The following is a 144,179-nucleotide window of genomic DNA, read 5'->3' on the forward strand; positions in this document are numbered from 1 at the left end:
CAGTCAGAGCGCTTCAAAGAGAGGCGTCCGCCTGCGGTGGTTTCCAGACTAGACAACACCACATTGTCTTTCCTGTGAAGATAAAGAACAGCAACATTTTTACAGCCATGCAATCAGGTCATTTGAGGATGATATTTAGAGAGAAATATTTGACATGAAGGAGGGCGAAGTGGTAGAATAGCGTGTCTTTAAAAACATCCAAGAAGGGACATTGACTGATTGATGCTGATAGTCAAGCAGAACAGCAGTGTTTTCTCTGAATGGTGTCACCTTGCAGCAGTGAGCCTCATGGGGGGGATTGTGTGCACTACATCGTGTTTCCTCTGCTGAAAAGGAGACTGTTAATCAGCTCTTACAGTCACCTCGTTTAGACACTGAGTCACAGGGATGATAAAGAATTAACTAAGATTAAAATGGAAGGGACGTACCTGTGTTTAGCCAACCCTCCACCCCTTCCAGGCAAACACTGCCTTAAATTTATTTCACTTTAATCTGAAACACGACTCACAGACACTTGGAATTAGCTTCAGTTACATAATCCATAATTACAGCGACCTTTGCGTGCAAAATGGAGCCTGAGCAACACCAAGCCCTTATCCAAGTTGTCACACTGTGTGTCACAGTCCTGCATGGCATCTCCTAGAACATTATTTCAGTCATAAAATGTGATACGAGACAGATGACCCAGTAAGGTCTCTTCTACTAAAGTCAATGCAAACCATGTCAGTCTCATAGTAATGAGTAATGTTGGGTACCAATACGGTACAGATACCATTAGGGCTGAACAATTAATCAAAATTTTATTCTACACTTTTAAAATCACAGCAGGTGTGATATTTGTTAAAATGTGAAACTTAAATTAATGAATGTCACGAGGCAGATATGTCCTGTTCTACAAATCAGATTCTAGGGACTAAAAAAACATTCTTCATTTGGTACAGATTCCTGCAAAAAATCACACCTTAATTATTTTTTCAATCAAAACAACTTAAAAATGATGTGAAAATGATTGTTACCTCTAATACCACAAATCATATGACATTTGTAATATTAGTCAAAATAATCATAATTAGATATTTTTTCAGAATTGTTCAGCCCTACATACCAATACCTGGAATTTGGTACTGGTAACTTTTTCAGTACTTTCAGTGTTGTTTTGAATATTTTACAAACCACAGGAAATAAAACCCCTTGTACCTCCCGCCCCCTTGTAAATCCCGTCCCTACCACCTCCAGTTTGTTGGTCTACCATTGGGTCATTTCGTGCGTTTCAGAGGAAGCACGTTCTTGTTATGTTGTTGTTGTGTAACATTTCCCAGTAAATGGCCAATTCACTTGCCATTGGTTTCATACATACTGATGAATCTCACAGCCAGTAGCTAACTGCTGGCTAATGCTAGTAAAAATGCTAAGCTAACATCATCCAAGACAATGACAAAAAGCCCTATTATCTTCAGCAAAATCCTGTCTAACTAATTTATCACCTGAAGGTTTTGGTGAAGGTCAGGTTCAATTGTTTTAGTCCACAAAACACTGCTGGAGTTTCATAGGAAAACAGTGTTGCAGAATCTCCCACACAATGGAAGTGAATGGTGACCAGTTTTCAGATGTGTGTGTGTATACATATATATATATATGTATATATATACACATATATGTGTCTGATAAAATGTCAATGTATTGGCCAGGCTGTAATGCAACATATGGATATCCCCTCTTATGGAGGTTACTATAAAATGTACTTACTACATAACACACACCTTTTGATTAAATGACCTTTCCTCGAGTGCCACCATCAGGACAGAGTTTATGTTTAGTTCTGTTGCTGAGGCTCTCAGAGCAGCTCAGACATCAGTATGTTTATCTGACAGAGGGATTTCAGAAACAGCCTCCGCATGCTCATATTACAGCGAAGGACTGGAGTAAATGTAGTGGGTGTTTGCTCTTCAGGTTGGCTAGTTTTTAATGAACTGCAGGAGAGACACTAATGCACAGCAGAGGGATTTGTTTCATGCCTCAGGATGCAGTCATATTATGGACCAGAGATTCTTCTGTATTTGTTATTCTATTGGCCATGTGTTACATCATGTATTTATCAGGGTTTGTTCTGCGGGTTAGTGGTGATCAGTGGAGTTCACTATTGATGAGAAAACCTCGACTCTGCACACACTCATCCATTTGTCCTGTCAGTATTGAAGCATTGATGACTCAGTGTTAAGGCAGGGCCGTAATTCAATATGATCATGTATTGATCTTTGGGATCATGGTGCGATTATACGGCAGTGTTATCGCTGTTGGTTTACAAAATGTCACTGTCTACATTTGGAATTTCAGTGGATTGTAATTAAAAAATAACCAAATAAAATAAACAAACTGAAGATTGTGATTTGTGCACAATATCAGTATATTGATCAGTCCCTCCAGGATTCTGCAGGCTGTTTTTGGGATTGTTGTGACATGATACGCCTGATTTCACAGCAGTTTTTCTACAAAAATTGCAATGCATGTTACAATGCTTTTGGTCATTTCTTTGTGAGCGAAATTGCAGGACCAAGTGAAAATTTGTTTGTATAATTTGTTAAAAATCAAAGGCAGAATGTTCCAGGGAGAACAAAACCACGCTCTCTTCTGAGTGTTCTAACTAACTTTATCAGAAAAAAGCCTCAGAATTACAAAAATCATAAAAATCTGCTTATTTTTAAATGAGGAAGTGCACTGGGGGAGTATTCAACAAAGAAGCAGAATCTTTAACGGATATTTGAGAATCTTAAACTCAGTCAAAATAGCACAAAATTATAAAATAAAAGTGCACTGAGCATTGATAAATGTCAACAACAATGACAAATGTTGTGTACTTTATAATATCTGTGACATTTTCTTCTTAAAAATAGGGAACAATAAAACAAAACATTGAATTGGTTCATTGCGATGGAAAAGTACTTTACAATGTTTGCATGGGGGACTGCTGTGATTGGTGAAACTCACAGGAAGCTACAATGATTGGTCAAAGGTGCGGAAAAGTTGTGGAGTTTGGTCAAAATTGAAAGGCCGCACACAATTCACAGGCCTTCGTTGAATTTGTCCGATTTCTAGCGATCACAACTTCCTGGAGGGACTGATGGAGCAGGCCTACACACAATAGAAATATTAATATTATCATAATAACTCAAATGACTTGTTATTTTTGATGGTGAGATAATTATGTAATGATCAAAAGAAAATGGTTTGAGTTGTCAAAGTAATAATGAGCATTAAATCACAATATTGGTTTGACCATGTGAAAAACATTAAAACATTTTATTTTATTATCTTAAGAATAAAGGCTTGATCAATCATGAAAAAATAATGTTGATAATTACATGTTGATCTCCAGATAATGACTAAAAATGATCAGTAACCACAGGGACATCATCATGGAGTCGCTCATAAATATCAGATCTTTAACTGACAGATCTTTGGATCTTATATCTTCTCTTATTTTTAAGATATTCAACTCACAATTAAAGACACAGAAGTCATAATTACCAGAAAGTGTTGGAAATGTTTGTTTTAATTAGTGAGTACAGTGTGGTTCAGTACACACTGTGTACACAAATCTGTGTTTAATCCCTGCTCACACTCCCAGTTACACAAACACACTCTGCTGATATGTGAGGGGAAGTCAAATGATAACTCTGCCTGTCTTCCCACATACAGTTTACCATGAAGAAGCTTTGTTTTTATTCCTCCAGGAGAAATCTGATGTGATTCTATATTATTTTTTAGCCTGTTAATAGTATTAAAGTTTTCATATGTGAACATGTTGTGTGTTACATAGTGTGTGTAAGAATAAAAGGTCAGCCTTGTGTCAGATCTCTTTAAATCTCAGTTTTCAGGGTTCAAAATGTGCAGCAGCGTGATTCATCTTTATCATGTAAACTTGATTTGAACAGCCTCCATCTCTGTTCTATGATTCCCACAACCTGGGGTCATCTGGGGGGGGGGGCAGTAGGTACTTTATTGATCTGATATTCTCTCTAGCTGTTACAGAAGTGATGGACCTGGAAGTGCAGGAGTTTATTCAGAAACAACAGTGTACTTTGGCTTGGATCTTACTTGAAACTGTGTATTGTTGAAATGTGTAGTAGATCACGCTCTTTGTGTGCATCCATTGAGTTGTTTTCTTTTCTTGTACTGAATAAAAGCAACAGTTCTTTAACTTCACTAACTTGTCTCCTTCATTTTTACTTGTTCAGTTTTCAGCAGCTGGATGACCAGGTGGTTGGGTACATCAATAACCTGTAACCAAATCAATCAACTAAACTTCATTTGTTGTAATGTTGCATTCAAGTGTCATGTCTTTAGGATTTAATGATTAACTAAAGAATGAAAAAAATTAGTTACCACACAAGAATAGTTGTCTAGATTTATGCAAAAATAAAAAATAGACTTTTGTTATGATTGCCCTCTTTGTACATTAAAATTAATATTATAAATTTTAACCTTAGTAGTTAAAATATAGCAATTGATTTATTAAAGGCATAGTTCACCCCAAAATGAAAATTCTGTCATTACCTACTAACCCTCATGGTGATTGAAGGTCATGTTTAGTTTTTTAGTCCACTGCTGGAGTTTCACAGGAAAAAAGTGCTGCAGAATCTCCCAAACAATGGAAGTGAATGGTGGCCAGTTTTCAAACTGAAAAAAACAACAGAATGAAAATATAAAATGCCTCCATACTGCTCATCTGTGTAATCCAAGTCTCCTAAAGCCCTGACATGCCAAGCTGGCTAAAAAAAATATATATACCATGTTTTTAGCTTGAATCTTCACTGTAGATCCTTAGCTTGGAGCCACATTCATATGAATGTGTACACTGTCTGAACTATGTGCGTATGTGTGTGGTGTGATGGTGTGTAAACAGCATGATGGGACTTTAGGAGACTTGGATTACACCAGACAGGCAGTATGGAGACATTTTATGTTTATTTCTGTTGTTTTTTTCCACTTCAAACTGGTCACCATTCACTTCCACTGTTTGGGAGTTTCTGCAACACTGTTTTTCTGTGAAACTCCAGCAGTGTTTTGTGGACTAAAAAACTAAACCTGACCTTCAATCAGCATGAGGGTGAGTAGATAATGAGGTTCAACTTTCGGCACTGGCTGCAAGCCTGCTAACGTTAGCTTGGTGTTCAGGCTGTTCAACATGGTACACACAGTTCTTCAGCATTATATATATATTTAGTGTTTGGCTCACCCTCAACCTGACTCAGTGTGAATCTGTGAGAGGGGTGAACGTCACTCTCTTTCACTCTATACTCTCAGGTAATAAAATTTGGCACTGATTGATTAAACATAAGTCAGTTTGATACCCAACCCTACTCAGCAACAGTGTGTTCAGTGTCACTAACAGTGATAGGAAACTATAGTAGAGCAAGAAAATTCAATGAAAATGAAATGTTGATTTTAATGAAAGGGACCTTTCTTTGTCAGAGTATTGATATCAGCCTAATTTGCACCTGAACATCTTTTTTTCCAACTTAAATGTTGCCAAGAACATTTCTATGTGTGTGTATAGTTGAAAATTCTTCATCTTCAACTGTTTTTTTTTTGAGTTGCTCATTGACTGAAATGTCAGAACATAATGATCAATCGCAGATTTAGGCCAACACCTAAAAACATGTCTGTGAAAAATCAGACAAATATGACTATAATGAAAATGTACATTCACAAAACGTCCCAGTGCTCTCTGGTGGACAAACTGGATGGAGACACTATTTATAATTCCCTCAAACAAATCTTTGGAATTTCTGTATTGATGTTTCTTTTTACGAAATATACACCAACATATGTCTGATAAAATGTCAATGTATTGGCCAGGCTGTAATGTAACATATGGATAACCCCTCTTATGCAGGTTACTATAAAATGTACTTACTACATAACACACACCTTTTGATTAAATGACCTTACTAAACCCAACCTTTAATCTACATGAGGGTGAGTAGATAATAATTGAATTTTCATTTTTGGGTGAACTCTCTCTTTATCTCCAAACATCCACTGGTATGATTGCCCCCTTGACTATGACTTCTTGCATTAAATTTAATATTATAATTTTAACATTATTAGTAAAAATATATCAGTTGTTGTATTAACCAGTGCACATATATGTTTCTTATATCAAAAGAGGACTGGTGTATTTTAAGTGGTCTACAAGTTATGAAGGAACATGTAAACAATGTTACAGTGGTCCCCAATCTCCCCTAATTAAGTGAAGTACAGGTAGAGTACTGGAGTAAATGCACTTAGTTACATTACAACATCAACTTGTATGTGTACTGATTATTGGTTTATTCATGGAGATCACTGTACTTCTCGGTCTACACTGCGATTTTCTGTAAAGCAGTGTTTCCCAAACTTTTTTCCACAGGACCCACGTTTTAGAAATGAAAACCGCCAACCCAGTTCACAATAAGCCTTATAACCCATTTCAGGAAGAGTTCCTTTGTGCATAAATGAACATTCCAGACAATTCTTACTGCCATTTACGCATCACCTTATATTATCTTGATGCTTTATTCAAAACGTATATGATGTTAAAACTTTAGAAATGAGAAATAAATGATTGCAGGCTGTTTACTGGCCATCTCATTGTTTTTATTACCTCTTATCTGGAAAACATTTTAGCCTACTTCATAAATGAGACAAAATAAGTGTTTTAGATGGAATTAACATGCTCTTGTTTTTCCTCTCATCAGTTAAACAATATACACATTTTTAAATGCTTTATAAAAGGTGTACTGCAGATATAAATCTTAAGTTTGCAGAATGTCCTCAAATAAACCCAAATAAAATCTAATGTGACCCACCTGTGGGTCTCGATCCAGTCTTTGGGAACGACTCGTATGTGTTCTGTCTTGTGGTGATTGATTAGTGTGGTCTGGTGAGCGCTGTGCTTCAGGCATCGATTAACCGTCCTCTTGTTTGTATTGCTACTTGTGAGCGGAAGCTAATGGGTGAAGATGGACATTCACCGTTTGAATGTGACTTTAAATATGTTGTTTGTGGTAATAAACAATTCAGACAGTTGTAGTTCGGCTGTCTGTTGACACTGGCATCTTTATTTGACACATGAACAGACGGTGACGGGTCTGTGTCCTCGGTCTGTTCTCACTGCAGCAGATGGTTCATAGCGTACGTTAGTTGAATTACAGTGATGGAATCAAAGTGTGAGTACTTTATGTATTTCCCTGCCGCTCCGCTATCGAGTGTGTCAGACCCGTCGGAATACACAACTCTTCCGCGGCGAAAGCACGTCTACCTGGGGGAGACGGTCCAGTTCCTGCTGGTCTTGCGCTCCCGTGGGAACAATGACATAGGTGGTGGGTCACCACCCTGGAGGGACCTGGCGGGTTCTCTGTCAGCTCTCGCCAGTGTGAGCGTGGCCGAGAGCCGACAACAGAGACCCGGCGAGGACCAGCCAGAACCGGACCTCCAGAGCAGCTGCAGCGAGGACGGCGGGGAAGAGGAGCACGGAGAGAGGGGGCGTGGAACCGCAGAGAACCGAGGGAGAAGAGCGGACAGCAGCCGGGCGTTCATACCGTGCAGCCCGCTTCTCATTCACAGCAACCCGGCCAGTGAGAGGCAACGGAGCGGGAGAGAACCAGTGAAGGTAAGAATGAGTCTGAGTTAGTTACACTGAATAAAGAGAGTTGTTGGACCAACTTAAAAACCTACTCTAATTGGTAACAGGTTTTAAAAAGTGAACAAGTTAGATGAACACAATTGCCTTAAGTAGATGTACTTATGCTGCGAATTTTCACACCTACTAGATAACAACAGTGGTTTTCACCCTGTTTTTCCTTGGATCCCCTCCTACTTGTATCAAAGGAAACCTGAGGCCCCCCAGCTTCAACACACAGCACACACACTAAAAGAACAAGTGATTCATTCTAAAGCTTTACTGTCCAAAATAAACATCAATTCAATTGTCTCCATTCTTAGAACCTCTTCATTTGGCAAATGTCTCTGTTCTAGTGTCAGCTAAATATTTTTAACGACCCAAAAGAGTAGCTGATACACACTCATTCTTACCACAAGAACAATAATGATAAATGATCACAGAACTTGAGATGACTATAGCCTACTATTTTTAAGTGAGGACAAAAAAAATATCTTTTACATAGTTTTGTACACAGATTTTGTATAAACTGCAGGTTCCTAAGGGTGCTGGAAATCTTGCAAACACTTGAATTTTAATGTGGCGTTTTCATTTGACAGTGTTTGGTCTGGTGGAGCCATTCATTGGATAAGGAAACTTAAAATTTAACTTGAAATAAGAAAAAAAAACAGGAAAGAAGAGAGATGTGTGTTTTGTATCTTACTAATTAATGATTGTTAGCTTTTTCAACTATCGGTTAAGGAAGATGCACCAAATTCTCAGCCATAATAGGAGGTCAAGTCTACTTACAGACAGGTGACACATTTTGAAACATGAATGTTTTTCTTGTTTCCCTTTAATTTGTCCCTGCTCTGTAGAATTCTCACACAAAGTGCATGACTTTGACTTTGGGAAAGGTGTAGGAACCCTGAAATTGTGAATTTAGTTGTCATGCAAATCTGATTTTGAGGACCTCAGAGCACACAAAGTCTTGGGGACCCCCTGTGATTTCTGGCGATCCCCCCCAAGGGAGGCCTGGACCCCAGGTTGCATACCAATGCAGTACACCACCACTCAAAGTCGTTGCACTTGTGAACTTGGTGCAAACTCTGTTACAAATTCAACAAGGTGGAGAACCCAAATGCAGATGACACAAGGGAACCAGCTCAAAAAGGTTTATTGAAATTAAACAAAAGAAACAAAGGCTTACACTGATTCAGGGAGGGAAAAATCAAAAGTTCAACGAAACAGAATCCATAAAATACAAACTCAAAAAACAGTCCCGGGGAAAAATAACGCAGTAGAAACATGGAAGGGATTCACACGGGATGCAGGCTGGCTGACAAGGGAAACAAGCACAAACTGACACTGATACAGAGAAACAGAGGGACTAAATAGACAAAACTAACGAGAGACAGGTGGACGAACAGGTGAAACTAATGACAATCAAAAAGAGAAGGAAAACAGACAAAGACAGGAAGTAAAAACAAGACACACAAAGGAGGACCAGAACTACCAAAATAAAACAGGAAATAACCAACAAAAACCAAAACCGTGACAAATCCGTCTACCACGATTTCATGAAGAAGCAATTGTCTGACGTCACACGACAATGGCAGCCCCCTCTGAAGCCTAAAATAATACAAACTATCAAACAATTAGTGATGTGTCGGTCGCGAACGATCCGGATCTTAGAGCCGGCTCTTTGAAGTGAATGACGGGAACCGGCTCTTGATTGGGAGCCAATTTTTTTTTTTCTCCTCTTTTTTTCTGTTAAAGTTGCACATGATTGGTGGCGTGTGTGTGTCCACACTGAGTAGAAGGGGGAGGGGAAGGGTTATGGACACACAACACAGTGAGCACATGAACAAGTGGGAGGGAGATGAGAGAGAACATGCACTACAGACAGAGACAACAGGCTTGAAAGGTGAGAAAATACACTCGTTTGAGATGAACTGCACCTCGCCTGGAAAGTAGATGAGATCAGGCGGCTGCAGCAGGAAGTGGAGACGAAAATCTGCAGTTAAGTTGGACAGTTTTCAACAGACTTAAGAGAGAGAAGAGGAAGAGACACTAACATTCAGTTAGATCACCTGTAGGTTACCTGAAGTCTGCAGACCACGTTCATAGCTGAAGAAATAAAGTGCGTTCTTGATCGCTGATTGAAGTTAAAATAGAAGAGATCCCCCTTCTGATACATGTAACATCTGTTCTTTTATCTGCCTTGTAAAACCAAGTCATATATAAGTCATATATATAATCTTTATTATTATCAGAAAAAATATCTGCTTGTTGACAGATTAAAACTTCATTGCACAACAGAAGACTAATATATCCAGTGTTAAATATTACAATTACACAGAAAATTAGTATTTTATATAATATGTGGTGGTTGTTGTCAAAATTAAGCACTCTGCTTAATATTGTAGTACTCTCCTCCATGTTGAGTATGTTGAGTGTATAAATAAAGCCATATAAATAATAAACATTTGATATAATGTATGTTTTTTACATTAGTAATTGATTTTACATTATTTTGGGTAATAAATTAATTTGAGCAACAAAAAATCTGAGGAGCCACTTGGGAGCCGAAAGAGCCGGCTCTTTTTAGGGAGCCGAGCCAAAAGAACCAGCTCACTAAAAAGAGCCGGAATTCCCATCACTACAAACAATAAAAACTGTCCTGTGTGATGTAAAAATAAGTCATTAAATACCATAAAGTAAAATATAGCCTGACATCTAATATCTCATGTGTGTTTTTTCCTCCTTTGTGTTGTTTATGCAGGGAGGCTGCGCTGCTGAGGGTTTAACTGATTGTACACTTGCCAAAGAAAGTCATCAGTTAGTCACAATCAGTTGTTTGTTTTTTGCTTTTGGCATCATGCACCTGGAAGACTTTTGAGGTTAGAAATTGGACATTTCAACTGGGAAATCATCTTAACATCCAGGATACCACTTCCAGGGAAAAAACTGATTGAGATATGTAAAATATTTGCTGTTTCAACTTCAATTGTAACGTTTAGAGATATATTGTTGAGCATGGTGGTCTGACCTATCTGACATTCCTGCTGTGATTATTTTATGTACTGAGTTGCTTTGCTGGCATCTTATATAACCACCCAACACTGCCAGTAGGACTGATGCTGAGCTTGAAACATCGTCAGATGTCGAAATTTCCTAGTTGACATTTCCAGCTTCCGACCTCCAAGCATCGCAGGTGCCAATGCCAAAAGTGAACACAAAACATGTCTGACCATGACAAATTCATGAGTTTCTTTGGCAAGTGCACACACAAGTGAACCCTCAGAAGTGGACCCACCTTGCATAAATGACACAGAAAAGGAGGAAAAACGTGAGGTAACAGACACCATTAAACATTTTATTTCACACCACTTAATAACATTGGCAATGCATAAAAGGGACTGATCAAGCACCTACAGGCAGCAAAAACTCAAAACCAGTGTCTCTTTCCAAAAATCACGACCTGGTTGCTCAAAAATAATGACATCAACGACTTCTTCATGAAGTCGTGGTTGATGGATTTGCCCCAGGTTCATAAGCAGGAACTCCAACTTTGAGTGCCGTTCTGTTGTATTTTTTCTGAACTTAAATTTAAGTAAACTTTTAAGTTTTCAATTTCCCAACTCAATTATTTACTTTACCAAAAAATACTGCTCCTTACCAATGTAATAGTATGATGTCAGGAAAATTATTAACTGTAGTGTGTTATTTCAGTTTCTTCATGAAATGGGTTTATTGAATATAATTAATGTAATTGCTATTGTTAGCCTGACTCAACATTAGCCTGACTCAACGTTAGCCTGACTTAACGTTAGCCTGACTTACTGTTAGCCTGACTCAATGTTAGTCAGACATAATGTTAGCCTGACTTAACGTTAGCCTGGCTTAATGTTAGCCTGACTTAATGTTAGCCTGACTTAACATTAGCCAGACTTACTGTTAGCCTGACTCAACATTAGTCAGACATAATGTTAGCTTGACTGTATATTAGCCTGACTTAACGTTAGCCAGATTTAATGTTAGCCTGACTCAACGTTAGTCAGACATTATGTTAGCCTGACTGTATATTAACCTGACTTAACGTTAGCCAGACTTACTGTTAGCCTGACTCAATGTTAGTCAGACATAATGTTAGTCTGACTTAACATTAGCCTGACTTAACGTTTGCCTGACTTAATGTTAGCCTGACTTAATGTTAGCCTGACTTAATGTTAGCCTGACTTAACATTAGTCAGACATAATGTTAGCCTGACTCAACGTTAGTCAGACATAATGTTAGCCTGACTGCATATTAGCCTGACTTAACGTCAGCCAGACTTACTGTTAGCCTGACTCAACGTTAGTCAGACATAATGTTAGCCTGACTGTGTATTAGCCAGGCTTAACGCTATCCTGACTTAATGTGAGCCTGACTGAATGATAGCTGCTTTGGTTTAGTGAGTTCATTTGAACTTAACACAATTTAACCATTTCAGGTGGATCATTATTTATCTACCATAATTTATTATTTGATGACAAAATATAATTTTGTCTTGCATTAGACTTACCTTCTTTCTGAGTCACAGAGAGAATTGCAGGGGGTAAAATCTGGAAAAGCTGTGGCTGTCATGACATCAGTATTAACAATACACAACACTAAGAGAAAAACCTAGCTGACAGTATTTTACTGAAATAACAACAGCAGGTTAAAGTAACGGAGTGTAATTACAAGTTGTTACAATCCACAAAAGTAGACTGTTATTACTAAAACAGAGAACAGAATGACATTAATCCAGGACATTACATTACGTCAGTTACTACTGAAATACACTTTTAACAGTGTAGTAAAGAAATATGAGGTAAGAGAACAGGGTTCCCATTACTCTTCAGTATATTTACTATAAAGTATTTATTTAAAAAACAATAACATATAAATATATTTACTTCAAACTTTAAACTGACTGACAACAACACTGGTCTACCTATAGTATAACAGGAAGTAACCTTTAGATTGTTCCTGAGTTTACACCACAGTCATTTATACACTTCCCCTCTACATGACCACTGCACTCTTTCTTTATCAGTTCAGAGAATTGTCTCTGTGAGACAGATGCCTGCAGCAGTCTTTGTTTAGGACTCTTTGTGCTCCAGACGTGTCCAGACTTGACATTGCAGTCATGTCTTCAGGGCATTTAAAGCAGCTCCAGCCTCCACCAGTGTGCCTGCCAGACTGCACACAGGGAACAAATACCCTATGATGAAGAAGTTACAGATGACACTGACAGGCTGCTGCATGTTTACACTCTGCTGCTGGTAACAGCGACGTCACTGCACCAGTCTAAATGGCTGCTGCATGCAACTGTACTTCTGTCTGTTGAGCAGAATAATTAAAACCTTTAACTACCAAAGATTGGTCAGAGGTGGAGGTGGTGAATCACTCACCCTGGGTTAATGATGTGTATGTGAAAAGGGGCTGAGTTATCACAGGGTTAACTTTTAGCCCAGGGCTAAGGATATACACTGTGAGAAGCCCTTGAGCGTTCTGGTTTCAGCTTACTGTACAAGCTTAATAAGGAAACAATAAACAAGACAATGAGCCCAAACTTGTCTGTTTGAAATTGACAAAAGCTGAAATTCTAGATAATTGACACTTGATGCTGTCTGTTCATAGGTCAGAGCCTTTATGTCCCAGTGGAAGCTTTTTTTTTATTCAGCATGTTAATGTTTTGCCATTAAGCTGATAAGATCATCCACAGTAACTCAGATAAGATATTCCTTTTTTAGGTCCACAATGGGAAAATCTAGCATGTTACAGCAGCAAAGTGGATGGCAAAATATAAAGAAGCATCAATAAGAAATATAAAAAAGAAATATGAACAGAGGAAATAGAAAAATAAAAATAGGAACATGATAAACAGAGGAAATAGAAAAACAGGAACATTATAATACAATGTCAGTACACTCAGCAGTTGATTTTACACCATTGTACAGAGGGAATATTCATATTGCGCATAGAATGATGATAGTACATAATCATTGCACATTGGAATAAAAAATAAAATTTAAAAAATTCACTTGAGTGAATTTAAGAATTCAGCTGAGTGAAATATTCATATTGTACACTGAATGATAACACACCTGACTGACGTATTGAATATTGCATTGACACATTGAAAACTAAAAATTCACTTGTGTGAACTATTGTGCAGTATGAAGAGACATCACACCTGAGAATATGTACTAATGTTGCACAGTTGGTGTACATGTTAGTGCAGAACACTTGACTGAGCAGTGCTGGTTGTACAGTCTGACAGCTGCAAGAAGGAACTACATGTAATTCATCAAGTAACCACAATCATGTTCATGTTTCAAAACTGGTCTCACTACAATGAAATGGCTAGTAGGGCCACTAACAACATCACGTGTGAATACAACTGGAATCTGAAGTCTCAGTTTTCCAATCTGACCCAATTTATACAGTTGCAGTATGGTTTAGGGACTCCAGTATTCAGAAATATTCAAATAGAATTGGTAGAAATAACACATTTCTATGGGGAAATGAATTGATTTCTGGATTCACAATTTTTAAATAACAGACCTTGTAATCTCTGGGCTTGGGGGACAGTTTCAAGTATTTTCAAGTCAGAGATTCCAGGTCCAAGTCAAGTCACGAGTCATTGGTGTTAAAGTTGAGTTGCAATTTTTTTTTAAATTTGGTCAAGTTGAAATTAAAGTGATAGTTTATCTGCTCACCCTCATGCTGATTGAACATCAGGTTTACTTTTCAAGCCCGCAAAACACTGCTGGAGTTTCACAGGAAAACAGTGTTGCAGAATCTGCTAAAAACCAGAAGTTTTAAAAAAAAAATCTAAAAGTCCCGACATGCCAAGTTGACTTGAAAGATGTTATTACATGTTTTTAGCCTGAATCTTTACTGTAGATCCTTAACATGGAGCCACATTGTGCACATGCAAGTGAGCAGCATAAACTGAGCTTTTAGACAAGCAGTTTGTTTCGTTTTTCTTGGTTGTTTTAACAAAGTGAGATTGGCTGTACGACAAAGTGAGATTATGTGTCAGCAGGTATGTTGAGTCCAAAGCCAGGGTTTTCAGTGTCTCGAAGGCATCTCTCTTTTAACCTGCTGGATCACCATGGTAACTGATGCTGGACTCATCACCTGGTCTGGAGCAGGTTATTCCCTGAGTTTCAGATTAAATTGGCTATAAAAAGCGCTGCTCTTTAATTAACTCTTTTCCTAACAAAGTTCTTTCTGAGCGACATAGATTATAAACTGAGGGAAGATGTTAAAAATTAGACTTGCACCGACTAATCGGCAATGCTTGGAATCGGGCTGGTTTTCACGTGACCGGCCCTGGCCAGTGACCAGCCAGTCAGCGTCACATATCCAATTCTGTGCCCGTCATTGTCACACACGAGTTCTGCATGATGGTCACATCATGCACACAGCAGACAAATTGACCGTGATAACAGCTACACACTCAGACACATGCTTGTGTGAAGCTGGTGTCAGCGAAACATTCCAAGAACTGGATAAAAAGAAAACAGTCTACAACGAGACAGAGCAGCTGTCAATGTCGCAGAACAGCCGTAAACTCTCTAGCTCTTCATGCTAATGTTAGCCAGCAGCAGACTGCTGTTCACAGAGGGACAGTTAAAATCTCACCTCCTGTTCTGGCTGAAGAATAAACAACCTGTGTTCATTTGTCTCCTCAAACATTTTCTCATCCAGACTCATTTACATTCTGCGTCTGTTTTTCTCACGGCAAAGTTTCACTGCACCAAACTGTGTCGGTCTCTGGTTTGTTTACATCTCCTTCCACAGGAGATCACGTGAAATCACGTTTCACCCGATTCATAATCTTAATATAAAACTATAATAAGGCCTGGCTATAACCTGGACGACTTTGGAGAAAATTTAAATAGTATTTAATGAATATTTAATAGTCAGTGTCTTATTATGAACATCTAATTTAATTTTTACAAGAAAAGTTGCAAAAATGTTTAATGCTGTCAATTACAGTTCTTAGAAAGACTGAAAATCGGAATTGGCAGGTCAGACCTTTCAAAAAATCAGAACTCGGAATCGGCCAAGAAAATTGAAATTGGTGCATCTCTGTTAAAAATGAAAAGTTGCTGAGCTGTGCATTCATAATATAACTGAACAAAGCTGTATAATGTAGAAATGTAACATAATGTCACAGCAGCACCAACTGTTTGCATCACACTGTCACAGGAACCTCTGTTTGGTGATTTCCTGTTTGCCTCAGCTCATATTAACACTTTAAATTTACTTTAAATAATTTATTTTATTTATGATACAGTGTATCATCCACACCCTAAAATAATGTTGAAGCAGCTACAGACACTTTGAATACTGTTTACAATAGTAATTATAATACTATTTAAAGTTAGTTTTGACTGTCAGCATCATGTTTAAATCTGCTGTCTGAAAGTCAGTTGTTTAGTTGTCAGGTGAGAAATAAATGGCAGAAATTATTTGTCAAAATAATACAAAAATTTACTGGTTCAGACTTGAATGCGTTTCTTTTTCATGTATCCATAATTGTAAACTGAATATCCTTTGGGTTTTTTGACTGTTAGCTGAACAAAATAAGACATCTGAAGTTTTTTTTTTTTAGAGAGTAAAGGATTAATTAAAAATTAAGTTAATTAACCAACAGTGACAGTAATTGTAATCTGCTGCCCGATTAGACTTGCTGATTATCTCTTGAATGTCTAATATTTTGTCCTCTGCTTGTTCCCCTGCAGTCTGCTCTGGTGTTGGAAGACCAGGTTATTTTCTGTCTCACTGTGTCTTTGGACAAGCTGCCCGTCAACACACTCAAAGCCAAGGTCAGACTCACCTGCAAACACACAGGCTGGGTGTGATGATGTGAATTTTGTCAGCCATAGTGTTTATGCTGGGGTAGCTGTTGCTGTGACATGTCAGGTTGTATGAGGTGTCAGAGGCAGAGTTGCACATCAGTGAGCAGGACTGTTCAATGACATTATTGTATTGTTTCTTTCATGTATGAACTATCTTTATGTGTCAGGTATTTCTTTAACAGACATTCACATTTCTGTTGATACATTTCATTTTAAATAAGTGATCAGAAAATTTCCTTTATCATCAGGTATATATACTGTATATAAGTGGATATAGGAATATAAAATTATACATCCTGTGAGGAATGCCCACCACAACACACACTTGTATACACACTTGTAGTAAATAGTGTTTTGGCTTGATATAAGATGGAAAATGCTGTCATAATAAGTTCAGAGTGATCTGTCTATTAAAACAGTAGAGGTTTAAAGGGGTAGTTCACTAAAAAATGAAAATTCAGTCATTATCTACTTACCCTGATGCTGATTGAAGGTCAGGTTTAGTTTTTAGTCCACAAAACACAGCTGGAATTTCACAGGGAACCAACGTTGCAGAAACTACCAAACAATGGAAGTAAACGGTGATCAGTTTTCAAACACACAATAAAAATATAATATACTTCCATACGGCTCATCTGGTGTAAATCAAGTCTCCTAAAGCCCTGACATGCCAAGATGACAAAAACAATGTTATTTACACCATGCTTTTAGCCTGAATCTTCATCTTTCAATCTTTCTTTACTTGGAGCCACATCCATGTACATGCTGTCTGAACTGTGTGTGTGTGGTGTGAGTGCGCAAACAGCATGTTGGACTTTAAGAGACTTGGATTACACCAAATGAACAGTATGGAGGCATTTTATGTTTTCTTTTTTTCTGGATGTATTTTACATTTGAAAATTGGTCACCATTCACTTCCATTATTTGGAAGATTATGCAACACGGTTTACTTGTGAAACTCCAGCAGTGTTTTGTGGACTAACAAAATAAACCTGACCCTGAAATGGCATGAAGGTGAGTAGACAATGACTGAACTTTCATTTTCTGGTGAACTATCCCTTTAACTGAATGCAACTGTTTACCTTGAAGCAGGGGTCTGCAACCTTTACTATCAGAAGAGACATTTTTGGAAGAAAAAAAATCTGTCTTGGGCTGCAACAATTAAATTCTCTCTTTTCCCTGAAGACTTTTCATTTTTTTAAATTTTGCATCCATAGTCAGCTTATGGAGACTAAAGAAGATGAGCCACCATCAAAATTTTGAGGAAAAGCCACTGAGCCATAGATGCAGGGTATGCACACACATTTTAGCTGACAAAATATTAAAACTGATTACTGATGGAGAATGTAAGAATCATTTTAAACTGTAAAAAAAATACTTAAGAGTTTTGATCCCAACTCAAACTTTGTGACTTTTGACATTAACTTAAAACGTTATTTAGGTTTTTGCCAACCTATAATCTTCCTCTTTAAAGAAACTTGAATCTTAGAGTTTTAGAAATTCAAAAGAAATGTATTGAAAATTAAATGCTCTTTATTTGAAAATATAAAAACTTCCACTTTAATGCATTTACTCAAGGATTTTTGGGTGTTTCTAAAACTGAAAGAAACAGTAAATTATCTCAACAAAAGAGTAGTAGTCAAAACTTTAAATTTTGAGTTTTCTCAACTTCTTTGATAAGTGAAAATGAAAATGTTAAAAAAAAACTGTTATTCATTTGCATATATTTTTTTGCCCAAACCACATGGAGCCACTGAAAAGGAGAGCCACACGTGGCTCTGGAGCTGCAAGTTGCAGATCCCAGCCTTAAAGGAAAAGTGTGTGATTTCCAGTGGCATCTAGCGTTCAAACCTTAGATTGCAACTAAGAGGATTTACCCCGACACCGCCCCTCTCTCACCAAGAGTACGGTGGCCGTCAGCGGACAAAATGGCGAGCGAACGCTATCTCACAACAAACTACAATTATGTGTGTAGGATGAATTACCTGTCCAGCAGAAAACAGGCAACCTCGGCGTCACTGTGAAAATGTTTGTCCTGCATCAGCGATTTCCTTCGTGTAAACGCTATGCCGATGTTGATTCATGTTTTTGCCGTTTCCTGTCATGCTTGTGTTTACTTTCTTCGTGTCTCCGCTTCTTGGATGACAGGGATTCACTGTCCGCTGCTTTTTGTTCTGGTACAGTGTATGTATGATCCTCCATTTGTCAAAACTGTGCCAGTCAAGGTTCACAATGCTAAATGGTCTGCCAGCAATCACCCGCGTCTATCCTCCCTGTCTACTTCCGTGTTTACGCTGCGGCGTCTACGCAAGGTCGCCATGGGCTTCCCAAGACTCACTGTTAGTGCAGTTTGTCTACTCTACGCTGCCGTAGACGGCGCAGGATGATGATCTCCGTAAGGCGACCTGACCGTATGTAACTATAAATGGCTATTTCTAAAGTAACAGGAACATATAGATTATGAGTTTACGTTGATTGATAATAATAAATAACATACTTATATATAATATATCTCATTTATGTACATAAATTCCTGTAATTATTACACACTGGTCCTTTAAAGGTTAAGGCCAGTTTATTATAAGACTGATATTTTAAGAAACACAAGTGATCAGATGATCAGGGAAGTTGGAAATAAACCTCTACATTAGGCCAATTTAAACTGTCCGCTTTAAACATCCAGTACTCTGGTGAGAACACTTTTGAACACTGTAAACTGTCCTGTCCTGTTGTGTGTTTGTCTGCGTCTGTGTGATGTCAGATCATAGTGACTGTGTGGAGACAGGAGGAGGAGAGGGTGGAGGTGAGGGAACATGGCTACATCACTCTTCTGCAGCTCAGGAGTCCGACACACACCTTCAGAGAAGACACCAGCACCTTCAAGGCACAGGGTACACGCACGCACGCACGCACGCACGCATGCACGCCCACACACACACACACACACACACATACTCTGTTTCTCTGAACCACACAGAAGCTCTGCAGGCCCAAATCAATCAACTATCAAAATAGTTGGCAATTAATATAATAGTCTACCAATAATCGATTATTTGTTGGAACTTACCAGGTTTTAGGCGCACAGAAATCAGTGGAATGATGTAATTAACTTGTCGAGTTGTCCAACAGCTGCAGTGATGTGACGTTCCCTGCTTTAATTGTTGTGTCTATGTTTTGTTTCTTTTCCCAGTCAGCACCATCCTGAATGTGATTCCACCTCCTAGTGTCCAGTGTCAGCAGATGACTGTCTCTGGAAAACACCTGACTGTCCTCAAAGGTACCAGCAGTTCACACTAACAATAGTGACCTGGTCACTGTGAATTTACCTGCTTATTACATAGGTGACACAAAAACTGAATTTTAAAATTACTTTATTGTCACCTCAGTCTATGATCAGAATTGAGTCCATTGTGGCTGTCTGTTATTCATAGCAATGGTCTGACATTCAGAAAAGACAGACATTACAATGTCGTGACTGACCAATCAGAGTAAGTTTTTAACAAAGCAGTGTAGTAAAGATCTTTAGAGACACACTCTTTGATTTGTTACAGCATGAGAACAAGTCATCAGTCTGCTGGTGTTTCTGAACAGCAAAAAGAAAACTGTCCACTGCAGTATAAACACACACTGATTAGTTTGCAGCTGAACATGAGAATCCTGTTTTGGTGTCTGCTCTCCTTACTTATTCCAGAAATATTTATGGAATTTATCTTTTATCTTTAATTAGTGCTCACAGATAAATCTCATCGTCACCATAATGAACATATTGCAAAAGACAGCCTGAAACCAGTGAATGAGAAAAATACACACAGCGTGTGAATATTTGACCTATCAGATGGAGCTTAGGACATATAAGCCATCTATTCACACAATTTGACCAATCAGATGAAGCTCTAGCTAGCTGTCAGCTATCCCCAGATTGATTCATTGATTAATTCAGCTAACAATGTGGTGGCCACTGCAGGTTAGCTGGCATGAAGACTGTGGAAGGAGAGAAGAGCGAGAGAAAGGTGGTTGACAAATATCTTGTGGTGGTAAAGAATCACTTTAATCTATTTGACCCATCTTAAGTTCTACCCTGTTTCCTTCTTTGCTCCAATACAGGTTGAGCATGCTGGGTACCCAATAGAACATTCTCCTTTCCTGTTTCTTGTACTATGTGCTAGGCTCGTCTCTGTTTAAGAGAAAAAAATGATTTTGAATATGGTTAAAAGATGTTGCTGGGGGAGTCACGTCTTAATGTAGCTAATGTTAACAAAACACTAACCAATCTACATCAATAGTTACCTAGCTAGTTACATGTGATAGCTTATGTTAGCAAAATGCTAGCTAACTAGCTAGCATTGCTGTTGAATATGGGCATGACATCACCATGTGTGCATGTAAATTTGGCTGGTACTGGTATATTAGATATCTGATGCTGACTGGTCAAGCTGAAAACCAGCTAGTTGGTAGAGCATGCACCCCATGTCCTGAGACTATGAGTCCTCCTCTGTCGCTCCATCCCCTTTCCTGTCTGCTCTTCAGCTGTCCCTGTCAAATAAAGGCCAAAACAATAACCTTAGAAAAAGGAGAAAATCAGCTGGTTCTGATCACAAGCCAGTTAATTGGTACAACTCTATCTCATGGGCTTGTGAACACCATTGTCGGTAAACACAGATTGTTGCTGCATCTACAAATTCAAGTTAAGACAACATCCAGTCTGAGTCCACATTTCAGATTGTTTTTTACAAAACATGGACTAAAGAGGAACAAGACCATCCAGATCCAGATTGTTACCAGAGCTAACTCAAAAAGACAGCATCTGTGATAATATGGGAGTGTGTTAGTGCCCATGGTATCATGGGTAATTGTCTTTTTCAGAGATGTCCCTGCCCAGTGAGACAATGCCAAGACGCATTGTGCACATGTTCCAACAGTGTGTCTTCGTAGTAAAAGAGTTCAGGAACTAGACTGACCTGCAGTCCAGACTTGTCTCCCATTGAAAGTGTGTGGTGCACAACAACAGAGACCCTGGACAGTTGAGCAGCTGAAGTTGTATATCAAACAACTTTAAAACTTTAACAGTTAGTGTCCTCAGTTCATAAACACCAGCTGAGTGTCAAATCAAAGCTGATGTATCACAGTGGTAAACATGCTTCTGTCACTACTTTTTGAAGTTCCAGAAGTCAATTTCAATTTACAAAAAACAATAATCACTGTGGACATCAAATATCTTGTCTTTGCATTGTATTCAGTTAAATATAGGTTGAAAATGTTTTTGCAAATCATTGCATTCTGTTTTTATTTACATTGTAACGTAATGTAACGCAATGTAACATAACGTAACGGAACATGTTATTCAGGTATCATTCATTTTATTATTTACATCTGTGCTTTTCATACTGTCACATGTCAGAAAGTCTCAGGTAAAACAGCCCATCATTAGTAGATGATGACAAACCACCATCACACTGCTTCATTAACACTGAACCAACCCTTCTCAACAGATTTAATCAGCATTAGAGTGACTGCACAAACAGCTGATCATTGTTCCCTTCCCTTCTCTTTGCTCAGTGTTGAACTGCTGTTCTCAGGAGGCGGTGTGTGTCAGAGATATGAAGATTCTTCCTAACTATAACTCATCCTTCCTCCCAGTGATGCCGGATGGTTCAGTTCTCATAGTCGACACTGTGTGGTAAGTACAGGTGCACTGTCAGACAAAAACAACTCTGTCCATAAACAGGGTTAGGGTTAAGGTTGGAGTTAGCACGTGAAACATAGTCTATGTAAGTATAAAAAACACAAATGACAAGCTGGTGGGACGCAGAATTACAGTGACTGGGCATTATAACAACCCTGTGGAGCTGAACATAGCAACATAGCAGCACCGAACTCAACAGAGTAAGCTACTGAGCAAACACTAAAACAATAGAACACACCACAAAACTTACATCTTTCCAGTTTGAAGTTGGGTCACAACAGCTGGTATTCAACCATCACTGAGCTTAAATTGATACTGGCATGTGCTGATTAAGAAAGCAGTCAGACAGAGTAAAATCCACACACGTTTTCATCAAAAATAAACTTTTGGTCTGCTCAACTCCTCTGTCCTCTGAGGCTGGAAGCCGATGTAACGATCTGTGCTGTTTCTCTGACATGGTGTCAGTTAGTTTGGGGCCAGTAAATGTTCAGTAAACAGTCTGTCACTCTGAAATAAAATTTGTCAGTGTCTGCAGATGTCCCATCTGCAGTACTTCCTGAGCCGAGATCTGATAGTATTGCGTTATTCTAAGGCTTTGGTAAAAACAAACAAGGGAAAGCAGATTTTAAAAGACAAAACGATAGTTGCATGAAATAGTTTTTCAGTTTTTTATAATGTAATGACATCCCTACCCCCTGAAGGCCATTTGAAAGAACGCAGGTGTAAGGCACTTCAACACAACACTTTTCAAACCAGGAAGCTCTGTCCACTAATCAATATACGCTCTATGCAAAATATCTAAAAATACTAATGACATTCCCAATAGCCTCAGTAGTGTGTCAGCATTACAGAACTGCTAACATTGTTGTTGACCTTCGAAAGCTGTTCGCATACCTGCAAATTAAATGTTGCTGTTGGAAAAAAAAGTTCAAAAAAGAAAAAGAAAAAACTCATAGTTGAATCAGTATGAACTCAATTATAAAAATTACAATTCATAAATTAGAATGGGTACACACCTTGTGTAGATGTTTCCAGTTGTGAAGTGAAAAGTCTCTTAACAAGCACATCTTTGTTTCCACTTTCCACTGAAGCCACCAATCGGCTGAGGTCACCATGGCTTCCTTTTATCGGATAGACAGTGAGTCGTCACGTTTGCCCAGCATGCTCAGTGCCCTGGAGGAACAGAACTTCCTGTTCCAGCTGCAGCTCCAAGACAAAGCAGAGGAGGACTCCAGCGAGGTGAGAGGACAATGAGGGCTGTGTCGGACCGCTTCACTTCTCCTGCATTCAGTCAGCCGCACTGAGGTCGACATCTCACTCAGATGACAAAGAACAGCACATTTCTCGCAGCAGGGCTGTGTTTGTCAGATGATTCAAAATAAACTACAGTGTGTGTGTTCATGCTAATGAAGGAACATGTCACCCAGTGCAACAATGTGGCTCATTGATGTATAACAGTTTTTGGACCAAAGAGGATCTAACAGGATACATGCATTGCTGATTTTGATCGGCACATAGAATTTGTTTACAATAAAGAATTTTATGTAGAATTCCACCAGACTTATTGTTTTCAGACTGTGATTGATGAAATGTACCTCTTTCTGTCACATTCTCTGTGCAAATCACATGTATGAAATCATGTGTCCTAATAAGTGTCTATATTTTTGTAGGGTTTGGAAGTCCCGCTGGTGGCTGTGTTACAATGGTACACTCCAACACTGCCTTTCACAAGGTAACTGTAAGACTAAAGGGTTACCCTGTGATTTTATGAGCGTGTCATAGCATGAAAAACACATGTATGAGTGATGACATTATAAACAACTTTATTGTATTTAGATGAGCAAGTCCTGGCAGGGTGCTGACTGGGACACTTGATGGAACAGAGCCATCAATAACAATTTTTTTTCATCTGTGCTTTTCTTGCTATTACAAGTCAAAATGTCTGTCCTAAAAAAAATGTTCAGTTAAAGGAGATTAAAATACTCCTTACTTTCTCTCCAGATACATCTCGAGTTGTTACTCATTGCCCAGTATTCGCTTGGATCGCCCTCGGCTGGTGATGACAGCTTCCTGTCCCAGAGCGGTCAGGCCTCTGGAGCCCTTCTGGGTAAAATACACCCTGCTGAACAACTTGCACGACTTCCTGGCTGTCCGACTCATCTGGAATTCTGAGAGTGAGTAGCAGGCTTTACCATCACACAGTCTCACTTCCTACCTAATTTCATTGCTGTGTTTCATTGCATCAGAAACATTTCCACATGATAAAATGCCTCACTTTTCAGCATAAAAGTGAAATCAATTCATTCAGTTATTTATCTTTGTCCTCACTCACTGTACTGATTCCTGCAGAATGTCAACATATATATTATAGATCACATCCCATAATTTTGCAGTGGTTAAAATGTTGTTCTGGATGATGAGCTAGTGTCTCTCTCTGTTGATGACATCCACTTTATCCTTCCCATTGTCTAGTGCTACATCATACTGTCCACAATACACTGGTGTGTTGATGGAGACAGGTTTGAAATCCCTGCTTGGGAACTGGGAGATCAGGGTTCGATTCTCAGGACGAGTGCCCTGTACCTGTTGTAATTATGGTCCAGCCCTCTGTGACAGGCAGATGCCCCATCCCTGAAACATAACACAGGGTTGCCTGTTTCATTGCAGAAAGAATATGGGGTCAAATCAAGCCATACCATGTACCATGGGTTAAGCTCATGTGGTAATGTGGCCTTACACATGATGACGGCAATCCTGCTCTTGTAGTGTGCAATGTTTTTGATTGCCTGCCACATATCTTTAGTGTTGTTGTCTCTCCAGTCAGTACAGAACATGGTCATGGATCAGGTCTCTCTAAAGATGTGGGTACAACAGTCTCTCATTTCCTGTTGTAGGTAGCCTGAGTCTCATGACATCCATTTTATATTCTTGTGACTGGACATCTGCCAGGCTGGGTAGCAGAATAGTCCATAGGTCTAATCTGAATTAGCTCCTATCTCAGCTGTCTTCCTTGTATTCCTGTGGCTTTGCATCACTTGCTGTGGTGTTTGCTCTGGCAGGTCTGGCTCAGTGATCAGAAAATGCTGTGGGTAATGATCACCTTAAGGTCTGCTGCACTTCATCCAATCCCTGTGCTTCATTTTCTGACACTGATGAGTGTATTTCTGTGTATCAAGATTTGTCAGGAGCACACAAACTCATCAAGTGGTCTGTTACAGACCACATCCTGTAGTTTTGCCTTGTGGAATGATGAGTTAAATTACAGAGGAGCACAGTGGATACTTTATTCCTCATGGTTGTGCCTTCATACCTTCATGCCTTCAGACTTTCAGACTTGTTTCTTAAAGGGATATTTTGCCCACAAATGAAAATTTAGAACATGGCTCCAAGCTAAGGATCCAAGGACCATTTGCTTCCATTGTTTGGGAGATTCTGCAACGCTGTTTTCCTGTGAAAGTCCAGCAGTGTTTTGTGGGCTGAAAAAACTAAACCCAACCTTCAGTTGGCATGAAGGTGAGTAGACAATGTCTGTTTTTTCATTTTTGGGTATTCTAAGGAGATATTTTTATGCCAGTTTATGCTCATCAGAGATCAGCCTAAATTCGAAAACTATCAAAAACGTTTCAGTAATACTGATTAACCACGACAAACTGAAGAGTCGCCAGCAGCTCTTGGCAAATCAGTCTCTCCACTTGGAACAGACCCGCCTCTTGGTCATGTAATCTTAGAGCAACATCCAAGTCCAAATACTTGTAATACCTGGCTTTGTGCTGCCTCAGCTCAGAAAGACACACCTGTTTGCACCTGTCCTCCCACCTTTACCCTGCGTGGGCTGCACTGGAAACAACACACCAAACAGACAAGGGAAGATTATTTCACACCACAGTGCTGCTTGCTGTAGTCTTTGCACTGTCATTGAAATAGAGCTCTTTATCACCAACTGTCAGATGTGCAGCTAGTTGATGAAAGACACTGATAGCGCCAGCAGTGGGTGTGTTTCCCCCAGCGCAAAGCTGTTCCTCACATGAAAATTAAACAGCTAACAAATGTCTGTATTGATTCAAACAGTTACCTTACAACATCAAACTGACAGCAGATCAGAGCACTCGGAGGAGGACGACTTGTGACTCATTTTTCTAAGAAGTCTTATCTGTTCTCAGTGCTGCTGGCCACAAACTTCAGAGTGCTGTTTCAGTGGCATTTTTTTCTCTCAGATAAGTTCACTTTGAGTTTATCAGCAACACAGCCAGACGAGTGAAGTGTATTTGATCGTGATGATGAACATGATCAGGACTAATGCCTCATTTGTGTTTGTGTGAGACAACGTGGTGCAGACCCCCATAGATGGCACGCAACCTACAAGCCAGCATGGAGACGTTTATGCTAAATTTGTTGTTCGTTGCTGTATTCTCTGAAATACCAGAGGGCATACAGACAAAAAAAATCAGCCGGAGGAATGTCACACTCTCGCTGAACTCAAAGCTCATTAGTGCTGAGAAGAATTTATCTGCTTATAACTATTAAAAATGATGCAGTCGACACAAGATGAGATGTTCTGACTATTACTTAGATGCAGAGAGACGTCTCAGTGGAGAATACAGCCGACCTGTGAACGCATCCTATCGACAAGGAAATGCAGCTTTAGCTACATGTAACAGCTAAAAAACTTTGTATTTCTATTTGGATGAGTTGGTCAAGATTAAAGACATGTAAGAAATGGACTTAAAGTCACCAGGTGGACACAAACACGACTGTAAATGATAGGGGTGGGTAAAAATATCGAAAAATCGATGCCTCGAAATTATCCGCCCCCTAATTCAATATCGATTAAGCAAACCCTCTGAATCGATTCACCTCCTGGCCATTGGGGGCGCTGTGCCCAACATCTTTATGTGATTCGCGTTTTAAGGATGGAGGCTGCACGCGACCAAACAACAACAATATGTCTGCAAACTACCGCCAAGCTCTGTCCGCGCACAGAAGATAAGAGTCCATGGCTATCTTCATTTGCAAGGACCTTCGACCGTACAGTGTCGTGGAAAATGAAGGTTTTAAGAAGATGGTACACACACTTGAACCACGATACGCTATACCAACACGAAAACACATGACAGAGGTCGCCATCCCGAAGCTGTACACAGAGGTGAAGACAGAGGTTTATATGCACAAGTGAGCTATTATGGTGCTGCTAATGTTTTATTTTCAGATGTTTTATTGCCCAAAGATGTGAAGTAACGTACCACATGTGTTATGGGCATGAAAATAAATATTTAAAAATTGCCAACAGGTACTCTTAATTATTTGTGTATTTCTACTTCTTACTGAATCGATATTGAAGAATTTAAATCAATATCGAATCGAATCGAAACCTAAAGAATCGAAATCGAATCGAATCGAATCGTGAGGTTCTTAACAATACCCAGCCCTAGTAAATGACATATAGTTGAATGTATAAATAAACTGCTTCCTAACATAGCATCTCTTTCTTTTACAATCATTTGAATGTAGGTTCAGTTGATGTCTACCAAACTGGCATATGACAGTGAAACATTGCTGATGCATGATGACTTGTTTTGTTGTTGGTTTTTTTGGGATGTTTTATGTACCATAACAGAAAAGCTCACCACTGTAGACACCACCTCTTCCCACTACTATCATTCTGATAGCAACATCCAACTGTCTCACTCAGCTCCCATCACCAGGGAAGGGAACAGGCAGATCAACTCACACATTCCTGCCCAGCAAGCGTTCGACATACGTTCCCTTCCGAGTTTAAAAGGGGTCTTCATCTCTGTATCACATCTGTAACTTAGTAGTGTTCAGTCTCCAAAGCTTTAAACAAAGTAAGCTAGCTAGCTTTACTGAAGAAGCTAAGCTAAGAGAAAAGTAGCACAAATAATAGCAGCATGATTGAAAGAAACACACCAACAGTGGCCCACAGAAAAAAATCACCACTGCCACAAATGTAACTGAACAGCTCGCATTCACCTAACTGAGGAGGATAAACATGACATGAAGATATAATATTCTTACTCTCCCACATGTCAGACATGGAAGGAAACTCCTCCTTTACAGCAACTCTGAGGGGAGACATTACCTCAAACATAGGAGGCTTTAAATCACAGTGTCACGATGGTAGAGGGCTGACGACATTGTCCATTGGCCCACCATATTTGGTTGTGTACATCATAAAGAGTAGATGTGAGGTTCAAGACCTGGTTGGCAGGCTTAGTTATGTTTGAGAGATGTATGTATTGATGAGGCAGTACTTTAAGCTTCACTGCAGAGCAATTTTATAATAGAGTTTATTGTTTAAGACTTTGCAAAAGAGAAGAAAAGCTAGTAAGCATCCACATCAGCATAACATACATCCATCAGTCCGACTTGGTTCAAGGAAATCACAGTGCTAATCATCTATCCCTGGCTTAAAACCTAACGTTATTTACCCAAAGCCATCTCCTAAACCCCTGTCATCATTTTTCTGTTTCTGCATAACACTGCACCTTTAAAATCACTGCATAAACTTACCTTTTGACCTACGTGCTTCCGTGGGCTATTAGGGTACTTTTATTTTTACAAGAAACTGTGTTTCCTCCAGAACAGATACATTTGGCTACATTTTACAAAACCTGCAGTTGCTGTGCCGAAAAACTATCCTTGACATAAAGTGCACTTCCTGCTAGCGGGAGACAGGAGGGGATCCTTTTCCTGGCAGACTGGCCTGCTGGAAAAAACACCCCTAACCCCACAACTAACAGGAATTGCATTTTACGACAGGGATGCTTTTATTCAGCACAACACCTGAAGTCTCCAGTCAACAGCACACCTTCTGATGATATCTAAACTAAATAATAAGCTATCGCATGTTTTGATAAACATGTTAATCATTTAATATGTTTTATTTTTACACTGTGAATAATGTTAACAGACAGTGATGACCAAATTAAGTGAAACAGGTTTAATTAAGACTCAGTAATGGCTGAAATTCATTGTATTCATGTATAAAAAAATCAAGCTTAGACATTACAAAATACATGACAACATTACAAACTATTAATCATGAACAGTCAGGGAAAGGAAATCAGGCTATTTGTGGAATAAATCCATGTTTACACAATTAAAATTGATTAAGAATAAATTGAGATTAATTAAGAATAAATTAAAAATATTTAATATTAGTAAACCCATCACAAAGTCATTTTAAAATACAAGTACACTCAATGTAAAAAGCAGGGGTGGAAGTTACAACTGCTCAAATAACTTTACGTCATTGGGGGTACTTTAAGTTCAGAGTATCCAATTTTAGGTGTACTGCAAAAATTCACTACTTCTCATGTTGATGTACATGTACCAGAATGCATTGCATGAACCTCTGATGCCAATGCGTGTGCAGTGTCTTTTTTAATGCAGTGCTTCTCCAATGTGGCAGCATCAAGGATGAAAAAGTGTAAGATTAAAGTCGTGGAAAATGGTGGAAAACACTTGCCTTGACAGAGGCTGGACACCATGTTCTGCACAAGAGCGTTTGTACTGTGTGTGGAGGTGACTGACTGACTTGAACACAGACTCCAGATACATCTTTGGATCTTAGGATGACCTACAGAAGGTCTTCAAGAAGTCCTGCTCTTCTGTCCTTGCCCTCACTCTCACTCTGTCAGTCTGCTCAGGACTCTTCCGTCTTCTCCTCACCCTCTTCAAAAAACACCACTGCTGTACTGTCTGCCTTATCGCCTGCCAGACTTAACATATTGTTCCAATTAACAGTTTCAAGCATTTACTTCTTCTGCAAGATTATTGATGATTTGTTATGACTCATAAGCAGACATTTACTCATTGGGCAGACATTCAGCATGACTCTGAACTCTGATAAATGCAAAACAGGCAAAAACAAAAAGAGTTGCTCTGGCACAGAAAGGAAATTTCCAAGGAATACGTGATGGCTTTAGTGCCGTTGTCAGAGAACTGGTATTTCAACTTTTAACAGCACATTTCTGTCATCTCTGATGACACACTGTGGTCATTTTATGTTTTAGTTCAGTAAATATATTACATGTTTCTCTGTTTGTGCATTGAAGTGAAACTATTGGACAATTTTTTGAACAATGTTCTTATTGCTGTTGATGTCTGTTTCTGATACTAATCATTCAATCACTAATATTTCACCTACAGGCCATTTGTTAAGTAATATGTTCAAATGTAAAGGTAATGTACTATCAAAAGTAAACCAAGGCCAAGGGTTAAAGGGTTAAATAGCCTGTTCTCTTTGATAGAAGATCCAGATTTTGGGTCATGTGTCATTTTATCTATCCTGAAATTCCTTGGCAGCCTGTGGAGTGAAATTAAAATACTTGTGGTTAAATATTTATCACAGTATGCTGTTTGACAAATCACTTGTAGTATAATAATCCCAGGGATGTGAAATCCATAATAAGTGGGGAGCGTCAGGCTGTCTGCATTGTAGTGACTTAAGTCAGCCGCCCTGATCCAGCTGTGATCAGGATTGGGTCAATGTCCAGATGTGTAATCTTTGGTACAGTCATTGTGGAAACATGTTGTAGAAGCCCGTGAGATGTGTTTACTGGGTGTGTCAGTGTAAGAGCCAGCTCTCTTGAAAGCCAACAGAGAAGTACAGAAATGCTACAGTGAACAGACAGGTCTGATATCTGTGGGAGTGGGCGCTAAACACAGTTTGATTTCCAGCAGACACAGGCAGCAACAAGCTGGGGACCTGATGTTGTTAGCTGGTTCTGTTGTGTGATAAGAATAACACGCTCTGTACACTACTCCCTGTAAGACTCTGTGACTCCACATTTTCTTTACTCCTACTCCTGATTTGAAACACAGAGTCTCGTACAGAGTTCTGAGTCATTCACACCCTGCTATTAGAAACGGATCTGTATCCAGATACGTTACTTGGAAAAAACATCTGAACTTGCCTTAGCCTTGCACTTTACGAAACCATTTATAAACCAAACCAAATATTCAGTACCTCACTCACTTACCAAGGGTGCAACATGTGGACAAAAGACTAATCTCTATAAACAGATATCTGTAGAGGAATGCAGAATCTCTAGGCATGTGGGAATGCATATGAATGAGAAATCACATGATAACTGATGGGATCAGAGTAGGACTGTGTAATGGCAAGAATGTAGTGATGCCATACGCATCCTGATATGAGGGATATAAGGGTTATGTTGTGATAAATTGTGATAGTGTGAGCAAAGTGACATATTGCTACTTTTTAAATCAGATTTTTGGGAAACTGTCATACTATAAAGAACACACCAAATAGAAAAAAGTGATTTTTTATTTATTTATTTGTTTTGTAAGCTGAACGGTTAGATGTCATATAGATGACAACAGTGTGTGTTGTGATTAGCAGTTTTAAAAATCACGTGCTGAGATTGGTTGTTGTAAGACTCACCTGTGTTGTGATAGTTTTTTAATCATTTACGCCTTTCATTAACGTGTGTTTTTCCTTGGATGATGTGTCTGGATACAGATCACGTTTTAATAAACACAGGGGTTTTAGATGTCTTACTTGCATGAAGCAGCCAATGTTGAAATAACCTCAATGAAAAGTAACATCAATTGGAATCAGAAACTGTGACACTACAAATACTTTTCTCAATCAAGTGCAGTCACATCTAGTTTGCTGGGTTTTTTTTTGTTTTTTTTTTGGAGTGACTGGAGTGTGTGTTTGTTCAGTAGGTCAGTAAACATGCCTGTTTAAAAAGCTGTATACACTGAACCTCCTGTGAGTCATCAAGTTTTCTATCTGAATCTACTTCCTCATTCTTTCTCCTCTTATCTGTTGATCAGCTCAGAGAGGAGATCAGCAGGACCCCAGGTTGGGGGCAGTGGTATGCCAGTCTCCACTAAACCACCTGGGACAGTGCAGGAAAGGCTCCACCCTGTCCTTCACCGTGGCCTTCCAGATCCTCAAGACCGGACTCTTTGAGGTACCAGAGTCTTTCTTTCTTTTTTCTTTCCTTCACACAATTGGTCAATCCAGTAGGGTTTCACTGTCACATAGATATGTTGGTTCTGCAGATGCATTAATACAGTCTTTAACTAACAAAACAAACACTGGTCCATCCAGTAATACTCAGAGTGCTCTTCCATTTGGTCCATCCTTGTCCTGCTCCATGATAACACTACAGCTGAGCCAGCACATGAAGCTGAAGCTGCAGTTCACGGCCTCAGTGTCCTCTCCTCCAGTGGAGCCTCGATCACCACTGAGGAACTCACCATCATCCTCCAGAGAGCTGCTGGAGAGACACAGCCTGGGAAGGTCTCAGAGCTTCTCCCACCAGCACCCGTCCAGGTCACATCATGTCAGGTATGGCGGATCAGTGCTCCAAACCACTTTCTGAAACCTGTATAAGAAAAACAAGTGTGTTGTCTCCTTCTCATATATATATTGGCATTAAATAATATTAAAAAAGCGATTTGGGCTCACTCAGATGTTTAGCCAGGTGTAATAGTCTAATTACTTCCCAGGACATATGATGTTATTGTAAGAAACACACATAATGCAGGACAGGAGAGACATTTACAAATGGACCTACACATTCTATCCTCATGTCCGTGACACAGTGTCTCTGCTGGCTCCAGGTCAGCCAGTGTAATGGAGCATCGGGCCATCACACCTCCTGTAGGATCTCCAGCAGGCAGAGCGCTCCCGCTGCCCCCCGACCACACCCTCATTTCACTGGACAAGATAGCCAAGAGAGAGTGTAAGGTGTTAGTGCTGGAACAGGTCCAAGAGGCTCCCAGCAGGTAAGACAACAGCTCCAACGCTTCCACAGTTTATTATGATGATGACATGACCTATTTCTGTTAACTTTCACTTTTATCTAAATGTACAATCAGAGTGGTAATAACTGTTTAGTCAAAGTATGGAGGTTAAAAGTGGTAAAAACTGTGGACACCTGATGTTTCATCTCATGTAAGAATCAGTATGATGGGTATGGAACCTCAATGGAATTTCTTTTTGTCCACATGTGACAAAGAACTAATCATCAAGCTCTGGTTGTTGTTTTTCCTTTTTAAAATGACATAACATTCAAATGTTACTCTAGTTCAGTGGTTTCTCTTACTAAAAAAACTAAGGTAGAAAATACCACAGATAGGCCTGTGCAGTATACTGGTTCGTACCGAAAACCAGTCTTTATTTTCGTTATGATATGTATTTTTCATATACCGCCATACCGGTGAATAGCTCAAACAATGTCTGGAACGTGCGTGGTGGGAAAGTGTTTCAGCGGGACCCATTTCACTGCTGCACGCCAACACCACAGGCGTGCTTGTTTCAGCGTGCGTTCTAGGGATGTTACTGGTGACGTATTTCCCTGTCTATTTAGTCTAGTCGACTAGTCTAACACTAAGAAAACACTCCGAAAGCAGTTAAAATTTAGCAGAATTTATTAATTTTTAATGTCTGAAAAAAATACTGTGTATTTAGAGCCATTTGAAGCTGTTAGTCACAGTCTACAATCGCCAAATCGTACTTTAAATGCAGCTGAAATGTGCGCTACTTTGCTCTGTGCAGTACAAACCTTACACAAAGTACAAAACATGACAACAACTCAATAAACGCTTCACCTTTCCAGACCGAAGAGGGTCACAGTGTCTGCAGGTAAAGGACCCAGAGCTAACGTTAGCTGCCAGCCTGACACACAGTGTGGCAGTTACAGCAGCGAAATTATGAAATGAAAGAAACTGTCTGTGACAACTGATGCAGCATATCAGAGGTAAACTGGGAGATGAGGCTGTACCCAACTCAGAATTTTCTGAGTGTAGTCGGATTTGGCTGTTCAATGTGGATATTTGAGGATTCATTCCTTTTCTTCATATCGATGTTCACAATTTTTGTAAACAAGTCAAGTTAAAGCCTGGATCATACTCCCAGTTGGACCTGCTCTGAGCTAATATGTACCAACTAAGCCCAGGATATATCAGAGATGTGCAGCAACATTTATCATATGGTATTAAGTTGCTGTGAGCTGTAAATTTTCTGCTTCCGGCCAGTGCCTCTGTTCCTCTGGGCTACTGCCTCCATCTCACTTTATTGCTACGTGTCCATGATGTGATGCTGCTGTCCATGTACACATAGGTGCCATCTATGAAGCTGAAGTTGGGGGTTCAATGACAGGCAAAGCAGGAAAAATCCAGTTGTAAAATTGGTATAGACTGATAAATTTCATTGGCATTTGAAAGGACTACAAATAAATATGCTTATTATTCTTAAGACTTAATTTTCATGCGGGGCAGTGTGTGTTGTGTTACTCTTATGTGCCAAGCACACCGAGCACTTTAATTGATTGGTTAACAATCACAAAGCATCATGAATCACCTCTGATCAATAATACACATAATACAGTAACTTGTGGCTGAGTTTGCTGTGACATTTGGAATCTCAGACAAAATTCCAGGTGAAGCCCAGAGTGTGCAGGAACACTCGATTCATACTTTATCCAAAATACTTAAGCATCTGATGAATTTACCTTGAACACTTTCCTGTGGGAAAAAAAAGCGCCCCTCACTGAAGACGGACGCCAAAAGTAAAAGAGTTTTGCCTTTTAGCTTTGAGTGATCATTAACTTTATTAAGCAGACCATATTAAACATTGCAGCGTGCACAGTAGGAGCCTCTGAACATGAACAAAATAAGGATTCATCAGCTCAATATGGTGACTCTGAAAACACCAAATGACTTGATTTTACAAATTCCATTATTTTAAAATATTACATATTGTGAAATATCACGTCCATGAGGATGTTCAGTCTGACAGTAATAGATCATGGCATTTATCCTTGCAGCTGCAGTGAAGATCAAGCTGCATGCGTTGTGTGCAGTTTATATTATGTTCGTTATGATGTTGAGTAATGTTGAAATGATGTTCTTCTGACCCAGTAGTTATTAATACCACCAGATAAAACACTAAAGTGGTCAGCTTTGTAACCCACATACATCAGGATTGTGTGCTTCTGTTCCTGGGATAGAAAATGTGAATTTTAGGAAAATATTAATCCATACTCACCTCACCTCATCACATATTACAGAAGCTGACATTTCTTGCCCTCTCTGTGTTCGACCCAAGTCAGCGTCCATGTTCATGTCCACTTTGGAGTTTATTTAGACCTTCAAACTATACAGCTTCCAGTACCCGATACAGACCTCTTCACTGAATGGACAGGACATCTTGACTTAACAGAGTGATATTATACCAGAGAAAAAATGAGGAGCGCCCACTCTGCAGCTGCTTCTAAGGATCAAAATGTTTCTTGAAGTGCACTGCAAAATAACCTAAGAGCCAGTTTCCATGAGTACATCCCAAGTTCCTTATTTGACATTTCTTAACTCCTTGAAGTTCTTCTGCTCCACCATCTTGAAGTCTGCCCAACAGCTTTTATTTCACCAAAGTCTTTACTTCTGCTGTGCCCAGTTATTGATTGGATTGATTGGACCCTGCAGCTGATCATATTGATCTGATACATCTCAGCATCACTGGAGTTTCATGCCAGAGAAAAGACAAATAGCAGATTAAACTCAAGTGTATCATGCCCAAGTTTTTATATTTGACCTGTTTTCTTATTCACCATCCAGTTAAAAATCTGTGCTCACTTTCAGTCTGAACAGTAAATCAACCACAAACAACCTTTCTGGTTTATTGTTGTGGACACTTTTTACATCATTAATTGTCATTTCATTCATTCACATGTGAGACTTATCATTCCTCAGGCTGGGCAAAAAGTCAATATTGTATGGTATCATGATATGAGACTAGATATCGTGATAGATCTTGCATGTTGTTATATTGAGATATGGCATAAGTGTTGTCTGTTCCTGGTTTTAAAAGCTGTCTTACTGTAAAGTGATGTCATTTTCTGAACTTACCAGACTCTTCTAGCTGTTCTATTATTTGTCTTTATCCACTAGGTCATTAAATTAATGACTGATGATTATTTACCAAAAAATCTCATTTGGGTAATATTTTGTAAAAGTTATCTCTGCAACATTGTCTCAATATCTGGGTATTTAGTCAAAAATATTGTGACTTTTACCGATTTTGTGACTTTAGCCGCTTCCACCCCGCTTCATTTTTTGATTAAAAAAAAGTCCAGATTCTCTGATTTCAGCGTCTTAAATGTGAATATTTTCTGATTTCTTCCCTCCTCTCTGACACTAAACTGAATATCTTTGAGTTGTGGACAAAACAAGACATTTGAGGACATGATCTTGGACTTGGAACATCACTGATTGACATTTTTCACCATTTCACCATATTTTAAGACAAACAACTATTAATTGATGACTCAACAAGACACCTGAAATAATCAACTGATTAATCGACTGAAAATAGTCATCAGTTGCAGCCTCAGAGAACACAACATGTCACAATCTACATTATGAATTATTATCAATATTGACCGATATGAAACTTCATTATAATACTTTTCAGCTATATTGCCCAGGCCTAATCATTCCTGAGTGGCACATTTGATACAAGTTACAGTATTTAAATTTTTCTTGAAACATTTAGCCTGATAACTAATTTCCAGTGTTCAAAAGATGCCATGATCATATTCTGAATTATTCAACACTGAATCTGCAGTCAGAATATTAATAAATATAGAGGCAATAAATAATAAAAAAGACACTCTCCCAGTAGTAGCATGAATCCTGTGAGCAGATATACAGAAAATACAGAATAAATAAGTAGAGAATACAGGTGGATCTTAATGTGCTGGTGTTTGTGCAACAGGTAACAGTCTGCTTGTCTGGCAGTGATGAGAACTGTCAGCCTTTATTAGTATGTTAAAGCCAACTGACAAACATTGCTTCACATGACTCTTTAGAGGAAAGGACTTCTCTTTTCTCTAAAACCATTAGGAGGGACTAAGATGCATGTGAGGGAAACTCAAATGGAACTAAAGGACTCTGGGTGTAGCCTGTGAGGTGATTTGCATGTATTTGTGCACAGAATGCTCAGTTATGCTGGAAATACTGTTTATGAAATGGGACATTTTTCAGTCACTGTGAAACAACCTGTTTCATGCCTGTTATTGAAGGTTGTCAGAGCCGCTACCATTTTATATCAGGTTCTTAGACAGAAGCAGCTGCATGTGATATAACAGTGGTTAGGAACCAGTAAGGTATAAGAAGCAAGAGATAAGACTAGTCACATCCTGTCCCTCTGTTTCTGCTGTCAGATGACCTGGAGATGAAGGTTTGACCAGAGACACAAACATCAGTGTTTGATCTCTGCTCAGCGGCCTGAGACTCATCCTCTGCCTGAAGGAGAGAAACGCCGAGCTGCAGTCAACACAGCTGGATGGCGGGATGTGAGGGAGTGAAAACAAAAGGTGATTGGCCAGAGAGGAGGAGCCGTGCTGATGTGGTGAGGAGGATGATGGAGTGATGCTGCAGGGCAGAGATGATGAAAGAACAGAAACGGCCTTGTGGAGCTACAACATTTCTTCATCCCTCCACTTCCTCAAATCAACATCAAAGTTTCCTCTCCATCAGAGTTTGTTGTTTTTTTTAACTTTACACTTCCTACTTTTATTTCCCTCAAGCCTTCATTCCACAGCTTCTTTTTATTGCCTTCCTATGCCTGGGTAACTTTAGGGAATCTTCATCGACTTATAGTTTTCATTTTAATGGCAGCTCTTGTTTTTTTTTTGTAGCATATGATCAGGAAACAAAGCTTGTGTCAGGCAGGAAGCACAGATGAAGCTGGATGGATCCAATAGTTTGTATTTGTCTTGATGATGAAACAATCCAGCATTTTATGGCAGACATGTTTGGCATCAAACCCGCAGTCAGATCAGGGAAAACTGCTATCCTAGCTGCATCTGAAAACAGTCCTCTTTCCACCTTGTACACTACAATCCCAGCCAACACCTTTGGGATGAACTGGAACGCAGACTCTGTCAGCCACACCTTATCTCCCAACACTGAGGGAGTTCATTCTGCAATGGAGTAGAGTTGAGTAGAGTTACATTATGTGGCTTCATTTGGTGACATCATCAACATACATCTTAGTAACTTTGTATTTGTTGTCTTCCCTCAGCTGATGATCTACATGGCTCATAAAGAAAATCATCAGAAAAAAAATATAGTGACGGGTAGACGACTTTTACAGCTGATTTAATCTGAAACTCTGAATAGCACCAGTTACCATGGTGATCTAGCCAGGTTAAAGGACTAAACTACAGCTCTAGACCCAACATACATCGCTAACCCTCACTAATCTCACCTCGTAGTGCACCTCTCTGTTGTGACTCAGCCATTTTTGAGTAACAAATAGTTCCAGCAGCAATGTTCCACCTGTTCATGTTAGTCAGACCGCTTTGGGGTTGATAAATGGTGTTTTTTGTGTGTGTTTTTTTTAATCTCTTGACACAGCTAGGCTAGCAGTTTCCCCCTGCTTCCAGTCTTTGCACTAAGCTAAGCTAAACATGCTCTGAAACTAATTCTGTGCTGATATACAGCTCTATTCATTCCCAAAATGTCAGACTGCTCCTTTAAATAAGCTGGAACAGATAGTGCTCTATATTCTGAGTGGGAAGTTCCCATCTGATAGGTTACCTGCACCCTCTGTATGTCTTTTATTCAGTCTCTATTTTCATTTGTTACATTCCCTAGAAATACAAAGAAGCCTCGTCTGGGTGATATTAACATTGAAAGATTTAAGTTTACAGAAATGTAAATGTAACTGTTCGTGTGTTTTTTAAGTGGAGCAGAGACATGATGGAGGCTTACACTGGATGACAGCAGCATCTTACCAAGACTTGAATGGCTGCTTTGCCTTGCACCTTTTCCTGAAACAGATGTTTGTAGTCTGCACATGTGTTGGAAAAAGTCTTATTTCTAAAATGTGAGTCTTTACACTGGCTGATTTATTTAAATTGAATTGTCTTAATGCTGTCTATTTATTTTCAATGTTGGATTGTTAATTTTCCGTTCTTTGGAGTGGGATTTTAATTTGATGTTTCAGTTTTTTCTTTGAGCCCTCTTCATTTCAATGTCCAGCAGTGTAGCATGTCCAATAATAGCTGACAGTGAACTGCATGTTTAACATGAGCCTCATGTCTCTGCAGAGGAAACATGCTGCTCACAGACAGTGGTTTGTGATGACATTCACTTTCTTTTAAACTTTGGAAAAAATACAAATTTATGGCATTTTCCTGTGAACACACAGTGTATAGTGCACACATTAAAATCATAAAAGCTATGGAGGATGTTCTCAAAAACAATGTACAAACTTATTACTTAAAAGTAATGTCTTAATAACCACCCACAATCCACCAGAAGTGTGTGGTGGTGCCTGCATCCACAGAGACCCTGCCTCCATCCATACCTTCTTATTTTCTTATCATTTTGCTGCTCGAGACACTTCACCAGCCCAAAACGCCTGTATTTGACATCCTGGTAATGAGACTCAACAATCAACCATCTTTCAAACAGCAACTGACAAATCCTTCAGATTCTACCTTTAACATGCAGTATTGTCAATGATTTACACTCCACTACCTGTAGAAGGTCTTCATGTCAGTCTAGTGAAGGCTTATGTCACATCATTTCAAATCTTTCTGCTGCAGATGTGATTCACACGCACATCTGGAGAGTTTGTGTAAAAAGTAGGATTACAGAAACATGGCTGATTGAGTCTTGAGGCTGAAATGTACATCACACCCCACATTATTTCAGAGTTGACAGACCAGTGAGTCACTGCCTCATTAAAATCATAGGGCTTCATCCCTCTGACTGCACAGTAACGTCACATTTACCATGAAGACTTGAAGACACAGTATCTTATGGAAAACATAGAAAAGTATAAGGCGTAAGTGTGCTCTGTACAGTAAGTGGCACTGTAGTTGTTCTGCACGAGATTTGGAAGAGATTTCAGATTAAAAGCTTCATCCTGCAGTCGTTAATGTCCACAGCAAATACTGTCTTTGATTTTTGGACCAAAGTGTTGGTGGTTAGTGTTAGCTGGCTGCACAAAAGGTCAGTGAGTCAGTAAAGTCATAGGAATCTTCTGTCAGGACACTGTTCATCCTGAACATCAGAATGTTCAGAATTCAAACTTAGGAACAATGGGCTTCATGCATGAATTATTTGTTTATTCCTTTGAACAATGTAAGAACTTTTGGGAATTCCTCAATACAATAGTATTTCCTGTTTGTTCTCAGGTAAGAACAACATTTAAGAGAGCTCCAGACCAATTGTGAGCCAGTACGCACAAAATTCAGCTTGCGTTTTATGCTGTGAAATGTGATTTTTTTTTTTTTTGTTTGTTTGTGATCAATAATTTGTAGACAAAATGCAAAAAAAAAAGAAAAGCACAAAGAAAAATCCCTTCTGGGAACAAGCGCTGAACAGCAAGGATAAGAAATAAATAAAGAAATAGCTGAATTAGAGAACAAACAAAGAAAAATAAATAAAATAATAGCTACAGCTGTATTAAGATTAAAAACTAAAAAAAGAAAAAATGCCAGGAGACTGTCTTCCAACACTGTCTTCCTGTGAAACTCCAGCAGTGTTTTCCAGACTAACAAAATAAACTCGACCCTCAATCGGCATGAGGGTGGGTGAGTAAATAATGGCTGATTTTTCATTTTTGGGTGTACTGTCCCTTTAACATCACCTACCAGATGTCAGTGGTTTGCACTCAACTTTGCAGCCTTTATATAGATTTTTTGGGGGGTGTTTCCATATGCTTATTGAAAACTTCTTGGCAGCTGCATCCAATGAAAGATTTAAACTCGATTCATCTCGATTCATCAACACACTCGTTTGGCTTTCAGTGCACGTTTCATGAATCCCATGCAGGATCTTCATATTTTCCTCCTACTGCTTTGCTTCAGAACAAATACAAGAAAACAGTCAGAAAACATTCATGTGTGAGGCCCAGTGTGTGTTATTTTCTGACTGACACTGTTTTGTACACTGGACTTGTAATAACAGAATGTATTTAATTCTATTGAATCTGTCTGAACTCAGCTGCTGTGCCTCGTCATTTCATTCCTTTCACATGTTTTGAGTCATATTCAGTGTGTGGGGGAGGGTATTGTTGAATTTCCCAGTGCAGCATGTGTTTTGGGATCTCTGCCTTGATGACAAATAAAGCATTACTGGGTGATCTGTTGGTCTGTGTTTCATATTTATTCATCTGTTAGTCTATTGAAAATCTGTATTTTCAGCTGTATACATTTCAGCCCACATACCTCAAGACTGCAGTCCACAGCAGCTCCTAAAGCCTGAAGGGAGAGTCTTTAGTTTCATAGTTTCATGTAGACTCTTGAGGGGCCACTACGATCTGCAAGATAAGTCACTGTGATGTCTGCGGCAGAACTAGTGCAGTCCAGGCTAATTGCTTGGCCCCTGAAACTGCTGCTTGCAGTGTTGGCAAAGAGCCGCTCATCAGATGGACTTCACACTGCACTGCACTCTCCTGGGTCATCAGCACTACAACTGCCAAGTGTAAAAGTAGAGGCTGATGTTTTTATGGTATTGGAATCAATGTCATGTTTCATCATGTGACTGGGACAGGACAGGAAAATGTCAAGGTCAGTTTTTTACATAAAATATACACTTTTAACAGTTGTGGTCAGAAGTTTACATGCACTTGTAAAGAGCATGTACATCATGGCAGTCCTGAGTTTCCAATGATTCCTATAACTTAATTTTCTCTGACTGATTGACAGACGTGTCTTTGTCATAAAAAACATTCAGACATTATGGTTCTTTCATAAAGTCCACAGGTTCTCAGTGAGGTTTAAGTCAGGACTTTGGGAAGGCTGGTCTAAAACCTTAATTCTAGTCTGATTTAGTTGTTGTCTTGTTTGGAACACTGACAACCCTCTGGCTGATGGTTTTAGGTATTCCTGAAGAATTTGGAGGTAATCCTCCTTCTTCATTATTCCATTTACTTTCTGTAAAGCACCAGTTCCATTGGCAGCAAAACAGCCCCAGACCATAATACTACCACCACTGTGCTTGACAGTAGGTTTGGTGGCCTCTCCTTCTACCTTCCAGACATATTTATGGTCATTTTGGCCATATAGCATATAGATCTGACCATAGGAGTTTCCTCCAGAAGGGCTTTTCTTTATCCATGTGATCAGCAGCAAACTTCAGTCGAGGCTTAAGGCGCCACTTCTGGAACAAAGAGTTCCTCTTGCTTGGCAGCCTCTCAGTCCAGCGATCTAAAACACGTTTGACTGTGGACACTGATACCTGTGTTCCAGCAGCTTCTAATTCATTGCAGACCTACTTTTTGCTGATTCTTGGTTGACTCTTGATGATCCTGACCAACTGTCTCTCAGCAGCAGGTGATAGCTGATGCTGGTCCTGATCATAGCAGGGATTGTAGACCACACCATGATGTTATGTAAATCAAATGATGAGGCTTGTTCAAGATGAACTTTGCCTCGCCTGGAGACTAGATGAGATCAAAGAGACAAAAGGCTGCAGTCAAGTCGGACAGTCTCGAGTAGGCTTCAGAGAATCTACAGGAAGAGACACTAACATCCTGTTAGATCACCTGTAGGCTACCTGAAGTCTGCAGACCACGTTCATAGCTGGAGAAAGGAAGTGTGTTCCTGATCACTGATTGAAGTTGAAATAGATGACATGCCTCTTCTGTTACATGGAACCTTTGTTCTTTTATCTTTCTTATAAAGCACTTTGTAACTGTTGGACATATATATAACCTTTATTATTATTATCAACCACAAGGTATATGCTTGTGAAATGATTAAAATTTAATTGCACAACATAAGACTAATATATCCAGTGTTAAATATTACATTTACACATCTCATCTCATTGATCACGTGACTGTCAGGCACTTGATCTTGTGAGGTTATCTTTGTACACGAGTGCGTGACATCAGAGCAAATCAGGATCAAGTCAGGCACTAACTGGCATGCAATATGCAGCAAATACCAATGATTTATTCTGCACAGACCTGGCTCATCTCAAACACACCTATGGTCACACGAGACTTACTTCCTGTTGGCAGTAAGTGGTGCTATGTCTATGACTGCTGATTGGCATATAGATGTCTTCAGGCTCGGAATCTTATCAAACTTGTGAAATGTGGGGGCAATTGGACAATGTATAATGTAGTTACAACAACGTCCTGTTTTATGGCAATATAGATCAAAATTCAACACCTCACCACAGCTGCGTTGTTCAACAAACAGTCAAGCTTTTTGTAACATTTCATGGTAAAGGTCTCCAGATTGCATGCACTGATGTTGAAACCTATCTGATCAATTGTCTTGAAAGAGATTGTTCAAGTACAGTGCCTGGAAATGGCCAAAAATTTGTTCACATGGTGCAGGAAATTTAAAATGGACCAGTTCCTGTTGGGTTTGCACCATGGATCCAAGAGGCTTTATTGTGCGTTTGGACATGATACATGTGCCTACTGATTTTTATTGTGGATGTGAAACATATGACAGGTGCTGCTGTTTAGGGGGAGATGTCAAGTGATTCAGTCACACCCATCAGCATATTTTTTTTTTATTTTGAACATAATGTTTGTTATTCTTTTTGAATTCTTTCCTGTCTGTTCTGGTGGCTGGTTGCACCCACCTGACCAGTGCAAGATGAGTTTAGACTGTGGGTTGATGGGAATTTGATGGGACAGAACAGGAATTTTTATTTTTCGTCATGGCGCTAGGGTGGGATGGGGGTTAAAATCCACCCCTTGTCACTCTCTGGAGTGAAGTCAATCAGTTCTGGATATATGTGAAGGACAGTCACACACATGCATTTACAGTTAGATAATGTTGCTATAGTGCCACCTGTTGGTCAAATAGTGCCACATTATGTCTACACACATCCACCACACATGGTTGCAACAGCACAAAATGTTCAGAAAACAACATTTTCTTTAATATAAGCCCCACTCTCAGCATTTGAGGAAGTTTACATCACTGTCTGTTTTATCAAAAATCTGAAAAAGTCATTTTTTCCAGCTTCTGTACCAAATTTGGTAGTGATTCCTCAACATTTGTAGGAGTAGCCAAAAAAACAGATCTGGACATAATTCAAAATGGTAGAAAATTGTTCTAGATGCAGAGGGGCATGGCTTATTTGGATTTATATTTATTATTTATATGGACTTGTTTGCAGAGAGAAAATTTTGTTTCTGAGATGGTTCAAAAGTTTCAGCCCAAAACATAAAGTTTGTTGTTCTAGCACTATCATCTCACCACATTGCACCAAATCAGTACTTGATAAAAATATATATCATTTGAAGATTTCTTTCAACTTGTTTCTCTCACAACCAGTGTTGGGACTAACGCGTTACAAATATAACGCCGTTATTTTTTGCAGTAACTAGCAATCTAACACATTATTTTTTAAATTCAGTAACTCAGTTAACATTACTACATGATGCATTACTCCATTATTTTACGTTATTTTTTGTGTAGTCTCGGCTAGAGAATGAGCTGCAGCCAGAGCCGTGTAGTCCTGAATCTTCCTGTGTGTGTGTGTGTGTGTGTGTGTGTGTGTGTGTGTCAGCGGGGAGACAGGAGAAGACACGCTGTGTGGGCGTGTCTGTTTATAAGACTGGTATCATGGCGTCGGCGGCGGAGCCCAAGTCAAGTTTCTTTACATGGAGATATTCTCACTACTTGACCTTTGTCGAGCACAAAGACAAGAACGTTTTAGTTAAAAGTTGTGTCTTGGATCAAAGATCTTATCTACTGCCCAAAATAGCAATTCAAACCTGTTGAAACACCGACAGAAACAACATGCTGCGACAAAGCTAGTAGCTAAGAGTACAGACACAGACTCTGATGCCACTTCACCTCCACCACCTAAGCAACAACGGCTGGATTTTAACCGAGGGACTGACTGCTCCTGCTAACCAGGAAAAAATTGATAAAGCCATTGCAGGGTATGTTGTAGAAGACATGCAGCCAATTTCTATTGTGGAGTCGCCCGCTTTCAGGAAGCTAGTTAGCATGATACCACGTGTCACACGGCAAATGGGACGAAACACTTTTTCTAAGTACCTGGAGCGTGAATACGCAAAAATGGAAACCGAGCTAAAGAAAACTTAACTCAAAACTTAATGGGAGACCTTTTTTTTCATAGTAACTAAAAAGTTACTCTTCACAGTACTGCGTTACCTTTTGGTGTAAGTAATCAGTAAAGTAACTGAGTTACTTTTGAAATAAAGTAACTAGTAACTGGTTTTCAGTAACTAGCACAACACTGCTCACAACTATCGTTTTACCATTTTTAATTTTTTTTTTGCACTGATGACATCATAGTGTTAAATAAAGGTTCTTCTCACATTACATGTAGAGAGTTAATAGTTAACATGGAAGTATCGTACATGTAACCTGACATGCCAGATGACTGTTACACAGAAACATCTGTGAGGTTGTCCATAGAAACTGTTTGGAAAAAGGCAAGCACTTTCAGAAAAAAAAAAAACACTTGGCAAGTGATTGGATGAACCATCTGTCATGTCTAATGAGGCCTAGTCTCACATAGCCAGACCTCTCCACAACACTCAGCACAGGAGAAACTTCTGGCTCCACATGATCATTCTGCTATAGAGGAAAAAAAATGCTCTGCCATGTTTGCATTTCTTTAAACCAATAACAAATGTCTTGGGTGGAGCTAAGCCCAGGATGCAACACCGATACTGCTGCAAAATAGCATGGAGGGGGAATTTGTTTTGGTGGGACATTTGCACGTTACAAGGTTAGCTCGGGCATTAAAATGGCTACATCACTATAAAAAAAACAGCTAACTGCTGTTAGCTTGTTTACGTTCATACCATTAGCTTCCCAGGGGTGAATTTTATGTTTTCAGCATGTAGGTTGCAACTAGAAGGTTGTTCTTGTTTCCCGGGAACTTTGAAAATGTAGATAGTAGATGCCACAATGATACTTGAGGCAAGCGACCAGTGGGCATCTGGTTAGTCAGACTAAACACAGGCTAACTTCAACCAATCAGATCAACTCACTCTAACTGAAGCTTGCCAGAAGAAAAATGAAAACATCTTTTCCATTAAGAAAAGCCTTCAATGTCGTTCTTTGCTCTTCTTTCATTGAAGAAGTACTCTCCATTTCTGGTATAACTGATGCTATCAGTTTCTACACTAAACTTTTCAGGGGCTGCCATTGTTTGTTTGAGACGAGTTGTTTCCATGGACATTTCTCATTGTCATCACACCTAAACCCACACCCATAGCTGCCAGTAGTCTCGCCGAGGACACTGGCAGCTATGGCACCATCTCTGGTGCGGACTCAGATGGATAACTTGGACCCTCAGAAGAGGGATTCTTACACGAATCCAGCTGCCTTGCAAGGTAAGCGTACATGACCCATGTCTTTCTTGCAGGTTCTAGTGGTGACATTAGCTAGATGTAAAATCAGTGGATCATCAGAGTTTATGAATATATACTTCATCATCATTTCCAAATTTCAAGAAAAGTGTGGCCAAAAATCCCTGTAAAACACAGTATCTACTAGAGCTTGAGATCTGTGCCAATTCAAATTCCCCCTATGTATTATCCCTGTCACTGCTAACTCCTACTGTATGCTAATGAACGGGTTTGGGTCGGGATTGGGTTGGGTTTGGACAGAATTTTGTCGGGTTTGGGCCTTTTAGGCTCAATTTTTCAGGCCCAGTTAAAGTTCTAGTACCTACTATGTGTATGTTTAGGATGTGTCAGTGTTTTTTCAACAAATATAAAAGACAAACACACTTTCAAACACATTTTATTTTTTGCTTGCATTTCATTCCAAAAATACATTTACACTTAAAGGTACACAAAGGGAGATTTGTATTTTCCTGTAAATTAAACGCACACAAGTACATTGTCAAAAGCATAAGTTAAGAAAACAAAACACATCAGCATATGAACAAAATCTATTCACAAGACAAGAAGTACTTCCTTCATTTCTAACAGAATTTTATTTCTCTTTGGAAGTGTTTGTTTCATTCACTGAACAGGTTCAATGGTTTGTCATCACATCACATGGTGGTCACTCTCTCAGTGCTCTGGTCATCAGTGTTTTTATATGGTACACCTGAAAGAGAAAAAAATGGATGGATGTTACAGCTGCACCATCAGGAGGAATTTTACAGTTGATCAGCTGTCATATTTATTCATACTTATTAGGGGTGTGTATCTCACTGACTGAGATGATCCAATACGTATCTCGATACATGTTCAACAATACGATATATTTTATAAATCTTTAAGTGGCCAACAATTTGGTTCGATAAGATTCAGCTCTGTCACAATACGATACGATGCAATACAAGACAATGCAATGTGTCAGTCTTTACATTTTGATTCAAGTAATGCTACATTTGTAGAGTGCTGTTGTTGTCAAAAAATCTAATCTATTCTGTTACTAAATATAGTAACAGTAGAGACAGAGAGAGGGAGACTTTACAGTGATGTCAGTGATCTTATTATGAGTCTCATGTGTAAATGAGATGAGATAAATGAGAAACTTTAGAACTGTTTAAAATATCAGTATTTCTTCAGTAAGATGATGTGCTGCTCTGTTTCATATGAAGAGTGGTGTGGTTTTGATTAGTGTGGAGGAACAGTGATGCTCTGTGTTACCTGTTCTCACAGTGACATGACGTCTCTGTGGGTCAGACTCATGTCTCTGTACTCTGCTGTCAGACACATTTTGCATAAATGATTTGCAGCAGCGTTTCTCATCTTTCTTATGAAAAACAAACTGATTCTACATTTTCACATTATGAAAGTTTGGTGGTGCGACGCGGTACAATGTCACTTCTGTCGCTGTTTTCAGCGCCGTCTGTTTTGAGCAAATGAAAAGGAGACACAGGAGAAGGAGGAGGGAGCGCTTGTTTTTGTGATTGTGGCAGCAGGCTTCCAGCGAGAGCGGTGCAGACAGGAGAGAGAAGACGGAGGAAAGTTACAGTGGCAGCTCCCTAATTCCAAAATTAAACGTATGCGCATCCGAATGAGATGTATCGATACGCTAATGCTGCATCGATTTGTTTCTGAATCATGTTCAGCTTTTTGCCGATGTAGGCTGTCGTTACACCCCTAATACTTATGTAAAATCTTTCAACAGATATTCAACACAAATGGAGACTAAAGTCAACGGATTAAACACTCAACAGAACTTGTAATTTCTCCGTAATTTGTTTCAAAATGCAGAGTTCTTCATTATTTGAAGGATACTGGGAGATGGCAGATTCTTTAAGCAGTAGCACAATTTTTTGCCATAATTTGGCAAATTTTAACTTAACTTTAACTTTTTTCTCTTTGGTGTTTTCTTTGTCTAGGAGCTTTTGTTTTATTATTTTACTCAACTACATTGTAAATGAGGTCTCTGCCTTGATGTGTTTCCAAGTTAAAATAAATGATGAATGAATGGATAAAGTTCATGAAAAAGTCAGATAACGCTGTCTGTTGTTAACAATGGAGAGACTAAACTGACTCACTGGACGCACAGACCCAATATGCCTCTAGTCTGCTCTGATTGGCTGTACCCTTCCAGGCATTCCAGATTTTTGCTAAATGCTAACATTTGCCTTGGTATGATGGGAGGAGAGTGATTCAAGTATGGCAGCTCACATTTTTGTTCCCAGTGTTGTGTTAAGTCTGTTTCCCCATTGATGTGTTTCCCTTCACCCCAACCTCACCCCTCATCGCACCCAGAAGGGGTTTTGCAGCAACTGGAAGTAAGTTAATGTGACATGCCAAGTTTTGTCTCTTTCTATGTCCCAGCCACCTGTCTTTACTGCCGGCAGCTCTAACTGGCAGGCGTACACCAACCACACCCAGCAATGAGTGCTCTGCTTGAACCACCACTGCCCAGAACTACCCAAGTCCCCCAAGTCCAGCAACCCCTGCAGGCGCTACCTTGCTGTTGTGCCATTTTTTGGGGGGAGAGTTAAGGATGAGGTTCAGGTGAGGTTAAGGTAAATGGAAACAGACTTTGATAGAACACAGAGAACAAAAACATGAGCTGCAGGGTTGTAAGCTCTCCTCTTGGTCCTGACCAGTTCACAGTGCTGGTTAGAATCATAGCTGGTAATGGTAACATTTAGTGAATGCCCTGAAGTATAGATGAATCCGGTGACCGTTTGTGTGTTCTACCATCTGTCACTCTCTGTGTTGTGTCTAGAAGGGAACCCAACATTTGTGACATTTTTCGTGGTTTTGGATCTTATGAGATCTTGCGGGTCTGGGGTTCCCTTCTAGTCACCGTGTCTGGACAATTGGACAGACAGCAGCACTCTTCATGAAATAAAGGTTTGTCTGTTTCGCATTGTTTTTTTTCCAAAGTTGAAGTTTGACATGACTGTTGGAACAGAGCTGTACAGTTTCTTTCAAACTTCCTAGACATTGTTGTCAGAAGTAATGTTACATAAACAGTAAGTGTAAAAGTAGAAAATGATAAACTTCTCATGACAGCTCGCATTCATGCTCACTCATACTGGAGAAATCAGCGCAGCTATGGGCAGCATGTTAACTTCCTTTACTTTGTCGGATTTGTCTATAGCCAATCAGAGTAGGGGTGGGTCTTTCTGCAAGGCATGCTGGGTATACACGTCCAGTGAATCAGCTTGGTCTCTCCCTGATGTTAACTGTAGCTGGTGTTAGCTAGTTAGCTTGGGCTAAGCAAGTAGTTCAGTCGACAACAAAACCAACCACTTGTGACACTCTAATGTCATGCTCAAACATAAAGCTGAACACTACCTTTAAATTTGATAAGTTGTCACAACAAAGACATTGCAAACAATGTCAACTTGGCATTATAGAAGACATAATTGACTGAATGACACTTTAAGACTGCAGTCATAAACATAAATTAAGTGTTACCAAGAGTTCTGATAAAGATGTCAGCTGAAGCCGTGGATTTACAGTTTGACAAACTATCACTTTGCCAAACCTGCTCAAACCTGCATGATTAGGCATATTTAGTCCAGTTAATGGTATCTCTGCATTAACAATAAAGATCTTAAAGTTCTTACTTGCTGATTTCATACTGAGTTTTTTCTCCTCGTACTTCTTTTTCCTGCAGAGAGAAAGAACAGAGGTGAGACACTTCAACATGAATGTGTTTGCGCCTGCAGCACAGAGGACAGATGAGTTTGAAGTCAAAAAGACACAGTAAAGACATCCAGTGAATCAAGCCCTGCTCTTTCTAGTACTCATAAATGTTCCCAGTCCTCATAAATGTTCCCAGTGCTCACACATGCTCCCAGTCCTCATACAACATGTCCCAGTCCTCATAAATGTTCCCAGTGCTCACACATGCTCCCAGTCCTCATACAACATGTCCCAGTCCTCATACATGTTCCCAGTGCTTATACATGCTCCCAGTCCTCATACAACATGTCCCAGTCCTCATAAATGTTCCCAGTGCTTATACATGCTCCCAGTCCTCATACAACATGTCCCAGTCCTCATACATGTTCCCAGTGCTCATACTGCATGCTCCCAGAAATTCCCATTAAGGTGGTGAATCTTTTCTCTCACCCACTGTGAGACGACTGCTGCTTCTGAATTACATAAGCATGCGACCTGCAATGAAAAGGAGATTTTTTTCTGAACTGGTCACACTGCTGCTGCTCTCTGTGTATCTGTGCCATGTTTCACATCTGTGGGCCGTGATGAGAGTCTGTTCTGTCTGTGTTCAGGAGAGGATGGCAGCAGCAGCAGCACCCTCAGGCTGATCAATGTCAGTCAGGGCATTCTGCAAAATGTCACTCAGTAGTCATGCTACACATGCACACACACATGCACACACACACACACACACACACACACACACACACACACACACACACACACACACACACAGTTGAGACTCACTTGGCTTTGCGTTTGCAAACACACACGATGGTGGTCACAATGATGATGACAGCCGCTGAGACCAGGACAGCGATCAGGATGATCCACTTGGTTTCTGAAACAAACAATTAGATTCAGTTAAAAAAACACAACAAACATTGACAATCATGAAAAAAGAAAAATAGATTAAATCTTAGGAATGACAAACAGCAAGCCCTCTCCACTATCACTGGCAAATATTTACATCTACTTTTAATATTGCAAATCACATTGCAATTGCAATATCAGTCAAAATAATCGCAATTGACCCTGACGGTGAATTTTGTCAGCTAAAATAATGACTCACAAGCAGATGTCATACGTGTAGCTGGCTGATGTGAGCTAATGATAACTCCTCAAAATGTCTAAGCCTTTTTTGTGAAACAGATGTGTGAACAGTTCGTACCCAGCCCAGTATCCCCTCCATCTTCGCTTGGCATTTTCTCCACCTCACAGTTTGTGCCCTCAAAGTCCTCGGCACACTTACAGGTGTACGTGTCGTTGCTGACCTCTGTACATGTTCCTCCATTCAGACATGGGTAAGTAAGGCAGGGACCCGCTGCAACACATAAAAAAAGGTCAGTATTGAGTTTTCTGACAGTTTGATTTAATCTCTTTCTCTCATAATCATCATTTAACATTTGGAATGATTTAACATTGAAATCCCATTGAAATCTATGCAGTTATTCACTGATTACTGTCTCACAGTACAAACCAAGCTTACAACTGTGGTACATGTACCACTGATGGCTCCTGAGTTCCCTCTAGTGGTAGGTAAAGGAATGTCAGACATATTTCTTAAAAATTAAATAAATTTATTTAAAATACTATGAAAATACTACAACATTTCTAAATGAATGTGTCAATATCAGCCTGTTACCTAGTCACACTCACTCGTGCACTTACGTCATCCATCCACTAGTTACAAGCTACAATGTGATGGCAAGATAGTTAGCAGAGGTAAAATGAAGAGAATGGAAAAAATACTGCTATTGTAGAGGAGTGCAGCTCAGGAGGAGAATATTTTGAGCAGCTGTGTTGAAGATGAACTGGACAACAGTGAACTGAGCACAAGAACTTGTGAAGTGTTCACTAAACCTGCTAGCACCAAATGGTGCAAAACAGTCAGCTGGTACTCAGTATTTTCTGTAAGTAAAATTTGAGAAACACTGGACTAGATTATTTTTATGCATGCTTTCCATAAATTTAACTAAACTGAAAGACACACACCTCTGTAGCAGTCACGCTTGAAGTCGTAGATGGTGCAGACGTCAGTGGCCTGGCAGGTCTTGGGCTGGCACACCACACCGGTGCTGGTGCACTCACAGGACTGAGAACAGTCCTCAGTCACAAATTTCTCCTTCAGCTGCAGGACGGAGGGAGAAATTAGACTACGTCATCACACAATGGCACACACGCAGAGCCTCTTTACACCTGGTGTTAACATGCATCCTGACGGGACCAGATCACAAGTGGACAGCTCTAAGTACAGGTGTGAACACACCCAAGACACACTGAGATCAGATCGCTCAGACCCTGGGATAACTTTTCACACACACATTGTTAACCCAGGGTTAAACTAAGCCCAGGGCCATAAGATTCACACTGCCTTTCCTCTAGCACTGGGTTAAAGCCTCTGTTGTCTGTTGTGTCTGAAAACACAGGTGTTTTCTGTTAACCTGGCTGATTATCTTCTTCTTCTTTTCACACTGGTTGCTTTTAGCTCTGGGTTTAGTTGATTTTCAGGGGACAACCCCGCTAACTCAGGGCTAACCCTGCTCCAGAGTAATGCCAGCTAGCCCTTGGCTAAAGTCAGGGTTAGCCCACTTTGGAATGTTCCTGGATTGTGCCAATGTGAAAGTTCTTTTAGCTGAGGCTAACAGCTCCCTTAACCTTAGGGCTAAATGCAGTGTGAAAAGCCCTCTAGATAAGCAGCAGATTTTTGTGATTTTTGTATCTGTCTCAACTGATTTCACCACTGAGTTAGTAACCATAATATCCCCTGACTCCCTTAAGAAAAGCACCCAAATTTGAAATTCTTAATCAGTCATACCTTCTTGAAAATTTGCCATTAAATGCAAAATAAAAAGTTTTAATTAGTGTATAATCACCCAAAAATATTAGTTGTGTTTTCCTTCGAATGAGCAGTTTATATCTACGGAGAGGACGGATTCTCTTCTACAGAGGCTGCCCTTTTTATCTAACGTTTCTGCTGTAGCCCAGAACAGACAAACCAGATACAGCCTTTTGTGTTTTGAGCAAGTTCCAGAACCACCGTAGTTTCTCCTACATGCTTGGAAGGGAAGGTTGACACAAGGTGTTTATATGCAACTGCTTGATGCCACTAAATCCTACATACTGGTCCTTTAATATCTGTGCTCATCATCTGTGAGCATTTCTCCTGTTGGGTTGCTGGCAGCACAGATGAAACATGAGGCTCATATAACAGTCCCTCCAGGCTGTCTTTGATAAAATGCCTGGTGTCATGGCAGCTTTTCTAAAAAATTGTGATGCATGTTGTAATGTTTTTAGGCATTTTTTTTTGCAATCAAACTGAGGGAGCAAGTGACATTTTTTTTTGTATAATTTGTTACAAGGTCTAAGTAACCACACCAAAAAGGTGATTACAAAAACTATGCTTTAAAGGACCAGTGTGTAATAATTACAGGAATTTATGTACATAAATGAGATATATATAAGTATGTTATTTATTATTATCAATCAACATAAACTCATAATCTATATGTTCCCGTTACTTTAGAAATAGCCATTTATAGTTACATACTGTCGGGTCGACTTACGGAGGTCATCATCCTGCGCCGTCTACGGCAGCGCAGAGCGGACAAACTGCACTAACAGTGAGTCTTGGGAAGCCCATGGTGACCTTACGTAGACGCCGCAACGTAAACACGGAAGTAGACGGGGAGGATAGACGTGGGTGATTGCTGGCAGACCATTTAGCGTTGTGAACCTTGACTGGCACAGTTTTGACAAATGGAGGATCATACATACACTGTACCAGAACAAAAAGCAGCGGACAGTGAATCCCCGTCATCCAAGAAGCGGAGACGCAAAGAAAGTAAACACAAGCATGGCAACAGGAAACGGCAAAAACACGAATCAACATTGGCATAGCGTTTACACGAAGGAAATCGCTTATGGAGGACAAACATTTTCACAGTGACGCCGAGGTTGCCTGTTTTCTGCTGGACAGGTAATTCATCCTACACACATAATTGTAGTTTGTTGTGAGATAGCTTTCGCTCGCCATTTTGTCCGCTGACGGCCACCGTACTCTTGGTGAGAGAGGGGCGGTGTCGGGGTAAATCCTCTTAGTTGCAATCTAAGGTTTGAACGCTAGATGCCACTGGAAATCACACAATTTTCCTTTAAGTGCACTTGGGCCATATTGTCCACTTGTGATCAGGTGACCCGAGACACATGTTAACACCAGGTGTGAATAGTGCTGTAAGTGTTTCATGCAGCTTCTTACAGGGTAGTATCTGTTAAAGTAAGTGCAGCCACACTGTGTGTACGGCACGCAGATGCCCTCGCTCATGACGAAGCCCGCAGCACACTGACACCCTTCCATACAGGAAGTGGTGTCACATTCGGAGGGTGCCGCCATGTCAGCACAGGAGGCGGGGCAAGACGACATACAGGAGGAATAGGTGCTGTTGGCACCACAGGTGAGGACTAGGAGAGACAGAGAACACACAAACCCGTCTGATACGGATAATGGCTGATAATATGTGCTTCATTTACTTATTTTAACAAGCTAGTTGTAGTTTCTACTATCACCTTAAGTTTTGTAGACATTTTGTATATTTCAAACACAAGAGCAAAATTTAGAAGACATACTCTTGAATGTTGCTTGAGTTGTCTGCATTTTTGTCAAGTAACATTGTCTTTTATCTAATGCAATGCAACCTTTCAAATGTAACTGCCTTTCTATACCGCAGTCCTCTAATTGTCCCCTTCTACGTCCCGCCCCTTTTTGCTCTGTGCTCCAGTAACAGTTGAGCCAGCTTGGCAGAACCTCGCTCGGCTTTCTCCTTTCATTTTTTATACTTAGCTAGATGTGCTCAGCTCGTCTATGTTGAAAAGATTTTGAAGATGGCTAAAAATGTTGCTATATAGTCCCATCTTAATGTTAGCAAAAGACTAGCTAGCTAACTATTTATGGAGATCAGTTATTGAGTTAGCTATTGTTTTGCTAACGTACGCTATCAGATGTAACTAGTTAGCTTGTTCGATCTGGCTTGTACCTTGCCCCATTACTGAAAAGGATCTAAATTAGCTAGTTAGATTAAGTGATATAGAATCTCGGTTGACTTTCTTCTTTCATGTTTCCTGTACTTTGCAGATATGCTCTGCTCAGTTTGCCTATGTTGAAATGAAAACCACATTCTGAAGATTTGACTAATTAGCTTGTTTGATTCAACTATCTAGCTACCTAGGTAACAATGGATGTAGATCAGCTAGCTAACATTTTATTAACATTAACATTAGCTTGTGTCATTAGCCTAACTTATATAACTTATGTAACTTTTACAAGTCCACCAGGTTTTGACCATCTTCAGTTTTCCTTTCAAAACCTTGCATTTATGACATTTATGTGTCAGAATAATCAGAAAAATTAGTTTCTAACTAGGGTAATTCTTGTGAAAGTCCCCTCAAGTCAGAACAACCACTTTGAAAGTCAAGCTGAAAGAATAGCAGATTTAACTTTTTATTAATTCACATATTGAATATCAATTGTTTGCTTGTGTGTAATTTGTAATATGGTATTAAGTCCTACAGGATAGGAGAGTGTTGACCAAGGTCTGGCTGGGTACCAGCTTTTATCAGAGCACAGAGTGAAAAAGTGGAGGACTTAGGCAGGGTCAGTTGAGTTTTATACAGTACAGACATGAATGGATGTAAATGGACTGAAACAATTCTAACAGGGTTCCTGTGCTGAGAATCTCCCCAGTGATGTGAATATGGTGTGACTGTGTGTGTGTTCAGCATCTTACCACAGTTCAGCAGCTGCCTCCAGGAGCCCAGTTTGACCCCGGCCTCCTGACAAGCTGCAGCGTACGCTTCATAACTGGCACAACGCAGCGCTGCACTGCCCTGCTCAGCACACAGGTCGTACACGCAGTCGCTGAAGGACAGACACACACAAACATGCTGAGCTTAAGCAACAACTCACTTCTAATTTGGAACAGAGGTGTCACAGTATATTGTATAAACACAAATTAAAACTGCACCGAGACCATAAACTGCAAGACTACTCACTCCTGGTAGGATTTAGGTTCCAGGGTGGCATGGCAGGCAGCAAATGGTCCCTTGGAGTCAGTCAGCGCTCCACACTGAGCTGCACTGTTGTAGTCATTGAGCTGAGACTGAGAGCAGTCAGACGTCTCAAATCCTGAGTCCAGATCAGTCTCTGCCTCTCGCCTGGAGACACAGGGTTGAAGGGATGGATGGGCAGAGGAAACAGAGCTCTGTTAAAGTTGCCATGTGTGACTTCATGTCTAATCTGATCCTTTTACAGCTTGTAAACAATTAGTTTGCCAACAGAAGTATGGCAGACCACAATAGCTTGTCAGTGGCCCGATGCAAACACAAGCAGTTTTTGATTGCGTCCTCAGTCCAGTCAGCACGTTTGCAGCTGTAGATGCTACCGATTGCTCCGAAACAGTTGTGATCCTGTCAGAATTCTGTACAAGTTGACCAGTGGACTATTGATTTGGACATATGGCATACAGAGCAACCAGACATTGTGGTGATTTTGGTGTTGAAAAATTACTTAATTCAACATTTGCAGCTTGATAACTCATCAGGGTGACTGGGAGAGACCTCTAATTCTGTTGCCAAAATGTTCACACAACTTTTTAATGTCAGCTGTAAAAGGCTCTATAACAAGTGAGATGTAATCGAGGAAGTTGAGGGATTAGCAACATGAAACAAGGCAAAGTCACCTCCAACAGCGCCATATAATCAGTCAGAAATGTTTGACAACGAATTGATATGTAAGATGTGCCATAACATTTGATAGGAGATTCTTATTTTGTACTGATACAAAACTTACATACCAGCTCTTTACATAGTGTTCACATGGTTCACCTGGTGTATCTTGTGTTCCCCTTAATTGGGTGGTCTGCAAATTGTGGCTTCAGAGCCACATGCAGCTCTTTAGCCCTGCTCCAGTGCCTCCATGTGAGTTTGGCAAAAAATATATGGAAATGAATAACTGTTTTTTTTTTTTTCATTTATCATTGTTGTAGGTCTGTGAAACAGTTGGAATGACTCAAAATTTGAGTTTTAGAAACCAAAAAAGTTGTATTTTAAAAATTATAGAGTAAATTCATTAAAGGGCGGCATGGTGGTGCAGTGGTTAGCACTGCCGCCTCACAGCAAGAAGGTCCTGAGTTCGATCCCCCAGATCCCCGGCTGGGTCAGGGCCTTTCTGTGCGGAGTTTGCATGTTCTCCCCGTGTCTGCATGGGTTCTTTCCGGGTTCTCCGGCTTCCTCCCACAGTCCAAAGACATACATGCTAGGTTAATTGGTGACTCTAAATTGCCCGTAGGTGTGAATGTGAGTGTGAGTGGTTGTCTGTCTATGTGTCAGCCCTGCGATGAACTGGCGACTTGTCCAGGGTGTACCCCGCCTCTTGCCTAATGACAGCTGGGATAGGCTCCAGCAGCCCGCGACCCTTACGGAATAAGCGGTTACAGAAAATTAAAGTGAAAGTGAATGATGATTTTTTTGAAATATAATTTTTGGAGTTTCTAAAACTCAAAGATTCAAGTTCATCTAAAGAAGAGTAGTAAATTATCTCAACTTATGATTATAGGTCGGCAAAACCTTTTTAAGGTTATTTCATAACAAAACTCAAAAATCTATTGCAGTATGCTGCCTTGAAATTTTGAGTTGTCTCAACTTTTTTTTTTTTTTTACAATATAAAGTGATTCCTACATTTGCCAACTGTAAAAAATATGTAGCTTATACACCATATTGTTGGCCAACAGTGACTCTTTTGATCATAAAGGTTGCCAACCCCTGCTCTAAGCACTACACGCCCATTAGTGGAAAATAAGAAAATGTCGGAAATGACACTTAACCTTGCTGTCAGACAGCCCTTACAATATATAAGTCAGATATCACTCACTCCAAACCAACCAGGCTCCACTGGTGAAATCAGTAATTTTACCTCACAGAACATAGGAGGTGTTGGTCTACCACTGCCTCAGTCTGTTAGTTATTAAGAGTCATTATGTGACTTTGTGAATCTGGACTAACCTTTCAAAACACTGAAGTCACACAACAACACAAACAAACTAACAGACTGAGGCAGCAGTAGACCAGCAACTCACTGTACTGTGAGGTAAAATTACTGAGTTCATCAGTGGAGTCTGGTTGGAGCTTACTTAAACTGATGTAGATATGTTTTGCTGCTGTCCATAGCAGCACAAGCTTAACTTCCTACACCAGTACTCTTGCTGCTTGTCCAAACTGAGGGCGTGTCGACCGTCATCTACTGTAGGTAACACACTGAGTGTTGATACGTACCTCATTCATCCACACTTCAAATAATCTGAACTATCCTTTTAACAACACAGTGACTTGAGGAGGATACTGTATCGCTAGTGTTGAGATCAAGTTTTCAAATAAGATATTTTGTTGAGAAGTCATAAGTAGCACATATGTGAAAAATGCAGCTGCTTATCTGCCTGCACACCCTGGTAAAAGGTTCTTATACATTGCAACGTTCTCAAGTCCAACAGTCTGGTCCAGAGCGTACAGCCTATAATCCAGAGCAGGAATACTCAATAACTGCATTTCAGAATGACATGGAACTTGCAGAGAAAATCCAAGACCCAGAGATTATGATCAGCAGTGATTGTGGGAATCTTCTGACCTTTTCTGTACCTTCAACATCTGGTCAAAGTTTAATCTCAGGATCATAAGAATAAAGAAGTAGATTTATGTATCATTCCAAACAAGATTCTATAACAAGATTTTCAAATGCAGTTCCCTCTTTGGTTGATTGATTGCAGAGAATTCTGAGAATAAAGTCAGAACTCTGAGTTCAAACTCTTCTTCCTCTTCAGTAGCAACATAAAAACCCTAGAATATAAAGTTCACTCATTAGTGTCTTACAAACACATCCTACAGCCTTCCTCACTAAATAGAACTTGCTGAAGTGTCATAATACTAAATCATAAATAAAGACTGGCTATGATCTACACTCAGACATTTAACCATATGGCTTAGTTAGGCAACTGCCTAGGGCCTCGCCCACCAGGGGGGTCTCATGAATTTGTCGCTACATACACACACATTACATGTTGTGTGTCTGGCTATAGAAAGCATCAAAACAGCCTCTGGGATGCAGGAATTTATTTCTCACAACAGAGAGAGAGAGCGAAAGAGAGAGAACATGCGAATATGGACAAAAGTTTAAACTTCTTTCATCATAAAATCTGATATTTGTCTGTAATTCTGTGGCGTATCAGAGACGTGTAAAAACTATACTGCAGGAGTCTCTGTTAGAAACAGACTCATCTCCATACATCTGTATCTACAGAGGAACATTTCTGCTAACACGATGGAAAAAAGAAGATCCCATAAGTTATTACAATGTGAATCTTTCTCTCCATATATTTCTAAATAATGAAAGATCAAACTAACTTATTAATATAAGTCAGTTTTTTGAGATACTAACTCAATATTTTCAAATACTAAATCATTATCTAAAGACACTAAATCATTATTTTTACATAGTGAGTTATTATTTTGGGGGAGATTCACATTATAGCGACTTACAGGAAGCAATGTTTCATTATTCTAAGGCATTAAATCATTATTTTCAGACACTAAATTATTATTTTGAAACACTGAATAATCATTTCGAAATACTAAATAATTATTTTGAGATAAGATCATTCATGGATTATGTTTTGTCGAGATTTGGTTTGAAGAAGGCTGCACAAAAGTACAAAAGTATCAAAAATAAAATTACTTAATTCTACATAAATTGTTAAGTATTATTCATTTGAGAATCATATATAACTGGACTATAGTTATTAAAGCATGAATGTGTTCATGTTGTAGCTGGTAAATGTGGGGCTGATTTGAAGAACTTTATACAGAATATTACTGGGCAGTTTAATGATGCACCATTTATTTGTTGTTTATATTCTATGTTGTTAATCTTAGACCACAGTGCAGAGTAGAAGGAGAAAGTAGCAGAAACTGAAAATAGTATAATACAGTTAGTTCAGTACAGTATTCATTCATGTTCCAGCACTGCTGAACACTAGATGAGTTAAATAGTTTAGTGGATGAGATCAGACAGCAGCTCAGAGTTTGGGTTCTGTGGCTTTGTTAAATGAAAAGAGCTGCCTCCAAATACTTTGTGTTCACTAGCTGCGATTGCATTAATGGAGAAGGGCCTCATACTGGGTTTTGCTCGAGGCCTCCAAATCACTAAAACCGCCCCTGCCCTCAGATACCACACTTGTTATCATGTGACTGGAGACGTTTAGGTCACGGCCTAAAGAAGACTGTGGGACATGATACATGAAAGGTGTAGAAAAATGGGATTAAATAAAACCTGGAGTTGTTTCCAAGGTGGCTGTGGTCCTACCTGTGGACTGTGTGAGGAAGCTGAGAGGTCTTCAGTCCATCAGCCTGTCGGTCACTGACCCTCCAGCTGTCTCCAAACGTGTTCAGGTTCCTGACCACTGTCCCGTCTGGCTTCATGTACTCATTTCTCCGATTGCCGTCGTAGTTTCCACACAGGCCTCTGACAGAGTTCTTGTAGGTGCTGGGCAGGATGATCTCTGATAGACAAACACAAAGACAGAGGAGGGAGACGAGTTGTTTTTACAGACAGGCCAAAGACAAGTGCTCCGTTACTGAGGACAGGAATTTCTTCTTCTTTTACCTCCGCGACTGCTGCCGTCAAAGCGAACGGTGAGTCCAAAGTCAGTGGTGAGCTGTACCTGCCTGGAGTTCATCGTGATGCTCAAACCCTCAGTTGGATTGAGAGGAGGTGCAACCAGCTCCCCGTTCACCTGCAGGAGATCATTCAGATTTAAGCTTTTTACTGCGAAAAAGAGCAAAGAAATAAACATCTTTCATTGAACAGAGACTGACTGAGACTGACCAGGACTTTTTTCCTCTGCAGGAAGCGAACATTGACACCGTAAACGTCGATATACATCTGATCCAGGAAGGACACCCTCCTGTTCCCCCCACGTCTTATGTTCTTCCCCCTCACCACCAGTGGCGACAGGGAGTCCTGCAGGTTGTGGCCCTGAGTCAGGACGTAGGTGTAGGGCCCCTGGTAGTGATGGGTGAAACCATCGAATGTTCTGTAGTGAGGATCTCCGGAAATGCTGCACTTGTCGAACTCTACAAAGAATGATGAAATAGATCAAAGTGTCAAAATGTGTTATGATCAAAACAATACAAAGACATAGTTTAGGTACTCTCCTTTTCACAAGTGTCAGACACATTACATTTTGAAAATTTAAATTAAAATTTCTAATCTGTAAAAAAAATAGTTGAGACAAGTTCAAATTTCAAGGCAACGCACTGCAATAGATTTTTGAGATGTTTTGAAATACTTTAAAAAAGCTTTCCTGACCTATACATTTTGTTGAAATAATTTACTTTTCTTCTTTAGATAAAACTGAAACTTTTAGTTTTAGAAACTAAAAAAATCAAAAAATGGTCAGAGTGAGCTGCAAACCTGATTTGTCTGTTTTTTTAGTTCCTGAAAAATTAACATTTTAACATTTTAACACTTACTATCACTTCAATGAATCTGCTCAATATTTTTTTAAATACAATGTTTTGAGTTTCTAAAATTCCTTATCTAAAGAAGAAAAATAATTTATCTCAACTAAACATCAGTACTTAGTAAAACCTTTTCAAAACTTAACAGTTTAAGTTGGGCTCAAAACTCAAAAGTCTACTGCCGTCCGTTGCCTTGAGTTTTTTTTTAATTTTTTGTTTTTACAGTGTAACCTGACTTGTGGACTCACTGGCAGGTTGGCAGTACAGGTCTCCATACTTGTCCAGGGCACACACCGAGTTGGAATTACACTTGTGGACTTTACATGTGATTTTGCCTCCGGGGTTGCAGGTACAGGATTCAGCACATTTATCTGTCAGCCACGAGTCTCCCACCTACACACACAGACACAGACTTATTTAGATTCAGAAACAATTCTCACTTACAGTTTTAGAGGGAATTTTAATTGAATACAGTGATGTATTACTACAAGCTAAGCAATACTGACATAAATAAAATGTTGGTAATGCTTCAATTTCCAGTTCCCATAATTCCATGGTAAATAGGTGGTAATTACTAAGTAATATATTTTAAATTTCTTTAGAAATTTCTTCTAAATTACCCCTAAATTCATGGTTATGTATGTGATAATTAGCAAGTACTGTGTTTATGTAGTTGGTGGTAATTATAAAGCAACATATTTTAAATTTCTCTGAATCTACCTACAAATTTCCCCCAGATTTCATGGTAAGTATGTCATAATTTGCAAGCACCATTTTCATGCATACTTTCCATGAAAGTTGTAGGTAATTTGTGGGTAAATTCAGAAGATTTTCAAATTGTTGCTTTGTAATTACCAGCCACTACACAGAAATTGTACTTGCTAATTATCACATAATAAACCATAAAGTTTGTAAGTAATTTGTGGTTAATTTCTAAGAAATTTCAAATATATTACTTGGTATTTACCACCTATTCACCACCTATTTACCAATTATGCGACCTGGAAATTAAAGCACTACCAAAATCTCTGCTACAGCATGATGCATAAATGACGACTTGAAAACTGTAGCAGGCAATTCAAGCTGAAAACCAGCTGAAGCTAGATTACATTAATGATGAAGGGACCCCAGTTATAACCATGGGCACTGAGGTTAATTAGCGGATCTGGTGGGCCGGGTCATAAAAATCAACATTCTGATTAATAACAGAAGGGTTGCAGGTGGGAGATAGGGCGCATCTACACTTGAGGCACAGCAGCGCAACTTCTTTGTCTTTTTCATTGTTTCCTCCTTTTAATTTTAGAACTACAGTTTTTAGTTTTTCTGCTCAAGTATTATTAAGATTTGCTGCAGTGGCATTACTGAATGCTGAAAGCAGTGTCTCACACACAATAAAGAAATCACCTGGAAAGCTTGTACTACTCAATATAATTTAGAAGGTAACAGAGCCTGCAGGTACCAGGGTGCAGGTAAGGGTCTCTAAGTCATAGAAAATGATTAATTTGGGTGTTAAGCAGGTTCTGAACCCATCCACTCATCACTAGTATCTATTATTGATTAATGCATGAGACGACTGCAATCACACAGGCAGAATTTGCATTGTCTTTCTGGAAGACATAACATCCAGATCAGTCCTCTCAGCCCAGCTGCAACCTCACAGGCACAGCGCACCTCAGTGATTGTTTTCACATGTAAATTATTAGCCATTGTTATCTCAAGATAGCAAAGCTTATTTTCTCATGATTTCTCATGATGAGTTTATCTTATCTTGAGAAAACAAAAGTACATTTTTTCATGAAATAACAAGATGAATTAAGCAGTCGCTAAATGCTAAAGTGGGCCATGGTGATAAAATGAGTGTGATATCTATCAACGACAGACACATCATCCATAGCAATGAGAAAGTAGTAAAAAGTGCGATAGTTTGACTTATATGCATTAAATGCAAACCAGCATGAAGGCCATGTGTTTTTTAGAAATCCCAACTTTTATTTTGAAAGTGCCGTATGCCCTCTTTTGTGCGTACACCACATTTATAAATAAGGGGCCTCATTTATAAAACTGTGCGTAGGATTCACCTTAAAAGAGAGTCTACTGGCGAAACACAGAAAGCAAAACACAACTTGAAATGTTGCCTATAAATGATCATCAGATCATGAGAACAATTGTGGCAAATGCTGCAAGAAAGGTTAAAAATGTAATGTCACACAGATGTTTTCTGTAGTGGAGGTTGAGACAAGGAAAATATGTTGTCTGGTGGATAGAAGAGTGCAGAGCCACAGGCTGTGTGGGTTTGTGTATTTGTGCCAGGGTTAGTGAAATGACACCTCTCTCTTCTTATCAGAAACCAAGTGATTATCAGCGACGGGTTCAGACCTAGGCACTCAGAAATGTTCATCTACACCTTTAAAGCGTAGAACCTGCAGTTGTGATTTCAGTGTGCAGGATGTTCTATGTTCACTCACATCATGGTACTCTCCATCTGAGTCCAGGCAGCCACATTTGCTCAGGGGAACACACTTGGTGTCACTGAGGACGTAGCCAGCGTCACACTGGCAGCCCTCCACACAGGTAGTTGGAGGCAGGTGGCATGTGGTGGGGAAGAGGTTGGAGCAGGTGGGGGGACACGGGGCGGTGCAGTCTGAGTAGTGGCTGTTAGGAGGGCAGGGCAGGGCTGCAGGGAGGGAGGAGAATGAAGTGTGAGAGGAGGACAACTGCAATCTGTCTTTATTTGATCTGTGTTAGTGTAACTTACGACAGAAGGTGTTGTTCCTCCAGCTGATGGTGACTCCGGCGCTCTGACAGGCCTGAGCGTACCCCTCCACGTTGTCGCAGAGCGTTGCCTGCATGCCGTCGTACTCGCACATGTCGTAGATGCAGTTACCCAGGAAAGCCGCGGGGGGCACATGAGAGTGGCAGGGCTTGAAGTGGTCAGAGAGGATGATTGCGGCACACTGGGCCTCAAACTGCTTCTCTTCTTCTGCTGTGCAGTCAGGGTGAACGTCTGGACGAGTGTCTGGCTGACAGCTAGAGGTGGAGGTGTTTGGATGAATGATTTTATTTATGGCAACTACAGAAATGTAAATGTAATGATTCAGTTTGATATTTTGGGATACATGTTGTAAATTCCATATAGATTCATGCAATCCAGACAATCATAGTAAACATGGCTGGAACCCACTGACCCAGGATCACTGTCTCCCTCTGATTTCCAGCTGTTGCCCAGTTCAATCACATCCTTGGCTGGTTTCTTGTTGGGCATCAGGTTGTCATCAGAGGGGTTGTGGTTGTAGTTTCCACACATGCCACACAGCTGGAGAGCAGGGAGGTGGAACAGGGTTACTGCACTTTTTCATAAAAAGGATTCCATCTTGTAGCTTTTACAATCCAATATAAAATAACACATTTGAATTTCTAACTACATGTGGAGTGAGACGATCCAAATGATGTGACTTTTTGACTGTCTGACATGACACTGAGACAGGGACTGGTCTTATGTCTTCATACCTTGTTGTAGTATTCTCCAGGAACAGTGATCTCCAGGTGATGGACTCCGTCGAACTTCACCTGCAGACCAAAGTTTGTGTCCAGCAGGCTGAAGGATCCGCTGGTTATCACTTTGGCTCCGGCCACATCGATGGAAACTGGGGTTCGCATCCGCCGTCCGTTTAGCTGAGATGAGACAGACATCAGTCAGCTGCTCATCATTTCCACTCAGCTGCATCCCATTACTGGTTTCTGCAGTTATGACCCATTATCCATTCAATGTTAAAGAACTGAACAATGTTCCTTACCAGAACTCTGCGGCTCTTTTGCAGTTCAACCACAGTATCATGAGGCAGGTAGACTTTGACAGAGCGAACATAGGAGGCCTCCGGTTGACCACGCTCCTCGTTTTTAGCTACTATCCTGAATGGAGTTACCTTGGTGGTGTTACACACCTGGAAGATTCAGAGAAGAAAGCAGATATTTGGCTATTTACACCTGGCCCCTTTGCTTAGCCAAAAGAACGACAAAGTCTATGTAGAGATGATGTTGTTGTAGATAAATGTGTTAAACCCAGATCTTTCCCCTGTGAGACTGGAATATAAATCCCCTTTGAGAAAAGGAGTCAGTGTTGACTTTTGATAGTTAATATCATTTCTATTTAAGCTTATGCAACATAACTACTTGGTTAGGGTTAGAAAAAAATCAAAAGCTCATGGCTACATTCTCTGTCATCCTAGACCATAAATATTTGAGTTTAAATAGCCAAAATAGCTGTTTCATCCCAGGTATAAATAGCATTGTTAGCTACAGACACCTGGCCTTTGTCTCTGCCATTCTAGGCTATAAATATCTGAGTGTAAATAACCACATTCCACCTTGAATGCAAGCAGCAGTTTTGGCTACAGACATGTGGTTGTTGTCCGTGCCATCCTAGGCTATAGATAGGTGAGTGTAAATAGGGGTGAAAACAGAATTGTTTGCTGCTGTCACCTGGCTGCTTGTCTCTACCATCCTATGCAATAAACATCTGAGTGTAAATAGCCACTTTAGCTATTTACACATTGGGTGCAAATAACATTGTTGGTTACTGACACCTACGTGCTTGTCTGTGCTGCCCGAGGCTACAAACAATTTTATTAAACAATATTTGAACCCTAGGTGCAAATAGCATCGTTGCCTACAGACACCTGGGTAATTGTCTCTGCTATCTGAAGCAAAAAACACCTGGGGGCAGTTGCACCAACAAGACTTATGCATCTCACCTAAGGGAGCTGTGTCGACTCCAACTCAGTCGATATAATCTTTCAAAGATCTATTTATAAACTGCTGAACCAATGACATCATTATGAGTTATAACAGGCATGCCAACTGTGACATCATCAGTGAGGTCACAGAACCAAATAAAATATGCGAACTATGACATCATCAGTGGGCTAAAACAACAGATGAAGTCATCAGTTCTGTCAGGCCTCTCAGGGACACTGAGCTGAGATCAAAAATTAACTAATTCACTCAATCAATGATGAATGACAATATGTGGTGAAAAAGTGATTCGAATGTCATGTCGAATTTGTAGAATTTTGTTGAAACAAATGCTCTTTTGACCCAGTGTCAATAGCTACTTTTAGCCATTTACATTTCAGGTGCAAATAGCATTGTTTGCTACAGACACCTGGGTACTTGTCCCCACCATCCTAAGCAATAAACAACTGGGTGTAAATAGCTGCTTTGGCTTTTTACATTTCAGGTGCAAATAGCATTGTTTGCTACAGACACCTGGGTTCTTGTCCCCACCATCCTAAGCAATAAACAACTGGGTGTAAATAGCTGCTTTGGCTTTTTACATTTCAGGTGCAAATAGCATTGTTTGCTGCAGACACCTGGGTTCTTGTCCCCACCATCGTAAGCAATAAACAACTGGGTGTAAATAGCTGCTTTGGCTTTTTATGCTTCAGATGCAAGTAGCATTGTTGGCTACTGACACCTGCTTGTCTATGCCATCCTAGGCTATAAACAACTGGGTGTAACTAGCCACACTTTTCTTATTCGTTTTTGTTTTACAGTGGCTGGTATCAAGCTTAGTGGTGCATTAAGGTGCTAATAGTATCTGCCTTTTATGTTTCCTACAGTTAAAAAATGACAAAGTGTACAGCAGGTGAAGGAGCCAGAGGCACAAACATAACAGATTAAATGTGTGTTACAGTTCAGAGGCAGTCCTCACCTCCACCAGAGTGTAAGTGCAGGTACCCATGAACGTGTGCATCACACCATCAAAGGTGTAGTAGTGAGGATCTCCAGCCACGTGACACACTCCTTTACCTGAGGAGGGGGAGCAAACAACATATCTGATGATGTCATCAAACACAAAAATAACTATTCTTCAGTCTGGATGTAATTATCGACAGAAAATGATCAGAATATGCTTTACCTGTGGAGTGACAGTCCAGTACTCCCTCTACAACCTTACACTCCTGTGCAGGGCTGCACTGCCAGGGCTCACACGTGATGTTGTAGTTTCCGTTACACTTGCAGCGCTCTGAGCAGTCCTTCTCAGTGAACCAAGAGTCTCCAACCTTCAAACACACACGCACACACACAAATAGTGCATATACAGATGTTCAGCGCACATTCAAATATATTTTCTTTCAAGGAAAATAAAAATCGTCCCATCTCAGCACACTTACCGGCCTGTAATTTCCATCTCCATCAGTACACCCACACTCGCTGAGCGGGACACATTTGTCTCCACTGAGGATGAGGCCAGGATTGCAGACACATCCCTCCACACAGGGCTGGTTGCAGGAGCCACCAGGGCCCGCTGGGTCCTGACAGCTGGGCTGGGGGCAGGCGGGGCCGCAGGGGTCATAATGGCTACCTGAGGGGCAGTTCAGAGCTGGAGGGAAGAGGACATTTGGAAAAGGGAAATTTAGAGAATACACATTAATGTCTGAACAAAAAATTATATACAGTCATTTTTTTCTTCAAGCTTTAATAGTTTTCTCACACTGGCAAGTGTTTCATAGTAATAAATAAATTCACTGAACTGGTATCAGTTAGTTAGGAGAGGCTGAACTGTTATTAGTTACTCTTTTCATAAAGCAGGATCCTGTGTTTCCTCAGCTGTACGAGAAGTTTATTTTCTTAAATCTATGTAACATTTCCTAAACACCAGCCACTGTGACAACAAGTGGCAAATACAGGAACTAATGAAACATAAACCTCCATAAGCTACACTGTAAAAAATAAAAAATAGTTGAGACGACTTAAAATTTCAAGGAAACGAGCTTTGAGTTTTGAAATAAACTTTTAAAAAGTTTTGCTGACCTATAATCTTTAGTTGAGATAATTTACTCTTCTTCTTTAGATAAACTTGAATTTTTGAGTTTTAGAAAATAAAAATAAATTAAAAATTAGTCACAGTGAGCTGCAAACCTGATTTGTCTTTTTTCAGTGCCTGAAAAAATAACTAGTTTTAATTGAAAATATTAGAATTTTAACATTTACTTTCACTTCAATTAATTTACTAAATATATTTTTTAAACACACTTTTGATTTTCAAAATTTTAAAACTTTAAGTTTATCGAAAGAAGAAAAGTAAATAATCTTAACTAAATAATTAATACTAAATAATATTTTAAGTCGTCTCAACTGGCTGCCATAAGGTCCATCCACACCAAAAACAACAACTAAAACAATAACTCTAAATGTTTATTTAAAAATTGTTCTGACTCAAGTGGATGGTGGAGTCCACTATCATGAAAATGACACTGGCAAACAACATCACCTACAGAGTGATTTGATTAGCTGAAGGGATACTGACAGCCAAACAAAATCCATAAAATATTATGACTTACGACAGAAGGTGTTGTTTCTCCATGTGATGGGGACTCCTGCAGCAGCACACATGTCAGCGTAGCTCTCTATGGCCTGACACAGAGCCACGGTCTGACCTCCAGTCGCACACATGTCATACACACAGTTTCCAAAATACGGCTCGGGGTCCACGACAGAGTGACAGGGCTTAAAGATACCTGAGACAGAGAGGTGGTGGGGGTCAATTTTACTCAGTCATCACTTTCACAGTGGTACTGGGCTGACACTAAGGTGTGTGTGTGTGTGTGTGTGTGTGTGTGTGTGTGTGTGTGTGTGTGTGTGTGTGTGTGTGTGTCATACCATTGGGATCAGTGATCATGCCACAGCTGGTGGGCTTGTTGGCCTCCTCCTCCACCTCTTTATCACAGTCCTCCTGTCCTCCACCGTTTGTGCAGCTGGAGAAAAGGTGCAGGATTTATTAGAATGAAGATGATTTTTGTTGGGTGCTTAAAGGGATAGTTCACAGGTAAATGTTGAGTGTGTCTCTAATAATAGCCTAGAGGAAATAAAGCCACATGGGACAGTATAGGAGTATATTTTTTGGATTCTGTGATGTTGCTTACTCAGGCCGTGTGTCAGGAACCTGCCAGCTGTCTCCCAGTTCATTGGTGTTGGCAGCTGGTGTGTTGTCTGGTTTCAAGTTGTCGTCTTTGGAATTCCCATTGAAATTTCCTGCCGGGGCAAAAAACATCAAGACTTACCACAGAAAGACCAAAAAGACTTCCAGGGCTGTCTTTGGGATGAAAGTCTGCTTGGTTGGGTTGGAAAAATACTGTTCACTGAGGCAAATACATTTTGACTGGAATCATTTGCTCCTGGTTGAAAATGAGTCAATGCTTTAAAATTTCAATTTTAGATGTATTATATTAAAACACAAAGAGACACCGGTGATAAATCATACTGGTTCTTACCACACATGCCACAGAGCAGGCCACTGTAGGAGGTTGGCACGGTGACATCAGCATGGTGGTTTCCATCGAAACGCACCCTCAGGCCAAACGACGTCTCCAGGATGACAAACTTGCCACTCAAGTAAATCTTCACTCCACTGATGGAGGTGACAGGTGGGACCACCGCCGTCCCATTGACCTGGAGGACAGAGACGTATTTATTCTGATGATGGGCAGACAACATGTTCTCACTCCCAACCCATCAAATACAGCAGCTTGGTTTAGTGGCCCTAAAAACTATCATGCTCACAAGAAGGCTGGGATAGACGGCGTGAAGAAGAGAGGACAGACGTGTCTTTATGTCATCTTTATTATTCCCATATAATATAGAGCTTTTTTGCAGCAACATTTACCTCTGCCATGTTTTCAGAACTGTTTGTTTGCCTGTTTTCCTCAGCAGGATTACAGAAAAAATACTGGCCTACTTTTAATGAAACCTGGTGAAAAAAAAAAAAGTTGAGATGATTTCAAGGTAATGGGGTCTAACAGATTTTTGAGTTTTAAGCCCAACTCAAATTCTTAAGTTAGTCTAAATAAATCTTAAAACGTTTTGCTGTCCTGCAATCTTTAGTTAAGATAATTTACTTTTCTTCTTTTGATAAACTTCAATTTTTGAGTTTAGGAAATTAAAATAAATGAAAAAATTTAGTTTCACTTCAATGAATTTACTCAACTTACCCAAATACAAGGGTTAGGGTTAAGTTTATCTAAAGAAGAAAAGTAAATTATCTCAACAAAAGATCAGTAGCTGGTAAAACTTTTTCAAGACTTGAGAGTACGAGTTGGACTCAAAACTCAAAATTACAGTCTGTTGCCTTGAAATTTGGAGTTTTCTCAAGTTTTTTGTTCTTACAGTGTGAAAGGGTGTAGGTCAGGTCAAAGAAGAACCCATTTCATTTTGAAACGGATCCAAGTCACGGGTTGATTACACAAATTATTTTTCACTTTGATTAATATTGTGATATCAGGCCTTTGGCCTCAGCAAAGGTTTGTGTTCTAACAGTGCCTAAGTGTCTAACATATTAATGATGACTCATCATTAATATCAATCATTGTGATGTAATGTTACAATAAATAATATTAAGAGTTATACCTGCATTTGACAAGTTTATTTGTGTGTATGCTTCAACAGAACTGGCACCAAAGCGGTGAGTGAAGCAGCTGTCTGCGTCAGGTGACATACCTGGACTGTGCGACCCTTGCCGAGTATGAAAGTCAGTCCGTCCACGTTGATCACCACAGCCCTAACGTAGGAAACCTTCCTGTTACTCCCTCTGTGTTCATTCTGGGTGTCCACGGTGAAGTACGGCAAGCTGGAGGAGACGTTGCAGGGTTTGGTCAGGGTGTAGGAGCAGGCGCCCATATAGTGGTGGGTGTGTTTGTCGAAGGTGGTGTAGTGGGGGTCACCAGACACTGAGCAGATACCAGTTCCTGAAGAACAGAGGAGAGACTTTAACTGATGTGTGTGTGAGTATGAACTGCTAGGATTTAATTACACATCACACAGATTCCACTCTGAAGGAACTGAAAGAAAATCTAAACACTAGCATGCAGTATATGGAACTGGCACATGTATGGAACTTTAAGAAGCCTTTAAAGTCTCCGGAAATTTGCCTTGAAATAGTAAATACACATATACGATATTAAAGTTGAGTATCTCATTAAACAGCTTGTTGGGCTGTTCAGACAATTTCTCAAGATTTCATCATTATCAGATCACATTATGAGGAGAACCTCTTCTTTACCTCCTGTTCCTCCCACTCTGCAATCTGTACACTGTGCCCTGCTGGAATAATGTCTGGCCCTGAGTTTACAGTGTGATGCTTTGATGAAGTGAAGGTCCCACTTTGCAGAGTTGTAACATACCCAGAGGGCGACATTCATATTCTCCATCATGCAGCTGGCAGCTCTCAGTGGTTGGTTTACAGCTGCTATTGTGACACTGGATCAAACCTCCACTGTGACACACACACTTCTGCTCACAGCCCTCCAAGTACCAGTCATCACCCACCTGACACACACACACACACACACACACACACACACACACACACACACACACACACACACACACACACACACACACAAAATAAATAAATAAATACAGATGATATATGATAGTGGCAGATACAAAACAACCATCGCACAAAGATCTAAATGTATCACCTCCATAATAACATCAACACTCAGCTCAGGTTTCCTTGTTCCCTCAAATCTCTAAAATACTGGAAAACATAAAAGACTTTCTGGAAACACAAACACTGTGTGAGCAGCAATATGGCTTTGCACTTCTGAAATGTGTGGAGGGAATATCAACAGCAAGAGAAAATAAAGAATATGCAGCAGATGTGTTCTTAGAATTTTGAAAAAGCATTTGAATAAGGTTGGCCATAATTTATTACTGAAGAAAAAACAAAAATATGGAATTAGAGGGGCAGCATTTTCTTGGTTAAGCAGTTACGTTAATCTTTAATAGGTACCAATAAAAACTGTGATTCCTGATTAGTACTGATTACCTGTGGGGTTCCTCAAGGCTCAGTGACGGGGCCTCTGTTGTTTGGTTTTTATATTAATGATACATATGTGATGTTTCCAAAATCCTCTGATTTTTTGTTAAACAAACTTTTTAAACTGTCATTTCACACAAGGTTTAGTATTCAGTATTTACAGTCTTCTCTCAGCCTCTTAGCTGCCAATCTAGCTCACATTTAGTATAAAATTCAATCTATACTAGAAATTATAATGCATCTTATCTCCTCCCATTATAAGGGCATTCTTTATTCAGGATAAATGTGCTGTGATTGGATCACTTGTTCACACTTACAGGGTGGTATGATCCACTGGTGTCCACGCAGCCACAGTCTTTCAGTGCCACACACTTGTCATTGCTGAGGATGAAGCCTGGGTCACACTCACAGCCCTCCACACACACGTCCTCACAGCCGGGCGGTCCCACCACGCCCAGGCACGTCTCCGGACACGAACTCACGCACAGAGAGTAGGAGCTGTTGGGAGGACAGGCCAGGGCTGCACACAGAGACAGAGAGATGACAGAAGGACAGATTTAGGTGGGCCAGTAGGGCAGAGGGTGGGACAGAGAATTCTGACTTTAAAGATCGTGTAAAGCAACAATAAATGTGTGTTCTGAGTTTGTCTCACCATAAGAACTTGTTCAATCTCAAAATTCTATCTCAAAATCATAAAAAATGAGCAGTTTTCTCTGCTCTGAAACACTGGAGGTGTGTCTACTCTGATGTTTCAGCTAGCAGAAATGTTTTAGCCACCAGAGCCAGAGGACAGCGACAGGATGGTATTTTTTTCTTCTGTGTCAGGTTGTTGGAAATTAAGTGAGCTGAAGTGAACTGCTGGGCTGATTTAGAATGAGACAGTGTGAGCGTCCCCAAAGAAATCTCTGCGACTTACGGCAGAAGTCTGGAGTTCTCCACTGGTGGACTTTGGCTCCGGCGCTCTGGCAGGCATCGGTGTAGGCCTGGAGCTGGTCACACAGGACATGCTGCTGACCATTGAACCGACACATGTCATACACACAGCTCTGGAAGAACGGAGTGGGGTCCACCACAGCGGTGCACTCCCTGAACAGAGAAAAGCAGTCAGTCAGTTTGAGGAGCAGAAGGTCGATGGCCCAACACACCGAAATCAAACTGTACTGACATACAGCTGATTTCACCTGAGCAATCCATCTGATCGTTGGACATTAACACCTGTGACTGTGCAGGAAAGAGCCATGAAGAACTAACGTTACGTTCCTGAGCTCAAGTTGGAAAAAATTATACCAAAGGTCATTTCACCCACGTACAAAAACTAAAAGATGATCAACAAAAAATATGCTAAAATGCTAACTCCAAAACTACTGTTAAAAAGTCCCAGTAATGTCCTTTCCTCTGGAGAAAACTCACACTTCACCAAATATAAACAGATTCTACTTAATTTCTATCGCTGCATTATTTAGAGTATTTTTACTAGCGTCTTTACAGTTTGGTTTTGTAATCTCACTTTGCAGGAGCAGAAATCCTTGAACAAAATTGTGCGTCAGGCACGCAAGATAACTGGTGTCGGCCTGCCAGCCCTAGAGGACCTTGACAGTTCTCGTCTTGTGTCCCATGCCACTGCCTTGATCAGTGACCCTTCACGTTGTCCAGACACTATGCTTTGCGGAAGGAAAGGTTTCTTCCCTGGTGCAATATGTAGATTAAATAACTCACTGTCTACTTAAGTTGATTTAGAAAGTCACATTTGCACATGCACTTTAAAACTTGTGCACTTTAACTATCTGCACTTGAACTTTTACGTCACATATACTTACAAACTTAATAATAATCTGGGCACAGAAAGTTATCTGAGCATACATGCTTTACAATTGTACACTTTAGAAGTAACTTATGCATAAACACTTTGATTTGTGTGCTTTATTTCTGACCTGGCTTGTCTGTCAGACTTATCCATGCATGGCATTTACATTTGTTTCTCTTTTTCCTTTTATCCTTTGCTATCCTTTTATATGTACTGTTTTTTGTCTTATATGCTGACTGCATGATGTGTTTTTCATGTTTTAAGGGCTCTTGCACCCCCATTTCTAATGTAGTACCTACCCCGACCTTTGGCAGGTAACTAAGAAGGGCAGTGCTTAGCAAAACTTTACATTCTCACACTGCATGTATGCAGTTTACGGTGATAACGGTGGCAGATTCAACATCGAAATTGGGAGTAATTGTTGAAACACAAGGTCTTTGAATCCTTAGAGATGTAAACAAAAGCAGCTTCTCATTTCTAGTTGACAACGGAGGATTTTGTCGGCTACAATGATTTATAAGTGTAGCTGGCTGATGTCAGCTAATGCTAATGCTAACTTCTTGAGTCAGCTGAGAAGTCTCCAGCTGTTGATTTAATCTTTCCATCTGACACATTTTAAAACAGGAAAACTGTTAAAATGTAAATGTAAGGTTAGCCAACAGCTGCGCACATAGTATAATGTTAATTCTAACAGAGTGAGGCTAAAGCTAGCTTACATCTTAGCAAACATTGGTTGAATGGTGAAATATGGCAGGTATATCTACATGATAGATGACAGAAACCTGGGGAAAGAAAAAACTTAAAACTCAAATATAAAAATATAAAATATGAATACTGAATATTTGGATAAGTATAAATATAAAATAAAGAATACTTGAAGTAAAATATCCTTTAACCATGCAGTGTGTGTGTGTCTGTGTGAGTGTGTGTGCATGCTTTAATGTGGTTCAGAGTCCAGTGCTGTTCATGTGATTTTCCAAGAACAAGCTGTAACTGTAATGTGAAATCAGATAGTGAGTAATCTCTGTAAAGATACACGTGTAACAGAGTGATTCACAGACTGATGTGTGTGCAACAGTCTGTTCTCCAGTAACCACTGCTTACCTGCTTCAAAAACTAAAAAAAAAGAACAAAACAGTGTCTGTGTGAAAGTAGGAACAAAATTGAACTAATAAATCATACACATAAAATATTCAGATCAATGTGATAGTATCTACAGTCACACCCTCTAACTAGCCACACACAAACATACACACTCTTTACTCTGAAGTTCTGATATCAATGTAAGGTGAAAAGCTAAATGTTTATACAGAAAAATAAATGACTGAAGATTGTATTGAAACATATATAGCCTAAATACATATGTTGATGAATAATAATTTACTTAATAATTCCCAAATTAGTAAATAAATTAAAACAAGAAAAAATTAAATTGAAGGTATGTGCTATACATGCTATATAGTTTTATAGTTTTATTTTATCAAATGACAGACATAAAACTAAATGACCGTCTTTATTCCAATATTGACTCTTCAGATAAATAAAGTCTATAAAGGTATTCAACTTTATAAATGTTCCTCTCTATTTAAAATTTATTTATTTATTTTATTCTTTCTTTCTTTTTAAAATGACTGTTATTTTTGTCTGTTTGCCTTGTTCATGTGTGTTTGAGCCTTGAATAATATGGAAAATTGTTCTCAATGCCCAGCTCACATTGTTTCTCATGTGCCATGTTTCTTAATAAAAAATTAAACAAAAAAAAAAGTTTATAAGACTACTTAATAATCTGTGGCTGCTGATCATCCTCATGTACAAGCTCTCATATTTTTTTACCACCATATGGCTAAATAAACCTCCTCCAAAGGAGCAGTTGTTGTTGTTACAAGAGCCCAGCAAAAACAAATCTTTGATTAGTCAATGAAAAACTTTTTGATACTTTTTTGGTGTTTCATCCAAACTAATCACTGAAAGTCCCTAAATGTAATGACACAAATTCAAGAAAAAGTAGAGATAAAATATAGATATAAGAATCACATGGACATGTCCACTATGGTAAAAAAAAGCCCTGTTCAGTTGTAATTCAGCAGTTTTTTCAGATTCTGTGAGTGTGTGTCAGCAGGGTGATGGTTTGAGCTCTGGACGGTTTAGTAAAGGTAAAGTGCTCACCTGAAGGGTCCATTAGGATCTTTGATTTTGCCACATTTGTCTGGTTTCACCACCTCAGCCTCAAGTTTGGGGTCACAGTCTGGGTCAGGCTTGGTGCCTGGACTACACCTGATCAATACAGACACAACAACAAGGTCACATTCCATTTCTTGTCAGCAGTCCATTCAATTTCATTTATACTCTGAATTATGGCAGGAAGAATTTCTGTGGTAAAAAGTAAAAATCCATAACTGTGTATATTTTATGTATTGTTCTCATTCACAGACCATTAGTATTAGAAGACCAGAGCTCTGGATTGGCCACAACAAGAAAAACACTAGGCATACTTGCATTAAGATTAAATCTGCATCGAGGATCAATTTTTGGCCAAAAAAATCTGCCTGGAGTCACAACATTAAATTCTCTCTTCTCCCTGAAGACTTTTTTTTAAATTAATTATTTGGCATCCACAGTGAACTTATCTACACTGTAGAGTGTATGTAGAAAATATTCAAACTTTAGTTTTTAAAATAATGGTTTTACAGTTGCCAAACTTACACTGTAAAAAAAATAGTTGAGACAACTCAAAATTTCAAGGCAATGTACTGCAATATATTTTTGAATTTTGAGCCCAACTCAAACTCTAATGTTTTGAAATTAACTTTTGATGACCTATAATCTTTGAGTTTTAGAAACTCAAAAATATATACATATACCTCAAAGCTCAGGCCCTGATTTGTCATTGGTTTGGTGCCTGGAAATAATATGGTTTTAAAATTTTAACCATATTTCACTTTCATAGACCTACAGCGATGGTAAGTGAAAATTAAAATGTGGGGGGAAAAAAGTGTTATTCATTTCCATGTGTTTTTTTCCAAAATCACAGGCAGCCACTGGAGAGGAGCTAAAGAGCTGCACAGTTCTGGAGCCGCAGGCTGCAGACCCCTGCAGATGAAGACATATTGTGGTTGTGTTTTGTGTTTTGACTTCATTGTAGGCTGCTCTGTTTGTGCTGGCTCTTACTGTATACACTTATCCTGTGCCAATGACTTAAGCAGAAATGTTGGAACAAATTAATATTTTATGCCCACAAATTAATCAAAACGTGGGAATGAATTATATCTGGGAACATTATGGTTTTGATGTATACTGTTGGTCTCTCCAGGGCTCTTGTATACTAGTAACTGAAGGCATGTACAGATTATATGAGCCTAGTCACACGCAGCTTAGTCACATGCTTCAAATTCCAGGGAAGTCTGAAGGGAAAAATTCCGCAATTTCTCAGATTACAGCACAAAGACGAATGCGTGCAAACTCACGAGTCATCCTCATCCTCTTCTGTCTGCCAGCTGTTCCCGAAGTCATTGACATTTCCCACCTGAGTGCCATCTGGTTTGGCGAAGTCATTTCCTGGGTTCCCATCGTAGTCACCACAGAGGCCACACATCTGGTCGTGGTAGGAGCTGACAGGATTAAGAGATGAAGAGGAACATCTTAAGAAACTGTTTGTGGAAGAAATCTCTTCATCTGTGACCATCAGTCAATGGAAGATAACCGAAGTATTAAGGATGATGGGAGGATTTATTAAATATAGCAGATCTGAATGACCTATGAACACAGCTGGTTTCTTAAGACTTTTTCATGAAATACACATCTTCAATTGTGTCAACCACAGAGATTAAACTCTGACCGTCAGCAGTCAGATTCAGGTTTTCTCCACATTTTCTATCTATCTGTTAGATCTTGGCAAATAGAATAAAAACTACTTGTAAGTCTGTCTTTTACGGTGTTTCAACTGAGTGCAGAGGGAATTTTAGAGACAGCACAACTATCAGGATCGGGGGAGCCGGGAATCGAACCACCAACCCTATGATTACTGGAGAAGTTGCTCTACTGAGCCACAGCTGCCCTAAAAGCTGCAAATATTTCAACAGACTTAAACATTGACTTGATCACTCAAACTGATAAAAGTATGGAGCTCAAAAGAAACTGAAAGCAGAGTGGAGGAAAATAACAGATTTCCTGGGCCATTCATGGTCAAATTAAAGTGAATAATAAGGTTAAAATCAGTATTATGTCCAGTCTAAATACATGTTTATTTTACAATTATGTTTTAATGTCATCACAAGCACAATCCTTTTCATATATTTAAACATTTGTGCGATTCCAAAGACACAGAGACGATCATTTTTCAAGTCTGGTTGTTTGAAGTGTCCTGTATATGACGCTGATATTAATGTTTGGATGAACAAGAACTTTTAAAAATGAGGACAAAACTGAGATTCTTTTAATTGGACCAAATGCAGAAAGAGGTTGGTGGTCTTAATGGACAGATTAAAAACAGCATCACAAATTTAGGAGTGACTTTAGATTCAGATTTAAAGAATTAAAACTTCATTTTTTTATTTTAGAAAAATTGCTAAAAATCATACCCTTTTTAACTCAGAAAGATGCAGAAATTCTCATCCACGCCTTTATATCTTGCCGTTTAGACTACTGCAGTTCACTTTTTATCGGTCTTCCCAAAAAGTCATTAAAGAAACTACAGCTGGTGCAAAATGCTGCAGCCAGAGTTTAACCAAAACAAATAAATCTGATCACATTAGTCAACTTCTTAAAACACTTCACTGGCTGCCCATTGCTTTTAGAATTGATTTTAAAGTTCTTTTACTTGTTTATAAAGCTTTGAATGACCTCGCTCCTCCATACATTCAGGATCTTCTTTCATTTTATGTTCCAGCCAGATCACTGAGATCCTCCACTGCTTTTCTTTTAAATGTTCCTCATGCGTCCCACAATCGTTCTGGCGAGAGTGCCTTTTGTTTTTATGCCCCCAAACTGTGGAACTCTTTGCCTTTGGAGATCAGATCAGCAAGCTGCAGAGTTCTTGGACATGTTTTCTTAGGTACAACTGAATTAATGTTAAGTTTATTTGAATAGAAAATTTTATTTGTTTTGAATCATTACAAAATCAGCTCAACTTGTCTTTTCAAAATCAGTTCACTTAAAATTTTAAGGCAGCTCAGACACTGACTTTCTTTGTTTGTTGTTTTTTGATACATTTTTTTGGGCTTTTATGCCTTTAAGTTATATTAGAGCTGAAGATATGACAGGAGAGAGGAGAGAAAGACATGAAGCAAAGAGCCATAGGCGGGAGTCAAACCCACAGCTGCTGCAGACGACTCACAGCCTGAGTGCATGAGGCGAGCGCTCGACCATCTGAGTTAAAACATGTAGTTTATTTTTACTAGTTTTTTTTTTTTTTACAGTGAGAGCCTTAAATTTCAAAACACCAAACTGCTCATTTTACTCAGACAGCAGTCAGGGTGTGACCACATCTGAACAAACATCTATACCAACCTGGGAACTGTGATCTGGGCGTAGTGGTTTCCGTCCCAGCGCACCTGGAGGCCGAAGGGCGTCTGCAGAGTGACGTACTGACCCGCAAGACTGAGAGAGATGAGAGGAGAGGGGGAGTGAGGGAGGGCCACCCGCCGTCCATTCACCTGCCAGAGAGAAGGACAAAAAAAGACGTCACGAAGACAGAAGCTGCAGGTTTGTAACATATTCACAGTTTCCTGACAGATTCTCTCAAACGTGATGCATCAGAGATCATAAGACAAACAGATAAACACACACACACACACACACGTGCATGGAGTCAGCAGTAACACTGAGATTATAGCATTAAAAAGAAATAAAAGATGAGGAATGAAGAGGAGATTAAATAAAGATGAATAGAGCAAGGGGCAGGCATCTACTAAACCACAAGATTAAGGCTGATACACAGAGAGTGATACAGCTGCTCTGTGTGTGTGTCTGTGTGTGTGTCTGTGTGTGTGTGTACTAATGTGATAGTGACAGCTTCTAAAAGTTCTCTACTGAACCCATTTTTCCAAATTTAAACTCTCAAACTCTGAAGGAGACACCCCTCTTGTCTTATTTTGATCAGCTCACAGTGCTTCCCCATGATTAAGGCCACTTGTATTATTAATTATTATGCTTTAATTTTGGTTGAATACTACTTGTGTGGACAAATTCTATTATGTTCTATCTTTCCTTAATCGCTAAGAAGTGTTGTCATCTTAATGTGTTACCTGACTTCTAATAGTCAGCTACATCCTGTTTAAAGGTATATTTTATGTAAAGCTCTCCAACCTTTTTATTTGGATCTTTTCTCTTTTTAAAAAAAACAAAAACAAAAAACATCTTGTTGGGAAATATCAAAATATGGAGGGACAGTTTCTTTCAATGTTGTTGTATTTGCATACTTCTATATATTCCTTCCAATAAAATATTATTGAAAAAAAAAAAATATCTACAGACATAAAATTCATTGTGTCTTGGTGTGAATGTCACTCATACTGACCAGAGTCTTCCTGGCTTTCATCAGGGTCACAGTGATTCCATCCACAGTGACATAGAGTTTCCTAAGGTAGGACACTCCTGACAGTCCTCGCTCCTCATTCTTTGCCTCCACTGAGAACCACGGACCTGCACAGGGAGCACAACACCATGCATGACCAAGGGTACTGTAACAGTACTGATATAAAACAGAAAATATCCGCTATCTAGCTTTCATGCATTGCAACGGTCAGTGATAAGGTTTCTCTCCACGCATTGCTATCACAGTCCGTGCATTTAAATTCATATAGAAGTGTCACTAAGAAAAAAACGTTTAATTTGTCCAGAAAATAACCAAAGAAAAATACATAACACACAGATTTCATAAAACGTTCCTAACAGTATCTAAATAAAACTCATCTCTGATGCAGTATTCTTCAGAAATAAATTGCTCAAAATTCATCCAAATCACTCATTTGAAACAAACTTTGTGCAGGTATTCACTAAGTTATGTAGTTTCATTCAGTCATTTACAGTCACATAAAAACAGATCATTGTCTGCTTTTTGTCGTTGGTTTCTTAAACATCATGTACATGAATAACACACATGTAAAACACATGTGCCTACATGAGAACGTTGTGTTTTTCATAGAATTGCAAAATAAACTGCTTAAATTTTTTTTAATGACTCCTTTGAGCAATGACCACTGTGGTTGTTTCATGTAGTTGTAGTGCCACCTGCTGGTGGAAGGATCACTTGAAGCAGATGTGTGCAGACTGTGCGTCATCCACATGTGGAATGTGTGCCTTTGCACAAGAGCTGTGCAAATCTAGTGAGGATGAATTTATAAGAGCAGAGGAAAAAAAAATGCAGGGGTGGAAATAATTATTACATATACTCAAATTAAATGTAATTGAGTAGTTGTAGAGTACTTGTGATACTTGTACTTTTATGAGTTAGGATGTTTTGTATCCTATATACTATTAATGATTAATTGATTGTTAGCATTTTCAACTACCAGTTAAGGAAAAGGCAGAAAATTTGCAACCCTAGTTTTGGAGAAGTGACTGTGACAATCCACGGTTACAAGTGCAATTGTAATTGAGTGTTGATTGTAACTGAGTAATATTTTAGCAGTGTAACAGTACTTGTACTTAAGTACAGATTTTCTGTGCTCTTTCCACCACTGAAAAAATGTTGTTTTACAGAAATTCAGTGTGGTTGAAAGTTCATGCAATGTAAATATAAAACACTTACAAATGTCTGATCTGTTCCTACCTGTGTTGTTCTTGCAGGTTCTGGCCAGTGTGTAGGTACATGTTCCCATGAAGCTGTAGAACCTCTTGTCAAATGTGTTGTAGTGAGGATCTCCAGACACCACACAGTCCTGAGAGCCTGAGACAGAGGGACAAGCAGCCTGATCAACCCCAGACCCATCTGAGCTGTCCAGTCCAAGCTTTTAGCTAACTCTGGCTGAAAACAGCTGGCTGACCGCTTTCTTAAACCTTGTCTCCTGCTTTTGACCACATTTATTTCCAAGCAGATACATCTGATTGATGTCCCAACATGCAAAGTTGTCTAAAAAGACATAATTTACACCATCTTTTTAGCCTGAATCTTCACTGTAGATCTTTAGCTTAGAGCTATGTTCATGTGTGGTGTACGCTGCCAAGTAAACCGCATGTTGGGGCTTTAGGAGACTTGGATTACACCAGATGAGCAGTATGGAGGCATTTTATGTTTTTATTCTGTTGTTTTTTTTACATTTGAAAACTGTCACCACTGACTTCCACTGTTTGGGAGATTCTGCAACACTGTTTTCCTGTGAACTGAAAAACTAAACCTGACCTCAATCAGCATGATGGTGAGAAGAGAATAACTAAATTTTCATTTTTTCATTTTTTCATTTTCTAAGAGGCCACTGCTACTCCAGACACGGAGAGGAGGGCTGAATCATTGTTAATACAGGTTAAAATCACAATTCAACGGTGCAAAAAACTTATAGAAAAAGCTGTAGCAGTTGGAGCACATATCAGTGGTGGCTAGCTGGTGACACACCCTGGAAGTGGCATCAGGACACTCAACACTAAAGAGAGCGAAAGCAGATTCTCTCTATGAGAAAACACATTCCCATGACTCTCTTGCTGGACTTACTGTTTCACAGTAAGTTTGGCTCATTAAAACAAAATATTAGCCAGACCACAAAAAATCCTGGTGTGATCTTTGATGCAGATCTTTGTTTTGAGGCTCATGTCAAGAGTGCTTCTTCCAGCTCAAAAAATTTCCAAAATAAGGTCCTTCCTGTCCCCCGCAGATCTGTCCAAATTGTCCATGCTTTTTATTTTTTCCTGGTTAGACCACTGTAATGCACTTTATGCTGGCATCAACCAGAGCTCCCTCCTTCATCTCCAACTAATACAAAATGCTGTCGCTTCAAATTTGATAGCACCTCCCCCCCCCAAAAAAAAACAATACAGACATATTACTCCTGAGTTAGCAAACCTACACTGTCTCCCCGTTTTATTTCATATTGATTTTTAAATTATTCTTATAACTTTTAAAGTATTAAATGGCCTTGCTGCAAATTATTTAAGGGATGTATCGACTCCTTATGTGCCTCAGTGGTCAGTGATATCCATGGATGGGTGTCTCCAGATCCAGATTTGTGTGGACATCAGACAGGCTATATCGTTAGCTTCTTTTAAATCCTTGCTTAAAACTGTCTTTTATAGGAAGCCGTTTGTAGATTGTTAATCAAAGTTAATGGGTTTTATCGCTTTGCGCTGGACATTTTAACCAATTTCATCCCTCAAACTCTTGTGATCTTCATGATGTTTATTTGGTTCCTTCTTACTTTCTGAATTTTTTTCTGGTTTTATTTGTGCTGTTTTATCTGCTGTTTCTTTGTATTGTCTGTGTTTATTGTTCCTTTTCTGTGAAGCACTTTGTAACCTTGTTACAAGAAGAAAGAAAAGTGCTGCATAAATAAAGTTTATTATCGTTATTATTATTATTATTATTATTATTATTATTATTATTATTATTTTGTTTGTTTGGAAGTGGAAATAGAGTGGAATGGAGTGTTTAAGGTAAAAAAGTTGCTGACTCAAAGTAACCATTATGTGCCACAATTTTTTTAAATTCATGAATGAAAATAGTTCTGTATCTGACTGTAAACTTACCAGTAGGGTAACATCCCAGCTCTCCATCCTGGAGTTTGCATTCGTGCATTGGGGGGCAGTTGTAGGGCACACAGGTAACATTGGGAGCATCACATCTACATTTCTCCTTACAGTCGTCCAGATAAAACTCCTCTCCAGGCTGACACACACACACACACACACACACACACACACACACACATACAATTTGAATATTTGAGCAAATGAAGTTCAACAGAACTTACGATTCAACATTGTAGCATGGTGAGAACAGCTGCTGGTTTTGTGAGTATGACTTCATTCTTCAGGTTTATATTTAAACAGGAAAACATGTGAACAGAAAAATACACTGGGGAATGTAACACAGTGGAGCTCTAACCCTAACATAAATTTAATTTTAACCATAACCTTAAAAGCAAAGTCTGAAACCTTCAAACAGCCCTTTCAAGCAGTGAGGACTGTGCAAATTGTCTCACAATGATAACATGTCCTTTACCTCAACTGCAGAGGTGAAACATGCTAAAATTACTGTATTAAGCTGTTAGTACAAACTCAACATTTCCTGTATCTCAAATTAAAAGTGTATCTTCATTTTTTAACCTGTCTTTTGTTGCGAAACATTTCCATACACACTTGAAATGTATCTACTTTCCTCCTGTCCTGTAGTCCTGTTGTAGTCCCAGTTTTTGGTACATGGACAACCATTCACATCCATGAAATTTACAAATTCATTTAGATGATGGGTCACCTCTCAAGAAAGTTGACTCATTCATATTCATATACATTCATGTACTCTTCATATTCATTTAGACATATGCAATATACATTTTTCTATGTTCTCATAACTTCTGTGCTGATATTTTTATTTTATTACCCAGGTCACTGTATCCCATTCCAATTTTTCTTGTACAACAACTGAAGGTATGGGGTATAGGTGGGAGAGGGTGTGCATTTGTAGTGTATGTTTGTTATCTAATGCTGCTTTATCTGTATGTTTTTTTGTATTTGTGTCTAGGAACCCCCTTCAAAATGAGATGCTACATGTCAATGGCCTATTCTTCAGTAAATTCTATTGGCTGAGTTACACACAAATTCTGTAATATGACAGCCATCAAAAGTTTATCCAGTCTTTTTTCCCTGGCCATTATTTGAGACCAAGCTTTTATTTGACTACCTGTTTTTATTTGAAGAAATATGACAGCCTACACATAATTCCCTGGTGGATTATCAGACCAGATCTGGTCTTCACTATACCTTATAATACTGGCCGTTGTCGTATTTGCAGCCACAGGAACTCTTCTTGACACACTTGCCAGCACTCAGAACGTAGCCAGGATCACACACACAGCCCTCTGAGCAGTGTCCACTGCAGGAGGGAGGTTTTCCATAACATGTCTCCTGACATGGGTCTGCACAGGGCTCATAGTGGCTGTTTGGGGGGCAGCTCAGTGCTAGGAGGCGGATGCAAGGCTGAAGTCAGTAATAAGGCAGGCAAAGAGGATTATACTGAGACCAGGAGCATGCAACAAAGATCTTGAAACCCTCTGGCTGTGGCATTTTTGTTTAACTGATTATTATTACTATTACTGACAGAGTCTTCCCTGTTGGAAATTAGCTTTTTTTTTTCCATTGCCATCATCATTCAGTTTTTCCTTTCCTAACTGTTGGCTGAGATAGGTGTCATTTCCTGAGTTGATAAAGCTTGAAAAAAATCTTTTACTCCAAATTTGCATCAGTTCAAGATCTTTTGGTCAGTTGAAAACGATTTCCTACTCTGAGATAATTGATAAATTGAGACCAGGTCAAATACGAAACCGAACTGACCCTTAGGAAGCAGCTCCCTTGTTACTGTTTCCCTCCCTACATTCCTCCAGCCACTTATTGTTTCTCCTTCCATTTGTTCACCCAACACTCACGGCAGAAGGTTTCATTCCTCCAGGGTCCAATATTGACCCCACGGTCCTGGCATTCATTGACGTAGGCCTCAATGGCTTCACACAGAATAGGTTTGGCACCATCCAGCTCACACAGATCAAAGAGACAGTCCCTGAAGTAATTCTGAACAAACACAAACATATTTTGTTGGCTTACAATTCTAAATTCTGTATCTGTTGGCGTCTTTTCTGCCTCAGACTCTTCTCCGTTGTAGAAAATTGAGTAGAGAACCAAACATTTATCTTTAGAACCTGGTGCATTACCCATATTTTTTTTTTTACAATTCACAACAATCATATTGTGCCATTATGGTCTGGTTTGTCGGTCCATTAAATAAATAAACTCAATAACTGTCTAATTAAGACATTTGCAGCAGGGAATCTGCATTTCTAAATATTTTTCAGAGTTTCCAAATAAGTGGTATCACAAAACCCACTTTGCTAATACTGAATCATGAGGATGGAATACAAGACTATGGAAACCATGTAACCTCTTGCTTTACTCCAAAGATGGTAATTACTTCAATTTGAGCACCAGAAAATGAGTTATATTAATGACTGTACTGTGTGCATGTGTGTGTATGAATGTTTGTGTAGTGACTTACGTTGGGGTTGACTTTGGGGTGACACACAGCGAAAGGACCCTTTTTGTCCAGCAGGATGCCGCAGTATCCAGAGCTCTCATACATTTCCTGTTCTTCTTCATCACAGCCAGGGATGGTGGTGTTGGGTTTCTTATTACACCTTTCAACACACACAGACAGTCAGTTAAAGACTTCTTCCCACACTGGAAGTTACTTGGCAACACCACCAAGGTGGTTTTCTCTCTAGGTTTGGCTCTCAGCACCCTGGGCTGAATCTCTAGGTTTCCAGGTCTTGACTCAGAGACTGCTGAATGTAGTTTGGTTGCCTGCTAACTGCTAAACTTGTCATAGTTAGCTACCTTAGCAACAAGTAAGCTGAGAAAGCCGTCTGCCCATCTGGAAACTCTGGAAACCTTGTTGTTGTATTTCCTGTCGGTTTTAATCTCTAGGTTCCTAGGTGTTGACAGGGAGGCTGCTGAGTGTGGTCAGTACTGTAGCTGTAATGGTTAGCTACCTTACCAACAATTAACCTGTGAAAGCCATCTGCCCATCTGGAAACTCTGTAAACCTTGTTGCTGTAATTCTGTCAGTTTCGGTCTCTGGGTTTGTAGGTGTTGATCGGGGGGGATGCTTAACATGATATGGTTGCTTGCTAACTGTAGCTGTCATGGTTAGCTACCTTAGCAACAAGTAAGCTGTGAAAGTCAACTGCCCATCAGAAACTCTGTAAACCCCGTTGCTATATTTCCTGTTGGTTTCAATCTCTAGGTTCATAGGTATTGAATGGGAGGCTGCTGAGTGTGATCAGTTGTGTGCTAACTGTAGCTGTCACGGTTAGCTATCTTAGCAAAAAGTAACCTGCGAAAGCCATTTGCCTATCTGGAAACTAAGTAAACCTTTTTGCTGTATTTCCTGTCACTTCCGGTCTAGGTGTTGATCAGGGGGCTGCTGAGTGTGGGTGGTTGCCTGTTAACTGTAGCTGTCATGGTTAGCGATCTTAACGACAAGTAAGCTATAAAAGCCCCTTGTCCATAAGAAAAGTCTGTAATTCCCCCAGAGTGGATACAAACTTAAAATAGAAAATAATTTAAAATATAAATAAATAAATAAGTTAATAATAGTCAGTGGATAAAATAAAAGGATATGCCAGATAGGAAAACAGATAAAAAATAAATAGAGAGATCCATACACAATTATAACAAATACACAATAAATAAACACATGAAATTTAATTAAAGGGCAGGCTAAAAAGGTATCAACACTGTGTGGCACTCTGGTCTTCAGGCAGGCTGCTCCACAGATGTGGACCATAGTATTAAAATGATGCCTCACTGGGGGGTTTTGTTCTAACTTGTTTAGTTTTGCATTGGGTTTCTCTCTCTGAACTTCAGGAACAATAATTAAGACCTCAGTTATGTCCTGGTTGAGTTGAAGAAAGTCAGGACTTAAAATCTAAAATACAGCTAAAAAGGGCATCAATTGGCTCTGAGTTATCAGGAGAAATGGTGATGTACAGCTATATGTCATCAGCATAACTACTGACATTTCCAAGTGGCGGCATGCAAAGATTGAAATTATTATTAAATTAATATTTCATACTCAGACACCATTGTAAGTGAGACGCACATATACATATAGGTGACATGTAGCATTTATTTGGGGGAAGTGACTCATTTTAATATATACAGAGTAATAGAGACTGATAGAGTGAGAAGTCTTTAAAGTATGTGGGTGTAGAAATGTTATGCTACTCACTCTGGGTCAGTATTCCAGCTGTGTCCAAAGTCATTGGCATTCTTGGTCAGTGATCCATCTGATTTACGGAAGTCATCTTTGGCATTTCCATCATAATCTCCACACAGTCCACATAGCTTGTCTTTATAGCTACGGATTACAAAAAATCTGTACATTAACAACTTGTGAAAATGACAGCAACAATTCAGTTACACATCTCACTGCTCTCCACCATGTCCAAGAGTATGTGAATTGTTCATTTCAGCCAAGTTCTAGTGTTTCCACTGATTAGGGGAGTTTATTTTCAGCTCCATTACAAAACCTTAATTAAAAAGACAATTCTGTGTGCGTTTGGGAAAAAGAGGGGTAAAGAGACAGTTTCCGATGACAGCATCTGTTCAGTCTTCACTCACTCTTTGATGACTTTGATGTCCATAAAGTGGTTTCCATCATAGCGAACAGTTACACCAAAGTCCATGGACACAGTGTAGTGCTTTCCTGACTTGAACACAGAGACACCAGGGGCCGGAGACACTGGCAGGTTTACTTTGGTCCCATTCACCTGTGTGGGGGAGTAGGTCAACACAATTAATGATTATTGTGGGAACAGATACAGTCGATTATTAAAACTCTGTATGTATAGAAGGTCTATTTTAAATAACTGTGTTAGCCCCTCCCTTCATTTCTCACCTGCACGGTGCCACCTTTGAGGATGGAGATCTTCACCATACGAACATATACATGTACGGCCTTTAGGTAGGAGATGGTGGGCTTGTTGTAGCGATTTTCATTGTCAGCATGGACCTCAAAGTATGGCAGAGTTGTATCATTACAGGGTTTAGACATCAAATAGCTGCAGTTGCCCATGAAGTTGTACTTGCGCTTGTCAAAGGTGGTGTAGTGGGGATCTCCAGATGCTATGCATGTAGATGAATCTAGGGGAATTACAAACAAGAAACTGTCATTTCCCCACTCTTTCTCCCATATGGATCTCCCATACATACTGCAATGGAGCAGCTTCAAAACAATGAACTTGTTTTGGTAGAACATTTGTATATTGGGAAGCAAGCTCTAGCATTAAAATGACTATATCGCTAGAAAAGAAAAGGTAACAGCTGTTAGTTTGCTTACATTCATACCATTAGTGTCCCAGGTGCTAATTTGCCGTTTTCAGAATGTAGGTTGCAACAAGGAAGTTGTTATTGTTTCCCGGCCACTTGAAGCAAGCAATCAATTGCAGTACTTATATCAGGAGTGTGCATCCATTGGGTGAGACTATTGTGGTCATAGTTACCTCTTTCTAAATGCTGCGCCTTTCGGAACTTTGATCAACTTTCTCCTGTAATGTTTCCTGTAATGTTCATGGTCTTGCAATGTTCATGCTAATGTTAGCAAAAGGCTAGTTAGCTAGTTTTCCTAACATTAGCTAATTTTAGATGTGATATATGTCACTTTTACAGGTCCCTGAGCAACATCTCCTCACAATCTTCAAAATTAGCTTTTCTTTTCAACATAGACAAGCCTAGCACATAGCATATCTAACCACAGGAAACAGGAGGGGACACAGTTGATCAAGGTTCTGCAGGGTACCAAGCTTGCTCAACTGTTACTGGAGCACAGGGGCAAAAAGGGGCAGGACTTCGGAAAGGTCGACTGTTGTTGGTAAACAGTTTGTTTGCAAATCATTGAATTCTGTTTTTATTTTACACAGCATAGGGTTGTAGGAGTTATGCCTTTATGGTGGACTACACACCACAGGGCTTTTGCTTTGCCCCTTTTTTTTTTATTTCACCAGAGACATAGTTTATGAAATGGTGCTGGCTTAAAAGGATAGTCCCTTCATTTTGGACTCTGCAGAGTGGCCACACCCTCAAAGATCAACACTGTTAATACAATTTCTAATGGGTCAGCATACTTCAGATAAATTGCTTGTTGGATTGTCCAACAGTGTGTGGATGCCACTACCCCCCTATACCTTTCAGATGTTGGAAAGCAAAGCAAACCAATCAACTACCGCCATCTGTAGCGCTGCTTCCGCTTTTGTGTCTTTCTCAAGAGATACATTATTACAGCCTTCACCAACATCACCATGTTTGTTATCAAAAACTTTTTACTTTTACTTTTCTTCTTCTTTGGGGTAATTTTTGACTCTGATTCACACCCTTCAGTGCTTAAAATCAATGCCAATGAAAAGGACACATAGCAGTATGCAGGCATGTATTTTCGTGTATAGATGGGGCATGAGCCTTTTGATTTTGAAGACAAGAACATGAACATGTCTAAAAACATCTGCCTTGAGATGTGATTGGATCATTTTGAGCTGCTTCTGTTAGTTCCTGTACCGATTCCTTGACAATGCACCAGGCATTATTACCTTTAGGATAGCAGCCTGCAACACCATTAACCTCGTGACACTCTTCACTGGGGTCACAGGAGTTATCAACACATTCCAAAGTGTAGTTCCCAGCACAGCGACACAGCTTCGAGCAGCCATCACCAAATACAATCTCACCAGGCTGAAACAAAATTGAGCAAAGGATCAATACTGGCAGGGCATACTGTATGTCACTAGAACTACACCATTTAATTACCATCTATGTCATTGTATCTTTGTACTAAGCATGAATTTATGCACGTAGTAACATTAACTAGGACATCTGACCTCATAATAATTATTCTGGTCATCCAGACAGCCACATTTCTCCAGTGGCACACAACGTCGTCCCTTGAAGACAAACCCTGGTTTGCAGAAGCAGCCACTGATACAGGAGCCAGTGCAGTTGGTAGAGGGTTCCTCACAGGAAGGGATACAAGCTGGACCACAGTCTATATATTCTGCATCAGGAGGGCATTCTGAACAGCAGAAACAGAAGGATTTGATTGATGAAAAATGTAGACATAATAATAATGAGTTAAATGTTACTGAAAACCAACTCAGGACATGTCATACTTGGTGGCTTTGGTGTCGTTGGTGCAGGAGTTGTTGGTTTAGGTGTAGTTGGTCTGGGAGTTGTTGGTTTAGGTGTAGTTGGTCTAGGAGTTGTTGGCTTAGGAGTAGTTGGTTTAGGAGTTGATGGCTTTGGTGTTGTTGGTTTTGGTGTAGTTGGTTTGGGAGTTGATGGTTTGGGTGTTGATGGACCATGAGTTGGTGGTTTAGGTGTAGTAGGTCTAGGAGTTGTTGGTTTAGGTGTTGATGGACCAGGAGTAGTTGGTTTGGGAGTCGTTGGTTTAGGTGTAGAGGGGCCTGGTGTCGGTGGTTTTGGTGTAGTCGGCCTCTGGGTTGTTGGTTTAGGTGTAGTTGGTCCAGGAGTAGTTGGTTTAGGTGTGGTTGGTTTGGGAGTCGTTGGTTTAGGTGTAGAGGGGCCTGGTGTCGGTGGTTTTGGTGTAGTCGGCCTCTGGGTTGTTGGTTTAGGTGTAGTTGGTCCAGGAGTTGTTGGTTTAGGTGTAGTGGGGAATGGAGTTGATGGTTTAGGTGTAGTTGGACCAGGAGTTGGCGGTTTAGGTGTAGAGGGACCTGGTGTCGTTGGTTTTGGTGTAGTTGGTCTGGGTGTTGTGGGTTTAGGTGTAGTTGGTCCAGGAGTTGTTGGCTTAGGAGTAGTTGGTCTGGGAGTTGTTGGTTTCGGTGTAGAGGGGCCTGGTGTTGTTGGTTTTGGTGTAGTTGGTCTGGGAGTTGTTGGTTTCGGTGTAGAGGGGCCTGGTGTTGTTGGTTTTGGTGTAGTTGGTCTGGGAGTTGTTGGTTTCGGTGTAGAGGGGCCTGGTGTCGTTGGTTTTGGTGTAGTTGGTCTGGGAGTTGTTGGTTTCGGTGTAGAGGGGCCTGGTGTCGTTGGTTTTGGTGTAGTCAGTCCTGGAGTTGTTGGCCTTGGACTTGTTACTGGTGGTAGAGGAGTTGTTGGCTGAGCTGTAAATGAAAAATAGTTTCTCATGAAAACATCTGTCATTGACTCAGCATATATACGTATTTCTGATGGTGCAGAACTTGAATTCCCTGTGGTCAGTTTCTCACCTTTGCAGGCCATGACACACACAGCATCAACAGCAATATCTGTCTTAGAAGTTTCTCCGTAGGTGCCCACAATCACAAACTGAAACACATATAAATGTGACAAGAAAATTAATGTAAGCCTATGCCCACACACATGCAGAGACACACAGAGTTCTAGTATTTACCTGAATGGCAGCATTTCCCTGGTAGCGGACCTCAGCAGCCTTCCAGCCTTTACCCTGGTCCCCTCGGACAGTGAAGAGAGCAGGTCCAAGGCTTCCACCTGGTAAACAAAAAAGATAAATTCAAGCCAAACAAAAAACAATTCATGCTGACTGTGCTCATGTAAATGCAGTCTTCTACCTGTGATGATGGTGTGGACGCTGAGCTCCATGGTGGTGCTGGTGCCATACAGGTAGTAGTGGAAGGTGAGGTCCAGACATCCAGAGGAAGGGTTCATCAAAGGACTTCTGATCTCAGACTTGGCTCCAGGGATAGCGGATATAGAATCCATCAACATGTAGTAGCCAACTACATATGGAAGGGTCAAAATAAATATTGCCATTCACTAACAATAAAATAAAATAAAATAAAATAAAATAAAATAAAATAAAATATAGACTTAATCATTTTGATGATTCAGTCTCTATACCACAATTATGTGCATATATTTAACAGATTGTGGTTTTTATCACTCATCAATCTCAGTATGCACAGGTGGTACACTTACATCCAGGTTTGGAGAAGTCATCGTCAGGTCCGGTACCTTCAGTGTCCGTTGATCCAGGCCACTGTTCAAAGCCAAATATATCAGGATTGTCCGTTTGAGTCGTCCACCCACAGAGGTCATCAGGAGTGTCAAAGTCACAGCCAAAGACACATGCTGTGGACAGTAGACAAAACATTTAGACAATCGATGTTACCGCATTATTTCTGTGTGTGTGTGTGTGTGTGTGTGTGTGTGTGTGTGTGTGTGTGTGTCTAAACTCACAGGGACATGCTCCTTCAGTAATGACAATGTTGTCCAGAGCTGAGTCACAGGAAGGAGTGAAGCCTCTCTCAGCCTCGAACACAATCTACAGACAGAGAGAAAGAGTGATTACATTATGATGATATGAAGATAGCAGTTGTACAGGGCAACAAAGTTTGAGTTACAGATTGATTTCATGCTCTACAGTCAGGTTAGATCACATGAACTGTCATGGAAATGATTTGGGTCAAAGTAAGCTGTAGCTCATTTGGGGCAACTTATGTAGTTTTTCTTAAAAACAGGTGGATGGAAAGGCACTTACTGTCTTGTTTAGAAATCAAACTATCAGAAAAAAAGGTTTTTATGATTGGCTGTGGTGGACAGCTTGGAGTATCAACAAAAACATGACGAGTGAAGTGCAATGGAAACATACTTGGCATTTTTAGGGTGACAGATGGGGAAAAAAGAGAGGAGGGAGGTATTTGTTTAAAGTTTGTATTTTTGAAAATTAGGTCAAAATGCATTTCATCTTGATTTCAAATTTATTCTCAGCATTTCAACAACTTTATCATCAACATTATGAGTTTATTCTCAACATTTTTACTCTCTTCTCAACATTTTAATGTTATCCTTAACATTTTAACATTATTCTCAGTATTTCAAATTTATTCTCAACATTTCAACCATATCCTCAACATTTTAACTTAATCCCCCTCATTTCAAAGTTATTGTCAACGTTTCAACATTAATTTAAACTTTTGAACTTTTTGGTCAACATCTCGACTTTATTCTCAATGTTTCAAATTTATTCTAAATGTTTCGACTTTATACTCAACATTTCAAATTTATTCTCAGCATTTCAGCTTTATTCTCAGCGTTTCAACTTTACTCTCAACATTTGTACTTCATCCTCAACATTTTGACTTTAAAATCAACATTTCAACTTTATTCTCAGCATTTCAAATTTACTCTTGACATTTAAAAATTCATTCTCTAATTCTCTGGTTTATTTTTTTCTCATCCCTGGCTCTAATAATCCTCTGTAATGAGGAGACTGTAACCTTCCTCAAATGAACACATGAAACAAACAGAAACTTCCAGCTCTTTTAATTATCATCTATCATCTTGTGGAGCCCTCTTCTTCTGCAGTAATTTTCCAGCACCTGACTGGAAAATTAGCACCACCAAGTGTTTATCTCAGTAAGCATAACTCAAACTGTGATGGATGGTATCAAAAAACATGCCTAAAATTTGGATGGAAACATTGATTTGAGGTATTGCTGTGTTTTTATGTTTAAACAATAATAAGTGTTTTAGGTAGTGTTTTTTTTTTTTAAATAAGCAAATGTTTACCAATCTAGTTTCTGTTAAAGTGATGCATTTTAGAAAAAATATTCCTAATGCTCATTAGTAGACAAGTGAATTGTCAATTTATAAATGCGTAAGCTCCAGTTAACTGTTAAGTTTCAAGTGGCTGACAGTGTGTAGGATTTTTCTTTTCAGTTGAGTTTTTTAATGCATCGCACCTGTCAGTAGACTTGATGGTATATAAGAACTTTGTCTAGATTCGGGTGACTTGGTGAATTGGCATGCACAGTGACAGCTAAGACTCACAGTGACACTCTGACTGCTGGATTTTGGCACGGTTACAGAGCCCTTCAGCCAGGATGGACTCTGGATGCCTGTCTTCTTCCAGACCTCCTCTTCACCACCAGGCCTCTTGGCCAGGACCCTCAACACGTTCTTATCATCTATACCGTACATGTAAAATCGGAACGTGACGCAGATCTGAGAGGCTGATGAAGAGAGGGCGGGGCTCAGCAGACGAGCTTTCTGCCTATTAGACACATTGTCACACTCATGGTAGATATAGAAGCCCTCTGCAGACAGATGGAGACAGAAAGAAGACATGTATTTATCTGATCATCCTAGGACTTAAAATGAACCAGTCTACCTGGTTACCAAGGTAACTATACAGAAATAAAACATTTCAAATAAACCATCCATTCAGGACTGACTTCCATCAGGGTAGTCTCCACTGGGGCCAGTGCCCTCTGTTGGGGTGCCACCCTTGTGTCTTGTCCAGTCATTGTTGTCTGTGTTGTCTTGAGTGAACCTGCAGAATGGGTCACTGTCCTGGTTAAAGTCACAGGAGGTCAGCACTACTGCTGGAGACACACAAACACAACACATGCAGAGAGACAAATGGATTTTATTATAGCGGTAAATTAGATTAAAAATAACAACTTTATATCATTTACCACCAGCCGAATTTATGATTGATAATAAAATGTAGCTATAGGTAAGATTTTGTTAGGTGTGGGTAATAAATCATTCAGCTGACTGACAGACAAAAGTTGGAAACGCCCTGAATGCCTGTGCCTGCCCTGCACCATAAATTGTCTACATAGGGCCCTATGAGTTTAAAGGTCAACAGTCTGGAGTAAAATAGAAACTAATTAACCAACATGAGAATTTGAGCAGGGTTGGTCTAATCTGGTTGGCAGCTCCTGGGCAAAAAAATCAGTAGTGGGCCCCTTTTGAGACCAACCACCAACACCTTGTATATTTTCTCATCTGAAGTGAAGAAGTTAACTAGACATATTCAGGATTATTACACAGCTTTGTTAAATACTAGATTCTGATTGTTCAGTTAATGCATTCTGAAGTCTAGGGCTGGGTTTAAAAATGCAGAGACCAGTACCATTAAAGTGATACTGAAACCAATAGAGAACTTTTTCTTTGGTTTTCTTCATCTTGGCACACTGAACTGCAAACCAAATGCACTGTGCTCAACACCACCACAGACTATATATAAAGCTGCTACATTAGACATGTTGCTTTAAATCAGGGGTCTGCAACCTACGGCTCCGGAGCCACATGTGATTAAGCTGCTCTCCAGTGGTTCTCTGTGGCTTTGGCAAAAAAAAATTAGATAGAAACAAATAATGGTTAAGTTTTATAAACATTTTGATTTTCATTTATGATTGTTGTAGGTCTACACTGTAAAAATGAAAAAGTTGAGAAAACTCAAAATTTCAAGACAAAGTTGCGTTTCAAAAGTCAAAGTTTGAGTTGGGCTCAAAAATCAAAAATCTATTGCAGTTCAATGCCTTTTTCTTTTCTTTTTTTTTCTTTTTTTTTTTTTTTTACTGTGTATAGTGATTCTTACATACTCCAACTGTAAAAATATATAGCTGATACACCATTTTTTTTTTTTTTAAAGTCTGTCAACTAAAATGTGTGTCATGGCCTCCTCCTTGTCTGTTAGAAAACAATTTTGAGACACTTGAATCTTTTTTTAAAAAAAACTTCTTCCAACAGTGCAGCAGCAGACAGAGCTGTGTTGGTAGACAGAAATAATACAACTGAAGATCTATCCTACATTAAACTGTGTGTGTGGGACTGGAACAGAGAAATAATAAATTCAGAATGATTCGTATAGATTATTACAGCTCTTAATATCAAACACAAACTTAATAAATGAGTAAATGGCAATTATCTACTGTTTAATACACGATTAAGCAGAGAAAACTCTAGAAAAAACATTACTTATTCTGCTATCATTCTGTGGTGTTTGCTGCCCTGTACTGTTTTTTTTTCTATGTGGCAACGACACACTAAAAACATGTCACAATTCCAGCAAAATCTTTTTACATCTTGTCTTGTTCCTGGCTGAGTTTTGGCCAAACTGAAGTCCCAGCTCTAATAGTCATGGTTTGCCACCGGTATTTACAGTGGTGTGTACAGAGAGATTTTGGTGAGTAAATCAAACTCAAACTGTAAAACTGAAGGAGACAAAAATAGTAAGCTGAAAAGTGAGAGACATGTGCCCCCATGCTAGGGGTATATATATATATATATATATATATTCCCTTGGATGGGTATCCACAGTCCACACATGACATCTAAGTGCAGCATTTAATTTGCATGCTTATTATTTTGCTTATTTTGCTTATTATTATTAATTGCATGCTTAGTGAAAAATCTAAAGGTAAAAATGACATCATAACCAAAATTATATCACAAAATTATAATATTTCAGGCCAGACTGTATGTTAGTCAGTGAAAACCACACCCAGCAGTTCATACATGTCTTTCTGTATCTTGCAGTTTATATGTTTTGGCTGTGTTAACACTTTGTCGTGTGAAAGTGTTTGTTATGAATAGTGAAGATATGGAGTTGTAAAGAGGTAAAGTCCACATCCATCCCAAGGACACAGTCACATGCTGTGCCACTGTCTCTGTCTGTCCCTATTGTGTGTGAGCATGCCATACAACTTATCCTTCAAATTTGGACTGGTCTGAATGTGTGTGTTTAAGTGAATGGATGTGCGTAACTTACCGTCTTCTCTGGGTGATCTCTGCAGGCTGTAAAAGAGAAGGAGCATTGGTTAAAAGTAAATCGCCTTTTATTTTTTTTTATTTTTTTTTTTACATTCATGGTAGAGTAAAGAAAACTAAAAAGCTGATGAGAGAAGGTTTCAATGTCCAAATATTACCATGGATGAATTATTAATTATTTCAAACTACACACTCACATTTTTACTACACAATTATCATAGCCAAAAGAATTGACGATAAAGATATTTAGTGCTACCTATACAAAAATGTAAAAAAAATAGGAATAATAACGATAAAATCAATCAAGTCTTTCTCTCTATTTTCTTTGCAGATGAATTATTTGTTAAATCCAAGTGTTAGGAAAGAGTCTGTAACCATAACTGTACAAAAATGCAGATACATTTACTGCATAATGAAAAGGCAACCAGATGAACTGATGCACAAAAGATCCACAAGGCCCTAATATTAATGTTTCACTCTTTAAATATCACAGTTATCATAAATATGCCTGTTTCAAACATTTTAAGCAACACCTCTGTCGTTGTGTAAGCTTGATTCACATGCATATAATATACAAATATAAACCACTGTCATTCATAGTACAGTTGACTATTGTGTAATCACAGACAAATAAGTTCAAACGTGTCAATCAACAAAAGAAAAGGTTGGCTTCATCAGATTTGCAGCAGGAGACCTGAGGTAGTTTTCTCTCGCAGTAATATGAACAGGTTCAACTTATCAGAATGAACAGCACAACCGTGACACATGCGCAGGCACGTGTCCGCTCTGAGGGACGCTGCCACACTGTGATGTAACCTGCCTGTACGCCAGAACTATGTTCATGACAGAAAGTAATAGAGCAATACAGATAGTGATTAATATAATTCAGACTAAATAACTGCAGTATAATAATCTTAGAATCAGTCAGGATGATATCAAAGCAGAACCATTAACCATTAAACATTTATAGTAGGACTACTATATGGCTTCAGATAAAAATATCATTATGAATCCATAAACTAAATTACTCAAGGCACTCTTAACTGATACCACAGAACAGGAGGTCCCACCCTGCAGCCGCTTGTAAGGGGATTAACAGGATAAGAAAGATAAAAACAGATTTTTGCAACAGAGCTGTAAAAAATCATGCAGGAATTTAGTGGAATCAACCTTTTTTTCACTGAGTTTTATTTATTCAATCTAATTTAGCTTAAATTTCTTTCTTTTTAAATTTCAGAACATGTTAGATCTGATAAACATGACACTAACTTGAAGTCTTTAAACTTGAAATGAGTTCAATCAACACATTAAATGAAGTTACTGAAGGGAAATATGATCAGCATAGTAGCAGACCTCCCAGCATGCATTGTTTGAGAGTTAAAACTGTCCTGAGACCCTCTTTTTTTTATAGTTTAAAGAAAACATATATGATGAAAACCTGTTAAAATAAAAATTATAATAAGGGTTAAATGTTAGAAATGTTCATCAGTGTGACTTAAGAATGTGGAAGGGAAAGTTGGCTAACATTTACCAAGTCGGAGTATAACACCCTATCTCAGAACATTTGAACACCCAAAAGAAGTCTGTAAAATTGACAATTTATTTGGATTTATTTATTCAGTGAACTGTTCATTATATTGTATTTATTCCCATTTAAATAGGATAAACTCTGCTTCAACGCTCGCTCCACACTGCTAGGAACAAACTTTTGGAGTAGCCATATTGAATTCTTTATTCTCCCGAAACATGCTAAAAAATTGCTTAATTCTTTGAGAAAATCCAGGAACTTCTTGTCTTCAAGCAAAACAGGTTGGGAACTGCTGTCACTGAAGGTAAACTTAATCTTACAGTGAACTCAAGAGACACTCATCTGAATGAATAGTGCAGTGATCAATGATAATATGATCATTTGAATAATTGACAGAAAATCAATTATTGCCCCTTTTGATAATTAACTATTTTAACTGTTAACTGTTCTAATGATATATTCAGAAATGTGTTACTTTTCATATGATTGGTAGCTGTTTTTTGAAGTGTTGCTAGAATAAAACTATTGGTTTAATCAGCTCATTCACCATTAATTTATAGCTTATTTAACCTTATAGGTTAAATAATTATTAAAAATGATTTATCAGTGATGAAAAGATTTTAAAAGAAAAGAGCATTTTATCCCGATGGGCAGGATGATATCTGGGGAGCGACTCACCTGTGCTGCACCCGTCCTCCTGCCCTGCAGCCACACATCCACAAGAGCAGAATTAGAAACTTTAATGTATCCATGTCAGCAGGAGAAGAAGGCAGAGGGACGGGGCAGGGGACTTTATATAGAGGGGCAGGATGGTCAAGGTGGGGTTGTTGTGTGGCAACCAAGGGTGGATGTGCTGGGTGGGTGGTGTGGATGCTGAACTGGTGCATTACTTGATGTTGCAAAATGTGTAAATAAGTAACTGTGAGTGATAGGGACAGGGTGTATTCACTTTGGTTCTGAGTTTGTGGGTGTTTATCTGAGCCTGTGTGTGTGTGTGTGTGTGTGTGTGTGTGTGTGTGTGTGTGTGTGTGTGTGTGTGTGTGTGTGTGTGTGTACTTTTTGACCTCTCAGCAGTTCACATGCTGGGTGGGGATGCCCATCAAACTCTATATTACAAATATGAACTTGTACTGTAGAGACATTATAGAGATTATTGTGTAATAAACAGAATACTTTGACCACATGAACACGCCTTTCTCATAAAGTCAATTATTGTATTATTAAATTTCTTAAATGTATTATGTAATTTTGTTCTAATTAAAAATAAATGTCCATGATTTCTACTGTCTTTGATCACATCATCACCTTTGACACAGTGTGCTACCTCGACAGGAAGCAAATTGTTATTAAACTTTGTTTCCCATAGCAACTAGACTTTTTCCATGTGCAGTTTGACCTCTGAATCATTCCATCACCAGTGACACTCAGCTTTATCTGTGAAATGGAGACAAATGCTCTAATCTGATCATTCCAGTGCTGGCAGAATATGGCAGAAATGGAATATAATATTCATAATCTGAGAAAAAATACACGCATTCAATTCTCAAGTAGAAATACAGACACTTGTGTGAAAGCAGAAGTGCTGATTCAACTTTTTCACCCAAGTAAATGTGAAGGAGTACAGCCTCTGATATGTACTCAGAGTATGAAAGTGAAAAGTTGTCCTCTGAAGCTCATTTCAGCTGGCTGTTCTCAATGCTTGAGTCTCCCTCTCTGTCTGTTTCATCTTTTTAAGTTTTATGTCAAGTTCACCTTGTTACATCTGTCGCAAGTGATCTGCACCAATGGATACACCCGTTTTATGTGTTACTGTCCTATTCAGTTAAGTTGAAATCAATCTTGATGTTTGGAAGGCAGCACAATATGACGCAACATAAAAATAATCATTAATACCACTGAAATGCATTAAAACTAAAGTAAGAAGCCACTTTTGAAAATGCAAGGAGTAGAATGTACAGATTTGTGTTCCAATGAAGGGAGTAAAGTGAAAAGTTGCCAGAAAACTCAAGAAAAGTCTTCATCAGTGTTTGTTACTGTAGAACGAGCCCTTTATCTTGCACAGGGGAGACTCCTTTTTCACAGAGGCCACCATGTTTCTACAGTAGTCCAGAAAGGACAAACCAAATAAATTTCACTTTTTTGCTTGTTTCGTGGCCACCATAGGTTTTCCTACCTGCCTGGAAGGGTGAGGATGAAACAAGGTGTTTGCAGTCAGCATGATCACCGCTAGATGTCACTAAATCCTGCATACTGGTCCTTTAAAGGGATAGTTCATCCACAAATGAAGATTTAGTCATTATTTACTTACCCTTGGGCCAATTGAAGGGGTTTATTTTTTTAGTCCACAAAACACTGGGAGACTCTGCAACACTGTTTTCCTGTGAAACTTCAGCAAACAGTGGAAGTGAATGGTGACTGAATGGGACTATCCCTTTAAAGGAATGTTAGTGTTAGCTAGTTTAGTTGAAATCACCAATTATTAGGGAAAATGTTATCTAAGATTTTGCACTGACTTTCTCCCTCCAGGAAGCAACAGTTTCAGTACACTGAGAAAGTCATCTGTCACAGATATAAAATCAGTTTGAGGTCATGTTTGATTTTCTAAGCTTGTGATGACCCTCACCATCACAACTCAGTTCTTAATCCTAGCCCTTAGCCTGAACTTAATCTGAAACTGGGCATGCTAGGCAAACTGTTGTTGTTTAATTCTAGCTACCACTGTGCGAGTAAACCATCTGTAATGTAGAACCAAAGCTCACATGTGATTTATCAACTCACGCTGGATGGTGTAAAATTGAAAATAAGAGTCCGTCACCCTGCAGACAGGTCTGCTGTTTGACAGTTGTCAGTAAAAATCTGTTTAAAAAGCTCTGGGGCAGGTAGAGATTTTGTTTGCTAGCAATAATGCTAACGAGGCAGAAACATACTGCTTTGATCATCTGTGCCATGCAGTGTGCAGAAACTTCGGCTCATGTGGACTCAGACATGCCATACTGCCACATCTTCCTTGCCATGTGTATTTGCAGAGAGAGCAGGAGGTGAGTGCAGCAAAGGCTGTCCTAGGAGGCAAAATTATTGCTGTAACCTCACTCAAAAAAGGCTACGCCAAAGGAAATTACTCGACTTGCAAAATCAGTTGAAACAGCTGGAGGGTTGTCATGCTCAAAGGCAAGATCCAAAGATTCTAGAACAAATTAAGAAAATTAGAAACGAAATTAACATAATATATACTCAAGAAACTGAAAAAAAGATGCTATTTACTAAACAGAGATACTACGAGAATGGCTCCAAATTTACAAAATTACTCGCATGGAAACTGAGAAAACAACAAGCAGACAGCACAATATATAAAATACGGGACTCCCAAACAAATACTATAGAAAGTAAACAAGACAGGATTCAAGCCGTTTTTGAATTATTCTACAGCAGTTTATATTCTAAAACACTGAATGAGGACAAAAAACGGATTTATTCTTTTTTGGAGACCTTGGATTTACTGATTATGACTGAAGATCAAAATAAGGATCTAAATGCAGACATAACTGCTAAAGAATTAAATGAAGCAATAAAGAGACTGAAAGCCAACAAATCGCCAGGAAGTGATGGTTTTACAACAGAATGGTACAAAGCATTTAGAATGAAACTTATGCCTATGTTACTTTCTGCATGCAATTGGGCTATAAAGAAGGCAGAGATCCCTCCTACCTGGAAAGAGGCTATTATATCCCTCATACCCAAAGAGGGGAAAGATAAAACTGAATGTGGGTCATATAGACCAATCTCAATTCTTAATGTTGATTACTGTATATATACATCCATAATGGCTAAGAGAATGGAAAAATTACGCCCTAGACTGATCCACAACGATCAGACAGGATTTATTCACATGCGTCGAACACAAGATAATATAAGATGCACCTTACATATTATGGACCACATACAGCAACATAAGGAAAAGGCAATAATACTTATTTTAGATGCGGAAAAAGCGGAAAAAGTCAGTTGGCAATATCTTTATAGTGTCTTAAATAAATTTGGTTTCAACGAATTGATAAAAAACAGCATTAAAGCCATTTATACTAACCCAACAGCAAGACTCAAAATTAATGGCAACTTATCCAAACCCATCATTTTGTGCCTGGTCTCACTCCTCTTTGCTTTATTTTTAGAACCTTTGGCCCAACATATTAGACAGAATGACAAAATTGGCGATATTGGAATAAATGGAGTGGAACACAAAATAGCGTGCTACGTGGATGATGTACTTTTGTATTTAAAAAACCCTGAAATATCTTTACCAGAAGTGATAAATTTCTTAAAAAATATTGGCCCGCTATTGGGTTACAAATTAAATATAGACAAAACTGAAATTCTTACCTATAACTTATGTCCATCTGAAAAACTGAAGAACGCATACCCATTGAAATGGAGAACAGAATCTTTTAAATATCTTGGTGTAATTTTGCCTAAAGACCTATCAAGAATATTTGAGAAAAACTATGACCCCCTTTACTGTAAAATCAAAGAAGACCTTACAAGATGGAACCTCAATCCTTTCCTAAGTTTAAATTCAAGAATTGAAACAATTAAAATTAATATCCTACCAAGATTTTTATATCTCTTTCAAACCCTTCCAATCACAATTACTCGGAATCATTTCACAGAATGGGACAAAATGATATCGAGATTCATATGGCAGGGAAGACGACCTCGAGTACAATATAAAACCTTACAGCTCCCAAAAAAAGACGGAGGCTGGGGCTTGCCATCATTGAAAAATTATTACATCTCTATGCAGATTAGAACATTACTGTGCTGGTGTAATCCCTCCTATAGGGCACAATAGAAGGACATTGAATGTACAATGATACCTGATGTTCATATACAGGCTGTGTTACCAGATAAAAACTTACAAAGACACATAGATAAAATGAAAAACCCATGGATGAAGGCGATTCTGAAGATATGGAAAGCAGTAATAAAGGAATATAAATTGGAGGAGGATGTTAAAATCTTGAGTTGGTGTGCATACGATTCCGACTTTACACCAAATAAGTTAGATGATAGATTCAGGTTTTGGATTAAAAAAGGTATAACATCCATATGTGGCATTATACAGAAAAATGAAATTATGTGTTTTCAAAAATTAAGAGATACTTTCTCATTAGAAAAGCAAGATTTTTATAGATATCTCCAGTTAAGCAACTATTACAATCAAAAAAATCAAAAGCAAAAATATCAGAGAAACCAGCAAACCCTTTATACAACTTTTTTATAAGTGCATATAAATCAGACATTAAGAAAGGGATCATCTCCCAAGTATATAGAAGTCTCCTGAACTTTAATGTGTGCAAAGCAGAGACAGATGAGGTGAAGTGGCTCTGGACTCCTGCTGCCTGGACCTGAAGGCTGGAGGAGAGGGCGTTGGGGAGGATCAAGGTGAACATCTTCTGCTACCTGGGTCCAGTGACTGGAGGAGAGAGGGGTGGAGGAGGGTCGCGCGATTGACTGAATGACAACTGATGGAGCAAAGACAGAGGCGATTTAAAGATTTGGCAGCAGCAAATTGACTGGCTATCGCGACCGTGGCAAAATCTGATTGGATAGTAAAGACGAAGGTTTCTATCTCTTCGTATCTTCGTATCTACCGTCTGGACGTTCCATGATGACGGAGCACCTTATAAGCGACAAGATACATGAAGAAGACCGACTTCGGGTATGGAGTAGAGCTATGGTGGCGCCCTTGTCCGCCATCTTCCCTGCAGCCAGGTCCCTCTCGACTTTTTCGTTGTCTGTTGTTTTGACTGACAGGGTCATAAAAATCCCGTCATAATCTATTTTTACCCGTCACTTTAATTTTTAAAATGACAATAATTACATATTCAGTAGCATTTAATTTTCATTCATTTTTAATTAATATTCAGTCCGAACAAGCTGAACAGAGAATCCACACCGTACCTCTTTTATCAACACCATCATCGTTATTGGGCTTTTTGAAGAAACTTCAGCTGATACTCAGCTGCCGTGACACTAGGTGCGTTCGAGATGAGCCAGGCCTGCGCAGAATTGATCATCCCGACTTGCATCATGCACACGTGGGCAACAATAACCTCACGTGTTTGAGGCGGCCGCAGTTTGTAGAGCCAGGTGCCGGAGCTGCTCTCCACTGACTGCAAACGCCTGGCTGTCACCTGATTGACAAGCTGACAGGCTCTGATTGGCTCATAATTTTGACAACAAACACCACGTGTTGTATAAAATACTAATTTTCTGTGTAACTGTAATATTTAATGCTGGACATATCAGTCTTCTGTTGTGCAATGAAGTTTTAATCTGTCAGCAAGCAGATATTTTGTGTCTGATAATAATAAAGGTTATATATATGACTTATCAAAAGAACAGTTTAGTGCTTTACAAGGCAGATAAAAGAACAGATGTTACATGTGTCAAAAGGAGGATCTCTTCTATTTTTACTTCAATCATCGATCAAGAACGCATTTCTTCAGCTATGATCATGATCTGCAGACTACAGGTAACCTACAGGTGATCTAACAGGATGTTCGTGTCTCCTCCTCTAGTCTCCTGTAAGTCTGTTGAAAACTGTCCAACTTGACTGCAGCTTTTTGTCTCCACCTCCTGCTGCGGCCGCCTGATCTCGTCTACTCTCCAGGTGAGGCGCAGTTCATCTCAAACATACCTATTTTTCCGAGTGAAGCCAATGAGGTCATGCATCAAGAGAGATGATAGCTAATTAATATGCTCACTCGCCACCAAGTGGTCAGGGGTGTGAATTGCAACCTGTCAAAATGACAGATGACCTTCAGATTTTTCCGTCACCGTTTTAAAAAAAGGGTCAACGACGGAAAATATTCAGTTAACGCAACCCCTGATCCAGAGCCACCATCTCATATGTGACCATTACAGCTCATCATGTCAACAGCGAGTGGAAGCTAACTTCATACGTGCTTCAGATGAGAGCTATGGATGATAGCCACACAGGCGCAAATATGTGTGAGTTTGTCAAACGGATCACCGCCTTCTTTCACTGCAGCACCACGGCCAGTCGTGCTGGAACAAAAGCAGGCCCTACTCGGTAAGCAAAAGGCTTAAAATTAATTAAAAATAAAATATTTGCCTTTGTAATTGAAGTGAATCTATTTTAACTGTAGCATACAAAGCAAGCTTTTTTATTAGCTTCTAATTTACCAGTAGGCTATTTAAAAATATAATTCCTAATGTAGGCTACTAGTAATTGGCTTTTTTTTTTTTTTTTCATTTTACCAGAACTGCCTAAACACAAACTGAAGACCAATGCTCCAAGGTGGAATAGTGGCTTTGACATGGTTGATCGGTTCCTTGAACAGCAGCCCGCCATCTGCGCTGCACTCCTCTTTCCTCAAGTAAGTATGGGTTTTAAGATTTTATTAGACCTAGTAACAAGGTCTGAAAAAATATTTTAGTTAATTGGAATAAAAAAAAATAGACTTTAGAATAAAAATATGATATTGTGTACACATACTAACTAAAATAAAATAAAAAATCTACAGAAAATGTCATTTTAGTGTTTGTCAATTTGTCACACAACAAGCCTGAGGAGGCACTGGTGCATGTGTTTATTGAGACTTAGGGCCCTATCTTATGCTGATCGAAAGCGCAAGTGGCAAGCGCAAGGCGCAATGGATTTAATTTATTCAAGGCGTGTCCAAATCCACCTTTGCCGTCCTGTGCTAGGGGCGGGAGTGATATTTCGCCCTGCCCCGCCCTTTGCGCCACCAACCTGTTTGTTATGATCCATAAAAACAATGATTGAACAGTTATGATCTATAACATACAAAATATACAAGACACTATATTTGACCACAGGACTCCAGCCCAACAGAGAAAAAAAGTTATGTGTGCTTCAGTCAGAGCTGGTTGGATAGATCGTAATTTTGCGCACTCCAAACTTCAGAACAGAACAACTTGTTTTGCAGCGGGACAGAGGAGGGAAGATGAGAGGAGGAGATGAGGATTAGGTGGGAGAGGAGAAGAAGGAGGAGCACAGACCACCGCTTAACTGCTTCTCCACCTGGCTCATGTGGACCAGGACCGGGAAGCTTCGCGGCCTCTGGATCTGTTCGCCTCCCCTCTCTACAACACCATCTCTCTCCCCGCTCCTCAGCCAGTAAAATTAATAATGATGATGATGCTAATAATTAATTATAAAAGAAGCTGTTTTGGAGACGTCCTGCTGTCTCCATATATTACGTGCTCTTCTTAAACCAAAAGCTCTGTCTCCTCGCTTTGTAAATCTTTATTCTTTGTTCATTATTCTTTATTTCTTTGTTTCCTCCTGGTAAATACGCTGTCATGCTGACACCACTTGTGCTGCTGGCGCACCTGCCTCTTAAAAGGTGATGAGAGCTGACTTTCTAATTGTTTTATTGCATGTTCAGCCCAAACTGGCCTGTGATTTAATCAGGGCACTTGGGCACCTATCACGTCTGATAGGTGTATCCTGCTTTGCGCTGGTGGCGCAAAGGGCAGGGCAGGGCAAAATATCACTCCCACCCTTGACACAATATGGCAAAGTTGGATTTGGACACACCTTGAATAAATTAAATCCATTGCGCCTCGCGCTTTCCACTTATGCTTTCGATCAGCGTAAGACACGGCCCTAAGGCACAAGCGTGTTTTTTTTTTTTTTTTAAAACATGTCTTTATTGAATTTTCAACATATACAACATATATATACACACACATTCATACACATACATATGTGTATATATATATATATATATATATATATATATATATATATATATATATAAATATATATACATACACATACATACACATAACTGTCAAGTAGACAGTCAACAATAATCAAATAACAGAATACTTAAACCCCCCATTCGAACAGACAGCATACACCCTTCGACCTTTACTCTTATCCCACGGTACATCAAAGATTCACATCACTTCATACCACATAATATTAATTACAAAGCATCTTCTATATCACCATGTTTGACAAAGTCTAAAAATCTTTCCCAAATGTCTTTAAATTCAGAGGTTTTCTTCCTGATAACATAGGTGAGTCTTTCTAAAGCCAGACTTGATGTAAGATTTCTCAGCCAAAAGCCGAGGGTAGGACCATTATCATTTTTCCAGCACAAGGCGATTGAGCGTCTGGCCTGTAGTAGACATAGACTTGCCATCTTTTTTTCATGAATAGGTAGGGAGCAATTAGCAGAATGGATACCCAAAACACACAATTTAGCATTTAGAGGAATCAAGGTAGAGGTCATTTGTGAGATATATTGTGTCACCAGACTCCAAAATCTTTGAATAACCTCACATTCCCACAGGCAATGGTATAGAGTACCTTGATACTTACTGCACTTAAAGCAAAGATCAGGAATATTAGGATTATATCTGTTTAATTTTACAGGAGTAGTGTATAATCTCATTATCCACTTGTATTGTATCAGGCGTAGTCGGGTGTTAATGGTCTGAGATTGGGTCCTTGAGCATATTGTACCCCATTCTTCCAGAGATAATTCCTCATTTAAATCTTGTGTCCATTCTTGTCTCTTCCTCTCAGAGTTATCTTTGTTGTTATTAACCAAAATTTTGTATACTTGAGCAACCAGCCCCTTGCTGTAGCAGTCCTGCATGGAGAAGGATTCCAGCTTGGACAATGGAGGTTGCTGAGATGAGTTATTTAGGCGAGACAAAATAAAGCTTCTGATCTGCAAGTACTTAAAGAAGTGTTTGTTCGGGATGTCGAATTTAGTTTTCAGGTCATCAAACGATAACAAGATATTGTCTTTATATAAGTCTAAAAGCTTAGTTATACCCTTATTTAACCAATTTTTAAATCCCAAGTCATTCTTGGCTGGGCTGAAATGTTCATTGCCCCAAATCGGTGAAAAACAAGACAATACTGGTAAATCTTCTAAATATTTATGTACTTCATACCAGACCATAATAGAATTTTTCACAAAGGGGTTGGTAGTTCTTTTCAACAAAATTTTTTAAGGGGGCAGAATACAAAAAGCTATGTATTGTCAATTCCCCTGAGGACAGAAGTTCAATTTGTAGCCAGGGCAAGTTTATTCCTTCAGAGAACCAGAACATGGCGGCCCTCAACTGGGCAGCCCAATAATACCACTGAATGTTAGGCAGTTTTAGTCCATCCCTGTCATACGGCAAATAAAGAAGGGACAATCTAAGTCTTGGCTTTCTATTATTCCAGATAAACCTCAAAAACAGCTTTCTGACTTTTGAAAAGAATGAGGGTGGAGGAGCTAATGGGATTGATTGGAACAAATATAAAAGCTTAGGCAAAATTGTCATTTTAATTACACTTATTCTACCCAATAAGGAGAGCGGTAGAGTCATCCATCTTGTAATGTCCTCGGATATCGAAACTAGTATGGGTTCATAGTTTGTTGAACTGATGTCTCCTATCCTCGGGGTAATGTTAATTCCCAGATACTTAAAACCGCTGATTGCATTTGTGAAGGGGTGGGTTATTGTTGGTTTTCTTCTCTCACTCTCATTTAGGAGCATAATTGAAGATTTTTCTTTGTTCACCTTAAACCCGGAAAAGCTACCAAATTCACTTAACAGCCGTAAAAGGGATGGTATTGATCTTCTCAGATCTGAAAGAAACACTATAGTGTCATCTGCAATTCGATGTTCCAAACCCCCTGCGTTAATGCCACATATATTTGGATGTGTTCTTATTGCTAATGCCAGCAGCTCCATTGCTATTACAAAAAGTAAGGGTGAGAGCGGTGAGCCCTGTCTTGTGCCGCGGCATAGTTTGAATGGATGAGATGTCACGTGGTTTGTACAAACTTCTGCAGTAGAATCAGCAAACAGAATGTCAACCCATTTACAGAAGTAGTCCCCAAATCCAAGACGTCGAAGCACATCTATCAAGTATGGCCATTCAACTCTGTCGAACGCCTTTTCAGCGTCAAGCGACAGAATAGCGGTGTCAGAGGACCCTTCATTAGCATGAACTATATTAAGCACTCTCCTCACATTATGAAAACCCTGTCGGTTCTTCACAAAGCCATTTTGGTCAGTATGTATAATGGATGGCAGGACCCTCTCAAGTCTCATGGCTAGGGCTTTCGCTATAATTTTTGCATCAGAGTTCATAAGTGAGATTGGTCTATGAGATCCACATTCAGTTGGCGGCTTCCCTGGCTTCAAAATGAGTGTAATTAGAGCGCTTTGTAGTGACGGAGGGAGGTGGCCGCACTCAAAGGCTTCTGCATACATTTCTATTAAAGGGCCAATTAGTTTGTCTTTAAATAATTTATATATATCGATTGGCTTTTCAAACTTCAAATGGCGTTACTGATATCTGTAGCATCTATTTGTTTATCTAACAGGAGCTTTGTCTCTTCTGAAATAGTGGGGATTTCTAATCCATTCAGGAAAGTGTTCTGATCTGTGGAATCTGTTGGATAATTCGATTGGTAGAGCGTACTGTAAAATGATACAAAAGTTTGATTAATTTCTAATGGGTCAGTTGTAATAGAACCTTTTTCAATTCTAATTGCATTAATAGCTTTTTCTGAGTTGAGTTTTTTGATTTGCCAGGCAAGCAACCTACTGGGTTTTTCCCCTTGTTCATAAAAAGTTCATAAAAAGTCTGATTAAGTCTTAATAGGCTATCTTCAGCTTTCTGTGTGGAGAGTACTTCATATTCGGCCTTAAGGGCCAACAATTTTTGTTTAGTTGCTGCTGAGTTATCAAGGCTCACCTCTCTCTCTATCTCTCTAATTTCCATGTCCAATTCGTTCATTTTTTGTTTAAATTTATTAAATTTGGAGCCAGTGAAACTTATCATCTGGCCTCTGATATAAGCTTTAAAAGCCTCCCATCTAGTGGCCGCAGAAGTCTGATCTGTATTGGTAGTAAAATATAGATCTATATGTTCACCCACATATTTGATAAACTCAGAGTTCTGCAGCCATCTAGGGTGCAATTGCCATCTATTGCCCCTTCTGTACAACTGGGAACTGCTGTAAAATAATGAGGTGGGAGAATGGTCTGATAGAGCAGTGCTATCATATTGACATCCTGATATATTGGGCAGCAGGGATCTGGAAACTAAAAAATAGTCTATACGAGATTGGGTTTTAAATGATGACGAGAAACATGAAACTTCTTTTTTCGCGGGGTTTTGTACTCTCCAAGGATCACAGAGATTCAGTTCATCTATAAAGCGTTGTATCTTTTTCCTGCTGTGAGAATGTGAAGTATCCACCCCAGAGGACCGATCAAGCTCTGGGTCAAGAGTGCAATTGAAATCCCCTGCTATCAGAGCTGCACCCGGGAGGGGGGCAATTAACAGAAATAGATTTTCAAAAAATGCAGGGTTATCATCATTGGGGGCATATACATTAACTAAGTTGATATTTTCCTGTAAAAGTGTACCTTGTACCACCAAGTATCTACCAGCGATATCTGAAATAGTGTTATTTACTTGGAATGGTACAGATTTGCATATCAATATCAAGACCCCTCTCGAGTGTGATGAGAAGCAGGAGGAGAACACCTGGCCTGGCCATCTCCTACGTACTTTCAGTAGTTCATCCTTGAGTAAATGGGACTCTTGGATAAAGACAATTGAGGAATCTAGTTGTTTAATCCTAGTGATAACCTGCTTCAATTTAATTAATTTAGCCATCCCCCTCACGTTCCAAGATGTAAATTTTAAATCTTTAATTGGAATCATCTTAAATAAATTTTAGATATTAGTATGTAACTTAAAATTGGTTCTTTGATACCTGGATATACCTGTAGCTTTGTAGTGAAGTACCATGATAAGTGCGATAAAACAGACTTGCACCGTGAGTGATATAAGAGGGTACAAAAAGAACATAGTAAAAAACAAAATGCTGCCACAAACCAATCCCCTTCGCTGTTATCCCGAACAATACAGCTACTAACACCCCCCCCCTCCTCTTCGTCTATGGGAATGACCATACACAAAGACGGATCCAGTGCAAAGCAAGGGAGCCGTCGGCAGAACTACAATATTCGTGCACCTTTACAAACTAGAGCACAAATGTAGGAAAATAAAACAAAATAAATAAGCATGGAGCTTATGAGTCTCCCAGCAACAATTCGGCAACATCACGAACCTGAGAGTGAAATGTTGAAGCATCCATGCCTCCCTTATAGTTGTTATATATTGGGCCAATTCAAAAAACATGGGCCCTTTAAAAGAACAGTAGCTTATAGGAGACCATCATAGGAGTAGACAGGAGTGGCTTCACGGGTGATATACATATATATATATATATATATGTACATACATACACACACATATATATGTATATATATATATATGTGTGTATATATATATCTATATATATATATATATATATACATATATATACATACATACTGTATATATATATAGAATAAGAAAACACCCCCATTTTTCATAGTTTGAATAAATGTGAATACAGTTCTCGTATTATATTTAACCTTGTATCCAAAAGTAATAGTACTAACGTAAAATTAGGAGGCGGGTGAATTACACTCTGCAAGTGCAGTTTCTTTTAATTGTCCAATGTCTACCCCGTGTCGTTACTCACATGGCCTCCAAGTTTAGTGTCCGTGAAGTGTCCAGCTCAGGTCTCCTCAACACCGCCGGTACGTTTCAGCCCCCTTGTGAATTTTTCGGTGTCTGTTGGAGAGTTGAACTCGCGTGTCTGTCCGTCGACCGTCACCCGGAGCTTGGCGGGGTATACCATCCCATAGCGGACATCCAGGGATCTCAGCTGCCGTTTCACCCCGTCAAATCGTCTCCTCTGCCGCTGTAACTCTGCAGATAGGTCCGGAAAAAACATGACCTCTTGCTCGCCGTAAAGTACCTTGCCTTTGGTCCTGGCTGCACGCATTGCTCTGACTTTGTCCTGGAAGTTTAGGAATTTAATGATGAGGACTCTCGGTCGGGGGGATCTGGCGCTTTGTGTCCCCGTGGGAATCCTATATGCTCTCTCGATGACTGGAGGTGAGGGAAACACCGCCGGACCCAGAGCTTCAGGTAGCCACTTCTCGAGAAAAGCGATTGCGTCAGATTTTTCAGATTTTTGATCTCCTCGAGCGGTTTTCAAGATCATCCATCTTGTATGTGAGTTGCTCTACTTGTTTATTTAACATCATGGATTGCATTCAAGACTCCGTCCAGTTTAGTGGCAAAGTCATTTCTCATCAGGTCCAATCTTTGAATAACATCCAGGTTTGGGTCCGTACCAGGTGCTGTAGCTGGCTGGGATGACGGGTTAGCATTTTCTGTCGAACTTGTCATGCTGTTACCATCCCACTCGTCGTCGTCGTCCACAGCAAAGTCTGCTGCACTTTTACTCTTATTTTTTCTCGATGGCATTTTAAACGTGGCGTATTCTGCAGCCATGTCGGTGACGGTTAACTGTTGTGTTCGTGTTTTTTTTTACCAAAATAATGACGAATTTTAGCCGAATGTCACCGGGAGCTCCTAAAAGCACGTCTACTCAGTTCAGTGGCATGGCCACGCCCCCCCACAAGCGTGTTTTACTCCAATGCGCTGAGCACAAGATAACAAACGCACCCGGCCACACCTTCGTTTGCCTTCATGCTTAGACCTCCCGCCCACAGCGGCACAGACCCAGCGCAAGTGCGTTTGCTATCTTACCCACATGGCAAAAATGGCACTTGCGCTGGCGTAAGATAGCAAAATCACTTGCGCTGGTGGCGCAATGGCTTTGCGCCGGGCGTAAGATAGGGCCCTCAGAGTCTAAATGACTGTGAGTCATGTTTGTTTGAATGGATGAACCTTAAAGCATACAATGTTGATTCCTTTATTTTAACTATTCCAATTCCTGTTCTCAATTCCCATCATCCTTACAGGTGAGGAAAGGTGCACATGACATCTGCACACTGAGTGAGACAGATGTGTCCGGTGCTGAACACCTAGTGAAGGCCCTCAAGCCCATGAAATTTGCCACCACCACAATGTCTGAGGAAAGCATGCCTACTCTCTCCATCATCACCCCACTATATGCACAGCTCCTGGCCGACTTCACCCCTGCACCAGAGGATGACCAATGACCCGTGAAATCAAGCATGCCAGATTTGAAGATTTGAGGAAGAGATACACATCTACAAAAGACAGGCACACACTCCATACAGCATCTTTCCTGGATCCTCGCTTTAAAGCTCTTCCATTCCTTTCAGAGGATGAAAAAGTGGAGACATACAGCAGAGTGACTACAGAGGCTGCATCCCTCGAGGTAGTCTCTCCTTTGATATAAATAATTCTACTATAGAATGATTAATTATCTGATTGATAGAATGCGTTGTATTAGAAAAATATCAAAAACTAAAAAACTGAATGCCTTAGTTTCAGTGCGAAAGTTTTGTTTGAGTGTAAAATGCAGACTTGGAATGTAAAATTAAAATGTAGGCCATTGAATTACGATGATGCTTTTGTATTTGTTTAATAATTTTGAAATGTGAATGCTTTAACCTGTCTTATTTTACTGCTTTCCTGTGTCAGATGGTGAGGCAAGAGGCTGAAGTCGTTGAAGGGGAAGGTGATGACATGGCTGAGGGGCATGATGATGGTGAGGAGGATGACGCAGTTGAGAAGGTTCAAGATGAAGCCCTGAAGCTGGAGGAGGATGGCCCCTCCACGCCCTGCACCTCAAGACTATCTTCCCTGACTGCACTGCTGGGCCAAACCTTTAATATTGTTGTCACCACAGTGGAGCCCAAGTCGGCACAAACCAGGGCTGAGGAAGAGGTTCGCATGTATCTGGAGGCCCCTTCACTTCCTCTCATCGATGACCTCTTTGAGTGGTGGAGCACCAACGATCATATGTATCCTCTCCTAGCCAAGCTGGCCAAACGATACTTATGTATCCCAGGTGCGAGTGTTGCTGCAGAGAGAGTGTTCTCCACTGCGAACGTTGTGCTGACATTGTGTCAGCACAACGGAGCACACTCACTCCACAACATGTGGACCAGCTGGTCTTCCTCCATAAGAATCTGGTTGTTCCAGAGCAATGAATTTTTATTACAACTTGATCACTCACAAGTTACAGTGTTGCATTCTGTCACTGTGTTCTACAGTATTCTGTGTTCTACAGGAAGTGTTTTGAGTTGTTACTCAATAAAAGAGTTAAGTAATTCAGCAACTGACTTTTTTTAAATGGTGCAATAACAGTGGTGTATTTTGGGTTACTGTTGTCAAATGGAAAATCGCTAATTGCTAATCGAGAATTGTTAATAATCGCAAATCGGTTGGTAATCGAATCGGGACCTCAATAATTGTAATCGAATCGGATGGTTAACCATAATGCTTTGCAGCTTATTATCCATTGTGCCCTTTTTTACAAGTGTGCTTTTTTAATAGGTGCATGTTTGTCTAGTACAGGCTAAAATGTTTTCAAAAGCCATGATGACATCATCAGGATAATCCTCCTTATATACATCAGACCAGCATATCAGTGTTGGTGTTTTCTTGCTATAACTAAATATACACTCATGGCCACTTTATTAGGTACACCTGTTCAACTGCTCGTTAACAGAAATATCTTGTCACCTAGTCACATCGCAGCAATTCAATTCATTTAGGCATGGAGACGTGGTCAAGACGACCTGCTGAAGTTTAAATCGAGCATCAGAATGAGGAAGAATAGTGATTTAAGTGACTTTGAACATGACATGATTGTCGGTGTCAGACTGTCAGTCTGAATATTTCAGAAACTACTGATCTACTGGGATTTTCACACACAACCATCTCTAGGATTTACAGAGAATGGTCCGAAAAAGAGAAAATATCCGGCGACAAAGGTATGCAGAAGACCATTTCTGAACACACAGCACATCAAACCTTGAAGCAGATGGGCTACAGAAGCAGATGGGCTACAGCAGCAGAAGACCACACTGGATGTCACTCCTGTCAGCTAGGAACAGGAAACTGAGGCTACAAGTCACACAGACTGAGACTGGAAAAACATTGTCTGGTCTGATGAGTCTCAATTTCTGCTGTGACATTCACATGGTTGGGTCAGAATTTGGTGCAAACAACATGAAAACATGGATCTATCCTGCCTTGTATCAACAGTTCAGGTGGTGTAATAGTGTGGAGGATATTTTCTTGGCAAACTTTGGGCCCCTTAGTACCAACTGAGCATCATTTAAACACCACAGTCTACCTGAGTATTGTTGCTGACCATGTCCATCCCTTTATGACCAGAGTGTACCCATCTTCTGATGACTACTTCCAGCAGGATAACACACCATGTCACAAAGCTCAAATCATCTCAAACTGGTTTCTTGAACATGACAATGAGTTCACTGTACTCCAACGGCCTTCACAGTCACCAGATCTCAATCCAGTAGAGCACCTTTGGGATGTGGTGGAACAGAGGATTCACATCATGGATGTACAGTTCATTCAAATACCAGCTGTTTGCACAAGGTGGTCTGTAACAGCATCCAAACGTGGCTGTGGTTTGACATATGGTTAAGTGCCTGTAACCACAAGGCCTCCACACTAATGATGCATGAAGTCCTGTCTAATCTTTGCTGGAATATAACTCTGAATTTATATGGTGACCCCTCCTCGATACAAATTCCTGTCTTTCGTGTAAACATTCTAACCCTGCATAGTTAACTTCATCATCTGATAGAGTATTATCAAAGTTTCTGAGATTGCTAAAATATGAATATTGTTTGTAATACACGTCTGTTATTTCTAGAAGTTTGTGTCTAACAAGCAAACATTAATGTGAGCTAGTTTCAGTCATTTTTCTGGGTAATTTGGCATAATTTAATTGTGTCTTGGATTTCACAAGGCCCCGAAAGATAACATTATGTCCAACATTCCATTTTTACTCATTTTGGTTTACTGTTATCACCATTGTTAGCTTGAGGTGGAGGATATGTGACTAATTTGTCATAACAGAGATAAGCAATCTCTCCTCTTTCTCTGGCGGCTCTCATTGCAGTGTAAGTTCCTTCCTCTTTTGCCACACAGTATCTGGAAAGTCCTCATTTAGTTAAGTCTTTGTGCCCACTCCAAAACCACTGCCTTGTCCTTGTGTCCAAGAAATTTCACCACAAGGGGTCTGGGCCTGGTGGAATTCACATTTTTAGGTTTTTAGGTTATGAAGTCGTTGTACTTTCTCCTCAGGTCACTCCATTTCTCATTTGGAGACTCAGGAATGCCATCCACTACTCTTTTGTTGTGCCTGCATTGTCCTTCTAATTGGTTGGCTTTTGTGCCCAGGACCAGAAGAGATTCAGCCAGTTTGCTTATGTCTTTTGTATTTGAATTACATCTAGATTAAAGTTCACTATCACAAGCTTTTTAATGAATCCACCTCCTTCTGAGTGAACTGGTTTTCAACTCCTGTACCTCCTTCATGAGTTCATCCACTCTTTGATTTGTGGTTGTCATAATCATCTGTGTAAAGTTTTTGCAAAAGTTGCAGAATTAGTTCTTTAAAATGTGCTCCTTATTTAGCATGTTGTATGGCAACAAACACAAGTTAAATATACAGGTAGTTGCGGTCACTTATATTTAATCCCACCTGTGTATATTCATAGTGAAATTGCCAAAATACATGCTGAAATAGGTTGTCTTTCACAAGACGTCCATGTGGCAAATTCTATTAAAAAGTCAAATTAGACAACTGTCCAAGTCTTTATTTATTCATTATCTTTAACTTCATTAAGGATCCAGCACCATTATTCAAGGTCTAAGTGTGATTTGAGCTAGTTGTTTCTTTTTTACCCTTTTTTAACGTTAAATTAACCAACTTGCCCACCCACAAAGCAAAGTAACAGTAACAAGAACAGACATATTGCCATACAATAGAACTCATCATGACCCGGGTCATAACAGCCAGGTTCTCGTGAAAATTAATTAAATAGAAGGGAAGCACACAGGCAAACAAAAGAGCATAACAGCAAGTCCCCACCTTCAGAGTCAATGTATAGAGAATGGAGTCTGTGCCGTTCACAGTTTAAACCAAAGTATGGGGGTAAAACTTGGAGTTGTCATGGTGGAACAGATTGAAAGCACATCAATGCATTCATCTCAAATCAATAACGTACTTTACATCCTATGTCACCTCCCCTGTACTCACTGAAAAGACCCTCACAGCAAGTAGTTTGATGAGGATAAGAAGAAACTCTGCTTCAATCAGCAAAAACTTGCCAAAGACAACCATATTTCTGTGTGTGTGTTCACCAACATTGGGACCCCTCTGTCAAAAAATATATTTCTGTTTATAAGCCTACAGTGTGATATTATAGTTGTTTGAGAAGAGTCATGGTGTCGTATGACAGAAAAACAATTAATGGCACTGTCCTTGTGCAAGGACCAAGAGATCCTGTCCACACAAATATATATCCAAATGGCATTAATTTCGGACACACCATGAACTTCCCAGGAAAGTCTGGAGCACTGAGGAGCCAGAATCCCTGAGTACAACTACAGCAAGGCACAAAGACACAGATGAGGTTCATCTGGGTGACATGCTGTATCCTCTGAAGGATGTCTGAAAAATGAAAGGCATGATGCAGTATATCCTGCAGTCTAAAAAGTTACCTGCTCTTCTGCCAGAACATTTACAGTTTCCATCACTGGAAAAAGGATACAGAAGTCACCTTATTCCAGAGGAGACGTTTGGGTTCCGAAAAGCGACAGTCTCACATGGACAGATCCATCTCCACAGCACTGATTCCAGCAGTTGAGCGTGGTGCAGCTCTCTGCGTGCAGGTGCATCCTGTGTCTCACCAGATGTTTCCCTGTTTTACACACAACTGTTACTAAACATCTGTCAGACATCCTGCCCTCTGTTGGAATCGTTTCGAGTGAATTTCAGCTACACTTTAGAACATTTAGCACAACATTAACTGTGTTTTTGGGTGGCTTTGAGCTTGTGGGAGGCTGCCTGCTGCCAGAGCCATGCAGTGTGGGTGTTGCGGTGATGTTAATGAGGCGTGCTTAGTGAAGGATATGAAGCTATGAAGGGAAATATAAAAATGTTACAACTGCCCCCTGTACCCCATCTCAAAATAAGGATTTTGTATGCCAATCTTTCTGAAAATTCTGTTATTATCTTGAGATAGCCAACTTTTTTTTTTGATAAAGTTGCATTATGTCACGTCCATGGCCTGTGTATTTCAGCTAAAAAGAGAGAGGGCAAAGTATGGTGTCATGCACATATAAAACTTTGTGAATGTGTAATTATTGTTACAAATGTTATTTGTAATAATACAAATAATTAAAGCAATCAAACAGACAGGGACTGGAATTGTTGGAAAGTGAAGAAGATTTGACTGTGGTGGATAAAATGAATTCATTACAATTAACACTAAAAAAAGGCCTCAGTATGAATTCTTAAAGCATCAGTGAATATTACAAAATATAAAACTCAGTCCAAAGTAAAATAACTCCAAACTAGAAAATTACACTGTGGCTATTTGTGGTGCATGTGTGTGCAGACTACACTGAGGAGTGTCCAGTGGTGCTGCCACTACTCACCACAGGTGCAGCACAGTGAACATCACGGCAATCCTCATGACAAAAATGGTGCAGTCTACATTGTGTCCAGTGCATTTCAGTGAAAGGACATCACCATGGGTGCCTGCAATGTGATTCTCCACTTCGGAAAGAAAAAGAACTTACACAAAACAATCAGAAAGACAAGAGGTACACAGAAACAGAGAAAGACAAAATAACTCAAGGACAATGGACCATAAGAACTCAGAGTAAGGGCAAACTATAATGATATAATGGGCATACTGGGGCAAAATAAAGGGCAAACTAAACCACAAAATATGGCAAAATAATGATTAAATAATGAACAAAATCATGGGCAAATTAAAGGGCAGTTTAGTTAGTTAGTTTTGTTAGTTTGCTGCATTTTCATCTGTGTTAAGGTGTGCTGTCACCTGTTAGTTTTCATCTGTGTGCAGGTGTGCTTTCACCTATGCCTTCACAACTGAACACTACTGAAATGAAATTAAGTCTGATTCTCCAAATGCAGTGGTCATTTCAGACCTTGTTTATTCAGAAACTGAGGGATATTTTGAACTTTGTGTTTCAAGATAAGGAATATAATGAATATGAAGACAATAGCAGTTCTGTTCACTTGTAGTCAAACTGACTCACATCTCTAAAGGAAGAAGTGTCATCATGAAAGGAGTTTCCTACAAACAGGAGAAAGGGAAGTAAAAATGGAGGGTGTGTTGCTGCTGCTGGTAAATGCTTCATCTCACACTGAAAGAATTTATCTAAATGACACACTCATTCTTAAGCAGTGACAGACCTTTTCCATGACCAAGTATGACCTGAGCACACACACACACACACACACACACACACACACTACTCATGCTGCTGAGTAAACTGCAACAGATTTTCCATCAGAATTTTCACTTCAAAGCTTTATTTGTGGGAAAAGCAACAAAATATTTGTATGAAGGTGTCTGGAGGGGAAGATGAAGTCATGAAATATTTGATTTGTGTTTAAGTGTAATACTTACAGCAGTGCTTACAAACCTTTTCTCAAATCTATGAAAAGTTTAAGCCCCCCTCCCTTTTATGGCTTTTTTTTTCTTTACAGGACAGGCTAAAGATGTGACAGAGACAGAAAGAGAGAGCTGGGGACAGTGTGCAGCAAAGGAAATGCTGGAATCAAACCCACAGCACTAATGTGAAAGAAGGTTTTGACTTTGTGTGTGGATATTTGTTTTAACTTTTGGAAGTGATGGACACTACAGGCAAGAGTGTTAGCGAGAGAATAAATGTAGACTGACTGTATGTTAATTCGTAAGTATATGTCTAAACAATTCAGTCCCATTAGCAGCCAATAGCAGTTAAAGTGTACAACTGCAGGTTATGAATAAATTCGATATACTGTTAAAAAAATAAAAAAAAAAAAAAGGAAAAAGAAAAAGATGGGTTAAAGTGAGTTTAAGTTGAGTTTTTTGAGTTTGAGTTTTTAGCCCAACTCGAATTTGTATCTTTTGAAATAAACTTTAAAAAAATTTATGCTGAGCTATAATATTTAATTTAGATAATTTACTTTTCTTCTGTAGATAAACTTGAATCTTTGAGTTTTAGAGGCATTCACCAAAAAATCAGTGAGCTGCAAAGCTGATTTGTCTTTTTAGTGCCTGAAAAATTAAATTGTTTTAATTGAAGATTTTTTACATTTATTTTCACTTCAATGAATGTACTCATTTTTAAAAAATACAATGTTTTCAAATTTTAAAGTTAGTTATTAAAACTTTTTCAAAACTCAAGTTGGGCTCAAACCTCAAAAATCTACTGTGGTCCATTTCCTTGAACTTTTGAGTTTTCTCAGCTATTTCATTTTTACAGTGTTCTTTTCCGTGACAGCAAACACAACACACAGCATTTCAGTAACTATTATACTGTTAGCTGAGCTTATCTGCAAACTTTTATGACTGACTAAAGTATACTCAGCAAATGCAACGCTTTTGTTTGTGCTCCATTTTTTCATGAGTTGAAGTGAAAAATCTCAGATTTCTTCTGTGCACACAAGTTCTTTTCTCTCACATTTAGTTTGCAGATTTGTTAAAATCCCTGCTAGTGAGTGAACCTCAGTTGTCTTTTTTTAGTGGCTGAAATTAATAGTTTTAGTAGTTCGTAAAATTTTCCCAAAACTTAAGAATTTTAGTTGGGCTCAAAACTCAAAAATCTATTGAAGTGTGTTGCATTGAAGCTATGAGTTTTCTCAACTTTTTTGTTTTTACAGTGTAGTGTGGTTGTAGGATTTCTCAGCCAGACGCAGAGCAGCTCAATATATTGAATATATTCCACTATCCATTAATGTGCAATATAGCAGATGACCTTATGGTCATATTTGATTTTTCAGTGTTTCTGCTGGTCACTGATGAGGAGTAGTTACACTCATCAAAAGTATCAACACAACACTTTTCTTTTTGCTCACATTTTTTGTGAGTTGAACTTAAAAACTGAAGACTTCTTCTGTGCACACTTCCTCTCAACTTGTTTTCCCAGATGTCTTAAAATTAGTGTGTTCATAAGCACTTTCCCTTTGCTGAGATAATCCATCCAGCTGACAGGTGTGGCATCTAGAGATGCTGGTTAACAGCAGGGTTATTGCACAGGTGTGTCTTGGACTGGTCACAATAAAAAGACACTGAAATGTGACATTTGACCTGGAAAAAAGACATTTATTGGACACTGAATACATTTTTCTCAGAAGAGCAAAGTCAATGACCTGCCCTACTCTGCCACTTATTGGCTTACCCTGATATTCTTACCTTAACCCTAACAAATCACTCGTCATGCCTAAATCTAAGCAACCCAAACAATAAAAGCAACAATCAGAGGCAGAGTAGGGCGAGTTATGACGTTGCCCTTCTGAGAAAAAAATAAAAAATCTGTAGCCGTATGTGAAATAGTCATAGTTCAATGCCAAATAAATGTGTTTCCAAAATAAAAACATCACTTTTAAAGTGTCCTTTTATTTTGACAAGTCCAAGACACACGTGCAGTAATCCTGCTGTTTGATCAGCAGCTCTAGTAGTAACGAATTACATGAAAAGGATAGAGTCATTTTGATTTCTTAAAAAAAAAGGTGACTGTATTCCATGACAGTTATCGAAAAAAGACAGTGTCAGATTACTGATACATTCAATAAAAATGGAGATTATTAGCAGGATTACAACTTTAAAAGACATTTTAAAATAAAGAATGATATACTACTACTTGAGTCTGACAACACCACCTGTCCCAGTGAAACCTGCTGATTTTCCGATGTTCTGTGTCGTGACCATCACTGACAACCGTCACAGGATCATACATGAACAGACCATCAGGTAAACAGTGTTGGTCTTCCTTGCTTGTTTTGTATCAGTTCTCAGATGATCACTGAACCCAGCCATCATGGGAGCAGAGCCAAGGTGTGAGAAAGGAGGGCCAAGTCCTCCAAACCCAAGAGTTTCCGAATAGAAACCTTCACTTGAATTAAGGTGAGGCTGATATCTTGGTGGGCAACAACCAGACCGTGAGGAGGGGGTTTCCCCATCTTATTCAGCAGTCGTATTCTTATTTAGGATATTATTTAGCAGGTGGCGTAGGGAGCACCAGCCTACATCTGCTACAGAATGCCAACTGCACCAATGGACAGGCCCTCATGCATCAGAGGACAGGGGACTGCATGAGGAATTGGAGTTGTGTTGAGCAATTTGGTGAATTGTTTGTGTTAGTGTAAGATAGACAGGGAACATAAAGAAGAAACAAGGGGCTATGTTTTAAAATTTAGACAAAATACTTAACCTGAATAAGTTTAGTCTACTCCAGTAGATTCATACTGTATATCAACATTCCACAGAGAAAGTATGATTAGCCTACAACACTGCATCCATGGAAACACTCTGAGGGAATACCAAGCATGAATCATTTGATCTTTGTACCAACATACAACACGCTTCACCTCGACCTTACATTACAACAGGCTGGGTGTGATTCACAAGTGTCTATGAGTGCAAAGTGCAAGTGAAAATACATAAAACCCAGATTCTTATTACTTCCTCTCAGTGATTGCATAAGTCTTGGAGAGACATCGTGGACAGGACAGATGAGGGTCTTTACTGATGTAAACACCAGACTAAGTCCAAAAGTATTTTTACACTACTGTGCATCACTGAGACTGAAGTGGAAGCCAGTTTCGCAGTAACATAAAAAAATTCAATACATTTTTTTTACAAACATTTTCTAAATCATTCTCACAAGGGATGAGTGTTTGTGTTAAGTGAATGTACAATTTTCATGTCATTTTGACAGTCCTGAACATTTGTGTGGACTCTACACCAAAGTTTTCTGTCATGGATGAATTGGGGTTTACAGTGAATGGGGTGTCAATACACTGTAAAAACAAAAAAAAGTAGTAAAAACTCAAAACTTCACGGCAACAGCCTGCAATAGATGTTTGACTTTTGAGCCCAACTCAGATTCTTAAGTTCTGAAAAAGTTTGACCAACTACTGATCTTTAGTTGAGATTATGTACTTTTCTTCTTTAGATAAACTTAAATCTTTGACTTTTCAAAATTCAAAACATTGCATTTTTTAAAAAAGAGTAAATTAATTGAAATGAGAGTAAATGTTAACATTTCAAGCTTTTCAGTTAAAATTCTTTAATTTCTCAGGCACTAAAAAAGAGGTTCACAGTTCACTGTGAGAAATTTTGGATTGGATAAAAATGAATCAGTGTGTATTCTTTTTCATCTCCTCCTGGTGTCGTTTGAACATGGCTCCAGCACGTCACCAACCCGTAGTTCAGGTCCGCCCAAAAAAATCCTAAACACAGAAATCCTGAACCACAGTTTAATTGACTAACCTTACAATTCAGCACTACATAGTTCTCAGTCTTTTCACAGATGTTTTCTTACATGTAGAATGGCTTTAGAAAAGAAACTCCCTTTAGATTCCCTTTAAAACTTTAAACTAGGACTGGGCGATATAGCCTAAAAAAAAAATCTCAGATTTTTTCACAAAAAATCCCGATTCACGATTTAAATGGACTTTTTTCACCCCCTACCTAAAATCAATTTGCAGATGACAAAGAAATTGTTCGAAACAAGTTTCAATTTTATTTCGTTTCAATTTTCCCTTCTGAGGTTTCAGTTACATAAACAAGCCACAAAAAAAAAAAGAGATGGCAAGCCCTGCCTGCCATTGTAAACAGTGACAATAGAACTTTTCAGTAAGCTTTATCTAGTTTCAAAATGACACAATTCAGCCTGGACCAAAGATCGGTTGTTGCGGAGTAGAACGACACTCCTTCCAGCTCCGTAGCACTCCTTTGGCGTGTACTGTTATACAGCTGAGGCAAGGCAACTTCAGAAAAATGTTTGCGGCCTGGTAGCACGTACCTGGGATCCAAAACTTTCAGCACTCCACGCTCTCTGAACTACGGGAGCCCAGCAGGCAGGCGCTGGTGGCGGATGTTGATGAGAAAATCAATTTTCATTAAAACAAATCGACATTAAGTACAAATTCGAATTAATCGATAAAAATTGATTTATCGCCCAGCCCTACTTTAAACATTTTGCTTGGTTTTATGTTGCAGTTTGCTTTAAGAGAAGTAAGACTATTTGGAAAGGGATTTCTTAAATTAAATTACCTATTTAAAGAGGTAAGAGGTATTTTAATCTATGCCCAAGTTTACATTTGCAAAGTCAGATGGTCAGTTTAGCCTGAGATGGATTAACTTACCCACTGACTTGAAGAAAGTGCTGGGAGGAGGAGCACTTTTTTCAAAGTCACATTTTCAAGGCCATTTGTCATAGATGAATTCTTATCATTTTTATTGGTAGGAGATATGTCGATATAAGGGTAAAATTGGCTTGTCTTACCCTAGTCTCCACCACCTTTCTTCTCTTCTCTGAACAGAAAAGATGTGTTGTACTTTTGTCAGAATAATTTAAGATAAGATAAGGTAAGATAAGATAAGATAAAGTAAAACACCGCCACTCTACTTCACTCTTTGAATTAATTGTACACTATTAATTTAACTAGGTCTTACTTTCGGTCTTTGAGCTCCGACTAGTGGTAGCTGGTGGTTACATAGCTGGGTGGTATTACAGGCACTGGTGCGTTCTGCTAACACACTCACTTTACTCACTCATTCACTTGGTCAGTGACTAACTCTGTGTACTTTGAGCTTTGAGTCTAAGTATAGAGGACTTAATTAGAGTTACATTTACAGTTTTCGATTGTCAGAAAAACAAAATCACGACAACAAGTATACAACAACCGCAGTGAGGTTTTCTTTGAAAAATGCGAAGTGAAACCTATAGTGATCACAGGCTGCGATGGCCGAGTGGTTAAGGCGTTGGACTTGAAATCCAATGGGATCTTCCCGCGCAGGTTCGAACCCTGCTCGCAGCGACATTTATTATTTTCATGATTAATGTTTTTGACAAATTAACCCGGGATTTACACCAGGCGCGCCTGCGCCGCGGAACGGCTGCACTGGTTTTGCTCCGTCATGCACACTACTTCAATTTACACCAGAAGCGTTTCAGCAGCGGAGCGTTTTGCCCGTCTGATTATGTTATTTGCTCTGATTTTGTTGATTAAGTCCTCTTTCCTTGCTCTTTGTGCTTCTACCATGGATAAGCAGGCTACGTAGTTAAATTGTTTATTTTTTTGTCTGTCTTTATGATCGCGAGTCTGCACGGGGTCTTTTATTTTGAAAATCAACCGGATTCTTCCCTGTTTTCCGTGCCTGACTTCCTGCCCGTTCGACCTGCTCTGTGTCAATTGACGCGCCATCCGTCGAAAATAGACTCGCTGCCTATTCTCCACGGAGCGAGGCGCCTAGCCGCTTCTGGGACGCTGCTGAGACGCACCGCGGCGCTTGTGGTGTAAATTACAGCATTGACTAGAATGGGTTCTATCTCCCTGCGTGCCGCGGCGCAGCCGTTCCGCGGCGCAGCCGCGCCTGGTGTAAATGCAGAGTAAGAGAGTTACAAACAGTTGTGACTTTTATACGTGAATTTTAGTTGAACTTGCAGTTTGTTGTAGTGACACAGCCAGTAAGGCCCTGGTAAAGATTGCCATTGTCTTTTGTAAAATGTCGTTGTTAAACTATGTTACTGAACATACTAGCATGTAAAAAAAGAACATATAAAGAGATTTTAAATCTTACAGATTGAAAAGGCACCGCTGGGATTCGAACCCAGGATCTCCTGTTTACTAGACAGGCGCTTTAACCAACTAAGCCACGGCGCCATCTGCTATAATTGGAAGACATATTGATTTATGTATCAGTAATTGATGAATAAATGATACCACGGTCTACATCAGAGGCTATATATAAATTTGTACAAAATTATGTCAGAAACGTGCTTTGCAAATCACAGCGAACACACTTGAAATTGATTGTATTTGGCTTGAATTGCTTACAGTGGAAGTAATGTAGTAACTTTAAGGTACCACACAGTGGCGTTAAGAAGCAGCATTCTGACATAAACTCTGGAAATGAGCACACATCCACTGTAATGACAGTATCCACTGGTTACATCATACACAAATAACAATAGACGTGATGAATTATTATGGGCTGCCAGGTATTTGTAACAGTGTTATTTTAATGTCATTAGAATAACTTAGTGGTATGTGTACCACCTATTAACATACTTCTACAAAATAGGTTGACCTGGATTGTTTTCTTTAAATATGTTATTAATCAGAATCCGAGTTGCATAACTGCAAAAACACCATTTTTACACAATCCAGATAATGCCTGGAAGTAAAATTTTAATAATGAACTGACTAAACATCTCTGTGCTGCTATCTGTGAACAAGCAAACTGTCAGAAAGAAAAGCACATCTGCGTCTGATTTCAGACTGTCAATAGTTTTTTTTTCTCTCTTATGCAAACAGATTGTAATGTTATTAGTCCTCAATATACTGTAACTTTAGAACATTCCTTATTCTTCTATAAATAGAACACACACATACACACTCACGCACATATTTTTTCCTGTGCGTTACTTTCATTTTCCATGAGTTATTTCCTGTTACTAATCATCCTTACCACCAGGCCACCTCAGCTTCCTCCCTTCTAACCACACTGAGTCTCTATTATTGGAACGCTCCCCGTTTGGAATGAACACTGTGTCCACTCTCCCCTGATGCTGTCAAAGTCTGAGAGGGGCATTTCTAATTAGAAATAACTGATGAATTCAAAAGGCATTTAAATCTATAAAATAAATGAATAAACAACATAATACAGATACATATGAAAAATAAAAGTAAATAACAAATAAAAATAATAAGAAATAACTGATCTGGTAACAGCTATGATATATTGAAAAGTTAGGGAGGTATTAATTCTGTGATAATTTGCAGGTTAGTTCTGTTGTGGGTTGAATTTTTTCTGTTCATACTGCAAAATGAAGAGAGGTTGTCTAAACCAGTGTTTCCCAAACTTTTTTTCTGTGAACCCACTTTTTTAACAATGCCAAACCACCGTGATCCAATTCACACAATAGACCTCATTAATAAATCTTGGTAAGATGTAATTTGTGCATAAATGAATGTTTTTGCTTCCTTTTTGGCATCCCATAGTATTATTTTGACTACAGCTGCAACGATCAATTGATTATTAAATCAGTCGGCAACTATTTTGATAATCAATTAATCATTTTTTGAGTCATGTTTTAGAGAAAAAAAAGTCCAAATTCTCTTGATTTCAGCTAGTTTCTTTCCTCCTGTCTGACTGTAAACTGAATATCTTTCAGTTGTGGACAAAACAAGACATTTGAAGACGTCATCTTGGACTTTGAATAAACATACAAGTCTGATATTTTCCAGCACCAGTGAGAGTGAAAATTAAATCTTTAGCATAATGCTAGTTGGCGTTGTTCTTAAACAGCAGATACAATCACATTATAAAGGGTAATTTATCTGTTTCTAACAGTATAATCTTTATAGATAGGAACATAATGTGCTGTTTTAAAATCTACCTACCAGGTCACTGCAAAAAACTGCAAACATCTATTTACAGGCATTTTTTTACTGAGCAAAGTGGCCTATTTTTTTTACTTCTCTCTCCCAGATCAAACTGCTAACTCAAATCCTAATATCAGTCCTAACAGTGGAGGCTGGTAAATTTTTCTCCAGGGGGGCTATACTGAAAATCAGACAAACATCTTAAGGTTTCACACCATTGTATTTAATATACGAAGAGCCTTTATTTGTATTTGCTATAAACTAATAGTTTTATAGCCTAACAGGACTTGCTTAATTCAAGTAAGTTGATGTACATCAATTACTGAAAATCCTTTATAATAATTCTATTTTATTTTACAATTTCCTCTGAAAGATGGATGAAAGAAAATTAACAACACACTAAAATCTATTAGCAAATAACAAGATCTAAGGATAAATAAATAAAGGTATGGTAATACATTTGAAATTTAAAAATTACCATCTTGTGGCTGAAAATGGACTTTTTGTCCATAAATTCTCTCTGAGAGATGTAAATGTCTCAGTGACTCTGTGGTTAAATGTCTTTGACCGGTTTATATAAAGTATCTACTTCAAGTTCAACACCACACATTCAGCTTCTATCATCTGCAGAGGGGGAATGTAACTAAGAACATTTACTCATTTACTTGAGTCAAATTTTGAATTATATCCTAATTATATTAGTTTATAATTCTACTCAACTTTTCACTCCACCTGACAGGTACAGTTACTAGTTACTGACAGCAAGGATTTTACTGCACAGTGGTTACTTTTACTTTTCATACTGATAACAGTTCAGTGGCGGCTATTGACCAGCTGAGTCCTAACCAATCACAGACAATTTAACAAAAGTCCAAACAATTTTTAGTGATTTATCTACAAGGTCCAACAATTCCTACCTGCTGTATGAAATCAAGTTGGATTTTTCATCCCTATTCCTTTCCCCTATAGTGACTCACCTAACACATCATTCTGGTAGTCTGATTATTGCATTGTCTGTCACTGAAATTCTACAGGAAAAGTTATTCATTTTCAGTGGGGATGTCCATTTTTGCAAGACTATTTTCATTTTCCCTAAAAAAAAAATCTTAAAAAGCTATTAAATGGAGTCACTGCTTCTTGTCTGACATCTGGGGGCCTGTACTACAAAGCAAGGTTTATGGTTAAGTGAGGTAACTTTCAGAGTTAACCCTGGGATTTTACGGTTCTATGACCACGGTTCACTTTTTACCAGGGTACATTGCCATGGTAACTTTCGCTGAACAGCTAACAGGTTATGCTCAAGATAAGAGATCAAATATGGATAACACACTGCCTGCTGACCAATCACATCACTTTATTATAAACAGCACTGGGCATCACCAATATCTTTGTAAGCTTTTTCTTACATTTGTTCTTAAGAACAGTCCCAAGAAAAGTCTAACTCCGACTCTCAAAGGTGTTTTAAGGTGTGTTCTTAGTTCTTAATTTGCATCAGTTAACACCCCCCTGATGACCATATAAGGACATGAGACTGCAGGGCCGTGTGCACACAGAGACAAGCTGAGAGAGAAACAGAAAATCTAAAGATGGTGGAGTGAGGAACTCAGGAAATTAACACAATTTGATGGTACATTTTATCTAAAAGTTGTAAAACCCCGAAACATTTCAACATATAAACACCAGTGTGTAAAACCTAAAAGCAGGTGATTATTTTACTGAAGTGTTCTCTTCTTCAACATGCGTTTTGAAAGTGTCACTAGGTGCTTAGTTTTAGTTAAAGGATCTTTAAATTAGCTTTTATCATATATACCAAAGGCTGCATAATTTAAAATCTCCAAAAAGTCACTACAGTTGTTCTGTTTTTATCATTTATGTACCTCCAGGACTCATTTAACTGCCCCATGTCTGATCTCAGATGCTGTCTGGACAACCACAGACACTTACATATTTATAATATTAAGTGTTTAATACATGACAATAAAAAAACAAAACAAAGGTATGCACTGAAATCTGTTTGATTTGTGATGTGTTTCTGTGTTGAGATTAATTGTAAACTATAGATAATCAGGTCAAATCATTTATTTAAAAGACCATAATGCTTTGTAAATTATTAAAAGTACTATAAAATCTAAAAAATATTCTACAATTCCTACAATGGATTGAATTGCAGAAAATGCAATTGCAAATTACTTTGCACAAATATATCAGCACTAAAAATAAATTTTACATGAGAAAACATTGGTGAGTGCCAGAATCTTCTTAGAATTTCTTCAGAATTTCTTCTAAAGAACAGCTGGTGAATGAGGCTCATTGTCTCTTTGGCTCAACATCTGGTTCTGGTTTGGTTCTCTGCTTCTTGCTGCCTTCAGCACTCGCACACTCATACCTCACTCAACCACACGTTCCACTCACTACTGATGCCTCCATCACCACCTCATCCTTTTTATATAAAGTTAGGTTACTCTATTTTCAATAGACTACTATAACCTGACACGTCTCCTTACTTTGTCACATAGATTGAGCCAGTTTGTGAAAAAAATTTCATCCAACAAAAAAGACTGATTGAAGCAGTCGTGACAGTCAGCCTACTGACCACTTTTAATCATGGTTTTTATATTTACTTCCAGCTGAAAATGTCAAGAACCTTCTGAAAACACCCAGCTGAGAGGCTTTGGAGATGCAGTGAGAAGACTAGTAATTTACACCTTGACCTGTTTTTAATGTGTGATTAATGTCCAAACCTGCATTTCACAACTCAGCAGACAGTTACCAGTCCTGCCTGCTCGTCTGTTACAGATGAGGAAGAAGAACAGAAAGAGGGGGAAAAGGGAAAAAACAAGAAAGAAACAAAATTGTGGTTTGGGTGAATGTTGGAGAGTCTTATAAAAATGTCCTCTGCCAGCCAGCAGCAGTCAGGCCACTGAGCAGGTGCACTCGCACTGAACATGCAAAGGGTGGTGCTCTCCACACCAGGCGTTTGAGGGCTTTTTTAGCCCCTGCCGGTTATGATCGTCCAGGTTCTACTGCAGGCTTGTAATTGTGCCGTCTTGCTGGGTGCTGAGACAAAGAGCCAGCCTGTGCAAATGATGAAACATAGCAATGTAAAACTTAAGACCCTGGCTTTTAATAAACATTAAATTGACCACACTAAGAGCCAATCCCAGTTCCTCTCCCATGGCCCTCCACTTTGTAGTGTCCCTTCAAACTGAGCCGCAAGGGGTAGGGCTTGAAATCTTTACCTAGGAAATGGCACGCCACTCATTATGTCATCAGCAGGTGCAACGGTATATATGTTACACCTGAGTGACGAGGCTGTTGATTGTTACATCTATAAAATGTAAGAAAATGATGAAAAATGTCAACCAGTGTTTCACCAAGGTCAAATATCTTACGTCCACAAACCAATCATATTCAGTTTGTCATAGAAGAGCAAAGAAACCAGAAAATATTCACATTTAAGAAACTGGAACGATACTGGATGATAAGTATATCAGGACGATCCACAACAAACGAGACTTAGCTTTACAAAATAGTTTTACAGCTGTACTTTAAATTACAAAATATCCATGAAAATGAATATGGATAATGAATAATTACAATTAAGAAAACAAAAAACTGAATGTAATAAAAACTGACAATGCCTTCACTTTGGATCAGAAGAAGGTGTTCTTTTTTTTTTTAGTAACACCCCCCCCCAAAAAAAATGTACAAAAGGAGGGAAGATGCTGAGCCAACCACACAGTGAGCCATCACTCCCAGCTTCTCCTCCTAAACTACCTAAAGACAAAGACTAAAACTAAAGCAAACAAAAGAGACATAACTAGACTACCAGTAACCTCCAGCCCAAACTGACACAACAAAACCCCAACACTGAAGTGTGCATGGTGCAGAGACGAAGGTCTCCTCACCTCGTGTGCAGCTGTCCATGTGTGCCTTCCTCTGTCTCTGCACTCTCTGTCCCTCTTGTCCTCTCCTCCCTGTCTCTCTACCTGCCTGCTGATTGCACTCAGGTGCACAGCAGGCAGAGGGAGGAGGGACACGAGGCTGACAGAGAGAGAGCTCCTCATTTTCTGCCTGGAATCTTGTGAAGTGTCTGGTTTGTTCAGGAGCCCCTGAAATGTTACTGCATAAGCGCCTGTTGCTTTCTACCATTATCAGTCAATGTTATTATACTGACAACCATTATCAACCAACCTAATTATCTGACCAAAGTTGCAGGAGAAAACATGACCTGACCTAATGTTATTCCTGCCCATAGAAATTTCTCCCCTGAACTAGTAACATCATAATATCAGCAGGGAAGTATTGCAAACTATGTATGCTGCTCGAAAAAATTCAAACTTCATATACAAGACTTGGAGATAACTAACATTACTGTCATTCAAATTGTCATTTTCACACACGTGAATGGTGAAATGCTTATCATAGCAATACAATCACATATTCATGTGCATCCACATTAAAATAAGATTCTGATGGTTTTAAACATTTTTGCATGATTTTTTTTGAAGATTTTACTTACATTTGTGAGCTTCTTTCCCAGCAGCAGTCACTATGATGCATTTTTCTCCCTCGGTTCGCAGTGCATTCTGGATATTTTCTTCTCCCATTCTATTTGGAGTGCTAGATGTCCACATCCCCTCGATCGAAGAAAGAAACGATATACCATTTACAGCCATGCACAAAACGGTTCAGTTTGCATATCCACTCCAGCCTCAGTGTACCAAAATGTAAATGTAGTTACTTTGCAGCTGCGTACATGATATGACATTAATGAAGACTGAAAATAAAGCTAGCTTACATCTCAGCAAACATTGGTCAGATGGAAAAACGCGCACATGTCAATAAACTAATCATTGTCAAACATAGGTGTCGTAGATTTTTATCTTTTTGTCCGTACATCAAGAGGAGAAAGTCCACAGGAGTCCAATATGTCATGTTGTCAATATATGTTACATTGAAACTAGTTTAATAATACTTGGCCTAGAATAATGAAGAAATAATTAGTACACACTTTGTCCTGATGTTCCCTACAATTCTAGAGTTTCACTCCTCTGGGATAGTCTTAAAACACAAATAAGGTCATGATGAACTTATGCCCAAATGAGGCCAGACCCAGCACATCTACAGCATATAGAATCAGCCTACTGGTCTGCAAATCCAAACATGGGAAGCGTCAATGTACAAGGTCTGAGAGCACAGCTTAGTAACCTTTGCTTCCATTCTTCACAGGGTTAGTGGTATGATAACAGTAACATCTGCTCCTTTCAGAGAGACAAGACAAACACATCTCTGACCTTAGTCACCATACCGACACTATCAAATTGTTTATCTGAAAGGAGAAGACAGCTGCATCTGTCTAAAAAATAGACAGTATGCCTTTGTATGACACCTAAATTTAGAGAGATGCAGCCTATGACAGGACATAGGTATGACATATAAAGTTCTTTAATCTGCTTGGATAATTGACCCTTAGCGTGTGTCCACTCTTTTGAGGACAGCAGTGGACACTCTTTAGAAGGCAGTAATGTTTGCATTTTGGCCAGGGACACTAATTTTTTTCATCATTCTTTTTGTCATTTTCTCCTTCTTTGTGATTTGAACTTGAGTGCGTTATATATATTTATTGTGTTACTTTCTATGATCATTTGACTGTATTTAAAATGTCTTTGAGTTCCCTGCTCGTTACATAAAATGTATTTTATTTAAGGAATTAGGGATAAGAGCTCGATTCTGCCCCTGTGGGACATGGACATCAGGGAGTTCCAGAGGACAGATAATCAGGAGGCTGAAGCAGTAACTTGCTCCACAACGTCAGAACTGCTCAGCACAGCGCTGTGCTCCTGGTTGTACTCTATTCTGGGCCTGGTTCTTCTGCCTCAACTTTTTTACAGGACCAGTGTGTAGGATTTAGTAACATCTAACGGTGAAACGGAAGATTTCAACGAACTATATTCAGTTCCTATCACTGTTTCAGTATGTTCAATTCTTGCCAAGATGTCACACACGCCATCTTTAATTTTTAAAGTTAGAACAAACAGCCAGCAAGGCAACATATTAACTCAGCATCTCTGACTGTGATGCCCGGCATACTTGAGTCAGCGTAGCACAGGACAATGCTAAACACAAGTGTGGTAAGTGGGGGGGTCAGGGCATATTGTACTGTACTGTACTGTACTGTACTGTAGGACAGATGAATCAGAAAACAGGAGGAAATATAAACAAGAGGAACAGTAAAAACAAGTGGGAAAATGAACATTATAACCAGAGGGAAATATAAACAAAAGGAACGATATAAACAACAGGAACAATATAAGCAAGTGGAAATATGAAGAATAATACAAACACGAGGAAATATAATCAATAGCAACAATATAAACAAGTGTGAATATAATCAAAAGGAACAATATAAACATAGGGAAACATAAACAACAGGAACAACATAACCAAGTGGAAATATGGAGAACAATATAGACACAATATATATAGATACATTCTGAAATACCACACCTCAGTGAAATATTGGTATTGGTTCATAGCTGGTATACAACAATATTGATATTGCAGTGAAATCCTAACTCAAATGACCATGGTTACCAAGCAGTTAAGGTAACATCTGCAAGTTAAGATGTTTCTGTAATACAGACCCTGATCTAATGGGATGTAAATGTAGATGTGAAAATGTTTGTCTTGGCTGCAGCTTTATGTCACTTTGACTGATCTCACCCACTGTGAGGAGAAGAAGGGGAAATTCACATCAAACAAGCTGAGTATGTTTAGTACAGAACTGGGACATGACTACTTCTGTTGGTCTCAGGGCCTTCCTCCCTCCCTGCTGTGATAATTGGACTGGAACAGCAGCAGAATTGGGACTGGTTTCTGTTGCTTCACATATTGAATTTCCACCTTCTCCTTCTCTGTCTCTGTCTCTGTCTCTCTCTGTGTTGCTCATAAGATCTGAGAAGGAAACAGAGGGTGAGAAAATCAGCGGTGTGTAAGTCATAGAGGGGTTCTCCTCAAGAAAAGTGCTGCCTGGGGAAAACGACTTGGATTTTATAAATAAAATGAACTGTGACGTTCACGACACAGTTTTTCCATGTCAGCCCAGGGGAAACAAGTATGCACAGTTGAGTAACAGTGGTGTGGGCTGGGCTGGGCTGAATTAACACATACCCTACAACCAAACACAATCTGTGCACCATTTATTACAAGTAAGAAACTCTCTGTTTCTCTTTGTGTTATTGTGGTAAAGCTCTCACTTTACTGGAAGTGTGTAGCGTTTATTGAGCCCCACTGTGAACTGAGCGAATGGAAGAATGTGCTCAGGGTCGAGTCTTGACTTGTACTGATTGTGAAGGACTGAACCTTCACCAGTGCGCAGGGGTAGATGGGAAATACAGCAGAGGAAAGCTGACTGGGGGTGAAAGGGCTCATCTGTCAGAGTGAATCACCGCATGGAGGAGAAGGTGCTCTGAAAATAAATTGCCAGTTTCCTTTGCCAGGTCAAAAAGAAGCTGAGGGTCCTGTTGGAACATGAAAAAATATCATCCCTGATGATTTTGGAAGACTACAGACTATGACTCATGTGAAAGCAGAGCCACAGCCAGGAGCTCTCCCCCCCGAACAGTGTGGGTCCTCTGCACAATACTCCAAAAGTTGTTTTCCAAGAGTTTTTGGAGGAAAGGGAAACATGTCACTGTTCTATTAATTTATGAATTTGTTAAAAAGTCCATGAACTTCAGCATAAAAGTATTGGAAATAATGACACTGCACTACAGGACAGGAATTTCTCAGGAAAATAGAGAGGACATAACATCTATGAATGGTCACAGCCCTGTCTGACAGCTTGAACCTATAAAACTCCGTCTGGAATATTATCAGTCTGACTGTCTTCTGCGAACGCTGAGTCTATTGTCTGATCATGCCCATTTATGTAACACTGTTATGAAGCCCAGCCAGCAGCAGCTGGGCTGTGGTGGAGGTTTAAGATGGAGATCAGAGGAAAGAGTCAGCGATGACCCAGATGAAAGAATGCTGTTCATCCAGGCTTTTCACTTTGGCACAGACAGGTTTAGTCAAATTATCCAGATCATTTAGTATCATTACATAACACAGGGCTACAGATTGAAATGGGAGTTGTTGATCCTTTATGATACACATGCATGTACAAAATATATACAGATAATTAATTAAAGTCTGTACAGAACAGGCAGAGGTGGAGCTGCTGTATACATAGGTAATGCAGCTGCATTGGGGCCCTCAAAAGACCAGGACCCCACGTGCATGAGCCTCCAAGAGACAAGCCCTCCTTTTCATATGACTTGCCATTATCATTAGGGGTGGATGATGCCACAGTATTTGGCTTTGATCCAATACTAAGTAATTTAAGGTCAGGATCACCAATATCCATACAGATACTTTTTATTATTAAAAGCACTTTCATGTAGGGGAGAGCAATGTGCTATTATCTATAAGATTAATGCATTAATAGGCTAAATATGCCTTTAAAAAAGTTTATATCTAAGCCATTTTCATATATCAGGTTTGACATTTTTTTTTTATTTATTTGAATATTTATTTTAATGTCCAATATTTAACTGGTATGCTAACATAACAGCTATTTTCTGCTAATTTCAGCTGTAACCTGAATCAATGCTGAAGATCTGATTTGACTGAAATATTAATTTAGCCACTGTACACCTGGATATTCCTGCCTGAGCCTGACTGTCGGTCAGCTCCGTCTCCATGTCAGGGAGTCTGGGTGCTGAGACATTCCTCTTTCCTTCACCCGTCACTATGTGTTGGATCAAACTGTCTAGGAAGTGCACCATGGCGCGCTGTTTGGCATGATGCATGCGCTGTTTGAGTGCATACTGACACACACAGCAGTAGAAGAGCAAAGAACACATCCGCTACACAACTCAACCTTGTTTGTACAGACAGTTCTGAAATAAAAATGGTAAGAGAAGAAAAAAATTACCACCAAAATGACTAATTACCACTTGAAACCACTGCTATTGATCCTGACTTTGTGCTGTTACTTCCACGTGTGGTCACTTAGTTTTCAGTTGGAGACATGCATGGCATTTCTAGTGCTTATTCAGTAAAGACACTCACTTGATGTCATTCACCAAATAAATAGCATTATAATTACAAAAACTAAGTTTTACATTTACAAGCATAGTTTATTGGCTCCTACATCTGTGTCAAGTTTCTTAATGAAGTTTAAATCAGTGTTAATGGGTGATTTCATGTTATAAAATGCCCACTGAGAATTCTATGTTATTACAGTCATGAACATGAGCAATACTACTGGAGGGAAATATTATAGAAAAGTTAGAAATGTCAAGACAGCAAGTAAGTGAGAAATGAGCAATTCCCTCAGAGAGTTCCAGAAAGATGAGCAGCACAAGTTGTTCTCATGGATGTATTAAGGAGAGAATACCTATGATGGAAGTAGAACTTATTTATTATTTTATTTAACTAATAATCAATCAACACACTGTTTTATTGTGTGTACTTGCTAATGCCAACATGTAGACATGAAGGGTGCAGCAGAATGCAGAAGAATATACAGCATTATCATCTGCTTTAATGTGCATCATCACCTGCTATACTTTATTTTTATTCCTGTTAACTTTTATATTTTTCATCCACGTAAAGATGCGCTGACAGTGATGATGTTTTAATCTGTTATGATGCTCCAACAGCAGATTTTGTCAGGGAGGCTAGTCTATCACTATCCTTGCTATTATGACTCCTCTATATCACTGTGATGCATTATGATGTTGTGATCATTCTTAAGCTGCATGCTTTCACATCATTCATTACTGACTTTGTGTTATATTACATTTAACATGTGATTGATAGGGCCAGTTTGATGATCTTGCATGGGGGCCTGCTGCTTACTCGTTACAACACTGAGAACAGAATAAAATATAAAACAAAATTAAATTAAATTAAACAATAAAAAAATGTACAGTTATTTAAATCTATACATATACACATATAGACCCAGGAAGTAATCCTGCAGTACATATTTTGAATTTGTGTCATGTTGAACGTGAACAGCAGCAACAAGTGATGATAATATGCTCGACATCTTCACATACAAAGCTCAACATCTGGGAATCATTTTCCTTCAGTTGTGACTGTGTTTGAGCACAAAGCATCATCAGTGTAAACACAGAGTCCTCGTCACATCGTCTGAGAGTTTTGTGTTGCATCCCGTCAGCTCAGAACTGGTCCACCCAGAATGTTGTGGTGGACCCAATAGTCTGATTTCCCATTGCTTGGCCAGCCTGAGTCCCATTTTGTCTGTTTCATTTTATATCAAATATATTAGATATTTTATTGTTTATTTTATAATAATTGCATCAACAATGACTGGTGCACTAACCACACTGCAGTTCAATCAGGAGAGACTAAGAGTAAAAGAAAATGGTTTATTGGTACATGCATGAGATATGAAACATGATAAGTCTTTGGCAGTTAGACCCCATTGAGGTGAAACAATATGCACATATATAAATGGGGGTGATGAAGCTGTAGTGAAGAGAACCCCCCGGGGTCTAGACACTGGTGGTGGTGGTGGTGAGGTGCAAAGCAGAGACAGATGAGGTGAAGTGGCTCCGGACTCCTGCTGCCTGGACCTGAAGACTGGAGGAGAGGGCGTCGGGGAGGATCGAGGTGAACATCATCTGCTACCTGAATGACAACTGATGGAGCAAAGACAGAGGGGATTTAAAGTTTGGCAGCAGCAACTTGACTGGCTATCGCGACCATGGCAAAATCTTGATTGAACTTACGCTGAGCTTCATTAGAGAGCTATTGTTCTCCAGATCTGGAATATCCATCATGGCAGTTCACATCTCCTCACAAACTGATGCTAAGCTAGCACTAGCACAGCTGCACACTGGCATCAGTAAACAGCAGGGTTCTCACCCTGATAGTGCCTTCATTGTGGCAGAGGATTTTTAACAAGGTCACCTTACAAACTATGCTCCCTAACCTCAGTCAGTATGAGCAGTGCCCTGTGAGGGGCTAAATACATGAGATCACGTGTCCATAAACTGCAAAGACTCAGACAGGGTGTTCCAACTATGACACAATCTCAAGTTCAAGTTCAAGTTTATTGTCATTTCCACATACACAGTATAGGGAGATGAAATTGTGTTACCTCACAGCCCAAGGTGCTAACAAGACATATAGAAATATATATATATATATAAAAATAGATAAATAAAATTAAATATATATAGGTAAACAAGTGTAGCAGAATGGATGAGTAGTTGAATAAATATGAACATAAACAGAAGTATAAACAACAGTTTACTAATGACTAATGAACAATTTAAGAAAAGGTGCAAATATCAATAAATATTGCATCCCAAGTGACCATTATGCATAGTATAAATATGGGGCACAGTGGTGATGATTGTCCAGTTTCAGTGCAGAGTCATCATGAAATTAAGTGACTTTATTGGTTGTTCTACACTATATAACTGTATGTGAGAGAGACAGAGGTGATGATTCTGACATGTGTCCTTGGTGTCCAGGTGAGAGTGCAGGGTGTAGGAGATGGTATCATCAGCGGTTGTGGCGGTTGTGGTGTTGCCCTAACACCAATAATCATAAGGTGTTTTTAAAGACTAGTCCTCAGTCACATCAAATCTACCATCCCCGCCTCTCTGAACACAGAGGACAGCATCTCTCTGACACTGTCCTGACTCACCTGGAGAGACAAGACAAATGCATGAGAATGCTTTTCATAGATTACAGCTCTCATCCCTCAACTCTGAGCTGGACCTCAGCTCATATGCAACTGACCTTCCTGTCAGAGTGTTTCCTCAGGCAATGAGACCAGGCCCCCGTCTGTCCTCTGCAATAACTCTGAGTACTGTCACACCCTCTTCACACCGCTGTGTTCCTGCACCAACACCATCGTTAAATTAGCAGATGACACAGCAGTGATTGGCCTCCTGTCAACATCGATGAGTCAGCCTGCAGAGCGGAGATGATGAACCCGGTGAAGTGCTGCTCAGATAATAACCACCAACTCGAAACCACAAAGAACGAGGAGTTAATCATCAACTTTTGGAAGGATGAGTACGCTCCAGTCTTCATCAATGTAGACAGAGGGGAGAGATCATCCAGCTTCAGCCTCCAGGGTATTCACATGTCAGATGACCTCACATGGACCATGAACACCACTGCACTGCTAACAGAAGCACAGCAATGGCAGCTTTTCTTCAGGATGCTAAAGAAGGCAGCTCTGCCAAACGAATGAATTAAAATAAAAGATTTAATATACCAGTTTTGCTGCAGCCTACACATTTGAGTTGAGTACTGCCAGTCAATGTTTGCACTCTTTACACCACCCAAACTTTGTCACTTTATTACTATTTTATTTTATCTGTTTCATTCTTATACTGTTTTATTCTACTATCATATATTTATTGTCTACATAGCATTGAAAAGGAAGTTGCACACATAATTTTGTTGTACTTGTCCAATGACAACAAAGATATTCTATTCTATACAGTACAGTTACATACCATGGTGGTTAAAAGTGGTTTAAGCCCAACATACAGGCCCCAAAATATCTGTTAACATTTTTCAGTTTTCCAGTTTTCCAGAAGGATTGGGTGTTATCTCTTTTTTTGATACCTTCATACCTTCCTGACATTTCACCAGGGTTTACTGTATATGATGATATTTGTGTGCAGAAAATGATTAAAAGCAGGTGATAGAAGTCATTATGGGATGTATGACATTGTCTAGCCTACAGTACAGTGTATGTAATACGCAGTTAGTCTTCTCAGACAAGTCTTGCTGGGTTTAAATACTTAATTAATTACTTAAATACTGTATTATGAGGAACAGACAGAGTAAGGGCATGCTGACACTTGCCAGTGGTGACAGACTGGCGCTTATATGGCTCATAAACTGCTTTTGTAGTTGAATGAAGTCATCTCAACATAAAGAAATATTTTCATAATTCCGTATCTAGTCAAATTTAATTAACTGGCTGGGAGAGCAATTGAGAAGGAATGAGGAACCAATTGTTTCTTTTCCAGGCCTGGAAAAGTCAATAAATTAGTAAAATCCTTCAGTGGTTAGAAGCCAAACAAGATCACCAATGTGCGAGATGGAAGGTTTACAAAAATATCTTCAATGGTAACAATACTGGGGAGGCAGCCCTCATATGACATGCTACAGGAGCGAAGCATGTTCAACATGACAAGACGGCGAGGGATTACCAACCAGGCATTTCTTCAACTTGACAAAAACTCGACAAAGACGGCCTCTGACCAGAGTGATGTTGCTACAGCTACACATAGCACTTTAAATGTAACACCAGAAGCCACCGCTAGTGCGACTTCTACAGCTGAGATACTTTTGTGAGTGAACAGACAAATGTTAACAGATGCTGTTGAAACTACTTACTACTACTTACTACTTATGTTGCAACATTGTTTTTCAGACTTGCATCAAGAAGTTATACAAATCTTAAGTGTGTGTTTGTAGTTTGGAAGAACTGGCTGAGGTCAGCGACAGGGTATGAGCCTTGAAGTGTGTGTGTTTTCATAATCGGATGTATTAAGAATACACTAATAGTGCATTCAGTTCCGCTTTCCCTGATGTGTGATGCTTTTTTAACAACAGTCTGAGTGTAGGCCTGCATCAAAGTTTGAGTTGCGCAATAGCTTTCAGGGGAAACTGTGCAGCAGCAATTGCAGGGTTACTGCAAAAAACAAAAAACAAAACGCACAACTGTTACTACTACAGACAGTTAATACTGTCAATAACATTTCATAGATGCCATATAACAACAACATAAGGCTACTGTTTCAAAATCAAAGAATAACCAGAGCCAGAAATTAAAAAACATAAAAAATCACCAAGTCAGCTGGGGGTCACAGCCGATGCTTCTCTGTCATTCACATCCCTTCAAGAATCTCACATAACATTTAGCAAACTTGTGTTTTTTAACTATAAATAAATATATTTCTTGTGCTGTTAAGGAAATAAAAAAAAAGATGAACTGTAGATGAACAGTGTTTTAGAGATCCTACTAAATTGCATCCAGAAATGTGCCAGACTGATTTAAGAGTTTGTAAAGCAATTTTGATAAAGGACAATAAATATGAATGTAACCAACTATTAGAGCTCAAAAAAAAACTTGTTTAATTTTCATACATATGTATATTGTGTAGTAAGATACATGATCAGACCTGTATATGACATTTCTGTTTGAGTTCTCATAGGCTCTGAATGGTAATGGAAATTTTTATTAATCGGTCGTTGAAAAGTTGTGGAAAAGTTTTGAAATTCTCTCCATGAAGATGTGTGGGAACCCTGGTCCTTACTGAGTTTGTGTCGTTGCTATGTTTTCTACTCAGTGGGTTAAAGGGCACCAGACTTCAGGCGGCCCTCTTGTAACTATTTGTTTTGTCTTTTTGCCCAGACACAGACTTGAGTCTCTTCCAAGACAATGTTATCAAGGTTCTGGGAAGGAAGGTGCAACAACTAAACACACTCACAAACACTGACTCATCTGCCCTCAATGGGTGGTTTCACAGCAGCTTTCACAGCAGCTTTTCCATCATGAGTTTTATTACACCAAACTGTCCTGAGTTGAGCCCCAGATGGAGCAACTCTGGAGAGGCACCAACTGTGACCAACCTGTCATTATCACAAAATAATGGGGAACTTTTATTATGAAGAATTTAGTGCAAGTAGCGGTTAAGAGACACACCTTCAGGCAGGTGGCCTTCTTGTAATGGAGATGCAGATTTCTGCCATGATGAAGCACTGAGTCACTGAGTCAAGCCAAGCCAGCACATGTACAGGAAAAAGGGGCTTACAACTCCTAGACAAGGGGCTGGACAGCTGGCACCTCTGAGGGGCTGGACAGTGGTGCTTTGAAATAAATGCATCACAAGGTTAACATGCTTGATGGTTGTAATCTTAATGTAGCATGTTAGCATTAACACATGTCAACATTCACCCATTCCATTCTCTGTATTTCTTTCCTGTGAAGCTGTGTTTAGTTGTGTTCAGAGTGCCAAAACTCTGTGCTGTACTGTTACATTACTAAAATATTACTCAATTACAAGTAAAAGTACTGATGTCAGAGAAATACTTAGTACAATAGTACAAAGTATCCTTCTCAACAACTACTCAGAGTATTAGTTACTTTTTAATCGTTGATGTTTAATGCATTATAAGAAGCAGACGTTCATTTAAAAGGGATTTCTGTTTCTCCAAATCTTCAGTCTAAATTACTCCCAACTCCTGTGCTGTTCTGGCCAGTGGTCATAGTCACATCTCCAAACCTGTGCCTGCTGCAGTCTTTTGGCATTTTT

At 39.3% G+C, this 144,179-nt stretch overlaps 2 protein-coding genes and 2 non-coding genes across 5 annotated transcripts; 2 read left to right on the top strand and 2 right to left on the bottom strand.

The window, feature by feature from the left end:
• The first annotated feature begins 6,838 nt into the window (after positions 1-6,838).
• trappc14 (trafficking protein particle complex subunit 14) lies at positions 6,839-38,428 on the top strand. Of its 2 annotated transcripts, XM_084712490.1 has the most exons (12): positions 6,842-7,654; positions 16,433-16,516; positions 19,311-19,440; positions 19,740-19,826; positions 22,106-22,226; positions 23,324-23,471; positions 23,903-23,964; positions 24,234-24,406; positions 32,058-32,197; positions 32,399-32,577; positions 32,853-33,017; positions 37,454-38,428. In XM_084712490.1, the coding sequence occupies exons 1-12, from the start codon at positions 7,199-7,201 to the stop codon at positions 37,455-37,457; spliced, it is 1,749 nt and encodes a 582-aa protein (XP_084568616.1). In that variant the 5' UTR covers positions 6,842-7,198; the 3' UTR covers positions 37,458-38,428. The 2 variants fall into 2 exon arrangements, with proteins under 2 accessions (XP_084568617.1, XP_084568616.1); XM_084712491.1 differs by lacking the exon at positions 37,454-38,428 and having other exon boundaries at positions 6,839-7,654; positions 32,853-33,021.
• Positions 38,429-46,992: 8,564 nt separating this feature from the next.
• On the bottom strand, positions 46,993-95,592 carry zanl (zonadhesin, like). Its single transcript, XM_084711771.1, has 50 exons — positions 95,418-95,592; positions 95,014-95,279; positions 93,421-93,505; positions 93,160-93,312; positions 92,793-92,960; positions 92,615-92,712; positions 92,451-92,529; positions 91,398-92,345; positions 91,110-91,300; positions 90,822-90,963; positions 89,138-89,382; positions 88,861-89,009; positions 88,469-88,597; positions 86,735-86,873; positions 86,112-86,253; positions 85,450-85,646; positions 84,217-84,355; positions 82,313-82,429; positions 81,059-81,183; positions 80,050-80,195; positions 78,009-78,152; positions 76,711-76,818; positions 73,657-73,826; positions 73,058-73,260; positions 72,100-72,244; positions 71,417-71,664; positions 70,195-70,372; positions 69,847-69,955; positions 69,584-69,678; positions 69,265-69,441; positions 68,095-68,303; positions 67,839-67,983; positions 67,632-67,729; positions 65,716-65,862; positions 65,429-65,593; positions 65,107-65,234; positions 64,677-64,948; positions 64,387-64,595; positions 62,170-62,314; positions 61,287-61,534; positions 61,065-61,194; positions 60,765-60,960; positions 56,407-56,568; positions 56,142-56,272; positions 54,617-54,819; positions 52,354-52,489; positions 51,530-51,682; positions 51,106-51,199; positions 50,262-50,305; positions 46,993-47,320 (listed from the first exon to the last, which is right to left on the bottom strand). The coding sequence occupies exons 1-50, from the start codon at positions 95,590-95,592 to the stop codon at positions 47,265-47,267; spliced, it is 8,481 nt and encodes a 2,826-aa protein (XP_084567897.1). The 3' UTR covers positions 46,993-47,264.
• A 30,563-nt stretch (positions 95,593-126,155) lies between these two features.
• On the top strand, positions 126,156-126,237 carry trnas-uga (transfer RNA serine (anticodon UGA)). Its single transcript has one exon. It is a non-coding gene; the product is annotated as a tRNA-Ser (tRNA).
• A 772-nt stretch (positions 126,238-127,009) lies between these two features.
• Positions 127,010-127,083, bottom strand: trnat-agu (transfer RNA threonine (anticodon AGU)). Its single transcript has one exon. It is a non-coding gene; the product is annotated as a tRNA-Thr (tRNA).
• Between the last annotated feature and the right edge of the window lie 17,096 nt (positions 127,084-144,179).

The sequence above is a fragment of the Lutjanus erythropterus genome, chromosome 23 (genome assembly GCF_056507025.1).
Source record: "Lutjanus erythropterus isolate fLutEry1 chromosome 23, fLutEry1.hap2, whole genome shotgun sequence".
Lineage (NCBI taxonomy): Eukaryota > Metazoa > Chordata > Actinopteri > Lutjaniformes > Lutjanidae > Lutjanus > Lutjanus erythropterus.

Excerpts from the sequence above, each read along its gene's own strand:
- trappc14 (XM_084712491.1), top strand. The coding sequence starts at position 7,199 with ATGGAATCAAAGTGTGAGTACTTTATGTATTTCCCTGCCGCTCCGCTA. Across the intron at positions 22,227-23,323 it reads CTCATAGTCGACACTGTGTG|CCACCAATCGGCTGAGGTCA; the intron begins GTAAGTACAGGT and ends TTTCCACTGAAG. Across the intron at positions 32,578-32,852 it reads TCCAGGTCACATCATGTCAG|GTCAGCCAGTGTAATGGAGC; the intron begins GTATGGCGGATC and ends TGCTGGCTCCAG.
- zanl (XM_084711771.1), bottom strand. The coding sequence starts at position 95,592 with ATGTGTTGTGTTTGTGTGTCTCCAGCAGTAGTGCTGACCTCCTGTGAC. Across the intron at positions 73,827-76,710 it reads GATCCTAATGGACCCTTCAG|GGAGTGCACCGCTGTGGTGG; the intron begins GTGAGCACTTTA and ends TTCTCTGTTCAG. Across the intron at positions 65,235-65,428 it reads CTGGAGAATACTACAACAAG|CTGTGTGGCATGTGTGGAAA; the intron begins GTATGAAGACAT and ends CCTGCTCTCCAG.